This window comes from Oryx dammah, unplaced genomic scaffold (genome assembly GCF_014754425.2).
Source record: "Oryx dammah isolate SB20612 unplaced genomic scaffold, SCBI_Odam_1.1 HiC_scaffold_20, whole genome shotgun sequence".
Classification (NCBI taxonomy): domain Eukaryota; kingdom Metazoa; phylum Chordata; class Mammalia; order Artiodactyla; family Bovidae; genus Oryx; species Oryx dammah.
The window spans coordinates 62,449,482-62,593,660 of NW_024070204.1; the positions used below are offsets into that span (position 1 = coordinate 62,449,482).

Here is a 144,179-nt window from a genome sequence, read left to right on the forward strand (position 1 = left end):
AAAAAATAAAGTCTGACACTGTGAGTGATGGGACCAGATGCCATGATCTTAGTTTTCTGAATGTTGAGCTTTAAGCCAACTTTTTTACTCTCCTCTTTCATTTTCATCAAGAGGCTTTTTAGTTCCTCTTCACTTTCTGCCATAAGGGTGGTGTCATCTGCATATCTGAAGTTATTGATATTTCTCCCAGCAATCTTGATTCCAGCTTGTGCTTCTTCCAGCCCAGCGTTTCTCATGATGTACTCTGCGTAGAAGTTAAATAAGCAGGGTGACAATATATGAGATGGCTGGATGGCATCACCAACCCGATGGACATGAGTCTGAGTGAACTCCAGGAGTTGGTGATGGACAGAGAGGCCTGGTGTGCTGTGATTCATTGGGTCACAAAGAGTCAGACAGGACTGAGCGACTGAACTGGACTGAACTGAACGGCTGCTCTAACGGTTGCGGTCTCCACTAAAGATCTCACACTAAGAGCTGTACCCCCGTTCCACCCCATTACAGCTTCAGAATAATCAGTCTTTTCCTCCATTTGTAACAGACTTTTTTTTTTCCTCAAGTTCAAAAATAAGATAAAGTAGAGCTATTGGAAGCTGCCCCAAGTGGTAAAATTGCCCACTCTGAAGTGGGCAGGTGCCACTTTTTGAAGAAGACAGGTGCCAGTCCTTGAGTTAGATGACAGTCTTTGGTACAAGTGAGATTTCTGTGTGTACAGCTGAACTTTATATGGTTGAGCCAGCAGATGAAGGGAAAAAAAGGATTCTTCTGGAAGAAGGGTTGCAGCTGAAATTAGTACACATTTAATTTCAAATTTTCATTCCCTATTACCATTAACATTTATTGTACACAATATTCCTTTTTAGTAAACTTATGTGTAAAAAAATCTATGTAGATTTGTTGAGAGAGTATTCCACCTTTACATTCCTTGTTTTTTCTTCTTTATTTCGTCATACAGCAAGGTTCTGTGCAAAGAATTTCATAACTCACCTTTTTTCATATTCAGTATTGTAAACCACTTCTAGTTTTCACTTATGATACCCTCTTCATTTCCAAGGCAACTGGTTATAATGTTATTTGTAGCCACAGAGTTAGAACTTTATCATGGAATTAAACATTACAGAAAGTAAATCTAAATCTATATTTGGAAAAGAAGAGGAAGTAAAGATAGTATCAGTACGATTCATTGCTTGATTTCTAGATTCAGACAAACCTGAGTTTAAGTCCTGGCTCTTCCATTTATGAATTGTGTGACCTGGGGCAAGTTACTCAACTTCTTCAAGCTTTGCGGTTCTCATTTGTGACATGATAATACCAAATAAAATCCACTTTATGGTTATTGAGAGGATTAAAAACAATAAATTATGTAGAGTGGTTAGCATAGCTCCTGGCCTGTGGTAGGTTTCTAATAAATGGGATGTATTATTTTTGTAATTAATAGGAAAAATATGAAGCAATGTTAAAATACATAATTTTTCTTCTTTTCTTTCTCTTGTTTCTTCTTTTGCTTCTGTGTTAATAAAATTAAATATTTTGAAACTCTTTTACTAACATTTGCAACACAAAACCATGCTTAGATCTTCACAGCCCTTTAAGGCCAGAAATGTGTTGTTACTACATCAATATATTTATGGTTTAAAAAAAAAAAAGCTTTATTTGAGTGAGGTAACAGGGGTGGGAATATGAAGTCAAAGAAATGTATGAGTTCATTAAACGTGGCTAAAGTATCCAGGGGAGATGGCAATTTACACCCCTAGGGAATCTTACTCTCACCACATTCAGGTGAATCTAGAGACATGATAGATGCAGCCACGGGCAGCTACAGCAGAAAATAATAGTGTCCAGCTGGGGTAGAACCTCCTGAAATTTATGAATGGCTCAAAGAAATAGAGACACAGGGAAGGCTTGCCAAAAGGACAAGTATTTGTCCTTTTGCAAGATGTGACAAGTATTTGTCACATCAATTTGTGAAATTGATGTCCTGTACCAAGAAAAGTCCTGAACACCTCTGGTTGAATAATTATCTATTGAATGAATGTACTACATTTAACCATTCCCCTGGGTGAACATGTTTTCTTCCATTTTTTTTACATTATAACTGATAATGCTGCAAGGATCATTGTATACAAAACTTCTTTTCTTTCATGATGTAGTGATTATGAGTCCAGTCCCAGGAGCTTCAAATATCAGTGATCTTAAGCAATTTACTTAATCTTGATGTCCCTCAGTTTCCTCATCTGTAAAATGGCGATAATAAAAGTACCTACTTCATATGGCTGCAACGAAAATTAAATATGTCAAGCACTTAGAAAAGTGCCTGGCATGGAGTAAGCATTCTAGATGGCAATCACTATTAAAGGTGAAATTTTGCCTTAGGCTGAATCTTCAGTTGTAAAAGAGTGTTTATATTTTTATGCTCTCAGTGTTTAATGCTAAGAATCTTTTTAAGAATTAAATTGAGAGTTTAAGATTTAAGAATTAATTTATAGCAACAAGGACAATGTCTGGTTGCTTATTTTTCCATAGCCTCTTTTAAAGTTTTATGATTTTTCTTATGCATACTTTTAAATTCATTAACTGTGAGATATTAGCTTATTGTTGTTTTAATGCAAATTTATTTAATTGCTAGTGAAAGTATTTTTAAAAGTTCCCTCTTATTCGAATGCTGTTAGTATCCTTTTGTTCTTTAGGGATTTGGTGTTAGGCTTTAGCTTCCACTGAAAACTGATGTATTTAACATTCCATTAGCTCACATATATTTAGTACAAGTAATTCCCTAAGTCTGTTTTCTTTTTTAGCTTACTTCATTAATTTTCATTTTATAGATATTTAAAATGTTTATATAGTAATATATATCCATCTTTTTTCATTTCTCTTTTGATGCTCTTATTTTCCTTCTTATTTTCTTACACTTTGATTTATTAATACTTAACTTCAAGAAGTGTTCTCCTAAAGAACGGAGACTCTTAGCCATCATCAGATCTATATCTCCAGCCCAGAACGTAGGAGGCAACGAATAAATATTTATGGAATGGACGAATAAGTAAAGGAACAACTGAATTGGCCTCAGTAGTCCGCAGACCACACAAAACATAATAAGATCATGTTTTCTTTAATAGCCAAATTAAGAAAACTATGAAGCTGCATTCCATAACCTGTAAGAAACCCATTCTTTCTTGGAATTTCCCTCCCACAGACCTATTACACATCCCCCTATTACACATCAGCTCTCCTGATCAGGTAGCATCACTGTTGGAGTCTAGCAAGTCACTCATACTGTCTATAACCAGTTTCTCCAGAACACCGCTCTGTCCAACCAGTTTCTCTCCTAGCATGGACATAGATATCTTCCTTAATTCTCCAAGGCACTAAGAAAATAATTTTAAAATTAACTAAATACACTGAAGATTCAAGAATGGAACAATAATAACATAGAGTACTACTGCTAGAAGGAGTTACTATTAGAACACTCAATACAGCAATGGCCAACTCATTCCCACTAAGAGAAAATCTCAGGCATCTCCACACTCTGGAACAGTGGCCCTATGAACCCCTGTGGTGGAAGTATGAATGAGATTGTGAATATATATGTGCTTGTATATGTACTTACTTGTATATGTACTTACACGATGTACTTACACATCGTGTGTGTGTGTATACACATATAGAAGAAACAGAGATGGAGACTTTCCTCTTCAAATCCATGTCCTGTCTCATATGGCTGTTATGAAGATTGAGTTAAAACACTGACAGTAGGAACACCCACCCAGAGAGTATAATTTGGCTCCATGGCTCAAACAAGGCTATGATAAAGGTCAACAGTGCTTTACTCAGGTCTGAGTTATTTTGTCTTAAATAACACTATGTGAAAGGCAGTAAAAAATGGTCCAATCCTAATATCAGTGTGCCAAGCCCAGTTCTACTGATTTTCCCTTCACACTTTGAATCTCCAGCATAAAGAGATGAGGTCTACACAATCCTCTTGGCACACTTCAGTGACATTGCGTACGTGTGTGCTGTTGCTTCAGTCGTGTCTGACTCTGCGACTGTAGCCTGCCAGGCTCCTCTGTCCATGGAATTCTCCAGGCAAGAATACTGGAGCGGGTTGCCATCTCCTTCTGCAGGGGCTCTTCCCTACTCAGGGATCAAACCCATGTCTCCTGAGTCTCCTTCATTGGCAGGCAGATTCTTTGCCGCTGAACCACCTGGGAAGTCCTACTTTGCAAGGACAGTTCAGCCTAAATCCAGATTCCAGGGTGCTATAGTTTGAATATTTGAATCCCCCCATAATTTGTGTGTGGAAATCCTAATACCCAATGATATGAGGAGGTAGGGGGCTTAGAAAAGTGCTTAAATTATGAATAAGGAGCCCTCATAAATGGAATCAGTACCTTATAGAAGTTCTAGCAATAGCCTCAGCCCTATCTACCATATGAAGAGACAGTGAAATGTCTGCCACACAGAGGAAGGCCCTCCTCAGATCATGTTGGCCCACAGTCTCAGACTTCCAGCCTCTAGAACTGTGAGAAATAAGTTTCTATTGTTTACAAGCTACTCAGTCTGGCATTCTGCAACAGCAGCCCAAACAGATGAAGACACAGATATATTTTTCCCCTCTGATTCTGAAAGGACATATGCCCACCAATAAACCTATGGGAGACTTCCATTTCCTCCAAAAGTAACAAGTGAATACTTGTTCTACATTTGTGTAATTAAAAAGAGCCATTCTAGTGATTCCCAAATCAAAGGAAGTCTTTTTCAAAGATGAATTGATGACTCCACCCTATAAGAAGCAAACAGCTGGAAACTTTTAAGTGATTTAATGCCAGCTTTCAAAAACAGTAAAGTCATAACAGGCAGCTTTTTTTGCAGAAGGGATAGAAATGTGGTGCGAGGTGAAGGTCCAAGTTGACTTCTCTTCATATTAATTTGTAGTTTTCTTGAAGGTGAAAGTGTTAGCTGCTCAGTCGCATCCAACTCTTTGCAACCCCATGGACTGTAGCCTGCCAGGCTCCTCTGTCCATGGAATTCTCCAGACAAGAATACTGGAGTGGGTAATAGTTTTCTTACTAGTTCTTAAATCATGACTCCTCTCTCCATCACTTGGGTAGACTGAGTTCATATATTAAAATTACATTATATGCAAACGAGGGCTCCTATTCCTTTCCATTACCCTTTCCTCCATTTTTGAAGTAATGCCATGTCATTTCTATTCATTTCCTTAAAAATTCTAGTACCTAGCAAAGATAGTTCCTCTTCATTGTTCTTTTTCCCTCCACAGTGTAATATTTGCTAATTCTGCTGACTTGTTTTTCCAAAACAGTTTTGGAATCACTTTATTGAGTTCTATAAATTACGCTTTGCTTCTCTGGTGGCTCAGTGATAAACAATTTGCCTGCCAAGAAGGAGACATGAGTCCTATCCTTGGGTCAGGAAGATCCCCTGGAGAAGGAAATGGCAACCCAATGTAGTATTCTTGCCTGGGAAATCCCATGGGGTTTTTAGTCCATGTCTACAGTCCACGGGGCCTCGAAAGACTCAGGTAAGACTTAGTAACTGGACAACAGCAGAAAGTACCCTTTGGTTTTTAATGGCATGTGTTAAATCGGTACATTTATTCAGGAAATATCATTTCTGCTATCCACAGTCATGCTGTGTGTCTGCCTTCATTTGTTTCTCTGAATTGTTTCATTAAGGTTTTTTATAGCTTATTTTATGTTCCTTTAACAGTCCACATGAACTTCCACATATTTTATAATTCACTGACATTGTGAATAAGATCTCTTTTTAGTTACCTTTCCTCGTTGTTTTTAATAATATTTAGGAAAGATATACATATTTACACATTTATCTTGTGTTTTCTCATTTCACTGAATGCTTTTAAGGTCTTAAATAGTTTTGTGGAGGGTGGGAATGGCTTAATTAGGGTCTTCTATTTCTTGAAATAGCGTTTTTGTTTCCTCCCCTCCCCAATAGTTAGTTTTCATTCCTTCTGGAGATGCTACTGTGATAAAAACTATTTCTAGCATTATATCAGAAAATAATAGTGAAAAAAGCACCTTTGTTTTCTTCATTTTCTTTTTTTTAAGGAAAATGTTCCTATATTTATTCCACCATTTACAAAATCAACTTTTAATTTTAAGTTCTTAATTTTCCCTTTTTTTATATCAAGAAAGAGCAACTTCGATCTCACTTTTAAGACTGGATGTTGAAAACAGATGGCCAACAAATATGAGTAAAGATGCTCAACATTGCTCATTATTAGAGAAATACACATCAAAATTACGATGAGGTATCATTTCACACCAGTGAGAATGACCATCATCAACAAGTCTACAAACAATAAATGCTGGAGAGGTGGAGAGGGTGTGGAGGAAAAGGAACCCTCTTGCACTGTTGGTAGGAATGTAAGTTGATACAATCATTAAGGAGAACAATATGGAGATGCCTTAAAAAACTAGGAAAAACTTAAACTACCATATGACCCAGCAGTCCCACTGCGGGGCATATTCCCTGAGAAAATCATAATTGAAAAAGACACATGTACCCCAATGTTCATTGCAGCATTGTTTACAATAGCTAGGGCATGGAAACAAACTAGATGTCCATCAACAAATGAATAGAGAAAGCAGTTGTGGCACACATGTACAATATTACTCAGCCATAAAAAAGAAAGCATTTGAGTCAGTTTTAGTAAGGTCGATGAAACTACAGCCTTTTATACAGAGTGAAATAAGTCAGAGAAAAATATCATATATTAATGCATTTATATGGACTCTAGAAAGACGATACTGATGAACCCATTTGCAGGGCAGTAATAGAGGCTCTTCCAGATGTTCAAGCTGGATTTAGAAAAAGCAGAGAAATCAGAGATCAAATTGCCAATGTCTGTTGGATCATGGAAAAAGCAAGAGAGCTCCAGAATGTATCTACTTCTGCTTTATTGACTACATCAAAGCCTTTGACTGTGTGGGTCACAACAAACTGTGGAAAATTCTTAAAGAGATGAGAATACCAGACCACTTGACCTGCCTCCTGAGAAATCTGCATTCAGGTCAAGAAGTTAGAACTGGACATGGAACTACAGACTGGTTCCAAATCAGGAAAGGAGTATGTCAAGGCTGTATATTGTCACTCTGCTTATTTAACTCATATGCAAAGTACATCACGAGAAATGCTGGACTGGAAGAAACACAAGCTGGAATCAAGATTGCCGGGAGAAATATCAATAACCTCAGATATGCAGATAACACCACCCTTATGGCAGAAAGTGAAGAGGAACTAAAAAACCTCTTGATGAAAGTGAAAGAGGAGAGTGAAAAAGTTGGCTTAAAACTCAACATTCACAAAACTAAGATCATAATATCTGGTCCCATCACTTCCTGGCAAATAGGTGGGAAACAATGGAAACAGTGAGAGACTTTATTTTCTTGGGCCTTAAAATCACTGCAGATGGTGACTGCAGCCACGCAATTAAAAGATGCTTGCTCCTTGGAAGAAAAGTTATGACCAACCTAGACAGCATATTAAAAAGTAGAGACATTACTTTGCCAAGAAAGGTCCACCTAGTCAAAGCTATGGTATTTCCAGTGGTCGTGTATGGATGTGAGTGTTGGACTATAAAGAAAGCTGAGCACCAAAGAATTGATGCTTTCAAACTGTGGTTTGGAAAAGACTCTTGAGAGTCCCTTGAACTGCAAGGAGATCCAACCAGTCTATCCTAAAGGAAATCAGTTCTGAATATTCATTGGAAGGACTGATGCTGAAGCTGAAACTTCAGTACTTGGCCACCTGATTTGAAGAACAGATTCATTTGAAAAGACCCTGATGCTGGGAAAGATTAAAGGCAGGAGGAGACGGGGACAACAGAGGATGAGATGGTTGGATGGCATCACCGACTCAGTGGACATGAGTTTGGGTAAACTCCGTGAGTTGGTGATGGACAGGGAAGCCTGACGTGCTGCAGTCCATGGCATCGCAAAGAGTTGGACACGACTGAGCGACTGAACTGAATAGAGACTCAGGCATAGAGAACGGACTTGTAGACACAGTGAGGGAAGGAGAGTGTGGGACAAACTGAGAGGGTAGCATTGAAACACATGCATTACCATATGTAAAACAGCTAATGGGAAATTGTATAATACAAGTTCTGTGACAGCATACAGGGGTAGGATGCAGGAGCGGGTGGGAGGGAGGTGCCAGAACGGGGGGACATATGTATGCTTATGGCTGATTCATGTTGTTCTATGGCAGAAACCAACACAACATTGTAAAGCGATTATCCTCCAATTAAAAATAAATTAAAAAAAAACACTGGATATTGAATTTTATCAAATATCACTTGGAGCTCTTATTGATACGACTATGGTTTTATTTTGTTATTAAAGTTATTGATATATGTTTTTAGTTGATAATTTTCCTTTCATTGAATCACTCATTAATTCAGAATTTCCCTGATTCCCTAATCTTCAGTAGTCTCCCATCACTCTTGATCACATCCCCTATTTTATTCTCTTCATGACAGTTATGCTTATCAGGAATTCTCTTGCTTATTTGTTTACATGTTTACACCTGTCCTTATGCATGGGACCCTTACTAGTATTTCTGCTTTGAAATCCTTACTGATCAGATCATCATTGCCATATTAAATTGTGTTATACCCTGATCTAGCATTACAGAACTAACTTAGAGCTGATGGACTCCAAATCTGCTCCCTAAATCCTGGTTTTCCCTGCGGATCTATTTGCAAATCACCTTGGGGTAGAAGTTGTCTTTAGTTCAGGAGAAAGCACTGTGTGAAACTGATGTTTCTCAATTTCCAAGCTAAAGTTCTGAACTACTGTTAAGTCTTGCTGCCGCAGAACACAGTGAGACCAGGGACTTATATATACTTTTATTCAGAGATTTTTCAAATAAGAACCCATCATCTTTAAAATTTTTTAGCAAAATACAAGCTATTTCTAAGCTGCTGCTGCTGCTACTGCTGCTAAGTCGCTTCAGTCGTGTCCAACTCTGTGCAACCCCATAGACGGCAGCCCACCAGGCTCCCCCATCCCAGGGATTCTCCAGGCAAGAACACTGGAGTGGGTTGCCATTTCCTTCTCCAATGCATGAAAGTGAAAAGTGAAAGTGAAGTCACTCAGTCGTGTCTGACTCTTCGAGACCCCAGGGACTACAGCCTGCCACACTCCTCCATCCATGGGATTTTCCAGGCAAGAGTACTGGAGTGGGTTTATTTCTAAGCAAATAAGATCAATATATCAGCATTAGGTAAGAAGTAACACTTGGATTTCAGCCTAGATGTTTTTACTTATTTACCATGTGACTTTGGTCAAGTAATTAATTTTTTTATATTCCTCTTTATAAAATGAGAGGACTGCATTAGATTTATCAATGCCTTTCAGCTGCAATTCCAAGTGAAAAATTTACTAGAGAAAATTATAAAATAAATATGAATTAACTATTCTTTTTATATCTAAGTAGTTAAAATAAACCTTGGTAAACCTTTAAGTACTGCTATTTTACCAGAATATGTTGGTAACTTGGTGGGATTTTTGTTCCCAAGCATCAGATCATCTCTTCCAGCTAAATCTCATGAATCAAATGATTTGGAGATGTACTTTTCCAGTGGAGAACTCAGAAACAGTTTCCTTAGCCCATCTGCTTATCCTAGAAACTGCACTTCCTTCTCTCTTTTCTCCTCCTACTGTTAGGCAGCCAGTGCAGGGACACCATATTGCAAAATGACCCCGCATTCTAGCCACAGTTAATCATTCGTGGTCCAAGTTGGGCTCCTCACTCAGTCAAGCCCAATAAGTCTCATCCCCAGGAATTTAGGTTTTAAACAGAAAAAAAAAAATATGTAGAGTTGGTCCCAAACACTTGAAACGATAAAATGTAAACCTTGGTTATATCAGGCAGTCATGTTCCTCACAAAAGAGATGTCCATAAAACAAGAGGCAAGCAGAGTGTCTGACATTTCTGTTCCATAGACAAGCTGTATTCCAATCACTAGAATGGGTAGTTTAGTTTTTTGGGGTTTTATTTTTTTTTTGAGAACTATTCCAGTACACTTTCAGTAAGTTCTTTTTGCCAAGCCAATCAAAATCTAGTTTGCTTGCCTTCCTCCCTAACCCCCAGATCAAAAGTGGCACAACTTCTCTACAAATAAATTGAACTCTCTCATCTTCAGCTAATCTCCCTGCCAGGGATGATCACTTCTTTCATAGCCCTGTCCATCTCCATGACTTCTATAATACTGCCTTGAGTCTTCTACTCACAATCCTCCTTTCTTTTAAATTGAAAGATTTCCATTAGCTCAACTACTAAAAGAAGTACATTCTCCAGCTAAAATTGACCTGTATGACTTAGAGATATTTTCACTTTATTTCTTTAGTTATAGAGCCTTCCTCCTTCAGATTCTGTTACACAGAGTATTACAGTTTCCTGTAAAAGAAAATTCTATAGGCACAATTCAATGATATATATGTATATAACAATAGTAATATATATATTACAGTATATAATATATACTGTTGTACTTGTATATAGGTACTTCCATCTACTCAGATCTTGAGGAGAGTAGATCGGGGCAAAAAAATGTGTGATACTTTATAAGAAATAATCCTTTGAACCTAACAAGATACTAGAATCATGGTAAATTATCAAAATAGCAATGTGATGACATCCTCTTTTCTCAGCAACCCACATTCCATTTGTAAAAATGTAAATATGCCCTTCACATAGTATTGGAAAATCCTTCTGAGGAAGGAACACAAATTAGTTGAGCAAAAATATAGCTAACTGGGGTCTTCCCAGGTGATACTAGAAGAACCTGCCTGTCAATGGAGGAAAAGTGAGAGATATGGATTTGATTCCTGGGTCGGGAAGATCTCCTAGAGGAGGGCATGGAAACCCACTCCAGTATTCTTGCCTGGAGAATCTCATGGAGAGAGGAGCCTGGCAGGCTACAGCCATGGGGTCACAAAGAGTCAGACACGACTGAAGCGACTTAACACTCACGAACACACATTGCTAACTGGCATAGGAAAAAAAGCATTAATGAGAAAATGGGAAAGGTGGTAAGGGACACAAATTAATAGCATATCCACAGCTATTATTGAAATATCCCTTGTTTTGATTTTCTAGATGTCTTATCAGTTTATATGTACTTCATGATAAAATTCCCTAACGGTTTTTCTTTCTGATTTATGTGAATACATATCCTCACAGAAAAATCCAGTTCCAAGATTAGAAAGCTTTTCTTCTGTTCAGTCCTTAGGGAGCATGAGATATGTTTACTCCCATAGGCAATACAAGTCTTGTGAAATGCAGGCAGAGCTTTCATGCCTTACAATTCATTTCTCTGACTGTACAATCATTACCAGCATAAGCAAAGCAAATCCAAATTACCACTTCTACTTCAAGCCAGCTAGAGAAGAGACAGCCCTCATTTTTAGAATTCTTTAAATCTGCCCCAACAGAAGTGCTAGGAAAAGCATAACACACGGAATCACACATTGGTCTTTTGACAAACTGCCAATCTACTGACTCTTAAAAGAAGAACAACAGTGAACACTAAGGAAAGGACAAAAAAGTAATAGCTGAGAGATGAAGTTGAAAACTGAACTAAAAATGCAGAAGGTGGGGGAAAGGAGCCAGTCCAGCATACATGTAATTTCAGAGCTCCAAGAGAAAACTGCATAAGGATACATTTTATTGCTTTAAAATTTATGAATAACTTTGTAGCAGAAAGTCCCCATGGTTTGGTGGAATTCTTTGGATGCTGGGATATTATGACCCCAAAATTTCTGGTGCACAAATTAAAAGTTAGAAAAAGACTTTCCCGTTTTCTGTCTCAAGGGATGATTCATTTTCAAAGATATGCATATATATTTAATCTATAAATTTTGCTATACCAATCTGTGTTAAAGAATATAAATCTTTCTGAACAGAATGTCTGTGTTCTTTGAAAGCTGCTGATCCATTTGTAAATTAATCTTATGAAGAATTTTCATGACATACAAAACTTGGAAAATTATATGGCAGTTTATTGGCATCAATCTCATGTACTATCCCATGGTCTATAGCAAAATCATAACACTGACTCCTAAAATGTCACTGGAATTAAACCTGCATTTAATTTTTAAAATATTTAATTCCCAACTGCTAACCTACTGACTCAAAATTACGTACATTAAAATAGTCTCTCTCTTACTCAAAATTAAAAATGAAACTATGCCCAGTGTAACATCTAATAGTTACTTTTTAAAAGTAGAATAAAAAATTCTAGTTTAACTTTTAGACATATTTTTCTCTTTTCTGAAAGCTCCTGAAAACGGCAGCAAAGGAAAATTTTTCAAAGATCTAATTCGCAAGCACAAGGACAGCTAGAAAGATGCTACGACAGACAAGAAATGTTAAACTTTGTTAACAAATTTGTGGAGACAGAAAACAGATGAAGAAGTGGAAACTGGCTTAAAAGAGAAGAGAAATGTGAAATCAAAATGCCTGACACCAAACTGAAACAAGCTGAGTCTCTCCACGGAGCTCAGGAAGGGCTGAGGAACTGAAGGCATTGAAAGAGGCAGAGATGTACTGACAACAAGAGAACTGGCCAAAAAAATCCCTGGAACCCTATCCTACCCCATGAAGCAACATGACAACTCATCCTGGTCTCACGTTAAGCAAATGGCAGGTTTATTCTCTACGGCAATTGAACCAGACAGGCCCCAGGCGAGAGGAATCCAGGCACAGTAGAGGACAAGGATGAGGCACCAAAATGAAAATAAAGGACTAACCAGATTTAGGTGCAATACACAATGAGACCTCCTACTTCCACCCCGATAGCCTGTTCCAGGTCCTAGAACACCGGGAGCCATGCTTATCTCTCCCAATCAAGGCACCAGAGAAGTTGTGGTCACAAAAGTTGTCTCCATGCCTCATCACTGAGGAGAGGTCCATGCTTAGTCACTCAGTTGTGTCCGACTGTTTGTGACTCCACAGACCGTAGCCCGTCAGGCTCCTCTGTCCTAGTCTTCCTCTAGGCAAGAATACTGGAGTGGGTTGCCATTTCCTTCTCCAGGGCATCTTCCTGACCCAGGGATCAGACTCGTGTCTCCAGTGTCTCCTGCATTGCAGGCAGATCCTCTACCCTCTGAGCCATCCGGGAAGGCCCCTTGCCCACAAATTCCTCCATCACAACAGCGCTTACAATCTGCTTTTCAGTGCCTTATTCTTATTAATGAAAATGTCTGAGTGAAGAGCCGGTCTCACCAGACCCTTAAGGAAAGCTCCCAAATAAAAGGCAAAGACAAAAATGAACAGAAGAAAAAGAACCTGCTGTGGGGCGGGGGGTGGGATGCAGGCAGTAGAAGAAAACTTTGTTTTGTTTTTTTTTTTTAACTCTGATTAATATCCTCCAAGAGGTGAGAGGAGTAACCTGTCTTTCCTATCCATGCCTTCCATAAAAGAGCTGGCTATAAGATCACTTTGGGTAGCATTCTAGTTAAGTTTTGCCACTATTTGCCATTATTTCTGCCTTGTTGGGATTAGACAATCTGCCCAACTCCTCCACAAAAGAGCTGGATATGAGATCCCTTTAGGTAGCATTTTAGTTAAGTTTTGCCACTATTTGCCATTTGCCTTGTTGGGGTTAGACAGTCTGCCCAACTCCTTTTTAGTAGAGTATAACACAAACACTCCAAACATTTATCAAAAAATAAACATTTTTAAAGAAAAAAGTTTACATTCCTCTATTATACTGTTAATAATGTTAGTATGTGTGTGTTAGTATGTGTCGTGTACAACTCTTTGCAACCCCATGGACTGTGGCCCACCAGGCTCCTCTATCCATGGGATTCTCCAGGCAAGAATGCTAGAGTGGGATGCCATGCCTTTCTCCAGGGGATCTTCCTGATCCAGGGACTGGACCCAGGGATTGAATCCAGATCTCCCCACATTGCAGGCAGATTCTTTACGGTTTGAGCTACTTGGGAGGCTCGATGCTAGTATAATTAGAAGTATTTTCAACTCCCCTGAAAAAATTATTACTCATTCCAAATAGTGGGCATTTACTGAGTGCTTACTTTGTAAGTGCAGCTTGGTGCTGACAAAATCTTTACAAGGTTAATCCTCTCAACAACCCTAGTTGGATGGGCACAACTAATATTTTCATCACACAGATAAGGAAACCAAGGATCCCAAAGGTCAACTGACATCTCCAAGAAGACAAAGCCATCTGAATCTAGATATGCCTGGAACTAAAGCTTCACCTTTAACCTCTGTGATCACTATTCCTCAAAAAAATTTTAAAAGTACATCAAAGTTGTAATGTGAGCGTACAGGAGAGGAAGTAAATGGTAAATTGGTAATATGTGTCTCTTGACAGATGGTTCCTCAAAAGTTTTATAAGTCGATAAAAAAAATAAACCTAGAAATATTACAAAGGGAGCAGAGCTGTTCCTTAACAGGTCCTCACATAGCACCCTTAAGTAGATAGGGCTTTGATAGGGTTACCATGGTTCCTTCTGGAGAAGGAAATGGCAGCCCACTCCAATATTCTTGCCTGGAAAATCCCATGGACCACGGAGCCTGGTAGGTTACCGTCCATGGGGTCGCAAAGAGTCGGACACGACTGAGTGACTTCACTTTCACTTCACTTTCACCATGGCTCCAGGGTGGGGTCCTTAGTGCTATTCCAACAGAAGTGCAAAACAAGATAAAGGGTCACCTGTAAAGACTCTAAACACAACTGTTCATCTCCCTTTTAGGAGCAAACTCTCATTAACAAAATGTGGGGAGAAACGCACATTAGAACCAGAATATCAGCCAATGTCCAAATATGATCAGAACATTGTTTCTCCAATAATCAAATTTTTCTGGGAAGTTAAGTTATAATCAGAAGGTTGCTCAGTGGGCATGGAAACAAAGCCAAGGAGTTGGCTTAATGTTTCACCAAGTTAGTCATCCATTCATCCATTTATTTACCTACTCTCTACTTATTGAGTACCTACTTTATATTTGGCATTCTTCTTTACACTGAGAATATGATTGCTGTAAGAAAGACAAAGTTCCCACTCTAATGGAGTCCACGTTTTAGTGAAAGAGATCCTCAAATGAACAGAGAATATGATTTTAGATACTGATACATGCAATGAATAAAATTAAGCATGGTAAGAAGATAGAAGTTTAATAAGGTGGTCAAGGAGTAGTATCTAGCAGCATCTTTGAGACCTGAAGAAGTAAGAGGGATCATCGTGGTGTGTCTGAGGGGAACAGCAATCCAGCAGAGGAAATAGCAAGCGTAGGGATTCTAAGGTGGAGATGAGCTCACTGTGGTTGAGGAACAGTATAGCTGGAACCCAGTCAACAGGTAGAAAGTGTTAGTCGCTCAGTCTATCTGACTTTTTGCAACCCTGTGGACTGTAAAGCCGTCAGGCTCCTCTGTCCATGGAATTCTCCAGGCAAGAATACTGGAATGGATTGCCATTCCCTTCTCCAGGGCATCTTCCTAATTCAGGGATCAAGCCTGGGTCTCCTGCATGGCAGGCAAATTCTTTACCGTCTGAGCCTTCAGGGAAACCTAAAGAAGAGGAGGTCAGAAAGAGGAGGTCAGCAAGGGCCAGATCATGTAGGGCTTTACAGCTATGATAAGGATTTAATTCTAGGAGTTATTGGAAGCCATTGTGGAGGTTTTGAGAATGATAGAACCCAACTTCTGGGAGTCGGGCTTTGGACTGGAGTAAGAGGAAAACTTAGACTTTTCTCTAAGCTAGGTATGTGTCATATAACAAGAGACAAAGTTCTAGCTAATGACAAATAAAAGTGGTGTGTGAAACTTTTTGAAAGGGAGGTTCTTACATCTCTCCTTTTTTTCTCTCTCTCTTTCCCAATGACTGGATTGTGGTTGTAAATGGCTAAGCTGAAATCTGGTATTCCATACTAGACCATGAGAAAGGGGCTTCCTATAAAGGATGGAAAAGTAGCAAGATGGAGAAGCCTACATCTGATAATTACGAATCTTCCAGACAAGCTGTGAACTGCCTTTGTTGACATGAAAGATAAATTACTATCTTGTTAGAAGTTTTCTGTCACTTGTGGCTGAGTAATCCTAATATATTTCATTCTTAGCTTGTTTGAGATTGCATAATGACTAGAAATTTCAAGCCAGGACACTGACTCGAGTTGTCTCAGAAACCTGATGGAACATACTGGTCCCTATTTATAGTTTATAATAGGTTCTTCATAACTTGGCAGAACGATTGCTCACTGGGCATCCAAACTCCACTTAATAAGCAGCTCTAGTCTATTCACTGAAGTCTGCAACTTTTATCCTGGTTGATAACTTGATTGGATGGTGTGTTTCTTTGGCCCTTAAGATATACAGATGAATTCTCCCTTCAGCCACAAAAAGACTTTCAAACTTGATGGAATCTTGAATTCTTCCTTTACTTAGAATCCCACAACTTTTATAAACATTAAAGTCATATCCAGTTAAATTTTGGAAAGGTTTTTGATCCAATGGAGAGGCAGAGGTTGAAGATACAGGTTAGAGAAGGCAAGAGGAAAAGCAAACAGAGAGAAGGAACTTTGCTAGGAGAAACCATGGATTGGATTTTTTCCACTTTTCATTCTCTGGAGATTCATCTAAGTTGCTGTGTATATCAATAATCTCTTTCTCTTTATTGCTGAGTAGTATTCCACATATTGAGTAGTAGTATGAATATACCACAGTTTCATTAACCATTCATTCATTGAACATCTGAGGTATTTCAAGTTTGGGGCTATTACAAATAAAGCTGCTATAAATGTACATGGACAGGTTTTGTGTGAAAGTAAGTTTTTATTTCTCTGGGATAAATGTTCAAGAGTGCTCATATAGACAAATGCTCATACAGTAGTCGCATGTTTCGTTTTTTAAGAAAGTGCAACTGTTTTCCACAGGGACCATATCATTTTATGTTCCCGAAAGCAATGTATGAGTGATTCAGCTTCTCTGAATTCTCATCAGATTTTGGTATTGTCATATTTTTTTCAGTTTCAGCCATTTAGATGAGCATGTAGGGATATCTTATCACCTGTGGTTTAATTTGCATGTCTGTGATAACTAATGTTGATTGGTTTCTGAAAACTGATTTAGCCTTGATCCCGGAATACCCATTTGGTCATGGTACATAATTATTTTTATATTATATTATAATTATTTTTATATTTGTAGAATTTCATTTCTACTATTTTGTTAAGAATATTTGAGTCTATATTGAGTCTATGTTTGAGTCTATGAGAGATACTGGTTTGTAGTTTTCTTTTTTATACTATTTTTGTCTGGTTTTGGTATCAGGGTACCTATACAACATGAGTTGAGAAGTGTTTTCACCTCTTTTTCTAGGACAGACTGTGTATTCAGTTCAGCTCAGTCACTCAGTCGTGTCCGACTCTTTGCAACCCCATGAATTGCAGCATGCCAGGCCTCCCTGTCCATCACCAACTCCTGGAGTTCACTCAGACTCATGTCCATCGAGTCAGTGATGCCATCCAGCCATCTCATCCTCTGTCGTCCCCTTCTCCTCCTGCCCCCAGTTCCTTCCAGCATCAGAGTCTTTTCCAATGAGTCAACTCTTTGCATGACTGTGTATAGTTGGTATTAATTCTTTAAATGCTTGGTAGAACTCTCCAGCGAAACCATCGGGGCCTGGAGACTTCTTTTGGAGGAGTTTTAAAATTATGAATTCAATTTCCTTAATAGTTACAAGGTTATTTCAAATAATCTGTTTTATGTTGGTGAGTTATGGTAACTAGAATGTTTCAAGGGATTGGTATATTTAATCTACATTCTCAAATGTATGTGTGCAAAGTTGTTCATAATATTCCTTTATCATCCTTTTGATTTCTGCAGTGTCTGTAGTGATATCCCCTGTTTCGTTCCTGAGTTTTCAGTAATTTGTGTCTTCTTTCTTTTTCAGTCTTACTAGAGGTTTGTCAATTGTATTGATTTTTTCCCCCAAGATGCATTTTATTTCATTGATTTTCCTTATTGCTTTTCTATGTTCAGTTTCAGTGATTTCTGCTCTTTATTACTTCTTTTTATTTTAAACCTGCTTATATCATATTTGAAGTGAGTTTCTTGTAAACATACTTGGGTCATTATTTTAATCCACTCCTGCCAATCAAAATACATTTATGTTTAATGTAATTGATATATTAGGGCTGTCATTTTACTTCTTGTTTCTGTCTGTTCTTTTTTATTATTACTATTATTTACTTTTCCTGCTTTCCTGTGGGTTACTCACACATTTTTTGAATTCCATATAGATTTGCCTGTAATGTTTCTTCGTGTATCTCTTTATACAGCTTATTTACTGGTTGCTTTAGGTATTACATTATATATACATATATTTATTTAAATTACATACATATATGAAAGAAAGTGTATCAGCCACTCAATTCTGTCTGACTCTTTGCAACCCCAGGGACTGCAGCCCACTAGGCTCCTCTGTCCATTGGATTTCCCAGGCAAGAATACTGAAGTGAGTTGCCATTGCCTTCTCCAGGGGATCTTCCCTATACAGGAATCAAATACAGGTCTTCTGCACCACAGGCAGATTCTTTACCATCTGAGCAATCAGGGAAGCCCCATATATGCACATATATATGAGTATAATTAGAAATGTATATATATATAATATATATATATGTTTCTATATATAAGGTTTCTACACTTCACTTGAACGGTAAAATGACAGCACCAGTATACTCAGAAACATATGAAGTATAGAAACTGTATTTCCCTTTATGTTTCTTTACTTTTCCATTAGTGATACAATTGTCTTAAATATTTCCTCAAACTACATTCAGAATGACATCAGACAATGTTATAATAGTTGCTTCAGCCACCAAACAAAATTTAGAAAACTCAAGAAGAAAGGAAATCTATTACATTTACCTATATTTTTGTTTAACCTGTTCTTCTTTCTTACCAATGATCCTATATTCCTACTTCTATACTTTCCACCCTGTTTAGAGTCTTCCCTTAACCATTCTTTTATAAAAAGTCTATTAGTGACAAGATCTCTTAATTTCCCTTCATCTGATAATATTGTGATTTTTCCTTCATTCTTTAAAGAGGTATTGTTGCTGAATATAGGATTCTGGGTTGATAGTTCTTTCAACACTTGGAAAACAGTATTATTTCCTTTCAGCCTCTATAGTTTGTGGTGTAAAATTCACTGTCATTCATATTATCTTTTAGGTAAGATGTCATTTCTTGTTCCCTAAGCTTTCAGTTTTTTCCTTTACATTTTTAGAAGTTGAACTATGTGTCCTGACATGGATTTTCTTTTTGCTTGATTAATTCTATTTGGATTTCATTTTTATTTTTATAAATAACAGACTTACTGAGACATAATTTATATATTATGAAATTTCCCCTCTTAAAGTTTACCATAAAGTGTTATATAGTATATTCATGAGGTTGTGTAACCTCTACTATCTAATTTTAGACTGCTTTCATCCTCTCTAAAGAAACCTGATACCTATCAGTAGTCACTCTTGATTTCCCCTCCAGTTTTTGGAAACTCCTAATCTACTCAGTCTCTCTAAATTTGCCTATACTAGATATTTCATATAAATCTGATTGTACAATACACAGTCCCCAGTACTGCTTTCTTTCATTTAGCAAAATGTTTTCAAGGTTCACTCAAATTGTAGCATGTATTAATACTTTATTCATTTTAAAATACCAATTAATATTCCATTGTATGGATATACTAATTTTGTTTATTCATCAATCGAGGGACATTTGAATACAAATAATGCCGCTATGAATATTTGTGCCCACGTTTTGTGGAGACATATTTTCATTTCCATTAGGAATGGAATTTCTGGAAGATATGGTAACTCTGTTTGAAAAAATGCCAAACTGTTTCCTAAAGCAGTATTAGCATTTTACATCCCCCCCCCCACTTCCCCACATCCTTGCCAGTACTTATTATTATCTATGCTTCTTACTATGGCTATCTTCGTACATGTGGAGTGGTATCTCGTTTTGATTTGCATTTCCCTAATAGCTAAGACTAGAGATCTCTTCAAGAAAATTGGAAATATCAAGGGAACATTGCACCCAAAGATGGGCACAATAAAGGACAGAAATGGCAGAGACCTAGTAGACGCACAAGAAATCAAGAAGAGATGGAAAGAATACACAGAAGAACTGTACAAAAAAGGTCTTCATGAACTGGATAACTATGACGGTATGGTCAGTTACCCAGAACCAGACATTCTGGAGTGTGAAGTCAAGTGGACCCTAGGAAGCACTGCTGTCAATAAAGCTAGTGGATATGATGGAATTCCAATAGAGCTAGTCAAAACCCTAAAGGATGATGCTGTCAAAGTGTTGCACTCAATATGTCAACAAATCTGGAAGACCCAGCAGTGGCCACAGGACTGGAAAAGGTCAATCCTCATCCCAATTCCCAAGAAGTTTGGTACTAAAGAATGTTCTAACCATTGGACAATTACACACATCTCCATGCTAGTAAGGTCATGCTTAAAATCTTGCATGCTAGGCTTCAGTATTATGCAAACCAAGAACTTCCAGATGTCCAAACCGGTTTTAGAAAAGGCAGAGGAACCAGAGATCAAATTGCCATCATTTGCTGGATCATAGAGAAAGCAAGGGAATCCCAGAAAAATATCCACCTGTTTCATTGACTATGCTAAAGCCTTTGACTGTGTGGATCATAACAAACTGTGGAAAATTCTTAAAGAGAAAGGAATACCAGACCATCTTACCTGTCTCCTGAGAAACCTGCATGTGGGTCAAGAAGCAACAGTTAGAACTCTGTATGGAACAACTGACTGATTCAGGACTGAGAAAGGATTATGACAAGGCTGTCTGCTGTCACTCTGTTTATTTAACCTATACACTGAGCACATCATGAGAAATGCCAGGTGGATGAATTACAAGGTGGAAATAAGATAGGCGGGAGAAACATCAACAACTTCAGATATGCAGATCAGTTCAGTTCAGTTCAGTCACTCAGTCGCGTCCAACTCTTTGTGACCCCATGAACCGCAGCAAGCCAGGCCTCCCTGTCCATCACCAACTCCCAGAGTTCACCCAAACTCATGTCCATTGAGTCGGTGATGCCATCCAGCCATCTCATCCTCTGTCGTCCCCTTCTCCTCCTGTGCTCAATCTTTCCCAGCATCAGAGTCTTTTCCAGTGAGTCAGTTCTTCACATCAGGTGGCCAAAATATGAGTTTCAGCTTCAACATTAGTCCTTCCAATGAACACCCAGGACTGATCTCCTTTAGGATGGACTGGTTGGATCTCCTTGCAGTCCCAGGGACTCTCAAGAGTCTTCTCCAACACCACAGTTCAAAAGCATCAATTCTTCGGTGCTCAGCTTTTTTTATAGTCCAACTCTCACATCCATACATGACCATTGAAAAAACCATAGCCTTGACTAGATGGACCTTTGTTGGCAAAGTAATGTCTCTGCTTTTGAATATGCTATCTAGGTTGGTCATAACTTTCCTTCCAAGGAGTAAGCGTCTTTTAATTTCATGGCTGCAATCACCATCTGCAGTGATTTTGGCACCCCCAAAAATAAAGTCAGCCACTGTTTCCCCATCTATTTGCCATGAAGTGATGGGACCGGATGCCATGATCTTAGTTTTCTGAGTGTTGAGCTTTAAGCCAACTTTTTCACTCTCCTCTTTGACTTTCATCAAGAGGCTCTTTAGTTCTTCACTTTCTGCCATAAGGGATATGCAGATGATACCACTCTAATGGCAGAAAGTGAAAAGGAACTAAAGAGCCTCTTGATGAGGGTGAAGGAGGAGCCAGCTTAAAATTAAATATTAAAAAAAAACTAAGATCATGGCATCTGGCCCCATTACTCATGACAACTAGAAGGGGAAAAGGTGGAAGTAGTGTCAGATTTCCTCTTCTTGAGCTCTAAAATCACTGAGGATGGTGACTGTGGCCATGAAATCAGAAAACGATTGCTTCTTGGCAGGAAAGAGATGACAAACCTAGACAGTGCGTTGAAAAGCAGAGACATTACTCTGCCGACAAACGTCCATATAGTGAAGGCTATGGTCTCCCCAGTGGTCACATCTGGTTGTGAAAGCTGGACTGTAAAGAAGGCAGAGCACCAAAGAATTGATGCCTTCAAACTGTGGTGCTGGAGGACTCCTTAAGCAGCAAGGAGATCAAACCAGTCAATCTTAAGGGAAATCAACCCTGAATACTCATTGGAAGGACTGATGCTGATGCTGAAGCTCCAGTATTTCAGTCATTGGATGCAAACAGACGACTCATTGGAAAGTCCCGAAGCAGGGAAAAATTGAAGGCAGAAGAGGGCGTCAGAGGCCTCTGTTGCCCTCTTCTTCTGTCTTGAATCTTTCCCAGCATCAGGGTCTTTTCCAATGAGTTGGCTGTCAGAAGATGAGATTGCTGGATGGTATCACCAAAGCAATGGACAGGAACGTGGGCAAACTTTGGGAGACGGTGAGGGACAGGGAGGTCTGGCATGCTATAGTCCATGGGGTCGCAAAGAGTTTAGCTTGCCCAGTTGCCCACAACTGCGCAACTGAACAATGAGATTGAGTATCTTTTCAAATGCTTATTGGCAATCTATGTGTCTTATTTGAAGAGATGCCTATACAGATCTTTTGCCTATTTTAAACTAGATTATTTGTCTTTATTGAAATATGAGTTCTTTATTCTAGAAAAGGTCTATCAGATATGTGAGTTGCAAATATCTTTTTCCCATTCTATGGGTAGCCTTTTCACTTTCTTTATGGTATCCTTTGAAGCACAAACCTTTTAAATTTTATTGAAGTCCAATTTATCTAGTATTTTCTTTTGCTGCTTGTGCTTTTGGTGTCATATCTAAGAAGTCTTTTTCCTAATACAAGGTACAAATATCTACTTCCATGTTTTCTTCCAAGAATTTTATAGTTTTAGCTCTTAAATTTAGTTCTATGATCCATTCTGAGTTAAATTTTGTAAATGGTACAAGGTAGGGGTCCAATTTTACCCTTTTGCATATGGATACTCAGTTGTCCCAGCACTATTTGTTGAAAACACTCTCCCTCATTTAGCTGTCTGGGGACCTTCATTGAAAATACACTGTAGATGTATGTCTTTTGCCAAACTTCAGAAGTTTTCAGCCATTATTTCTTTGAGTATTTTTAGGCCCACCTTTCTTTTCTCTTTCCAGGACTCTGATGACATGAATGTTAGATCTTTAGTCAGTCACTTAACTCCATGAAACTCTGCTCATTTTTTAAAAAATCTATTTTCTTTCTACTGCTAGACTGGATAATTTCTATTTATCCATCTACAGGTTCACTGATTCTTTCCTTGTACTCCTCCATTGTGTTGTTAAACCTATCCACTTAGTTTTCTGTTGATGTTATTCAGTCACCAAGTCACATCTGACTCTTTGTGACCCCACAGACTGCAGTATGCCAGGCCTCCCTGTTCCTCACCACCTCCCAGAGTTTCCCCAAGTTCATGTCCATTAAATTGGTGATGCCATCCAAACATCTCATTCTCTGATACCCTCTTCTCCTTCTGCCTTCATTCAATCTTTCCCAGTATTGGAGTCTTTTCCGATGAGTCAGCTGTTCACATCAGGTGGCCAAAGTGTTGGAGCTTCAGCTTCAGCATCAGTCCTTCCAATGAGTATTCAGGGTTGATTTCCTTTAGCATTGACTGGTTTGATCTCCTTGAAGTCCAAGGGACTCTCAACACCACAGTTTAAAGCATTAATTCTTCAGCACTCTGCCTTCTTTATGGTCCAACTCTCACATCCATACATGACTACTGGAAAGACCATAGCCTTGACTATCAGACCTTTGTTGGCAAAGTGATGTCTTTGCTCTTTAATACACTGTCTAGATTTGTCATAGCTTTCCAAGAAGCAATCATCTTCTAATTTTATGACTGCAGTCACCATACACAGTGATTTTAGAGCACAAGAAGAAATCTGTCGGTTTCCACCCTTTCCCCTTCTATTTGCCATGAAATGATGGGACCAGGTGTCATGATCTCAGTTAATTATTAAATTTTTAGTTCTAAAGTGTTCATTGGTTCTTTTTAATATATCTTATTAAGTTGCTAAAGATTTTCTTTTTCTGTCTCAAGTGTTTTTGTAGCTGTTCAGAGAAGCATTTCTCAGATCTGTCTGTCTGCTTTAAAATCTTTGTCAGATAATCTAACAACCCTCTCATCTTGGTTTTATCATTTATTGTCTTTTTTATATACAGTTTGAAATCCTCCTAGTTTGTTAAATGATCATTGATTTTCAGGTGAAATCTAGATATTGAGAGTATTGTACTATGAGATTTTAGATCTTATTTAAATCTTTTATTTTAGCTGGCTTTTTCTGACACAGCATTCCAAGTGGAAGTGGGGGTGGAGAGCAGGCACCACCTCATTACTGCCAGGTTGGGGAAGAAGTCCAAGTTCCCTATTTGGCCTCCATTGACACCCAAGATAGGAGGCTTCCCATTACTGGTTAGTGGGATCAATGTCCTAACTCCCTACTTAACTTTCTCTGATACCAAAAGAGGCAAGGGGAAGTTGAGGTGAAAGTCTAGGCTCTCCACCAGACTTTTGCTAGCATGAATTAGGGGACAGGAGTCATTTTTTTTTCATAGTTTTTGTCTGGAGTAGAACATTTATTGTCTAAATGTTTTCTGTCTGCTATCCTGCCCCTTTACTGGTCCTTCAGCTACAGAGAGGAACATTTTCTTGGGTCTTTCTTGGTCTGCACCATAGACGCTTCCAAGTAGCCAGCTTCTTCAGTCTCAAGTCTGGGATCTATGAGGCAAAAAGAAAACTCAGGTAACTAATTTTTATATTCCTTGGGTTTCCAGGACATTAGCTAGTCTGTTTTCGCTCTTTCATGGATGTTTTATGTGTAACATATGTGTAATGTTTTATGTGTAAAATGTATGCTTGTTTTGTGTATAATGTTCAAGGATTTCAGCTGTACTTTGTGAGAAGAGCAAAAAGTAGGTCTGCTCCATCTTCTCAGAAGCAGAAGTCTAAGTAGACATTTTTATAAATAGAATCATATTTTAATCACTAGGAGATATTAATAGTTAAAGGAACTTTGAAGTTAATCTTTTCCCAGTTAATAATAATTCCCTTGTATATCTCTTCTGTACAAACTATAAATTGGGTTTGCTTTAAGTGAGAAGTGCTTATAGATTATTTACAAATATCTGAATATTGAACACAACTGTGCTTTTCCAACATTTGAATTAAATTCCTCTATATAATTACTTTTTAAATGTTTTTACCTTATTGCCAATCTGAACATATTGCAATGGAAGGCAATTCCTTAAACTGCCTAGTGTTAAAGGATCTAGTGAGAATCCACAACTTTCCAGAAGTATAAAACGGAAGCATTTCTCGGAAGTTTTCTATTTTAGAAGCTTCCCTGTATCTAATAAATAGTTTCAGTTATCTTACTGAGTTTCTATATACTCACTAATAATTGACTATTAAAAATATTTAATACTTTCTGGATTTCCAGACCTATTATCTTTTCAATAACCATTCCACCTTCTCAAACATCTGTTCTTTTATATATGTGTTAATACCTAATAATACTATCTTTTATTGCCCTCCAACTATCTGTCAGGCACTCTGCTAATAAGCTCCTAATATACTTTATCTTATTTAATCCTGTTTAAGACAAAGTGACGCTCAGAAGGACCACACTGAAAGTGTCTGTAAGTGTATACAGAGCCCCTGTTTCTGAGGTTCATGCTTGTTTCGACAGTGCTACAACCTACAGAGTAAGTGTCTTTTCTTTCCAAGGTGAAAGCTTATAGGTATGTTTTCTCCCTTAATACTATTTTGTAACTTCTATCATGCCTTGATTTTATCTTGGTCATGTTTTTACCTAAGAAATATATTTTAATACAGAAATTTAAAATATGATATATGTAATGATTCTGAAGTTAAACTCAAAGTTTATTTACTATTTTTTAATTTCAAATATGTCATTAAAAATACCAACAATTCTTAAAAGTTTATCACATGAGCACTGTTGTACTGTATTTGGGTGTGAAGAGAAAACACTCCTGGATTAGATGCTACTTCATTTGGCTAATTGTGCCAAGAGGAAAAACTAACAGGAAATTTAAAATAAAATAAGCTATGTTAATAAATCCTTGTTAATGATAAGATTTACTGTTTAAAACACATATTTTTAATTTAACCTAAAGGACAAATATTAAGAGCCTACATGTCTAAATATCTCTGTATCCAATAGAGAACTATTTTATATTAAAATTTTAATTCATTTTCATTTACATTTTATAAAAGAATGGATATTTAATTTGCCTAGTCTCAATTTCAAAACATTGATAATCAGTATTTTTTCCTTTCAAAATATCTTGGTCAATAAATCTTCTCACATACATTAAAAATACTTTACTTCTTTCCAATTCAACTATTTCCAAACTATTAGTCAGGCAAATTCCTTAGTAATTGCTTAATCAATATATCTTTACACCTGTCATTATTTGCTAATCCTACACATTTTAAAAGTATTCCTGTTATTTTTCTTTAGTAAAGTAGCATACAAGTACCACATACACCCTGATTTGTAGAGAACAAGGCTCCCTATTCCATGACAGGACTTCTCAAAAGCAGAAATATAATGTGTGTTATTTGGATAAATATACATATTTTGGATAAATATCCCTGCAAATATACTGAACTACCAGCTAGGAAGGTTGACATTAAGATTTTTTTTCTTGGTAATCTATTCCTCTTTCAGGGGTCTCTTTTTGCTTCACACTACTGCATGCAACTGCTATTGAATTACCGTTAGAAAATGTTAATCATAATTATAAATATTTTAGTTATTTAAAATATTTTTTCTGCTATGTTCAATTTCCTAATGATAGAAAAGCTCCTTTTATACTCAAAGTCTAAGTTAAATAAACATTTTTTCATAAAATGACTGTTGTTGCAAATGAAAATTAACAAGTTTATTAACAAGATGTCTCAGTATGAAAAACACACTTCTAGTATTGGTACTATAATTTTATCTAGACTATACCTGGAAGGCAACAACCACCACACGTTTTCAAAACATAATGTATATAGCATTTGCAAGCAAGATAGTCAAAACTGCTGGTATTTTTACACACATTGACCACGTGAGGAAGAATATTATCAGCAGCATCCTCACCTTAGGAAATAATATTTTAAATATTCACATATAGTAATTTTATATGTTAAGAATAATGTGGAGAAGGGAACTATTTATCTACTCACTACCATTATTATAAATGAGTATATAAAACGTCTACCTTTATATACTCATTTATATAAAGTATAAATATTTTTCTGTTCAGAAAATAGAACATTTTAATTTCTCATGATGGCCTGTTACGGAGACAACCTGTTATTTCTAACAGCAAGAAACGACACTTTTACATGAATACACGCCTGAAGACGTAAAACCTAATTTTAGAAAGCATTTAATTTCACCTACATAGCAGTCGATGTGTCAGACACAGCATACCTCAAAAGCTATCCTGTAACATTCGCGGACAAGCGTCCACCCTATCTATCCATTGAAGACATTTCTGCTTTTTACCAGCGGCGATGGAACTGTATTATTGTGGAATATGCGGCACATTCGGTATTAAATAGGCTCCCGGGGAAGGGCTGTCACTTTGGAGTTGGTCCCCGGGAAGGGCCGTTGTGTTCTGAGACAGCCACACTTGCAGGGCCATTTTGTCCGAGGCCTCACAGGGCAGAGCAGCGTCAACAGCGGCTCCTCCTTGAGCCACAGGCTCGGGCCCGCGAGCCGGCCGCAGGAGGCGCGAGCTGGAGCCCGGCAGCGGGCCGAGGCCCGAGGCCCGAGGCCCGAGCCTGCAGCGCTGGCTTAGAAACCGCTGCCACCCGCCGCCGGGCTCAGGTCCTTAGGCCCCCGCAGTCCCCCGGCCGCGGTTTTCCCCAGCCCCGGCGCCGTTGCCAAGGCGACCGCCGCCGAACGTTCCCGCGGCGGGCCCCGCCCCCTGTCCAATCGGACCGGCGCTCGCCGGAGCCCAGATTCTCTTTGTTCCGCAGCCATTTCAGGCCCCGGACGGGAGGCAGCGCCGCTTCGGCAGAGGGCCCGAGCGCCGGAGGCCTCTGGGATGGTGTGGGACCGGGTAGGTGGCGTGAGGGTGCGCGGCCCCTGACTGGATGGCGGGAACTGGGGCAAGCTGTTCGCAAGCTGCCTGACGGCCGCGGGGAGAGGCGCCGCCGCCTCATCGGTGCCAGCCTGGCCGTTTGGCGCCCGGCGGCGGCGGCGGCGCGGTTCTAAGCCCAACAGCTGCTGGCCCGGGCGTCCTTGGGGATCCGGACGGGGCGGGCGGCGGCTCTTCAGGTGTCCGAGGTTAGGGCCCGTAGCCCCTGAGGGGTGGCAGGAAGAAGGTCTGCGCCTCAGGGAGCTGACTATTTGAACCGCGGCGTTTGAGGGCCCCGGGACGGCTGCTCCCCGCGGGTTCTGGGCACCGTCGGGCGCTGCCCCGGATGCCCGCTCTTTGTCCCGGGCCCGCACCCACCACCGCCTCCACACTCCGACGGCTGATCGCTGTCTCCAGGCGGCTTTTTTACCCTTGGGGATTCGTGGTTTCACGACATGTTTACATAATTTTAATGTTTGTAACTGTACGGGTTTTGCGTGGGTCTGTGTTTTTTGCACTTCTGCCCTTCTGTACTTCTCCCACGCGAACACGCCCCAGGGAACTGCTGCTGAGAAGCCGACCCACGCCACAAGCAACCTGTTTGGGGAGTGGTTTTCTTCCTATTGAAAGCAATCGCTTGTTAACTTGTTTTCAGATTTTAAGAATCAACTGTATTTTACAAGGATTGCATAGTTTTAAGCACGTTACCTTAACCATCACTAATCAGTTCCGTTCTTCCACAGATAAAAATATAGAAAATTAAGTTGGAGATTGTCCACAAATTGATTTTGAGAGTTGTGTTAAGAAGCTCAGTAGCAATCCTGCCTTGAAGCTTGTAGCTTGAATGAGTGTATAAATGGTGCTTTTTTCTTTTTTTTTTTTTACCTAAAGGAAAGATTTAAAAAAAAAAAATACAAGTTGTATCGTGTAGTAGGTATTTGAAAATGCAAGACTGTAAAATGGCTGTCCTGACATACTCGTTTTTAGGATAACAAAAGTTACATTTGGTTTTAAGTTTCTCTCTTTTGTCAAAGCTTTCCTATTAGAATGGCAAATAAGTTATACTTAATCAGGGGAGGATTCCGTTTTTTGAAATCAATTCTGTTTTCCATTTTTACCCTCTCCTGCACCTGTTCTTTTTAGAGAATGACTCTGCCAAGTTGAAAACTTGCAACTGCAAAAGAGAAATACGAGCTTGAAGGTGCAGATTTCTTTTTTACTCTGCACTGTATGCAATGCATAAATGCGTAACAGTTTGGCAGTTCACCTAATTTAATAGGAGCCTAATGAACTATTAGTGATCCATTTTCTTTTACCTGAAAGAGGCCCCTACCAGATCAGCCTTGATGTTGTTACATTTTCATCCTAGATATTCAGGGAATTACTGAATTCCCCCCACAGAAGTATCTTAAAATATTTTAAAGATGTATAGCTTATTATCATTGTATACTGTGAGCAGGATAAAATTTTGGTAAAAATATATATGATTCTGGTTGTAAATCTTTCCATTATCAAAACTGTTTATATCCATTGTTTTTATGACTAGTTTTTTAATATAATGTTAAAGCCATCTCATGAATTCTGTTTTTCTAAATCCTATAAATGAACTGCATTGAAATATAAATGTATTATGTTTAGAAGAATTGCTTGCAGTTAACCATGTTGGATTACTGCAGACACTGTTTTTAAGAAAAGGAATTTGGTTATACAGGAAGCCAAAGCAAGTGACATATATAATGAAATAAATTTATCAAATATAAACTGCAGAGAAGAACACAGCAATAAGTGGGAGTTGTTTTGCCCAGGATATAAATTATGAATTTTTTCCTAAAATTGATATTTGAATACATATTGGTGCCAAAGAGATGTTGTTCCTAAAAAACAAAAGGGTGAAAAAGCTGAGAAAATCAAAGTGAGACGTTTTTAGAAACAGTGTAGAGTAATTCCACCTTCAGAAAGGTAGGATCAGAGACAGCTAAGAGACAGCTAAATTCCCCAGGTGCTGAAAATCTTTCCTAGTTGGTTCCATTCAGCCAATGCTATGATAGCTCTCTGGTGAGTGCTGGCCGGCAGGAGAGGTCTCCTGGATTGTAGAGGGTGAGGAGTTTACAATGGAAGACAGAGATTTGCAGAAGTGGTAACTGTAGACTTGTAGTTCTATAGATGGATGTTGGGCTTCCTCGGTGGCTCAGTGGTAAAGAATCTGCCTGCAATGCAGGAACCTCAGGAGACTCAGGTTCAGTCCCTGGGTCAGGAAGATCCCCTGGAGGAGGGCATGGCAAGCTATTCCACTATTATTGCCTGGAACATACCATGACAGGCTAAATCCAGAGGGTCCCAAAGAGTCAGGACATGACTGAAGCGACTTAGCACACAGATGGGAGTTAGGGTGAGAAAGAGTTTTCAGAAGCCACGTTTGCTTATTTCAAGACTTCCTTACTAGAATTATTTGAAGTACTATGTAATAATGTTAAGAGTTCCAGAATTGTAATGGTTAAATGAGACACTAGAATAGGAGATTAGGGTGCAGATTTGTCGTAGAATTTTCTGCAGTAGATAGAACCAATACAGGAACGGTGGCTACATCTTATTCCAAAATGGCACTTGATAGCTGAGCAAATAGTGGAATGCAGAATTGAAGGAAAGCTGAAGGAAATCTGATATCTGAAAGACTGTAAGATTTGAATCAACATATGTCTTTTTAATGGTAAAAATTTTAAAACAAAGCAAGTCTTTTCAGTGTAATACAATAAGTTCTTAGAACTGGGCCTGGCATGTAGTAAACACTTCATAAATAATAACTTATTATCATCATCTTTGACATGGTCATTGGTATTTTAGAAAACTATTGAAAGCAACCATAAAATAATAATCACAAATATCAGGACCATGAGGTAATTAAGCCCTTTGATACATTTCCTTCCAATATTTTTTCTCAGTTTTATTTGATTTTTATACAATTGAGACTTTTATATTAATAATTTTGCTTTTTCACCTAGCACCATAAGCATTCTGACATGCTGTGGAATTATTTTGTCAGCATCTTTTTAAATGACCACAAGATGTTTTTATGAATTTCTCATAATTAAACATTTTGCTGTTGGACAGTTAGCAAGTTTCTTTTTTTATTATATTTTTGCAGTTATAATAAACACTACAATGAACATCCTTATACATGAAACAATTTCTGTGTTTTAGATTATTTCCCAAAATGAACATATTGGGTCAGTGTATATGAACATCCAAAAACTCAGTTCATATTGCCAAACTGCTTTTACTTAAGGGAATTTAATAATGGAATTAAATTGAGGAGAACAGCATTTATTGCCCTTTTGCTTGAGTTGAAAGGGAAGAGAGAGTGAATTAACATTTTTTTCTATTGTATGATGATGTAATATGATACTCATCATTTGTAGGCATTTGGCATACATTATTACTTTTACATACATTATGCTCGTTATCCTAGCCCCTTGTTTCTTTACACATGTTAGTTACTTCCATTTTACTTATGGGAGAACTGAAATATCAGTAGGTAAGTAGTTTGCCCAGAGACTCAAGAGTGTTCTTGGCTGAATCTGAATCTAAATCTGCATGATTATGAAACACGTATTCTTTTATTTATAAAATTTTATGTGACACATATTCAGAATCTTATAATGAATATGTGTATACATTGAATGAATGAAGAATCTTAAAATGTGTTTTATAGTTCACTCTAACAGTGAATCTATTAACTATAGATCATAGACCACATTTTTTTTTAATTAGTTAATTTATTTATTTATTTATTTACTTTTGGCTGCTCTCAGTCTTCAGTGCTTCTCGGGCTTTTCTCTAGTTGCGCGGAGTGGAGGCTGCTCTGTACTTGGTGATGTGCGGGCTTCTCATTGCAGTGGCTTCTTTTGTCTCGGAACACAGGCCTAGGGCATGCAGACTTCAGTGGTTGTGGTTCCAGGGCTCTAGAGCACAGACTCAGTAGTTGTGGAGCTCAGGGCTTAGTTACTCTGGCATGTGGGATCTTCCTGCACCAGGGATAGAACCCATGTTTCCTGCGTTGGCAAGCGGATTCTTTACTGCTCAGCCACCACGGAAGCCCCGTAGACCACATTTTGAAGATAGTAAATTGAGCTGGAAGTAATGAATGAATGACTTGCAAAGTTTTAAAACAGAGAAGGTTTAACTATTCTGGTGTATTTTAAAAAGGAAAAAAAAAAAGAACTCCTTACCAGGATGAGGTGTAATTGGTAAGGAGTATATAAAGCTGGTTTCTAAAATGATTGCCCCAAGCATTTGTGGGTGAAATGCTCTTAGTAAAGACCTCTTAGAGGAGGAGAAAACAAATCCATCAAATATGGGGGTTAAGAGAAATGACAAAGGCCCATTAAATAAATTGAAAAACATGTTTAGTGAAATCCCTGGCAAAGTGTCAACTGCAGTCTTAATAGAAAAGAAAAAAATATATGTTGAGGAGAGTAAGAGTATCAACAAGGTGTGTGAGAATAATTTTATACTGAAAACTGAAGCAAAAAAAAATTTTTTTTTAATTGCATTTTGTAGTTGACTTTGAAGCACTCTGAAGCCATTAGTGAAATTATTGGTGAAGTCTCTGAAACCTCAGATACCAAAGTAACCACTACAGTGAAAAGATTGAGCCCAGAAAGGTCAAGATTCCATTGCTTTTGTCTTTACTAGGGAGAAATACTTTACCAGATTGTGAGTGTACAAAAAGGTGCAAATAAATAACTAGGGATAGGTGGTATCCATCAAAATTGTAAGTAAATGAATACAAACATGGATCATTATACTGCCATTAGAAATAATGTTTTTTAAAAATACTTAATGAAGTAAAAATATAGTTTATTTTAGCTGGCACATAGGAAAATGATGGAAAGATGCCAAATTATGGAGAACTTCATGGGCCCTTTATGCATTTAATGAGCATTTTTAGTGCTGAGATTGTCCCTTTTTCGCAAGAGATTTAGATCCTACTGTGGAGAGAGAGCTGTAAATCAAAAAGGTGCAATGAAGTGTAGGTAAAGCTTTTATGATATAAATCTGATGAGATCCTGTAAATAGTTTCTGCTTTGTAGACAAACCAAACTTAGCCACTGTAGTGCAAAAGCAACCATAGACAATATGGAAACCAAGGGGTGTTATTAGATTTGATTGGTAGGCTTTAAGGAGAAGAAGGGGACAACAGAGGATGAAATGGTTGGATGGCATCACCAACTTGATGGACATGAATTTGAGCAAGCTCCAGGAGTTGGTGATGGACAAGGAAGCCTGGCGTGCTACAGTCCATGGGGTTACAAAGAGCCAGACACGACTGAGTGACTGAACTGAAGTAGACTCTCTAGTATACAGTAGAAGGATTTTAGGAGGAGATACCTGCTGAACCTTGTATTGCCCTAGCATGAGCCGTTGAAAGGTTTGAAACAAGAAATTTGTAGTGTTGATTTGTGTGATTCATTAAGAACAGAAAAATAGGTTATTTTTAGGTGCTCTAAACTAATAAGAGGATTCATTTTTTAAATGGGCAAATTCATAGACAAGGAAATACAGCTAGCCAATAATCATGAAATTAATGCTCTACCCCACCAATAGGAGAGAGCAAAGTAAAACAGTGAAAATTTTTTTTACCCATCAGATTGGCAAAAGTAAGAATGTAGAATGTATTTTCCTAGAATGTATTGTTAAGATTGTAGGGAAACTCAAACATTGAATAAATCAGTACAGCCATTTTAAGTTTCAAGTAAAAACTTTTTCGACTTGAGCAGTTTCTAAGAGAAACACTTGGGTATATCAGGAATCATGTATATTCAAGGAAGTCTTTGTCAATAGCCACAGAACCTCCAGACTTTCAGGTCACCTTTTTATCTCCTCTACTCTCAATCATTAAAAGGTCTATATTTGGCTCCTTTTTTTTTTTTTTTAAACCCCCATCCCAGCTCTTCATATTCTTCTCTGTGCATTCATCTGCAAAATCCAAAGCTTGAAAAAGCTACCGTTCTCCCTCCCTTCTGGCTAAAAATCCTTAGTTTTGGATTATGTCCTCGGACTATGTGACTACTTCCCTTTATGATTGCTATCAACTGCTAACATTAAGGTCATTCTCCTCATTTCTCTCTTATTTTTGCTCCAGGCTCTTGCCCCTCTCTTCAATACCACTCAGTCTTTATATTGAAATTAGAATAAGCTTACCTGATTTTTCCTCCAGTGTTCCTTTCTACTCTGTCTTATCTCAGTCACTCATTCCCAAAGTGGTTCCCTCTTGCACTGTCGGTAACTGCAGTCCCTCTGTGGTTGCTATTTCATGTTGTCTACTCTTTGCCCATACTTCCTATCTAGTAGTTCACTCCAGCCCTGACTTTCTTTTTACCCCAGTGGAATCGCCAGTTTGTTGATCCTATTACTGTGTCCCTGCCACTCACCCTCTTGATGTTTCTACTTCCTTTCTTACTCAGTTTAAATTCCATGGTTAATCACTCCTTTGGATGACTCCCTTGCTCTTCGCTTGTTTAGTAGAACCACACACTGATTAAAACCAACTCTCTGCTTTCTTTGCACCTGCCCTAGAGGTATCTTAGTATGGCTAGAAGAAAACACAGCCACACATGACCACATGCCTCGTGGGGATTGTTATGCTGCCTGTTGATTATACTGTATTTTCCTAGTCTGTTCACTTTCCCACTTTTCTCAACTATTTTGTATCTTCTTTTCTTCAAACCTCCAACATGTCTTTTCCCACCCTCATTTTCAGTTCATTACCTTGCTTCCTATTTGTTAAGAAAACTGAAGCAGTCAGCAAACTTCCACACACTTCCACCGCCCCGTGAACTACGATCATCTGTGTCAATACATGCTGTCTTCTTGCTTGTTATCTTAGATGAGCTGTTCTGTGTTCTTGTGTCTGCTTTTGTATTAGATCCTATCCTTTCTCCTCTATCATCTGCTCAAGGAATTCCTTCAGCTTCTGTCCTTCCACATTAATTTTTTCCTTTACTGGATTATTTCAATCAGCAAAGAGACAAGCTATTATTTCTACTATGTAAAAAAAAAAAAATTGATCCACTCTTTACCACCTGTTTCCCCATATTTTTGGTTTCCCTTTGCGGCATTATTCCCTGAAAGAGTTGTCTATATTTGCTGTTGCTGTTTTCTCCTCCCATACTCTGTCAAACCCATTCCAATCAGGCCTTTGCACCATTCTGAGCTGAGACAATTCCTTCATTTCTCCAGTAACTTCCATGTGGCCAGATGCCATATGTTATTGAGTCTCTTCATCTTACTTGACCTGTCAGCAACCTTTGATAGAGCTATTTCTGTTAATCTTGAAACTCTTTCTTTGCTTTGCAGGATAACTCACACCCCTGATTATCTCCTACCTCAGTGCTGGCTCCTTGTAATTCTCCTTTGCCTTTCTTTACACAGACTTAGTGTTGGAGAGCCCCAGAGCTCAGGCCTTGTTTTTTGTGTTTCATGCATACTCACTCCATTGGTAATCTCATTCAGTCTCATGGCTTTAAATACCGTCTAACTGCAGTATATGCTCAGTCACTCAGTCGTGTCTGGCTCTTTTTAACCCCATGGGCTGTAGCCCACCAGGCTCCTCTGTCCTTGGAATTTTCCAGGCAGGAATACTGGAGTGGGTTGCTGTTTGCTTCTCCAGGGGACCTTCTCCACCCAGGGATCAAACCTAGATCTTCTGCATTGCGGGCAGATTCTTTACCAACTGAGCCACCAGGGAAGTTGCCATCTAAATGTGAGCAGTGCCCAAATTTAGATCTTTATCCTCTCTTTCTAATTCCTTACATATTCAACTCCTATTCGACATTTCTACCTAAATGTCTAATAACAGGCCTCAGGCTCAGCTTGTCCATAACTTAGCCCCTAAACTTCCTCCCAGTACTGGCTCTACTCACAGACTTCACCATTTTGGTTTGTCAATGGCAACTCCATCCTCCCAGTACCTCACACTAAAATACTGGAGTTGTTCTTGACTGTGCTGTTTCTTTGACACAACCATTCCATCAAGACAACTTTTTTTTTCCCTATATCATCAAAATATATCCAGAATTTTCCCATGCTTCACCCTCTTCACTGCCCTTATCCTGGTCCAAACCACAACCATCATATCTTTTTGGATCACTTACTAGGGCTCTATCTGGTCTCCCTGTTCCATCCTACCCTCCTGCCAGCTGTCTTCCTTCAGTATAGCAGCCAAAGCAGACCTTTTACGATTAATACAGTCTCTGCCACTTCTCCATTCAAAGCCCTGTAGTTCCCCCTTTGACTCAGAAAAATCTAGTCCTTACGATAACTTACAAGGCTCTACATAATCTGCCCAACCCACTTCCCTTTCTTCTTACCTCCCTGACCTCATTTCCCACTACCACTTTCCCTCCTTACCCACTGGGCTTTGCTCAGCTCTCACATGCTCTAAACACTGTTTAATACTGCATCCTAACCTCTTATCCCTCTTATCCTGGATTCTTTTTTACTTTGTGCATACTACATACCACCTTCTAACACACAATTAGGGGTCAACAGGCTAGATCTCCATCGCCCTGTGGCCTGTTTTTGTACAGTCTATGAGCTAAGAATGGTTTTTTAAAGTTTTTTAAGGATTGTAAAACATAAAGGCTATATAACAGACATATTCTTAGTATTTGGCCTGAACATGGTCTGCAAAGTGCAGAAAATTTACTTTCTAGGCCTTTACAGAAAGGTTAGCACTAAATATTCTGTTTATTGTCTTTCTCTTACATGAATGTAAGCTCCAAGAGGGCAAAGACCTTTGTTTTCTTTATTGCTCTATTTGCAATAAGAACAGTATCTAGAATATAGACAGTCAGTAAATATTTGTTAAAAGAATGAATTGCTTGTAATGGTATAAAATTAAAATGAAATGGCAACCCACTCCAGTATTCTTGCCTGGAAAATTCCCATGGACAGAGGAGCCTGGCAGGTTACAGTCCATGGGGTTGCAAGAGTCAGACATGACTTAGTGATTAAACCACCACCAAACCAGAGCTAAATATAATGAGTAGGAAAGCGAAGGCATATTTTAGATGAGTTTTTATAGAACTGAAGTAAAATTCATTTTATTTTGACATAAAAATATGTATTTAAGTGCCCCCAAAACAGCTCTGTAAGGATACAGCATCAAATGAATATTAGAGTACCTGGAAGAGACCAGGATTAGGAGAGGTACTTGAAGGGAACTTGAATTTCAGCTGTATTTTTTACTTTAATACAGTGAGAAGCAGCAAATACCAATTTTTCATTTAAAGATTGTTCTAATGAGAAAGAGGAAAAAAATAGGTATTGATTAAAGCAGTGAGAAGAAATAGAGAGTAAGCGGGCAGAGAGAGAGGGAAGAAAACATTGCTGGCCAAATATGACATTTTAAAAAGGCAGTCTGAGAAGTGAGCAGTATCAATATTTGAAGAGAGAGCAAGCAAAAGTAAGACTCTTAAGTAGGAAAAAGCATAACGTCAGGGAACTATAAGAAAAGTGGTGGGGAGCATAGTGGGAAAAGGGGACAGAGTCTGCTAGGAGATTAGTTCAGAGAGAGACAGAATCCCACATTAGGAACAATTTTGTAGGCTATGGTAAGAATAAGGTGAAAGTTGCTCAGTCTTGTACAACTCTTTGCGACCTCATGGACTGTACAGTCCATGGTATTCTCCAGGCCAGAATACTGGAGTGGGTAGCCTTTCCCTTCTCCAGGGGATCTTCCTAACCCAGAGGTCAAACCCAGGTCTCCCACATTGCAGGAGAATTCTTTAGCAGCTCAGTCACCAGGGAAGCCCATGCTAAGAATATGAGGCTTTATTTTTAATTGTGAAGAGAAACCACTGGACAGTTTTGATGGAGAGAAGATATAATTGCAACTTTAACTTGATCATTTTTGCTGCTTCATCTCAAAAAATGGGGCTGGAAGTGAACAAGAGGGAAGGCCGGGTACTACGTTTGTAGAAAATGGTATCTGGACTGTGGTAGACAGTATACGAAAAAAGTGGTCAGATTCAGAGAATATTTTAAAGGTATATTTTAAGAGTATACTTCGACAGAACTGACTGATGGTTTAAGTGTAGAATATAAGGGAAATCAAGGATGACACCTTGGTATTTTGGCGTGAACAACTGGATGAGCTCTAGAAGCATTTACTAATAATAGGCAACTGGAGGAGGAGCAAATCTGAGTGAGATGAAGAAGGAAATCAAGTTCTGTTTTAGCCAGCAAAGTTTGAGATATCCATTTAATAAACAGGTAAATATGTCTTACAAGATGTTAGATACCTGAGTCTGCAATTCAAAGGGCTAGTCACTGGCACAAACTGGATAGATTATGTAGATAGGAGAAAGATCCCTGGGATATTTAGGGGTGGGGGGGGTCAGCAAGGTAAAATGAAAACCAAAGGAGATATATTGCCACAGGCTAAGAGGTAAAAGAATTGTTGCCTGTTTTCAGCACTGTGGAGAAATTAAGATGAGGCCAAGAAGAAACCATTTGGTTTGGCAACAAGGAAATCTCAGTCTCATGGAATATAGTTGGGGGGGGCGGTGATGGGGGGAAGCAGGGTGATTGTACCCAACTTTCAAGATGTTTCTGTGAATGGAAGGGGATAATCGAGCATTAATTGGAAAGAGTGGGTAAATGGAGTCAAAGCTTGTTTTTAAAGATATTTTTAGATAATTTTAAACTTAGAGAAAAGTTATGGGAGTAATTGGGAGAACTCTCATATACACTTTACTTCCATCAACCCATTTGTAACATTTTGCCACATTCTTCCAGCCACTGCCACATGAAATTATTTTTTTGAGTAGATTGCATACATCTTGCTCCTCTACCCTTTAATACCTTAATATGTAATTCTTAAGAGCCACAGGATATTCTCTTCTGAAACCACATATAGTCATCAACTTCAGAAAATTTAGTGTTTTACAGTTTGTATTACAACTTTGTCACTTGTTCTGGTAACAACCTTTATAACATTTTTTTCCTGCAGTACAGGATCCAGTCTAGGGTTTTATATTACTGTTTGTTGTCATCTTTTTAGACAATGAGTTTTTTTAATTGAACGTAGCCATTTTTCCTCATAATAGCCCCATGAGGTAGAAGCACTATTAATTATCTCATTTTGTAGATCATAGGTTAATTTCTTTCCATGACTAATAAGTGGTGGAGCAAGAATGCAAAGTCAAGCTAAGGAACAACAGGGTTTGGACTCAAGCTGTATACAATAGTGCCTCCCATGTAGTGCATAGAAAAGTCTGGAATTCCTCATTTGACGTGGGCAAATAAGTCAAATATAGAAATCAGAGACAGAGATTCTTATATCAAAAAAGTGATTTTACATTTCTAGATCTAGGTTATAACTCTTGGCAGTGGTGGATCAGAGTGTAATGTCACCTTGATGAGCATCAGGACAGAAGGAAACAAGGAAAGAAAAGTGAAGATATTTAAACTTTATATGTAAATTTTACCAGCATGGGCATGCGTGCTCTGTCATGTACAACTCTTTGCAGCCCCATGGGCTGTAGCCGCCAGGCTCCTCTATTAATGGGATTTTCCAGGCAAGAATACTGGAGCAGTTTGCCATTTCTTCCTCCAGGGGATCTTCCTGACCCGGGGATCAAACCCACGTCTCCTGCATTGGCAGGCAGATTATTTACCACTGAGTCACCTGGGAAGCCCAAATTTTACCAGACACATTGTTGAGTTACTATTGCTGGTTGTTTAGAAAGGTAAAATAAAGTACTTGAGGTAATTCTTTCGTGGTAAAGTTTTAATTCACAATATATATGGGTATGAACTGGAGAGCCCTGACATAAGTTTTGGCTCATAAAATACTGCTTATCAAACCTTTTTTAGAAAATATTAGGAGAATTAATTTAGGAAAAGAGCTTTAAACTGTGAATCATTAAAACCACAGGTGATCCAATGAGCAGGAATTAGAACACTACATTGGATTTTTAGCTCAATAATGTTTTATACATTTTTTGTTACACAGTTTTGAGGATATAATAGGCAAAGACTTCCATTGGGTAGAAATCCAAGTTATGATGAAAATTTTTGTACATAATGTTTTCAACTAAAGAATGAATTCAATAAGAACTGACCTAAGCCTGGTGCAGTCAGTTCACAGGAGCCCAGGTATTTGCTGAAAGAGTCACATGGCATGAAATTCTTACTCAAGTAATTTAGCAGTCCCAGAACTACAACTGAGTTGAATACAAACTTCTGTGAAGACTTGGAGGATTTCAGTAGCAAGTATAAAGTAAGGCTGGCTTTGGTATGTAGAATATGACCAGATTCATTATTTACTAAATGTTTTAACTTCTAGAAGCTGAAAAGGAGCATGGTCTTTAATTGCTTTGTAAGTAAGGAAGTGAACCAAACAAGTGTAAATGACCTGTACAGGATTGCCCTGCCAGTTCTTTGTGCAGAGAAGAACTGAGACACGCCTTTTTCACTGATGTTATTTTGGCTTGTCATGGCACAGAGGACTTGAAGACCCAAGCAGGTGAAGACCCAAGCAGGTTGTCTTAATGCCTGGTGAAATTACACTGAGCTGAAGTGTCCATTTTGCTTCCCCAAATTTCATCCTTCCCTTAGTCTGACACCACCCCCACCATACATCAAGGATGAAACAGTGGAGAAACTGTAAAGGAAGGAGGCTTTTCTGGAGTCTTGTTTTAGCATAGATAGTAAGCTCAGAAACAAGAGAGTGATACAGTAGTTTCAGATTTAATGTAGGAATTTGTTGGGGAAGCTTAAGAGCCAGTAAAAAAAATTAAAAATTGAGTCATTAAAAAGGAAAAATCTCTAATAAAAAGCCTAGCTTTATTTTACCCTTACATTCCAGTGGGCTAGAGGCTTTTGTGTTGGTGTTGTTACTTGCTGATCAGGTACACAGCAGGCATTTTTATTTGTTAAACAGAATCTACACCTTCACACTCCAGTGAGATTCTAGTAGAATTTAAATTGCTCAGCAACTCAGACAAAACTGTAATTTCAGATCAAATTATTATTTGGGAATTATTATTTATTTGAGAAATAAAAACTCCTGTCCATCTCAAATGCTATGGGATCAAGTTCATCAACTGTGTAGCCACATATTGAGTTGTTGAATTGAGTAACAAAGAAATCTGAAGAATTTCCTAGTTCATCTCTCTTTCTAGGCTTTTACTGTATTTGTAGTTTCCAGATAAAAAATCCAGCATACGTAAGTGCTGAATACATGTTTGCTTATTGATTTGATTTCTGGAGTTTCTTCTTTCTAGAACATGCGTGTTACTCCTGTAAGAATGTATAATGAATAATTGAATGAAGACTATGTATTTCATTAACTGTAAATAATATGGATTAGTGACTTATGACAATTTTTTCTTAAAATTGAAATATTATATGACTTAAAGATTTTGCTTTCTGTGTCTCCAGTCCTACTCCAGGGAAATGATTCAGGAAAAATTTGTTTTATAATAAATGAATTTCTTTTTCTAAGGATCAGTTTAGTGTAATAGAAATAGTGTGTACTCTTAAGGCAATTCATTAGATTCCTATGTCTATCAATTTTAAGTGTCTGATCATAGATGTTATCTACCTCATAGACTAGACACAGAACTATACCATTAGTGTCAAGTTATAATTTGTAAGCATTTTTTCCACCCCCATCTTACTACATTAGCTTCCTTAAGGAGAAAAATATATTAAGAATCTGTTGATGAGTATTACATCTTTTTTATCTTAAATGAACAATTTTCATTTACTGTTTTTCAAAAGGTCTTAATTTTATTTAAAATATTTAAAATTTTTTCTGTTCTTTTAAATTGGAGTATAGTTGATTTACAATGTTGCCTTAGTAATACTTAGAATACTCCAGTATTTCATGCCTGGAAAATTCCATGGACATAGAAGCCTGGCAGACTCAGTCAGTGGGGTCGCACAAAGTCGAGCACGACTGAGTACACATATACTTCCTGTTTGTATTTCTGAGAAATCCGATTGACTTGCTTTATCTTTTTGTGCTGGGATTCATCATATTGACAGTTGAGTGCCCAATCCTGGTTTAATCAGTTGCATTTAGGAAATGCAATCACAAAGTGTCAGCCTTGCCATTAGAACTATTGGTTAGACATGGGCTGTAGGCTTCTCTATTTCTTTAGGAAAGACCTTTGAGTTTACTATAATTATCAGAAAATCAGTGCACTGTGCAAAACCAGAGAGAGAAAAGAGCCTCATAATATAGAACCAGATGTTGTTACTATGTTTTTTTTTTAATTTTTTAACTGAAGGATAATTGCTTCACAGAATTTTGTGGTTTTCTGTCACACATCAACAAGAATCAGCCACAGGTATACCCATGTCCCCTCCCTGTCATCCCCCTCCCCGTCCCACACTTCAGCCCATCACAGAGCCCCTGCTTGCCTTCCCTGAGTCACACAGCGAATGCCCACTGGCCGTCTATTTTGTATGTGGTGTGAATTCCATGTTACTCTCCATGCATCTCACCTCCCTGCCTCCCCTCCTCCCATGTCCGTGGTCTGTTTGTGTCTGTTTCTCCGTTTCTTCCCTGAACGTTACTGTTTTAAAAAATAGAAATCAAATTATGTTCCTTAAGTAATTTGTAATGTTGATTTCTGGGTCTTGATTTCTCCATTAAAAAAAAAAGTTAGATACTGTTTAGTGCTGTTTTCATTTTGATGATAAGATGTTGGAAGATCTATTTTCTAATGACAGTTAAAGTTTAAAGTGATAAATTTCCATTTCATGAGATAAGGGGTTGAATGGTGACATATTTATTTGGCTGATGTTTATAAGACACCAATAAGCTTTTTAACCCAGGGTTCGGTTTTAAGGGTATATTCTTAAAACTAAACACTTTCTTAGTATGTATAAGAGATGAACGTTATCTTTTATATGTCTAATATAATCTCAGATTTCCTTGCCATCACACATTTTATTCTAGGTTTTGTACTCATTAATTTTTTAATGTCTCAATCTTGATTGAGGCTTGTTGTTTCTTTCTCAGGGTAATAAAACAGACAAACACAGAGTATGTGCTGTTGTTTGTCATACTAAACAATTACTTGTACATACCATGGATTATACAGCATTATTGCCTGGATTATACAGCATTTTTCCATTGTGGATTATCTGTAGAATTTACTTTGTGATACTCTTTTCCTATCTCCTTACATACCACAAAGACTACCTGTGATCACCTACTTAGTTTTCACTCTTGTGAAATTTTTACAAACTGATTATAATACATTTATATCTGATTTAATACTCACCACTTGATTTCTGTTTCTTTTCTTTGTTCCTGTATTCCTCCAATATTTTTCTTTTGATTTTTCTATTTCTTTAGAATAGCACCTCATTTAAATGATGAGTCAAACAGCCCATTTTCTTATATATTCTCTGCTCATACAAATATAGTTTAAGTAATTGTCATCTTAATTCTACCTGATGATATAAACTATCCTCATTAAATCTGTTTTTTAAATGATAATTTTAATGGGGAATTAAGTGTGACGGGAATGAACATTAAGTGCCTACTATTGCATCATTTTACATTCTCAGTTAATCTTCTCTTCAACCCCATTTCACAGATGACTAAACTGTGACTCAAAGTTAAGCTACTTTCCTAAAAAAGACAGTTGGTAGAACTAAGATTGTATGTATGATTCTGGATCCCATGCTTTGCCTCTATCCTCTTGCTTAGCAACAAAAATAGTGTAGAACAATATTCAGCTCAGGCACTAAAATTATAAAAATTGACTTCCTTTCATAAGTTTTTTCTGCTGTGTCTTCCCACAGCTGAAATCTGAATAACATATGTCCCTATTATGAGTGAGATGATAATGAACCTACAGGCTACTTAACATTTGTTACCTTTCTGTTGTACTGTCTAAACTGCTCTGACCCTTTCACCAGTTCAGCCTTGGCCAGGGAACACTGTGCTATGTTCCTTTTTCTGTTTATTATGTGAAATACTGAATCAACCCATTACATTTAACAATCAAAGATAGTTTGGGGCATGAATGAGAAACTCACCGGGCCCTCTCACTTGAGAACTTTAGGAAGAATCTTAACTGTAACAAAACAATATACCTGTAATCACTGAAATGATCTGTAGTGGATGTCCCGTGTGCTGTCTTGTTTTTCAGAGAACTATCAGCTTAGCTCCCAATCAACTATATAGATGTGTCTCCCTTTATAAACTAGATTCTGAAATATTGAATCATATATATTTTTTTACTTTATAATTTCAGATGTGTTATGTAGGAAAATATGTGCAAAAGCTTATTTGCATCATACCCTTTTTTACCATGTTTTTAAATACAGTAAGTATAGCTGTAATCAATAGCTTGCCTGGTGCTGATATATTTTAATCATTCAATGCCAGAATTTTACCAAGAGCTACCATAGTCTTGCTACGGCACATACAGATTTATCTCCATCTTGCATATATGTCCACACATAAACCATCAAGCAAATAATCTAGCAGTGTAGAGTAATGTTACTTTAATCCACTTTGAGTTTATTTTTGTGATCCAGTTTTGTTCTTTCACGTGTGAATATCCAGTTCTCTCCCTAGGTCTTCCCTGGCGGCTTATATGGCAAAGAATCTGCCTGCAGTGCAGGAGACCCATGTTCGAACTCTGGGTTGGGAAGATCCTCTGGAGAAGGGAATGGCTACGTGCTCCAGTATTCTTGCCTGGAGAACTCCGTGGATAGAGGAGCCTGGTGGGCTGCAGTTCATGGGGTCACAAAGAGTTGGACACAACTGAGAGACTAACATCTAGTTTTCCCAGCACCATTTATTGAAGAGACTATCTTTTCCCCACTGAGTAGTCTTGGCTCCTTTGTCAAGTATTATTCACTGTATATGCGTGGGTTTATTTCAGGGCTCTCAATTCTGTTCCATTGGTCTGTATGTCTGTTTTTATGCCAGTACTGTTTTGATGTCTTTTGCTCTGTAGTACAGTTTGAAACCAAGAAGTGTGATGCCTCTAGCTTCATTATTTTTTTGCAGGATTGCCTTGGCTAATTAGGGTCTTCTGTGGTTCCATATGAATTTTAGGGTTTTTTTTTTCTATTTCTGTAAAGAAAAAAGACATTAGAATCTTGAAAGAAATTGCATTGGGTATTATGGACACTTTAATAATAGTCTTCCAGTCCATGAACATGGTATATCTTTCTGTTTGTTTCTTCTTCAGTTTCTTTCCTCAGTATGTTATAGTTTTCAGTGTACAGACTTTGGTCTCCTTCATTAAATTTATTCCTAAGTATTTTATTATTCTCTTTGATGGTATTGTAAATGGAACTGGATTTTTTTTTTCAGACACTTTGTTGTTAGTGTATAGAAGTGCATTGGTTTTGCATGTTGAATTTTTTATACTGTAACTTTAAGAATTCATTTATTAGTTTTTTGATAGAATCTTTATAATTTTCTATGTGTAATATCATGTCATCAGCAAACAGACAAATATACTTCTTCTCTTCTAATTTGGATACCTTTTACTACTTTTTTTCTTGCATGATTCCTCTAGTATTCCGTTGAATTGGAGTTTTGAGAATGGGCATTCTTATCTTATTCCTGATCTTACAGAAAAAGTTTTCAGTCTTTCATTATTGAGTATAATGCTACCTGTGAGTTTGTTATATATGGCCTTTTTTTATGTTGAGATATGTTTCTTCTATATGAAGTTTGTTGAAAGTTTTTATCATTAATAGATACTGGATACTGAATTCTGTATGTTTTTTCTGCCTCCGTTGACATCATTATTCATATCTTTCATTTTGTTAATGTGATATATCAAATCAATTGATTTGTTAGTGTTGAATCATCCTTTCATCCCAGGGATTAATCTCACTTAATTATGACATATGATCCTTTGAAAGTGCTGTTGAATTTGGTTTGCTAGTAATTTGTTGAAATTTTTTTTCCTGTATCCATCAGAGATGTTGGCTTGTAATTTTCTTCTAGTGTTCTTATCTGGTTTTCCTATCAAGGAAATGCTGACCTCATAAATTGTATTTGGAAGTGTTCTTTCCTCTTCATTTTTGGTAAGAGAGAATTAATATTAATTCTTCTTTTAGTGTTTGGTAGAATTCCCCAGTGAAACCATCTGATCTTGATCTGGTTTTTGTTAGGATTCTGTCTGATTCAGTCAGCTTACTCATTATTGGTCTGTTCAGATTTTCTATTTCTTCATGATTCAGTTTGGTACATCATATATGTTTTTGATAATTTATGTATTTTTTCTAGTTTGTCCAATTTATTTTGTATAATGGTAGTCTCTGGTCATTGCAAGCACCCTCTTCCAACAACACAAGAGAAGACTCTACACATGGACATCACCAGATGGTCAGTACTGAAGTCAGGTTGATTATATTCTTTGCAAACAAAGATGGAGAAGCTCTATACAGGCACCAAAACAAAACTGGGAGCTGACTGTGGCTCAGATCGTGAACTCCTTATTGCCAAATTCAGACTTAAATTGAAGTAAGTAGGCAAACCACTAGCCATTCAGGTATGACCTAAATCAAATCCCTTACGATTATACGTGGAAGTGACAAATAAACTCAAGGGATTAGATCTGATAGAGTGCCTGAAGAACTATGGATGGAGGTTCGTAACATTGTACAGGAGGTGGTGATCAAAACCATCTTCAAGAAAAATAAATGCAAGAAGGCAAAGTAGTTGTGTGAGGAGGCCTTACAAATGCATAGCTGAGAAAGGAAGAGAAGTGAAAGGCAAAGAAGAAAAGGAAAGATAAACCTATCTGAATGCAGAGTTCCAGAAAATAGCAGAGAGAGATAAGAAGGCCTTCCTAAGTGAGTAATGCAAAGAAAGAGAGGAAAACAATAGAATGGGAAAGACTAGAGATCTCTTCAAGAAAATTAGAGATACCAAGGGAACATTTCATGCAAAGATGGACTCGATACAGGACAGAAACATGAACCTAACAGAAGCAGAAGATATTAAGAAGAGGTGACAAGATTACACAGAAGAACTGTACAAAAAAGATCTTCATGACCCAGATAACCGCAACGGTGTGATCACTCACCTAGAGCCAGACGTCCTGGAGTGCAAAGTCAAGTGAGCCTTAGGAAGCATCACTGCGAACAAAGCTAGTGGAAGTGATGGAATTCCAGTTGAGCTATTTCAAATCCTGAAAGAAGATGCTGTGAAAATGCTGTACTCAATATGCCAGCAAATTTGGAGAACTCAGCAGTGGCCACAGGACAGGAAAAAGTCAGTTTTCATTCTAATCCCAAAGAAAGGCAATGCCAAAAATGTTCAAACTACTGCACAATTGCACTCAAACTACTGCACAATTGCACTCATCTCACACGCTAGTAAAGTAATGCTCAAAATTCTCCAAGTCAGGCTTCAACATTATGTGAACTGAGAACTTCCAGATGTTCAAGTTGGAGTTAGAAAAGGCAGGGGAACCAGAGACTGCCTCATACCCCTTTTACCATCTTTTTAAATACAAGAAACAGAATGCCAACATCCGTTGGATCATAGAAAAATCAAGAGAATTCCAGAAAAACATCTATTTCTGCTTCATTGACTATGCTAAAGTCTTTGACTATGTGCATCGCAACAAACTGGAAAATTCTTAAAGAGATTGGTATACCAGACCACCTTATCTGCCTCCTGTGAAACTTGTATGCAGGTCAAGAAGCAACAGTCAGAAACAGTCATGGAACAACAGACTGGTTCCAAACTGGGAAAGGAGTATGTCAAGGCTGTCTATTGTCAGCTTATATTGCCTGCTTATGTAACTTATATGCAGAGTATATTGTGTGAAATGCTGGGCTGGATGAAGCGCAAGCTGGAATCAAGATTGCCAGGAGAAATAGCAATAACCTCAGATATGCAGATGACACCACCCTTATGGCAGAAAGCAAAGATGAACTAAAGAAACTCTTGATGAAGGTGAAAGAGAAGAGTAAAAAAGCTAGCTTAAAATTCAACATGCGAAAAGTGAAGATCATGGCATCCGGTCCCATCCCTTCATGGCAAATAGATGGGGAAATAATGAAAACAGCGAGAGACTTTATTGTCTTGGGCTCCAAAATCACTGCAGTTGGTGACTGCAGCCTTGAAATTAAGACACTTGTCCCTTGGAAGAAAAGCTATGACAAACCTCTGCTTATTAAAAAACAGAGACATTACTTTGCCAACATAGCTCTGTCTTGTCAAAGCTATGTTTTTTCGAGTGGTCATGTATGGATGTGAGAGCTGGACAGTAAAGAAGGCTGAGAGAGCTGAAGAATTGATGCTTTTGAACTCTAGTGTCAGAGAAGACTCTTGAGAATCCCTCGGACTGCAAGGAGATCCAACCAGTCCATCCTAAAGAAATCAGTTCTGAATATTCATTGGAAGGACTGGTGCTGAAGCTGCAATAATTTGGGTATCAGATGGGAAAAAGTGATTCATTAAAAACGACCCTTATGTTGGGAAAGATTGAAGGCAGGAGGAGAAGGGGACGATAGAGGGCAAGATGGTTGGGTGGTGTCACCGACTCAATGGACCTGAGTTTGAGCAAGCTCTGGGAAATGGTGAAGGACAGGGAGGCCTGGCATGCTGCAGTCCATGGGGTTGCAAAGAGTCCGACACAACTAAGCAACTCAGCAACAGAGGATAGTCTCTTGGGACCCTTGTATTTCTGCGGTATCAGTTATAATGTCTCCTTTTTCATTTATAATTTTAAGTTCTCCTTTGTTTAGGCTAAAGTTTTTTGTCAATTTTGTTTATCTTTTCAAAGAGCCAACTCTTGATTTTGGTAAATTTTTTATTATTTTGTTTTTCACTGCTTCCTTTATTTGTGCTTTAATTTTTTAAATTCCCTTCTGCTAAACTGGGAGTTAGTTTGTTCTTTTTCTAGTATCTAGAGGTATAGGGTAAGGTTTTTTATTTGATATCTTCATTTTTTTCTTGATGTATGTGGCTTTGGCTGTAAACTTACCTCTTAGAGCTGCTTTTGCTGCATCTCATAAGATCTGGTGTGTTGTGTTTTTACTTCATTTTGTCTGAAGATATATTTTTATTCATTTTTAAATTTCTTTTTTGATCCATTAGTTGCTCAGGAATGTGTTCATTTCTATGTATTTATGAATTTCCCAGCTTTCTCCCTATTGTTGATTTGTAGTTTCATACCATTGTTACCAGAAAAGATGCTCGATATAACTTCTGTCTTGAGTTTATTGTGACTGGCTTAGTTGCCTGCAGGTGATCTAACCTGGGGAGTGTTTCGTGTGCACTTGAGAAGAATGTGTGTTCCATTCCATTTTGGGTGGAATGTTCTGTATGTGTTTATTATGGCCATTTGGGCCTCTGGTGGCTCAGCTGGTAAAGAATCTGCCTACAGTGCTGGAGACCTGGGTTTGATCCCTGGTTTGGGAAGATCTCCTGGAGGAGGGCTTGGCAACCCACTCCAGTATTCCTGCCTGGAGAAGCCCCGTGGACAAAGGATCCTGGTGAGCTATAGTCCATGAGGTCTCAAAGAGCCGGACATAACTGAGTGACTAAGCACATGGCCATTTACTCTACAGTGTTTTTCAGCTCCACTGTCTCCTGATTTATCTGTGTGGATGATCTAGCCTTTGTTAAGAGTGGAGGATTAAGGTCTCCAACTATTACTGTATTGCTGTTTATTTCTTCTTTTAGTTCTGTGATTATATGCTGTATATGTTTAGGTGCCCTGATGCTGGGTACTATATATTTACAGTTGTTATATCTTTTTGATGGATTGATTCCTTTATGATAATATGATGAACTTTTTTTTGTCTCTTTAGACCATTTTTAATTTCAGGTCTTATTTGTCTACTATAAGTATAGCTACTTCTACTTTCTTTTGGTTACCATTTGCTTGAGGGATCTTTTTCCATCCTCATTCTCAATCTACTTGTGTCCTTAAAGATAAACTAAGTCTCTTTTAGACAGCATATTGTCGATCTTGTGCATTTAAAATTTTTTTTAGAAATTTTTCTCCACCATTCTGACTTTTGATTGGATAATTAACCTATTTATGTTTAAGGTAATTATTGATATGTAAGGACTTACTGTTGCCATTTTGAGAATTGTTTTCTAGCTGTTTTGTAAATTGTTCCTTTCTTGCTGTCTTTGTGGTTTGATGACTTTTTGTAGTGTTATACTTTGAATCCTTTATCATAATCTTTTGTGTATTTACTATAGATTTTTTCCTTTGTGGTAACCACAAAGCTTACATAAATATAACATCCTATTTTAAACTGATAACTTCAGAAGCATACAGAAACTTTACACTTCCACATATCTCCCTATCACATTTTACATTACTGATGTTACAGTTTCCATATTTTTATGTTCAATTCAGTCCCTTAGTCGTGTCAGATTCTTTGCAACCCCATGAATTGCAGCACGCCAGGCCTCCCTATCCCATCACCAACTCCTGGAGTTTACTCAGACTCATGTCCATCAAGTTGGTGATACCATCCAGCCATCTCATCCTCTGTTGTCCCCTTTTCCTCCTGCCCTCAGTCCCTCCCAGCATCAGGGTCTTTTCCAATGAGTCAGTTCTTTGCATGAGGTGGCCAAAGTACTGGAGTTTCAGCTTTAGCATCATTCCTTCCAGTGAACAGCCAGGACTGATCTCCTTTAGGATGGACTGGTTGGATCTCCTTGCAGTCCAAGGGACTCACAAGAGTCTTCTCCAGCACCACAGTTCAAAAGCAATTCTTCGGCGCTCAGCTTTCTTGACATCCAACTCTCACATCCATACGTGACCACTGGAAAAAGCATAGCCTTGACTAGACGGACCTTTGTTGGCAAAGTAATGTCTCTGCTTTTTAATATGCTATCTAGGTTGGTCATAACTTTCCTTCCAAAGAGTAAGCTTCTTTTAATTTCATGGATGCAATATCAAACTATTGTAGCTATGATTATTTTTAATACTTTGAAAAACACATTTAAACTAGAGTTGTAAATAAATATCACCATTAAAATGTCAGTGAATCTGTGTTTCATAATATATTATGAAGCTAGTGGAGGTGATGGAATTCCAGTAGAGCTATTTCAAATCCTGAAAGATGATGCTGTGAAAGTGCTGCACTCAGTATGCCAGCAAATTTGGAAAACTCAGCAGTGGCCACAGGACTGGAAAAGGTCAGTTTTCATTCCAATCCCAAAGAAAGGCAATACCAAAGAATGCTCAAACTACCACACAGTTGCACTCATCTCACAATGCTAGTAAAGTAATGCTCAAAATTCTCCAAGCCAGGCTTCAGCAACACGTGAACCGTGAACTTCCAGATGTTCAAGCTGGTTTTAGAAAAGGCAGAGGAACCAGAGATCAAATTGCCAACATCCGCTGGATCATGGAAAAAGCAAGAGAGTTCCAGAAAAACATCTATTTCTGCTTTATTGACTATGCCAAAGCCTTTGACTGTGTGAATCACAATAAACTGTGGAAAATTTTGAAAGAGATGAGAATAGCAGACCACCTGACCTGCCTCTTGAGAAACCTATATGCAGGTGAGGAAGCAACAGTTAGAACTGGACGTGGACCAACAGACTAGTTCCAAATAGGAAAAGGAGTACATCAAGGCTGTATATTGTTACCCTGCTTATTTAACTTCTATGCAGAGTACATCATGAGAAACGCTGGGCTGGAAGAAGCACAAGCTGGAATCAAGATTGCCAGGAGAAATATCAATAACCTCAGATAGGCAAATGACACCACCCTTATGGCAGAAAATGAAGAGGAACTAAAAAGCCTCTTGATGAAAGTGAAAGAGGAGAGTGAAAAAGTTGGCTTAAAGCTCAACATTCAGAAAACAAAGATCATGGCATCTGGTCCCATCACCTCATGGCAAATAGATGGGGAAACAGTGGAAACGTGTCAGACTTTATGTTTTTGGGCTCCAAAATCAGATGGTGATTGCAGCCATGAAATTAAAAGACACTTACTCCTTGGAAGGAAAGTTATGACCAACTTAGATAGCATATTCAAAAGCAGAAACATTACTTTGCCAACAAAGGTCCATCTAGTCAAGGCTATGGTTTTTCCAGTAGTCATGTATGGATGTGAGAGTTGGACTGTGAAGAAAGCTGAGTGCTGAAGAATTGATGCTTTTGAACTGTGGCGTTGGAGACGACTCTTGAGAGTCCCATGGACTGCAAGGAGATCAGTCCTGGGTGTTCATTGGAAGGAATGATGCTAAAGCTGAAACTCCAGTACTTTGGCCACCTCATGCGAAGAGTTGACTCATTGGAAAAGACTCTGATGCTGGGAGGGACTGGAGGCAGGAGGAGAAGGGGACAACAGAGGATGAGATGGCTGGATGGCATCACCGACTCAATGGACATGAGTTTGAGTGAACTCCGGGAGTTGGTGATGGACAGGGAGGTCTGGCGTGCTGTGATTCATGGGGTCTCAAAGAGTTGGACACAACTGAGCGACTGAAGTGAACTGAACTGAATGGGTTTTATACATTTATGTTTTTAGGATATTAATTAATATACTTTTCTTTAATAAGCATTCTTTACAACTTGAAGAATGTTGTTTTATCGTTTCTTGTTCTGGTGGCAATAAAATCCCTCAGCTTTTTTGTTTGCGTATGTCTTTATCGTTTGTTTCTGAAGGAGAGCTTTCTGGGTATAATGTTTTGGTTGACAAGTGTTTTTCTCCCTCAATATTGTGAATATGTCATTCCACTCTTTCTGAGCCTGCAAAGTTTCCATTGAGAAATCTGTTTTCTGTCTTGTGGGGGCTCCCTTGTATGTTAAGAGTTGCTTTTCTCTTGCTGTTTTCAAAATTCTCTCTTTCTTTTTGACTTCTGACAGTTTAATTATAAATTCTTGATGTAGTCCTTTTTGCATTTAACCTATATGAGATTTGAATGTTCATTTCTCTCCCCAAACTTGGGAAGTTTTCAGCCATCTAACCCAAGTCTTAGCCTTTACTAACCAGCTGACTTGTGGCAAGTTGCTTAACATAACTGAAACTTTCCTCAACTCACTAAACCCAGTTTAGTTTTGAAAAACAGAGATAAAACATGACAGTACTTTGAAAATTATTAAGCAGTCTGTTTACCTGAAACCAGTTGGCAATGATCAGTCAGCATTCTGAAGTAGAATTTACAATTATGTTGTTAAAAGAATGTTTTTCTTAAATCGATGTCATGGAAATAAAAACCATGCTGCTGCTGCTGCTAAGTCACTTCGGTCGTGTCTGACTCTGTGCGACCCCATAAACAGCAGCCCACCAGGCTCCCCCGTCCCTGGGATTCTCCAGGCAAGAGCACTGAAGTGGGTTGCCATTTCCCTCTCCAATGCGTGAAAGTGAAAAGTGAAGGTGAAGTCGTTCAGTTGCGTCCGACTCGTAGCGACCCCATGGACTGCAGCCCACCAGGCTCCTCCATCCATGGGATTTTCCATGCAAGAGTGCTGGAGTGGGTTCCCATTGCCTTCTCCAAAAAAACATGCTAGAGTACAGTTAACATGTTCATTGAGCATAGTCAGTTGAATGTAGCAATGGGAATATCCCTAGTAAAGCTCATTAATGAATATACAATGCGAAAAGAATCAAGGACCTAATTTACTTATTTTGTATATTTGTATTTTCATGTGTGGGCTTATTATTTAGAAAGATTTTCTTTCACTTTTATAAATGTCTTAATATTGCCATCTGAAGAATGATGTGATTATTATTTGCCAGATAAGTTGATTTGATATATGATATATGAATTTAAATCATATTTGGCCAGTCAAGAACCATAATTGTCTAGTATGTTTTACTTAATAGTTTACTTAATGTATTTAATTTATATAATGACACCTTATTTGTCCCCCTGTATCTTGACTGAAAAGTTTCTGTTTCTAAAAACGTAAATGCAACTCCTTACTAAACTCCTTGAATAAATTATAAAGTAAATGACCATTGTACTTCATAGCTTCCAACACATACAGTCCTTACTAAGTATTGGAAACTGTCATGTGACTTTAAACAGTATATTCTTGTTTTGGTTTTCACCAAAGACATTTTTCTAGTGGTTGGAATATTTTCATATTAATCAGTACAGTCTGCAGGCTTCCTCTTTCTTCTGTTTCCTGTCATTTATGGTACAGCTAGGACACTGCCGCTCGTTAGGATAAGAAATTCATAAAAATTGCCAAGAGCAGATTTATTAAGTTAATATAATGATTCTCAACTGGCTGTATATTGGAACCACCTGGGAGTTATTTAAACATACCCATGCCTGGGTCTTAGGTCCCACTCCCGTGTAGAATCATAGGGAACAGGCATCATATTTTATTAAGCTCCCAATAAGTATAATGTGCACTTAGGACTGAGAACCACTGGTTTAAATAACTTAACATACATGGAGAGAGAGACCAATTGTGATATAGTTAAATCTTGTTTTAAAAATCAACAGAGAATTGGTGTTTTAATGATGAAAATTATGTAACTGAAAGTTAAATATATGGGAAGTATTACTCCTATCAGCCTTTTATCTTGTTGTATAATAAAAAGTTTGTATTGAAAAGCAAGGTGTAGTTATCATACCTGAACTTAAAGAAAGGAGACCCTTAAGTAACAGAGTTTTTGAATTCTTGAGAATTCATGAAATAGAAAGAAGATAAGCCTACCTATGAACTCTAGACCTGAGAGTTCTGTTAAGGGTTAGTCACATGTTCCTGAGGTGGTAGAATTAGAATAATATGGCAGCACGGTTCAGTGTACAGGCTCTGGAGTTCAGTGGATCTGAGCTTGAGTCTTGCCTTTGTTCTTTGCTATCTTTATGACCTTGGACATATAACTCAACTTGTCTGAAGTCTGTCACTCTTCTACAAAGTGGGGGTAAAATAGTAATCCCTACTCATGGAATTAAATGAGATCATGCATATATATCATTTAGTATATTTAGTGGCACATAGAAGTGCCATAAATGATGGCATGAAGTTCCATAAAAGATAACAGGGTTGCTTATTACTAGACACAGTCCACACTTTGGTTTGTCACATACTGGCTGGGCAAGCTACTTAACCTCTTTGTACCTCAGTTAACATAAAGTGGAGTTGATGTCTACCTCATAGTGCTGCTGTGAATATTAAGTAAACTGAACTGTATATAAGAAGTAACTGATTGTAGATTAGAGTGAGTTTTGAGATCAAATTTTCCTTCTTGTCATCTGCTCATTTTGATACTAGTCTTTTTTTAAAAATGTTTGTTTGTAAACTTTAGCCCTTGAGTTCATGTCTAGTCATCTTCAGAGGTCTTCCTGAAAGGGCACTCTAAGAATACATTTATTTAAATCTTCCATAATACTTATTTTCCATTTCCTTTTTCTTTTCTGTTAATCTTTCAGCTCTTAGATGACAATAAATTGTGAAGTCAGAGGATTGTAATTTTAACCTCTTAGCATAATTCTTTCAAGTGGTGAACAAGATCCTAGTCAATAAGTCAAGAACTGTTTAAACCTACTATGTATCTAGCACCATGTAACATCAGAGGGTCCATATGCTGTGATCCCTGCCCTTTAATCTAGTTGAGCTCATTTCCTCAAGTAACTTGGCCTCAGTGGTTGCTTTTACTTTTTCCTCTCTTCTTTTTTGATCCTTAATCTCTGATTACTTTATAGAATCTCTTAAAGAACCTTCTAGTTCTACTGATATCTTTTATTTGCCAAGCCTGTGGATATTTCATTCTCTGACATTTAAAAAAAAACTCATTTTTAAAAAGTTTTAATAATCGGCTATCTTTAGACTTTTCCTTTGTCCCCTTCATACCTGAAATTTGGTTCAATTTCTTCTAAAAGTTTTATTAAATAACTTCTTAAAAAATAACATGATCTTTATAGCTCTGTAGGCATCTCTGATTTTTTTTCTTCCTTGTTCATCATAGTATTTTTTTTGTAAAGAACCAGTATGAGAGACATTTTATTTTGAAAGATCTGATTCACATTCAGCAAATGATTCAGCAAATTACTTAAGCTGTATTTTGATTTATCTGCTTGTCAAATGAAGATAATACTTGCCACCTACTTACAAGAAAGGGATGTTGTGAAGATTAGACTTAGAATGTTCTGAACTCATTTACTCAAGTGCTATTAAAATATCTCATTTTTATTTTCACACTACATACATACTGCTTTTTTAGATCTATTTTTATAATAGTGAAATATGATTTTTACTTTTCTCTTTCACCTCATTACTAAGATATCAAATGGTTCTTTAGTCTCCATGGATTGTAGCCTGCCAGGCTCCTCTGTCCATGGGATTCTCCAAGCCAGAATACTGGAGTGGGTAGCTGTTCCTTCTCCAGGAGATCTTCACAACTCAGGGACTGAACCCAAGTCTCCTACATTGCAGGCGAATTCTTAACCCACTGAGCCACCAGGGAAGCCCAAAGATATCAAATGGTTCTTTAGTACACAAATGGTTTTCTTTATTATTAGCTTCCAGGTTACAGAAATTGATGTTTCTGTTTAAAAGGCAGTCTTATCAGGTGCCTAGAGACTGAACTCTGGAACCAGGTTTAGTTGGGCTTGTCATTTGCTGAGTAACCTTGAGCAAGTTACTTCTCTGTGCCTCAGTTTACTGATCTATAAAATATAGTTAATATCTTACAGACTTCTGAGGAATAACTAAGTTACACAGTTCTTAGGGCATTGCCTGGCAGTCAAAGAAAATAGTAGACAAAATAATAAGATATGATTAATTTTGGCTCCTTCTGAAACATGACAGCCCTTCTTCTAGCAAACAACTCCACTTTAAATGCAAATTGGACAGTTAGGTATTCCTGTGACTCCTCCTGCCCCTCAAGTGATTTTCCTACACTGCAGCCTGATGGGTTTTTTAAAAACTAATTTTTATTATAAAAATATTATGCTTATTGTAGAAATTAGCATAATACTGCATAGCAGAAGACCCTGTCCTTCCCCATTTCTACTTCCTAGGAGGAGTAGTCCTTTTCCATATTTTTATTTGATCATATCTTTTATAACTAGTGGTTATGAGTTTATAACCATCTTCACAAGTCTTCTATTAGCCTTAGGATAAAGTCCAAACTTGCTTACATAGTAGTCTGTGAAGCCTTCCTAGCCCTGCCTTCATCTTGCTTTCTCACAGTCTTTTGTTAATTCCTATTGCTGCTGCTGCTAAGTCGCTTCAGTCGTGTCCGACTCTGTGCGACCCCATAGATGGCAGCCCACCAGGCTCCCCCGTCCCTGGGATTCTCCAGGCAAGAACACTGGAGTAGGTTGCCGTTTCCTTCTCCAATGCATGAAACTGAAAAGTGAAAGTGAAGTCGTTCAGTCGTGTCTGACTCCTCCTGACCCCATGGACTGAAGGCTACCAGGCTCCTCTGCCCATGGGATTTTCCAGGCAAGAGTACTAGAATGGGTAGCCATTGCCCTAGATCTCAGGTAAAAAGTCACTTCCTCAAGGAATTCCTTTCCTGACCTCTAACTGACCTCTTGGCATAATGTCCCCACAGCTCTTTGTACTATCCCTTACTGTGTTCATTCTCCACTGAGGCAGTAGTGCTCTCTGGGGGAACCGGCTAGTAACTAAGGGGCTCCATCACTTAGCAGGTGGAGCTGAGGAGTGCTTATGTTCATCTTTAAGAATTCTCTAGAGCCTTGAATGACTTCTGAATGTTCCATTAGGGAATCACAGAGGTGAAAAAAATCTGTTATAGCTGTCAGAGCCTAAAACCTAACTTAGTTTCACATTTGCATATGGAATTTTTTTGCAGGATTTTAATTAAATGTTGAGTTTTCCAGGAATAAAACTAGTATTATTTGAAGGAAGATTACACCAAGAATTGAAACTCTACCAAAGAATTGGTCACCATTTTGGGAAATCATGTCACTGATGGCAACATTTATCACATTCATAGTGATTCTCCATATTAGGTAGAAACATCTGACTGCTCAGTAAATATTTGTTTGAATTTAATTGAAATTAGGAGAGAAAAATACGGGAGAAAAGTACTTATTTCTTCCTAGCAAAATGTATTTTCTTTCCTCTCTTTTCCTGTTGTTCATAATTCATATACTTCATTCATAAACAGTACACCTGACTCTGCCACTGAATGAGAACTTAGGGCAAGGTCAGTATTTTACTTACTTTGAGTCTCTAGTGCTCGCCGAGTACATGGTCGTTGCTCAGATTAATTGAGTTAATGGACACGAGTCCTATTTTAGTAATTAACAGCAAGAGTATTTATTCAGCAAATACTTAATAAATTACTATAGTGATTCAAAAAGGGCAAAAAGATAGTCACTGCTGTCAAGGAACACATGATGTGTTGCTAAGACAGACCTGGAAATAATTATAATATGGCTGTTGGTGAAATGGAAATAGCCATAAACTATAGATCTGTGATGAAAAAAAAAATCAGTACTTAAGTCTTGTGGAGAGGTCCTACAATAATGTTACAGAAAAGAAATAGTATCCAGTATCAATCATAGTGCCAAGGAAGACGCTCAGTAAATACTTGGAAACTAAGTAAATGAGCATATCTCTGATGAGTGAGATGGAGTTTGCCAAATGGTCAGATGTAAAGCGGGCATTCCAGGGCTTCCCTGGTAGCTCAGTGGAAAAAACAAAAATCTGCTGGCCAATGCAGGAAACACAGGATTGATCCCGGGTCCAGGAAGATCTCACATGCTGTGGAGCAACAAAGCCCGTGCACCATGACTCAAGCCTGCGCTCTAGAGCCCAGAAACCGCAGCTGCTGAGCCCATGCACTCCCCCACAGCGAGAGAAGCCACCACAATGAGAAGCCCACGGGCTGCGACCAGAGAGTAGCCCCTGCTCCCCACAGCTAGAGAAAAGCCCATGGAGCCACGAAGACCCAGCATGGCCAAAAGTAAATAAATAAAATTGTTATAAATAAATAGGGCGTTCCAGAGAGGTAGTCCCTGTGCAGAGACTTAGAGGTATCAGAGGTGCAGTTGGTATTCCTGAGCATAAAAAAAAGTTGGACACTGAATTGTAAGAAATAAAGCTGTCCTTGGAGGTGATGGGCCAGATCATGAAGGGCCTCGTCCATGAAAAAGAAGTTAGATTTTATGTTGCAGGCAGCAGAAAATCTTTAATGTAACAAACAAAACTACTAAATTTCAAACCATACTGTATGCCAGGCAAGTACCTATAATCCTATTACAGAGTCAGTATATGCTCATTTTATAGTTGGGACACTGAGGCTCAGAGAGGTTAATTTATCTTGCGCAGGTTTTCACAGCTACTAAGTTAAAGAACTAGGGCTTAAATTTAGGTTGGTTGAGTCCAGACCTCCTGTCTGCTTTTTAAACTATATTTTATAACCCCTGTAGCAGGGGGGAAAAATACCTATATTTTTACTTTTAAACTAGTGTGACTTCTTTACCTCCCATCAACTCTAGTAAATTCAAGTTTTTAATGTAAATTCAAGTTATTAACAGTTTAGGACTCAAATAAGTTTTAGTTTTCTGAAGACTACAGTTATTTTACAGTTACTTACCTCTTGCAAACTTTTTATTCTGGTGCCATCTTCCATATAAATAATTCAAATAACTGTCTTGGTTTTTATTGAAATGCCATTTGTGGGGGAGGGGGCACTCACCATTGAATGTCATGGACCAGTCAGCATGATGGCATCTGGTCCCATCATTTCATGGGGAATAGATGGGGAAACAGTGGAAACGGTGTCAGACTTTATTTTGGGGGCCTCCAAAATCACTGCAGATGGTGATTGCAGCCATGAAATTAAAAGACACTCACTCCTTGGAAGGAAAGTTATGACCAACCTAGATAGCATATTCAAAAGCAGAGACATTACTTTGCCAACAAAGGTCCATCTAGTCAAGGCTATAGTTTTTCCAGTGGTCATGTATGGATGTGAGAGTTGGACAGTGAAGAAAGCTGAGCGCTGAAGAATTGATGCTTTTGAACTGTGGTGCTGGAGAAGACTCTTGTGAGTCCCTTGGCCTGCAAGGAGATCCAACCAATCCATTCTAAAGGAGATCAGTCCTGGGTGTTCATTGGAAGGACTGATGCTGAAGATGAAACTCCAATACTTTGGCCACCTCATGTGAAGAGTTGGCTCATTGGAAAAGACCCTGATGCTGGGAGGGATTGGGGGCAGGAGGAGAAGGGGACAGCGGAGGGTGAGAGAGCTGGATAGCATTACGGACTCAATGGACATGAGTTTGAGTGAACTCTGGGAGTTGGTGATGGACAGGGAGGCCTGGTGTGCTGTGATTCATGGGGTCGCAAAGAGTCGGACACGACTGAACTGAAAAGAGAAAAATTTGAAGTACTAATTCCATTTCGGAAATATTTCTGAATAGGCAATATGTACAAAGAATAGTAATTATTTTAAGAAAATTTAATATTAGTCTTGATATTCTATTTAATTTATATAGATGTAGTTCACTGCTTAAGTAAATGATTTCTACCTCATAATCCTGGTGTACACATTTAGCTTGAAATACTTCAGATGTTATCCAAATAACCCTGAGATATCTCTGGCTACCTTAAGGTATTATTCTCCTAATTTTAATGACTGTTACTGTAGTAAGTCCTGGAGATAGAGATGGCAGTGGTTGCACAACAGTGAAAATGTACACAATGCCACTAAACTGTACACTATAAATGGTTAAAATGCTAAATTTTGTATTATGTATATTTTGTTATTGTTGCTGTTGTGTCACTCAGTCATGTCTGACTCTTTGCCACCCAATGGACTGCAACATGCCAAGATTCCCTCTCCTTCACTGTCTCCCAGGGTTTGCTCAAACTCATGTCCATTGAATTGATGATGCCATCCAACCAACTTATTCTGTCACCCTCTTCTCCTCCTGCCTTCAGTCTTTCCCAGCATCAGGGTCTTCTCCAGTGAGTTGGCTCTTAGCATCAGGTAGCCAAAATATTCAGTCCTTCCACTGAATATTCAGGGTTGATCTCCATTAGGATTGACTGGTTTGATCTCCTTGTAGTCCAAGGGACTCTCAGGAATCTTCTCCAGTACCACAATTCAAAAGCATCAATTCTTCAGTGCTCAGCCTTCTTTATGGTTCACCTCTCACATCTGTATATGACTACTGGGAAGAGTCATGTCTGACTCTTTGCAACCTTGTGGACCGTCGCCAGCCAGGCTCCTCTGTCCTTGGGATTTGCCAGACAGAAATACTGAAGTGGGTTGCTATTTCCTTCTACAGGGGATCTTCCCGACCCAGGGATCAAACCCACGTCTCTTAATGTCTCCTGCATTGACAAGTGGATTCTTTACCACTAGTACCACATAGGAAGATAGCTTTCACTCTATGGACCTTTGTCAGCAGAGTGATGTCTCTACTTTTTAATATGCTGTCTAGGTTGGTCATAGCTTTTCCTCCAAAGAGCAAGAGTCTTAATTTCATGGCTGCAGTCACCATCTGCAGTGATTTTGGAGCCCCCCAAAATAAAGTCTGTCACTGCTTCCATTTTTTCCCCCATCTGTTTGCCATGAGTGATGGGACAGGATGCCATGATCTTTGTTTTTTGAATGTTGAGTTTTAAGCCAGATTTTTCACTCTCCTCTTTCACCTTTTTTCTCTTTAGTTTCTCTTCACTTCCTGCCATAATGGTGATGTTGCCTACATATCTGAGGTTATTGATATTTTTCCTGGCAATCTTGATTCCAGCTTGTGCTTCATCCAGCCTGGCATTTCTCATGATGTACTCTGCGTAGAAGTTAAATAAGCAGAGTGACAGCATATAGCCTTGATGTACTCCTTTCCCAATTTTGAGTCAGGCCATTGTTCCATGTCCAGTTCTAATTATTGCTTCTTGACTTGCATACAGATTTCACAGGAGGCAGGTAAGGTGGGCTGGTATTCCTGTCTCTTTAAGAATTTCCCACAGTTTGTTGTGATCCATACAGTCAAAGGCTTTAGTTAATGAAGAAGTCAGTGTTTTTCTGAAATTCCTTTGCTTTTTCCATGATCCAACAGACGTTGGCAATTTGATCTCTGGTTCCTCTGTCTTTTCTAAATCCAGGTTGTACATCTGGAAGTTTTCAGTTCACATAATGTTGAAACCTAGCTTGAATGATTTTAAACTTTACCTTGTTAGCATCTGACTTGAACGCAATTGTGCAGGAGTTTGGACATTCTTAGGAGAAGGCAATGGCACCCACTCCAGTACTCTTGCCTGGAAAATCCCATGGATGGAGGAGCTTGGTAGGCTGCAGTCCATGGGGTCGCTCAGAGTCAGGCATGACTGAGCGACTTCACTTTCCCTTTTCACTTTCATGCATTGGAGAAGGAAATGGCAACCCACTCCAGTGTTCTTGCCTGGAGAATCCCAGGGACGGGGGAGCCTGGTGGGCTGCCGTCTATGGGGTCACACAGAGTCGGACACGACTGAAGTGACTTAGCAGTAGCAGCAGTTGGACATTCTTTGGCATGGCCCTTCTTTGAAAACTGACCTTTTCCAGTCCTGTGGCCACTACTGAGTTTTCAAATTTGCTGACACATTGAGTGCAGCACTTTAACAGCATCATATTTTAGGATTTGAAATAGCCCAGTAGACATTCTACTACCTCCATTAGCTTTGTTCTTAGTAATGCTTTCTAAGGCACACTTGACTTCAACACTCCAGGATGTCTGGCTCTTGGTGAGTGACCATACCACATGGTTATCGATATAACCATGGATATAGTTCTTTTGTGTATTTTTATATAGTTCTTTTGTGTATTCTTACCCACCTTTTCTTAATCTCTTTTGCTTCTGTTAGGCTCTTCTGTTTCTGTCCTTTATTGTGTCCATCTTTGCATGAAATATTCCCTTGGTATCTCCCAAGTTTCTTGAAAAGATCTCTGTCTTCCCCATTCTGTTGTTTTCCTCTATTTCTCTGCATTGTTTACTTAAGAAGCCTTTCTTAACTCTCCTTGCCATTCTCTGGAACTCTACATTCAGTTGGGTGTACCTTTCCCTTTCTCCTTTGCTTTTCTCTTGTCTTCTTTTTTCAACTAGTTGTAAGGCTTCCTCAGACAACCACTTCGCTCTTGCATTTCTCTTTCTTTGGGATGGTTTTGACCACCACCTCCTGCACAGTGTTAGGAACCTGCATCCACAGTTCTTCAGACACTCTGTCTACCAGATCTCATCCCTTGAATCTATTCATCACCTCCGTTGTATTCTCATAAGGGATATGTTTAGGTCATACCTGAATGGCCTCATGGTTTCCCTACTTTATTCAGTTTAAGCCTGAATTTTGCAATAAGGCGCTCATAATCCAAGCCACAGTCAGCTCCTAGTCTTGTCTTTGCTGACTGTGTGGAGTTTCTCCATCTTCAGCTGCAAAGAATATAATCATCTGATTTCAGTACTGACCATCTGGTGACGTCCATGTGTAGTGTTGTCTCATGTTGTTGGAAGAGGGTGTTTACAATGACCAAGTGTGTCCTCTTGGTAAAACTCTGTTAGCCTTTGCCTTGCTTCATATTGTACTCCAAGGCCAAACTTGCCTGTTTCTTCAGGTATCTCTTGACTTCCTACTTTTGCACTCCAATCCCCTATAATGAAAAGGACCTCTTTGTTTGGTGTTAGTTCTAGAAGGTCTTGTAGGTCTTCACAGAACCATTCAACTTCATCTTCTTCAGCATTAGTGGTTGGGGCATGGACTTGGATTTCTGTGATATTGAATGGTTTGCCTTGGAAACAAACAGAGATTATTCTGTCGCTTTTGAGATTGCACCCAAGTACTGCATTTCAGACTCCTTTGTTGACTGTGAGGGCTATACCATTTCTTCTAAGGGATTCTTGCCCACAGTATTAGATATAATGGTCATCTGAACTAAATTCACCCATTCTGGTCCATTTTAGTTCACTGATTTGTAAAATATTGATGTTCATTCTTGCCATCTCCTGCTTGACCACATCCAGTTTACCTTGATTCATGGACCCAACATTCTAGATTCCTACGCAATATTATTCTTTACAGCATCAGACTTTAATTTCACCACCAGACACACCTACAACTGAGCATCATTTCCACTTTGGCCCAGCCTCTTCATTCTTTCTGAAGCTATTTCTTCACTCTTCCCCAGTAGCATATTGGACCACCTACTGGCCTGGGGGACTTATCTGGTGTCATATCTTTTTTGCCTTTTCATACTGTTCATGGAGTTCTTAAGGCAAGAATACTGGAGTGGTTTGCCAGTCCCTTCTCCAGTGGACCATGTTTTGTCAGAACTCTCCCCCAGTGTGTATCTATTAAAAAATGAAAAGTTAAATCTATATGTAGTGGCCTGGAATGATGGCCATTCAATGTTGTGTGTTTAAAAGTTGTAGAGTTATTTAATAATGGAGTATAGTATGTGGCATGATCCTAAAATACAAACCAGAACTATATAGATGTTTGAGAATAGAGAAAGGTGTAGATGGATTCGTATCAGACCAGTAAAACTGATTCTGTTAGGGCTATAAGTTTAGTGATGGACTTAAATTAACTTTTTGTACAACCATGTTGTTTGATATGTTGTAATATTGTTTTTGAAATTTCTGAAGTAAAAAGGCCGGGAGAGAAGGGGGAGTTGTTTTTAACGATTGAAATTATAATAGGGATCACAGTATGAGTTGCTGACCAAAAATGGTACAAGAGAAACCTTGGTACTAGTAGTGATCTTTATCTTGATGCAGATGTTGGTTACACCAGGTGTATTCACTTTATAAATATCCATCTAGTTTGTATGCTTATGATTTGTACAGGTTATTGTACATATCAATTAAACGTTTCTTAAAATTATGGCACAGAAATACAATGGAATACTGTTTTTAAAAATACTTTAAATATTTAATGATATATGGAATTGGCCCAGAAACAACAGTCTTATCATTATAAAATATATAAACACACAGAATGAAGACTCCAATAAAAACATGACAATATTATTAATAGATATTATGTCCAGATACTAATTTTCTGTTTGGGGTTAGGGGTTTGGGTCATTGAGGAAGTTGGTAAAATTTGGTAAAGAAAACCATATTACAGGATATTAAGCAGAAAATAAAAGTGAAGGAGAGAGGGAACGGTTTTTTTACGAATATAAGAAAGAAAAACAATACTAACTATTGTTAGTATTTTTTTTCAAACTAACTGTAAGGTCAGGTAACTTTTTTTTAACCCCAGCTAGGAAGAGACTCCTACTAGGAAGGGACTAATTTCAGATTCCAAACTATCAAGTATAATAGTAGATCGTTATGAAAAGCCTCTCCTTCAGCAAATTCATACTGAATTACAAATAATTCATGCTGGATACTTAAGTTTTGTTTCTGTTTAAGCATTTAAAGAAACTGTCATTGATAGGCTAGTTTCCATTGATTATAGTAGATGCAGCTCATAGTACTCCTCCCAGTTTTAACTAACTATTGTAATTTCCTGTGATCTTTTTGCTCTACAGTTACCACTCAGGGGGCAAATAATATCCCCTCCAGCCAGAGAGATAATAAAATAAGAAAATGTATGTGAAAACACATTAATAGAATTAAACATTATCCAGTTGTAAAGTTACATTCTTTTTCTTTTTTCTTCAGCCCAAAGTCATTAGTTGTGAATGTGGTTATTTCAGGTGGAGTTTAACTTAAGTTCAAAAGTTGAAGTTTATGAAAGAATGCATTTTTTTCAGTCGTTTTGCAAATGTAAATGCAACATGTAGTGTTTATTCAAGTGTGAGTTGTGATGCAATCCATTTTTAATATTTTAGACTAAATATTAGTATTTAGTACTTTATATATGATATTTAACTATAAACATTTGTTTTTTCTTCTCAGTATTGTTGAGCCGTCAGGGGAATTAGCAGGCTTTTTTCCCTATTAACAGTCATTCTTAATTATTAACCATGTTAATTTAAAATGATTAAAATCCCAAATCAGATCTCCAGGTGTCTCGCAGGGGGGTTGCTTTTTTTAGATTAGCCCTTAAATCAGTAATAATCTGGGTGGAACTAGAGTTGGGTTCGGTTGGAGAAAACTGCGTGGCACTAGGACCCAGGGGGCTCCCGTGAGCGGATCTAGGGGCCAGATTGCAAATTCGCGGTGACTCAGTCTGGTCGGCTCCTTGCGCTCAGCGGCCGCGGCGGCAGCAGCAGACGTTGGCGGCCGAGCTGCTAGGATCAGTTCCCCCGGGTTTCACCGTCCGAGACTTCTTTCGGGGCGCCCCAGGCAGGTCCGAGGCGTCTGGGGAGCGCAAGGGTCGTTGTGGCGGGGAGGAACGGGGGGTGCTCGGCGCGGGAAGCCCTCGGGCCTGTGCACGGGGAGTAACATTTGCTCCGTCTCTTCCTGTGTCTGGCTTTATTTGCAGCAAACCAAGATGGAGTATGAGTGGAAACCTGACGAGCAAGGGCTTCAGCAAATCCTGCAGCTGCTGAAGGAGTCCCAGTCCCCCGACACCACCATCCAGAGAACCGTGCAACAAGTATCCTTTGCGAGGCCTCGCCGCCGCCCGCGCCGCTCTGCCGCGCCGGGCCCGCTCTAGGCGGCCGGGAGGCTCCCGCCGCCCCTCCCCCTCCCCGCTCCCGGATCCCTCCGCCCTCCGCGCGCCCGCCCGCGAGCAAGGCCCGCCCGCCCGCCGCCGCCCCTGCCCGGCGCCTCGCGCACGCGGCCCTCGTGCCCCGAGTCCAGGCCGCCGCCTTGCCCGGCGGCTTCCGGCCACGAGAGGCCGGGGGCGTCCGGCCGCCGCCCGCGATCGCGACATGTGCGCCGGCCGGGCGCCACGTCCTCGCTCTCGGCGGGCCGCTCGAGAAGGCGGAGCGGCTGGGTGCCGGCGCGGACCCCCGGCGAGCCGGCCCACACAATGCGCCGGGCGCGGACGGGGCGGCGGGCGAAGCGAGGGGCCGGGCGGGCGCGCTGCGTGCGCGGCGGCGCTCGCCGGCCTGAGTGGGGTGGAGCCGGCGCGGGGTTTGAACTCCCTGGGTGTGGGGCCCGGGGTTTCTTCCAGGCCTTGGTCCTGAAGAGCCGGAGACCTAGGAATGAGAGCTCCCAGGACTCACCTCGGGGCTGTTCAGGCTAACACCTGTTGCGAGCTCCCTGCCTCCCAAGTGAGAAATCTTTGGCTCGAGACGGTCTGCTCAGTTACACAAGTCTTGACCGAGTTTGCTGGTGTAGCGGTCCTGTTGCTAAGGCTTTACTGGCAGAAAGGCTTAACAGAAGAACCAGAACCTCTGCTGTGTGTGCTCTCTGCAGTGCCCTAAACTGCGGTCAAATGGAGAGCTCATCCTGCATCTAATAAAGGAAACAAATTCACCCGATCATAAAATAACTTTTATTTTAAGATGAAGTTAATTCTTTAAAAACTAAAGCAGGTGTGCAAAAAATGTCTCTTAATTTTTATTGTTAATAAAGAGGGAAAATGGATTAGCATGGAATTTGGTAAGCTCTTTTGGTGTAGTTTGGTCTTAAATTTAAAATATATAAACTTGGGGTTAAATCGAATTACTTAAGAAGCTCTGGTAAATAAAGTTTCTCAAAGTACTGCATTGCTGTAACTTAAAACCGCGAATAGGCGAGTAAGTATCTAGCCTTTCGGTTAATTAATACTGCTTATTTTAAAATGGAGGTGTTAATGTTTAGGTCTGCTTGGTTTGGTTTTTTTTTTTTTCTTAAGCCATTTTGCTAAATACTGCTGGTACTGAGGGAATAGTAGTTGGTTTCGGGTGTATTGGATCTTGTATTTGAAACATTGCTTTTGCTCAGTCTTAATTTGTATTATCATAGCTTTAGAAATGCTAGAAGTTGATTTTTGTTGAATTATAGGTGTTAGTATGACAGTTAAGTTAGCCAAGTCCCAAACCGCATTGTAATTTATTTTGTAGCATTGTATATCATAATTTCTTGTTTTAGTGCGTTATTAAATACTCTGTATGGTCAGTACTGTGCATGGGCTAAGAATCAAATTTACAGTTCATTCTGTATGCCTGGAGCATAGTATACTGTCTGCATAAGGAACAATTTAAATTTCAGTAGATAAAGGTTAATAGTATTTTAAAAATACACACTGCTCTATATTTTCAAAGTGCGTAATGATGACCTTGTTCTTTGTTTCCTTAGGAAAGAATGTAATTACTGTTTTTGTATAGACTTGAGCACTTTTACAAAGACCGTTATAATAATATGGATAGATAGCTTAAGTTCTAAGGAAGTAAACCTTATTAGGAAGCATTTATGAAAAATTATTAATATATCAGCATACTGTTAATCTTGGCTGTTCACTAAAGAAATCACTAGGGTTTTTTGGTGAAAGAAAGTACACCTTCTAGAGAAATGTATGTTGATAGTTAATTCATGTCTGGCCACTGAACCCTAGAGTATTCTAGTGTATGATAAATAACTGATAGGTGTGCCTGGAGTTTGTATAGTGGATTTAATTTAAAGATTTAGATCTACTGAGAAAATCGTAATAAAACCCAGTTAGAGGTGTTATTAAAAAGCATATTAGGGTTTAGAAGGGCATGAAGAAAGACATAGTAGAGCATTATGTCATTGTTGGGTGGAAACCTGCACATGTGTGTCACTGGTGAGGGCAGATCTTGGCTGGGGGGAGTAGGGGAGAGGGGATGATTGTAGAACTATGGCAGTAATTTCATAATAGTGACTTTATATAATAAGATTTGATATGTAGACTTGTACATAAATAGCATTTTATCTAAATTTCTTGAATTCTGAAGAAAAGATTAATGGAAGTGTCTAAGTTAAAAGGCAGTTTTTATAAGGTCAGTTTCTGTAAGTGATCTCTGAAAGACTTGTTTTTGTTCATTTGGAATGCTTTTCATTTTTGTCATTATTTTATACTTTAATACCTTTCTGATTAAGGTTTGTTTTTTTTTTTTAAGTTCAAATAAGTCAAAGAAATTGTTCTGAAATTTTTTTTCATACAGTGTGCACATGTACTGAAGGTGGAAAGTTGACTTATTTGTATTGAAAATAATTGATGTAAAATAGTTTACTATTTTAGGCATAAAGCTCATAAGAGGTTTAACACAGCCATTGCTGTGTTCTTGGAATAGTGTATTGATGGTTTTAATAAGATAACTATATTCTTACTGAAAAAAAAAAATGCAGGCCTAAAAATCACAAAAGAGATTCTTGATTTTAGATTAAAACTCCTGAATTCCTTCCTTAGAAGTTTCCTTAACTACTGTTTGTTCTAGAAACTGGAACAACTCAATCAATATCCAGACTTTAACAACTACCTGATTTTTGTTCTTACAAAATTAAAATCTGAAGGTAAGTAGGGTTTGTGTTGAAAGCTTTTTACATTTTTTTTAAATAAGTTTTTGAGATGTACTAAAATATATGAAGAGTTATTCATTTTAAACAATTTCATTTTGTAGGAGTCACTTGCTTTAAAGATGTGGAATGAAAGTGTTACTAAAGCATTTGGATGCTTTGATGAGCAGTCAGTTGTTAGTTGGGTGTTTTTGTAATAAATTCACTCATTCTTTGCAAACGAAAAAGCATTTTGCTACAGTCCTTGTACATGAATGTCAGAAAGAGATTGATTTCGTTTATACACAAATTGAATGTAGGATTTACTAAAAACTTAACTATATGTGTTATCATATTTGTATGTTTGAAAGTTGATTCAACCAAAATGAAGTCATGTATAATCCCATCACCAGATCATTGTTAATCCCTTAATTCTGTACTTCGGTTATATGGCCATGTACTATTTTAATTGTTAACAAAAAGTAGAATCATTCTATTCATAGACTCTTGTAACTTTTTTAAACCTTCTAACAGTATACATGAAACCTTTTCATTAACTATTCTGCAACCATTTTAAATTACTTCTATAACAAAGCTTGAAAACTAATTTGATTTTTAAATGACATGGTCATTTGATTGTTTCCTATACATGTAATATGTCTCTCTCGACTTTATTTATTACACGAGTATTTATGGAGCACCACTCGTTGCCAGGGAGTTTGCTGGCTCAAGAGCAATAAAAGTGAACAAAATAATAAGAATCTCTGTCCTCATGGAGCTTACATTGTAGTGAGAGGTGTTCTCAGAGTTGAGTATTCCCTTCCTGGGATGTTGTCAGACACTCAGAATGCACTCGGGTAATTTCTGAGCGACTGTTGGCCTCTAAATGAAAGCACTATACTTAGCCTTTCAGAAGTCATGGTGCTTCATTAGTGCTTCTGTAGTTAGTAAAAACACTACACTTGGAGTTGGGAAATAAGTCTTAAACTCTGATACTCATTTCGTCTCTTTTTTCATCTCCAGAATGCCTGTGTTAGACTACCAGACCATATGTAAGGTTTCAACTCTTAAGCACTAGTGAGCGGGTTAAAATCTCACTAATCTTGTATTTATTCAGATTTTAATATTTCATGCCAGTGTATAGTGACTTATTTTAAATTATTTTAAAATTTTCTAGTAATTTTAGGAATTTTAATTTGTGATTGAAGCATGTAAGAGAAACTTCAGAAATTTCAAAATTTAAATTGCAAAAAACTAAAAAGTCCTTTGGCATATCTTTAAATTCAGCAGTTAATATTCCTAGTTTGATAAATACATATTAATGTGATGTGTTATTTCTTAATACGGAAGTTTTATTTTTCCCACATAGAAGTTGTAACCAGATTATGCTCTAAGAACTTTACATTTAGTAAAAGAATTTTTCTAAACATACTGTCTTACTTGAAAATTTTATTTTCACCAAGCCATCTATTCTCTGTCCTGTCCTCTTAAATTCCGAATGTTAAGATTTTTATAATGTTATACTCGTTCTTAAAACTTTCTTGGGATATGAGGATACATCAGAAGTATTTTTAAAAGCAGACAAATGACAAACTTACAATTCAGATAGCAGCAAGAGAGGTTGATGTGTAACTGTCTCCCAGAAGACCTATGAATTATAAAACCATGAAATGTTGGAAAAGGTTTTACGTAACATTTGCTATTTCTTCCTGTGTTTATTCATTTATTTGGGATACAAGATTGCTATATCTAGTTTTCTGTTTTAAAAAATTAGCATTGTGACCATCCATATTAGAGAAGGAGAATAAGTAAAGTCTTTAAATCAGTATGCTTATTTATTTAGGAACCTTTTTGCCTTTCCCGCAGTAAAATTGTAGATATGGAAAGACCTCAGAGGTCAGCTCATCTACTTCCCTCACTCTGCAGATGAGAACTGAGACCTAGTAAAGGGGTCTTTAAGAAAGAGGACATAGTTAATTTTAACTCCTTTCACCTTGTGATTTTTTTAAAACTCTCCATCTTGTAATCATAGTTGTAAAAATGGTTTAGTGTGTTCGTTGTAAGTAAATACACATGCCATTTAAAATAAAATTACAAAACTGATTATTGATGGCTAACAAGAAAAAAACATGAATTGCTTGAGGAAGTTAAATATCTGGCTATTCTTTTATTTTATGGAAGTTTTAAGCTTTGAAGAGAATTTAGAATTGCTTTTGTTTCTAAGTTACTGATTGAACGGTAGTAATTGAAACCAGGAAAAAATTTTTAGAGGGTGACATAAAAGGCTCATAGGCTACGTTGTGGTGGTGGCTCTAATAGTTTATTTGCAAAGAAACGCAGTCTTTTTGTCCCCCCATGCTGTACCCTTGAAGAGTTCAATACCAGTCAGACTTTGGGAGCATACTGAACTAACTAGAACAAGTTGGGTTATTTTATTTTTTAATAAAGTACGTAAAACAATAGTGCTGAAATAGCATACTATGTTCAGTATACCAGCTCTACAGGTCTTCCAGCCCTTTAAGAAGGGTGATACTATACCATCATCGAGTAGAGGCTCTGGAGACGAACTCCTCAGGTTGATACTTAGGCTTCCGCAACTCATAGTCTGTTCTGTGTGAGTTAGGTAAAGGCCTCAGTTTCCTTGTTTGTGCAGTGGAGTTAAATTAATCCTTGTCTCATGAGGTTGTGAGGATTAAATGCAAACTACTTGGAAAGCACTTAGCAGTGTTTGGTATGTAATGAGCATTGAGAAAATGTTGACTATTGCTAATATTGTTGGGTATAATACAGAGTCTTAAAGCATCAGTTATATTCTACTAATATTAAATTGGTTCTTCAGAATTTGTTAATATCATCTACGGATTAAACTTCTTTTACGTAGATTCTTTTTTATTTAACCTGGAAATTTAAAAATTGTTTTACCCTCTCCCCCCTTTCTTTTTAGCTCAGAGGCAAGTGAAAAACATGATATAAATGAACGGCAGTTATTTGTATGTGAAGGTGATCCCATATGTTCTTTGTCCACTTAATTTTTAATAGGATATCTTTGGTGACTAATACTTTCATATCTGTAATTTGATGTTTGTATCAGGTTCCAATAAAGCTTGAGTACATTGGCCATATATAAACTTAAATTAAATCAGTGGTTCTCAACCAGGTGCAGCTTTATTGTGTCCCTCCCACCCATCCCCTTCTCACTGCCCACGGAGACATTTGACATTATCTGGAAACATTTTTGGTTGTCACAATTTGGAGAGGTAATACTGGCACCTGTGGTCAGTGATACAGTGCACAGGATGGCACTCCTAAAGAAAGAATTACCTAGCCCAGAATGTCGATAATGCCAAGGTTGAGAAACCCTGACCTGTAAATCATGGAGCTAATCCTTTGTAATCATTTACAGTATTTTCTCCCCTGGTTATAGCAGATTAATGAAATATTACAATCAATTTTTTAATATATTTTAAAAGTTACATTCTTGATATATTTTGAAATGAAAACTACTTTAAAACTCAGTAGTAGTGTTATTTTATTACAGATGAACCCACAAGATCATTGAGTGGTCTCATTTTGAAGAATAATGTGAAAGCGCACTTTCAGAACTTCCCAAATGGTGTAACAGACTTTATTAAGAGTGAATGTTTAAACAATATTGGTGACTCCTCTCCTCTGATTAGAGCTACTGTAGGTAAGTAATCTGTTACAATTTTGCTTATCTTGTTTGTGACTGGGTTGGTTTCTGACATGACTGATCATTTCCATAGGAATTTTTGCCACCCAGTTCATGTTGAATTGTGATGGGGAAAATTTCTCATTGCTTCTTTTGATATAATGTTAATGATTACAGTAAAAGTCCTCTTAATCCTACGAGACCAGGTTCACTAGTAGTTGGCTTTATCAAAGTTGGTCAAAATGGGATGTTAAAAAGTGATACTAGTGTAGGACTACTGTTTTTTCTTTGAGTTAACTGTCTTTCTTGTGTCATACATGGGGTATAATTTCCAGTTTCACTTGCTTTTACATATAAAGAGAAACTTCTTTGTAAGACAATTTATGTGTAGGACTTTAGGTTTTTACTATATCCCCCCCTTTTTTTTTTAATATTTGCCTTGTATACACCTAATTAACATCAATTTTTGAGTCTTTTTAGAGTATTTCAACTTGTTTTTAGTGGAAGAACAAATTTCTATCATTTTATGAAATACTATATTAAAATGCTTAATTACAGAAACTGAAATAAGTAGTTTTGGGAACCAACACAACTGCCTGTTGGTAAGCACACACATCCTCTGGTAGAAGCAGAAACAGGCATGTACTATGAATAGCCCACCAGTGGCTAGATTTCATATGCCATAGGGTTTCCGCAGCCATATTTCATAGGGACTTGGAAAGCTGCTGTTAATCAGGTTGGTTAAATGGGATTCAGTTAAGAACTTCCATAATGAATCAATCACTTTCATTAAAAGTTCTCTGTTTTTGTATATTTTGTCTCCTGGTGGGTTTGAAAACCCACTCCAGTACTCTTGCCTGGAAAATCCCATGGACAGAGGAGCCTGGTGGGCTGCAGTCCATGGGGTCACGACTGAGCAACTTCACTTTCATGCATTGGAGAAGGAAATGGCAACCCACTCCAGTGTTCTTGCCTGGAGCATTCCAGGGACGGGGGAGCCTGATGGGCTGCTGTCTGTGGGGTCACACAGAGTCGGACACAACTGAAGTGACTTGGCGGCAGCAGCAGGGTTTGAAAAGTACCTGATTTATCTCTTACTTACAAAACAGAAGCTCTTTGTAACTTCCCTCCAAATATTAAACATTGCCATTATTAACACTCATTTTAAATAGGATATGTAGAGGGCATTTATAATTTGAGAATTGAGAAAAGGATCTCCCTCCCTAGGTTATTCTTATGGACCCTCATGTATACCTGATTTTCTACCAGACTCTTGACACTGGTTAAAAAAAAAAAGATGGTGAATGTGTAACAGTCTTAAATTTTTTTTTAATCTTAACTGTGTTTTGGAACTCTTGCCAAGGAAGTGTATTTGGAAGGACCACATTTCAGTGACTATATGGTAATCCATTAGATAGACGTAGAATTGTTTCTGTTGTTAAAGAATGTATGGTTGGTTTGTAATGGGTATTGCTGAGTACTCAGTTTTCACACCCATCTTTGGTAAAACCACTGAGAATTACAGTTTTTCACTTTTTGTAACTATGGAGGCATTAGAATTTTTTTTGTGAGTGGATGCAATTATATGAGGCCAGATTAATTTGAATTTGTCAGTCTGCAAATATTCTTTAATACTGTCTTAGCAGTCATACTATACCAAATTTTATCTTGTGTTTAATTTTTATTATTGCTTGTTTTAAAACATGGCTTGGTTTCCTTTAGGCAGATCCAGAACTTTCTCGTTCCCCCAATTCTTTATATTTTGACTTTGGGAAAGAATACATGGCAAGAAAGAACAGATTTACTATTAGTCTTGCTACTTTTTGATCTTACCAGAATGTAACTTGATCTTTAAAATACTATCAATACAATGATCTTCACCGTACAGTTTAATTTTTTCAGTGGGGAGTAAATCCTGGCCAACAACTTTACTCTTAACATTTTTTAGTTCTTTACCATTGGGAGCAACTTTCTCAAAACTAACAATGGAAGACTCAAAGAGAATTTATGCACACAAACAGTAAATTTGTTGTTCAGTTATAATTATTATTATATGCTCTGCGTTTTGTGTACATATCACTGAATTCTCAAAATAACTATGAAGAGAGAACTTTTTCTTTTCTAAAAATTTTCTTTTACAGGTTAATAATTTGAAGTACATACAATTTGCCTACTGTCAGTTTATACTCTTTAATTATAGTGCTGAAAGATCTGTAATCACTAAGCATATTACATTATGTTAACTAATATTAAATTTTCTAAGGCAGAGAAAAACACACAAAACTTTTTTGTTACATATTTCTGTATTTGCATAATCCTTAACAGAGCTAAGTTACACAACACAGTTGAAATAATCCAGTCAGTCAGAGTGACATGATCACTAAGCCTATGTCACTCAAGCCTCCACAATCCACCATCACCTTGCCAGTGATTCATCCTTGATCCCCATAAGTGGGAACTGTTGTAGGGGTGTATGGCCTGTCTCCAGGAGAGGGATTCTTGCCAAAAGAATGGGCGTGTAGAAATGTTCTTGACTGATGGCTCTTCTACTTTCTCTACCATGGGTCATGGCTTTGATACTAGGTTAAGTCAGAGAACTGTTCTTAGTTCTTTGATGTGTTTTTATTTGAATCTAATAGTCATATTCATCACCCAGTACTAAGTGTTGCTAATAACGTTTTGGTGTATTTTCTTTCTGCGCTTTTCTATGTATTTTTTATAAAATAGGAGTAATTTTAATTAGTAGAAGTATTCTTGGCATTGGAGAAGAGCAAGTTGTCTTTTGTACAGATACTTGTTAAAAAGAGGGTGAAGTGTTGCCAAGATTAGAAACGGCTCTGATTTCTGCTGGGATTTTTCCACAGATATACTGTGGTGATACAGGGATCCTTGATAAATATTACTATTGACATGATTTGCAAGTCTTACCATGATTTGGAACATTTAAATGCGTGTGTGTGCATGTGAACCCACTTGTAAGCACATGATGGAAGCGCTTGGCATTGGCTTGTGGTTGCCCACGAGGCTATAGATAACATAATGCAGTCACATTGCCTAAACAGACATGTTTTCTTTCAAGGTATTTTGATCACAACTATAGCCTCCAAGGGAGAATTGCAGAATTGGCCTGACCTCTTACCAAAACTCTGCAGCCTGTTGGATTCTGAAGATTACAACACTTGTGAAGTAAGGATTTTTGCTTCATATATAGTTTTTCTTGTCATGTTGTGTATTAGTAATCTTGAGAAAAAAGAATTCCTCTGAAACAAAAAACATCAAAACTTAGAGACCTAAAGTTACCTTTTTGTTTTAAGTGAGTGATCATTTACCTTACTGTTTTCCATAAAGACCATTAAGTTATGAAACCTCTTTAGTATACTTCCTACAGAGAAAAATCTTCTGTTTTTGTATTTTAGAGCTATTCTTGGGTGTGTATATGTATCATCAGCAAAGCTGTTGTCAAGCTTAATCAGTTGTGGTATTTTTCGAAGATGGACTTAATTAAATTTACTGAATTCCCAGACCATGGGTACATTTTCAGTGTCTCTAAGTTTTTTGGTGCCTCTTGTATGATACATCTGAGGTACATCTAGTATTGTTTTAATTATAAATTATAGTGTCTTATTGTTTCTCACTGATCAGGTCAGTAGCAACCTTTCCATTTGGGGAGATAAGAGGGAGTCTGTATGGATTTGTTTTCCTGTAATTTCTCACCTAATGAGGATCTTAACCATCTCTTTCATTAGCAGGTGAAAATGATGTCTTAAATGGAAATCATTTTAGATTTTTGCCTCTTAAGGCAGTGACTCAATCTCCTCAAAAAAGAGCAAGGCTTGGAGGCAGGGCAGGTATAAAAATAACCTAATGTAAAGGAACCAAGTGGTCTTTTTGACTTACCATTTATTGCCAGGTTGACTTGGGGAAGAGAGGACCAGGGAGAGGAGAAGCTAGCAAAAAGGAGTCTTTAAAAGTCACTCTGCTCCCTTCTTAAAAAAAAAGGAAAAAAGCTTGCATTCTCATATATATGTTTTCTAGTAATGCCTTGGAAAAACACTAAGATTATAGGAAAATAAAAATAATACTTAGCTGTAGGGTAACAGTTGATGAAAATTTAAATAGCACTTTGGTATAAAGACCGCAACATAAAAGACCAAAATCTTAAGCAAGCACTTTGCAAGAATAAAAAGTTTAAACTGATAATCGTGAAATCGTGGAGCCACTGTCATACAGTATTGAGTTAACTGTACTGTAGCAAATAAGCACCAACGTACTGCTGATATAATTATAAAAAGAGTAAATGAGGTGGTTGAGGTAACTAACAGGCTAAATGTTGTATACAGGAGTTCTCCAGATAAGCCGCTTGGTTGTAAAATGGTTGTAGGGAAATTGCCAGTTGAATACAATTTCTATCAGTGAATGATTTATATGTAAATAATTATGATAATTAAGATTTCTTTTGGTATTTCAGAAAGAAGTGATACAGTGGTTAAATAGACTTATACATAAATGTAGAGTTTTACATTGTTTTAACAAACCAATATTTAATAAGAGAAAAATTAGTGTTGATTTAAAATTGACAAGAATACTTCAAAAGTTGTTTTTTAATTAGATAACATTACTTACAATCCCTGCCAACCAGAATTCTAATTCTGAGTCATTTAATGCTAAAATTAAAATGTGCCATTATGTTTAAATTACGGTTTTAAATCAGTGGTATACTTTTTCTTAAAATTGATGATTAAGTATATGGATTTCATGATGCAGATTTTATGTGGGCTGAGAACATTAATCCATACAAATTAGTTAATATTCCTCAATTTGCTTTTAAAATAGCTTCATTTTTAATTCTAATAATTGAAATGTCTTTTACAGGGAGCATTTGGCGCCCTTCAGAAAATTTGTGAAGATTCTGCTGAGATTTTAGATAGTGATGTTTTAGATCGTCCGCTCAATATCATGATTCCCAAATTTTTACAGTTCTTCAAGCACAGTAGTCCAAAAATAAGGTAACTATATAGCCAGTATTAAATTCATTTATAAACTCTGGTACAAACCTAACCACTCCCTTATTTTGCATTACCTCGTACTTTTGTGATTGCCTGTGTGCTCCGTTGCTAAGTCGTGTCCCACTCTTTGCGACCCCAAGGACTGTAGCCCACCAGGCTCCTCTGTCCATGGGATTCTCCAGGCAAGAATACTGGAGTGGGTTGCCATGCCCTCCTCCAGGGGATCTTCCCAACTCAGGGATTGAACCTGTGTCTCCTGCGTTGCAGGTGGATTCTTTACCAGTGAGCCACCTAGGAAGCGCTTTTGAAAGGAATGCATACCCATTGGTTTTAAATCTAAAATAATTCTCATTACACTCCCACCCAACCCCCCACTCTTGAGGGTGAACATGTCCTTTCAGATACTTTTACACTTTTCTTACCAGTTATTATTCCACAACCTGCATTTTTCACTTGACACAGAAAGAATGTGAAGAATATGTTAATACATAGAGAATTTTGACTCTGTCTTCTTAATGATGTGTGTGTGCATATGGCTGTATGTACACCATAATATTTTTATGGAGGAACACTTAAATTCTTGCCAGTCCTCTGTAAATGGAAAATAGCTTCAATGAACATACTTTAAATTCTGTGTCTAGGTCTCATGCTGTTGCCTGTGTCAATCAGTTTATCATCAGCAGAACTCAGGCTCTGATGTTGCACATTGACTCCTTTATTGAGGTAAGAGTTCCCCCCCCACCCCCACCTTACTTTTGAGAAGGTTGGAAAGTGTTAACTGCATATGGTTTTATTTTATAAATGTAATAAGTTGTAATTATGAACTGGCAATATTTAAATTGCTTGTGATAGTATTAAAATTGGATACAGTTAAACTTTATAATTCTCATTAACTGGGAAAAAAAACTACTTTTCTCTCATACTGAGTTTTTTACTTGTATAAACATTGTGATATATGTTTGATACCTTGATGATAAAAATTTCTGCTTCAGTGTACTGTTCGAATTGCATATGGAAATTAAGCCTCCAAGCTCATTTGTGATAGGAACATGAAGAGGTTGAATAAACTTACTTTGATAAAGAATCTAAAGGTTTAGACTGGAAGGATAGTACTTCTATTTTTTTCCATTGGTTTTCAGTGTAAAATGAGAGGTTTGGGAGAAAAATTGATGCATCTTAGTGAGTATTTCTGAAGTTACTTTTTAATAAAAGCAGAAAGTCGACAGATGTAGTTTTTTGGCCATTCGGCTCTGAGCAGTGGAGTTTCTTTTCAGAACTTCTGCTCGGTAACAGCGATTTTGAAAGGGTTATTAAAGTTCCTTAAGTATTTCACTTTTATTTTCATCATATGAAACTTAATTAAATAGTCTATTCCTTTTCAGCTGTTCTTTTAAAAAAAAAAAAGATCCTCCAGAGACCATACTGCTGGTATTCCTGTTGGGAAATTACCAGAAAGAGCTGAGGAGAAATTGTCATTTTTCCTTATCACTTAAATTGACAAACTTCTTTCTTAAACGACTGAGCGACTGAACTGAACTGAACCAATGAACTACACGTAGTAGCCATTAGAGTCCTCGAGCCATTTGAAAACAAACAAAATTATGGGTCTTCAGTGCATTTTGCTGAGTACCTACTGTGCTTAGTACTGACAGAACATAAAGAAATTTTATGCTTCAAGGTGTTTCAGTCCAGTACAGGATCGAGGGTAGTGGACTACTTCTAATGCAGGTAATAGTAGAAGTCTGGAGAGTCAGACTGCCTGTGTTCAGATCCCAGCTCCACAGCTTGGGCACCTCATTTAACTGGTATTTTCAGTTTTTAATAAACCTAATAATAGACCTACTTTGTTGGATTGTTATAAAGGTATTTGCTAAAAATGGAACAATGTCTGATGGAAAGTAAGCACTCCACATGCTAGCTACTTGCTATCATTTTTAGAAGCAATAGTAGTTTTTGTTGTAATTACAATAGTATTTCCACTCAGTAGTGTTCTTTCATAGCTCTTTAAAGAGACCAGTGATGGATACACCAGCATCTTACACAGAGATGTAATATAGAATAAAATTTTTGAAAATAAAAACTCCACAGTACCATACTTAGCAAGTGGAACAAAAACATTTCCTGACATTTAAACTTATTTTCCGTTAGTGTTAAATACCATTATTAACACTTCTTTGCTGCTTGATAATGCAGTGAAGCTCACCCGGTTCCTCATCCTTTTCTTCAGTTGCCAGTGGTTTTGTCAGGGGCTGAAGTCATGCCTCTGAGTCTGGTGGCACTGATGAAGAGCGGTGTTCAGCCGCCAAACTGTGTCCAGCTCTGTGACTCCATGGACGGTAGCACACCAGGGTTTCCTGTCCTTCACTGTCTCCTGGAGTTTGCTCAAACTCAGGTTCATTGAGTCAGTGATGCCATCCAACCGTCTCAATTCTCTGTCACCTCTGCTTCTCATGCCCTCAGTCTTTCCTAGCATTAGGGTTTTTCCAGTGAGTTTTTTCACATCAGGTAGCCAGAGTATTGGAGCTTCAGCATTAGTCCTTCCAATGAATACTCAGGGTTGATTGATGAAAAGTGTATTGGTCACTAATAATGGCTATAACATACCTTGATAAAGCTGGGTATTCATGGGTAAGACAGCATCAAATTTAATGAAAGATTGTATATAAGCAGCACCTGCTGGAAAAACAGTACTATTTCTGACTATGTAAAATTAAAAGTGCAACTGCAGAGTTTTAAAAGCCTCAGAAATAGAGGCAGGATTTGGAGAAATTAAAGTTCTCAAAATACAACATACTGTCACATTTGATATTTAAATTATTCTATTGTCTTACCCTTTCTTTGTAATAAGATTTCAGATTCATCTGTTTAGAGACGTTCCTGTGGTCCTGGGAAGAGATAGTGGGGCACACTGGATTTTACTTAATTATTTCAGCTCTTTTTTTGCTGCTTTTAATTTGTGTTTGTGTGTAACGTAAAACCTCAGGAGTGAGATAGGGAAGGCTTACTGTTTTTTCTTCTCGAATCTCCACTTGAACCTTTTCAAGAGACAACTAGTGAAGGATTGTTGGTATAGTGAACTGAGTGTGGACTTACCCATAATTTTCCAAATTCAGGTCCCCCACTTGTATGCAAGTTACATGATGTCTAACCTGCATTTCTCTCTCAGTCTATAAAATTGAGTAACAACATCTTGGAGTTCAGAACCATTCAGATTTTTTTTCACTTTTAGAGAAACTTGTTGAGAACAGCATCAGATTGATTGCTACCTTTATTATTTTTTAATAGTTTGACTTAGTGAACAACAGTTGAGGGTTAGGTTGTTAGAAACTCTCAGTATATATGTGCCAGTTGTTGATTCTTTTATAGAACATGTGCCTGTTAAGAATCAGTGTTGGTAGGAATACTCTATTGACAGTAATTTTGAAGGGTAAATCAGATTGTATTTTAATAATTATCTTTACTTCTGGGTGAACTGGATGAATGCTCCTCTGTCCTAATGACATGGTTTTATTCTCGCAAACTAAAAATTACTTCAGAACACAGCCACTCATACTCTTGTTTAAAAGAATGGCTATAGATCATTTACTGAAATCATAATTTTGGGCAGTTAGCTTCCTGTGTTTGTCTTTGTAATCTGATATTGTGGGCCAATTAATTCATAAGCCTCTATTTGTGCTATATCTTCTTAGTTTCTTTAAATATTACCACCTGGAAGATAATATGTATAAACCTTTCTAGTATATTGGAATATTTAACTAGAAGAAACTTTTTCTTGTGCAATAGAATCTGTTCGCCTTGGCCGGTGATGAAGAACCAGAGGTACGGAAAAATGTGTGCCGGGCGCTTGTGATGCTACTTGAAGTTCGGATGGATCGCCTGCTCCCTCACATGCATAATATAGTTGAGGTAATACAAGCAACTTAAAACTCTCTCCTCCTCGTCCCCTCAAGGAAATTCTTGGGCACAAAACATATAGTGTGAAATCACTGTTTTTGTATTTGTCACATTTGGCCGGGGGCAGGGGAGGGAGGACGGCTATAAAAATTAATTATGATTGCCTTAAAATTATAAATTACCATTATGGTGATTTTTCTTTCATGAGATTTAAGATGTTATAGAGAGGAAAGTAATTTACAGGAGTAGATAGCTTTTAACTGTAATGTAACTAGGAAATATTTAGATTATTTGTATTTACTAGATACAACTTAGGCCAATAAAATTGTAGTAGATAAAAATTTGTTTTCTACACGTTACTGGTAAATTGATCTGATCAACTTTTGATTTATGATAACAGTGAGATTTCTAAGTCGAAAATTTATGACCTTTATAGTGAGTTCTAGTAGACCATTTAGATTTTAAAAGGTTCTCTTCCCTTTTTTATGTGATTAAAATAATTTTATGTAAGTACATTGATCACTGATCAGCCATAATTAAAGTAAGGAATACATAATAACAACTTATTATTAGGACAGTGTAATTTATTGGGTAGTAGTCATTATTGCTAGAAGAGTCATGCCTAATTTTCATATTACTGGACATAGTTGTACTTGAAGGATGGCATTTCTAAGACCTGTTAGAGAAAGGATAGCATTCATGATGTTAAGCAATTCCTTTTCTAAAACATTAGGAAAAATAGATGTAGTGATAAGGATATGTAGCAGCAAAATGGGAATAAATGACATTTTTGCTGATAAATCTGTTCTCTCTGAAGTGTTTGGAAGAATCAGGTGGCATTGGTTGAAAATTTCGTTAGAGTTTGGAGTTAACCAGAAAATAAAGAAAAATGTTTTATCATTTGTCATGTCACACGTGGGGAACCTAATTTGTGAGGCTGCAATTCTTTCTTCAGCAATGTTCAGCATTATAGTAGGGAGGGGGTGACCTATCACAGCGGTTGTGCTGCTGTATTTTGTAATATGAAATGTTTCATTCAGGAATTCATCACTTGACCCCAGTTTCAGCCCCAGGTACACTGGGAATTCGTGCCTTTGATTCTTTTGTTTTTGAGTATAAGGTTTTTATGAAGGGGTGGGGTTTGCCAAGCTGCACGGCTTGCAGGATCTTAGTTCAAACCCAGGGCCCCAGCAGAGAGAGCACTGCATCATAGCCTCTGGGTCTCCAGGGGATTTCCTGGTTTGGGATGTTTTTTTAAAGGAGGGTAGGTTTGGATAGATTTGGAGATCAGATAGATGTCCTTCCAACTAAGTGAATTTGGCTTGGTATGTTCAAAGGACATGATAAACCTATTTTGTTGGCAACTGAAAATAGCAGTGGACAAATGTCTCTACTTTCTTTAAAAAAAATCTTGTATAATATGTTTATATCTTCTTAAATATTGGAAGTATTAAGATATATATATAGGTGACCCTTGAACAACACAGGTTACAACTGCATGGGTCCACTCATAGACAGATTTTTTTTTATATACTAAATGTGTACTACAGTGCTACATAACCCAAGATTGGCTGAAATGCAGATGAGGAGCTGTATATATGGAAGATCGGCTATACATGTGGATTATTTGACTGCTTGAAGGGTTGGCACCCCTACCCTTGGTTGGTTCAAGGGATAGTTGTAATTATAAGAGACAGCTAGGGTAGTTATAAAAAGATTGTCCATTTTATGAAAGGTTTAGTGGAGTTTATTTTGAGAAGCAGACAGACATGAATTGGATACTTTATATTAGGCAACATTCTGAAACAGTAGCTCTTAAGTTTGGCTGCTTTTTAGAATTGATTAGGAGGCTTTAAAAAAAAAATCCAAACCCTAAATTGAGAACTGCTGTAAAGGGTAAGGCCTAGCAAAGGACTCTTAACTTGCTGAAATTGGATTAGGTTTAATTGTATGCTTTAAACTGATTAATACTAAGGATCTTTTATTTATAGTACATGCTACAGAGGACCCAAGATCAAGATGAAAATGTGGCTTTAGAAGCCTGCGAATTTTGGCTCACTTTGGCTGAGCAGCCAATATGCAAAGATGTCCTCATACGGCATCTTCCCAAGTAAGTATTTCTTCTTAGCGGTGCTGTCTTGTTAACAGTGACTCCTTACTTTCATGTTTTTAGGTTGCATACTTATGCCATCGGGTACTGAAGTCCTGAAGAAGTTGAACTTAATTTTACTGATGGTATAAGTAAAGACATTTATTTAAGAAGCAATTCCTTTTGTTTCCTAAACTACATGAGGGTGGTTTATGCTGTGAATTATAACTTACTTTGGATAATCCATGGCAGTTTTTTATAATCTTGTAATTTTGACTATGGACTCTTTTCCCCCCTCCAAAGATCTTCTTACTAGTTGTGGTAAGAGTTTTTGGTTAACATATTGTTAAGTCTATTTTTAACCCAGTGAACGCTGTTAAGTCAGTTTTTTTAATACATTTTTCCAGTATTGAGATAATTGATGTAAAACTATTATTTTTAGGTATATAGCAGTGATTTATGAAATATATATGAAATCAATTAAAGTCAGTTACTTTTAAAAGTAGTGCTCACATTCTTTTGAAATTAAAATACAGACTCATAAACTTAATTTTCTACATGAAAACTTAAACTCCATTGGATTCCTACCCCCTTAAGTAATCAGTTGTTATTTTTGGTGTGCTGTCTTTTAATGTGTTTTTTCCTGTGTTAATACTGTGTGCATGTTCAGTTGACTCAATGGACTGTAGCCCACCAGTCTCCCCTGTCCTTGGGATTTCCCAGGCAAGAATTCTGGAGTGGGTTGCCATTTCCTCCTCCAGGGGATCTTCCCAACCCAGGGATTGAATCCACATCTCCTGCACTGGCAGGCGGATCCTTTATCCCTGAGCACCTGGGATGCCCAGTACTGTATACCAGATGTCATATATCAGTGTTTCAGAAAGAAATGAGTTTGATAGTATGAATAAGGCATCTATCTATAGTTAGTGTTAAAGTTATGATTTACTGGTTTGTGGTTGGCCCCTGTCAGTTACTGTAAGTTGTGCCCTTTCCTCCATGTCATTAGTCTAAACTTTGAAGTGCAGTTCCATCATGGTGTTCTCTAGTGGAGTTATACCGGTTGATAATGCACCAGCAGTGTCTCATCTTGTCACAACTTTTGCCGTCCATTAGTTACAGGTTTTCTAATCTTAGCCATCTAACACGCACAAAAAATAACCATTTGCTTTAATATGTTGTATTAGTGGAGTCGCACTTTTTTCAGAAGTTAGTATACTTGGCTGTTCTCCTTTTGATGTAGTCAGTTCTTATCAAGAAAACAGTTCCACCTATATTTTATTCTAGTCAATCTAGAATTTATTGGGGAGTGAAGTGTAAGGTGTGCTAAATGGATTGCCTCCACTCACCTCCCACCCCACCGGGAAATTTATGCTTCTCTCTAATTTGTGATGCCACTTTTATGATATGCTTGTTTCTTACTATTGGATCATATAATTCTAAGTCTTATAAAAAACAGACATTAATTCTTATAAAGCTGAAGAGATTTTATTAATGCAAATGTAAGCTCCAACATTGGGAGATGATAAGAGCAGTTATAGATTGGTGGTCTCTTTCATTACCCTAATAAAATCCAAAATTTTTTAAGCAACCAGTAATGTGGTAGCAGGCTAAAAGATCAGCAATTTTAGCTGATATTTTGATGAGATGAGATCAAAATGAGATCTCTTATTTCACATAGAAAGCATTAATGTAACAAAGAGTAGAATTAAATTCTTTTTTCACTTTCTGGGCTGTGTTGTGTGGTTTTTGTTGTTGTTTTTAGCCAGTAGTATGTTCTTTGGTTATTGAGCATTTGTCATCTGGTAGAACAGGTCTTTTTTCATCAGAATTATTTTGTGTTTTTTTCCCACCTTTATTCTTACACATAATACATTAATATCTCCTGGGGCTTATTAACGAATTGATCCATAGAAAACAACCCAATGCCTGGTATATACTTGGTGAAGTGAGGTCGCTCAGTCGTGTCCAGCTCTGCGACCCCATGGACTGTAGCCCACCAGGCTCCTCCATCCATGATATTCTCCAGGCAAGAGTATGAACAGTGAGAAAACAAAGTGTAAGAAACCTGTCAAGGATGAAAACCATCATAGCTGCAAGCAGAACTAAAGTTAGTATTCTGACCTTTACCTAACATGTTTTGATACATATTTTTTTTAGCTAGTCATAAATATTTCAGTATACCTGAAATTCCATGTTTACAGACATCATAGTTCTCTTAAGAAATTAAAAATAAAATTTCTAAACTTTTATCAGACTATGATAACCTTGTCCATAGAACTCTTTCTTCCTTCTTGCCTTATTTCTTTTGAATAAAATCCTTCAAATTTTCTGTTTTTATATTTTAAACACTATCATCTCTTTTATTAAAAGGAATAGAATACTGAATGTAGGCTCACTGTAGAAATATCAGCCATTTAGAAATAAAGTAGAAGATGGATATTGTCCCTTTTTAGCCTGCTCACTCAGCCTCTGAAAATACCAGTTTATTGTGTAGCTTTCCTAGTTAGTCTGTGTATATAAGTAATTATATAGGTAATCTTGTTTTTTAAATAATTTTTTATTAGAGGTTGGTTGACAGTGTTCTGTTAGCTTCAGATGTGCAGCAAAGTGAATCAGTTACACATGTACATATATCCACTCATTTTTAGGTTCTTTTCCCACACAGGCCATTACAGAATTTTAACTAGAGTTCCCTGTGCTCTGCTTAGTCACCTGTTTTATATATTGTCGTCATACTCAGTCACATCCAATTCTTCTGTGACCCCATGGACTGTAGCCCACCAGGCTCCTCTGTCCATAGGATTTCCCAGGCAAGAATACTAGAGTAGGTTGCCATTTCCTTCTCCAGGGGATCTTTCTGACCTAGCGATCAAACCTACATCTCGTGTATCTCCTGAATTAGCAGGTGGATTCTTTACCACTGTGCCACATAGGAAACCCACTTTATATAAACTGTATTTATTTAATCAATCTCAATCTCCCAATTTATCCTGCCCAACACCCCCCGCCGCCCCCTGTCCTTGACCATAAGTTTGTTTTCTGCATCTGTGACTTTATTTCTGTTTTGTAAGTTCATTTGTACCTTTTTTTTTCTTTCCACATACAAGCGATATATTTGTCTTTCTCTCTCTCTGACTTAACTTCACTCAGTATGACAATCTCTAGGACTGTCCATGTTGCTGCAAATGGCATTATTTTTGTTGTTTTTTATCGTGAGCTGCTTTTCATTTGCTCCTTTTTGCCACGTGTGTATCTTTGGAGAAATGTCTATTTAGATCTTCCGCTTTTTGATTGGGTTGTTTTTGTCTTTTTTTTTTTTGAGCTGCATGAGCTATTTGTGTGTTTTAGAGATTAAGTCCTTGTTGTGTGCTTTGTTTGCAAATATTTTCTCCCGTTCTGAGGGTTGTCTTTTCATTTTATTTATGGTTTCCTTTGCTGTACAGAAGCATTTTAAAGTTTAATTAGGTCCCATTTGTTTGTTTTTGTTCTTTTCATTATTCTAGGAGGTGGATCAGAAAAGATCATGCTGCAGTTTATGTCAGAGTGTTCTACCTATGCTTTCCTCTATGAGTTTTATAGTGTCTGGTCTTAAATTTAGGTCTTTAATCCATTTTAAGTTTATTTTTCTGTATGGTGTTAGGGAGTGTTTAATTTCATTCTTTTACATGTACAGCTGTCCACTTTTCCTGGCACCACTTACTGAAGACACTTTGCTGCATTGTATATTCTTGTCTTCTTTGTCATGGATTAGGTGACCATAGATACATGGGTTTATCTCTGGACTTACTATCCTGTCTGACTGAAATATATTTCTGTTTATGTGACAGTACCATACTATTTTGATTACTGTAGTATTGTAGTATAGTCTGAAGTCAGGGAACCTGATTCCTCCAACTTTGTTTTCTTTCTCAAGATTGCTCTGGCTATTCAGGGTCTTTTGCATTTTCATACAAATTATGAGATTATTTGTTCTAGTTCTGTGGAAAATATTATTGGTAATTTGATAGGGATTGCAATGAATCTGTAGATAGCTTTAGGTGGTATAGTCATTTTGACAGTAGTGATTCTTCTAATCAAAGAACATGGGATAACTCTCCATCTGTGTCATTTTTTTATTAATTTCATCAGTATCTTATAGTTTTCTGAATACTGGTCTTTTGCATCCTTGAGTAGGTTTATTCTTAGGTATTATTCTTTTTGATGTAATGGTAAATGGGATTATTTCCTTAATTTCTCTTTCTGATCTTTTGTTGTTAGTACATAGGAATGCATCCTTTTTTACCTGATTGTTGTGGCTAGGAATCTCATTGTTTTTAATACAAATGGATATAAGCTTTTTATGTATTCTGCACCAGTGGTTTTTTTGTTTTTCCAATTTCACTGTCATGTGTTTATGACTGTATGCATCCAAAAATAAATCCTTACAGGATCTTAGTTCCCCAACCAGGAATTAAAACCCGGCCTCTACAGTGAAAGTACAGAGTTCTAACCACTAGACTGCTGGGAAATTCCCAGTTGTAACTTATTTTTAACCAGGCCCTTAGATTGTTTCCATTGTTCTTGGTCTTACATCACAGAACATCAGTCTTTAAGAATTGGGAATGTTTGTTCATGTATTTGGGATAAATTCTTAAGGGAGAAATTGCAAAAAAAAAAAAGAGAGAGAGAGAAATTGTTTTTATTTTTAAGCACTCTTGACAAGCTATCTTGTCCACTCTAAAATTCCATCCAGTAGATTCTATGCATGAGTATGTAAAAGGCCTAAGGTGCATATTGGGAGTACTCATCATTGGAAAAGGGCAGACATAGAATATTCTATAAGGCAGTATTAACAGTAGTGGTGGTATTATTAGTATTCATGAGGTTGTTGAGACCTTGAGATCGTTAGATCTTTGTTTCATGAATTTCTGTCTTTATAGGTTGATCCCTGTGTTAGTGAATGGCATGAAGTATTCAGATATAGACATTATCCTACTTAAGGTAAGGAAACTATTCCCTGATGAATAAGGATGTTTATTTTCACTGACTTACACATCTTTGAATTTGACTAATAGGACATTTATTTAGAGTAGGCTCTATTTAAATAGGCTTTCTGTTATGTAATATGCTATGGAATTCAAAGATAGAAGCAAACATAATGAATTTGACTGGTAGTAGATTCTAGCTTAATTGAAACTAACTAGATGGTGACAGTAGTAGAGTTAGTGTGAATTTCCTTGTTAATTCTGACTGGGGTTCATTTTAAAATAATCTTAAATATGTTTTGAATTTGATTCAGATACTCTAGATTATACCAGATGTTGGGAAACCATCTTATGTGGTTCAGAATCCCTGAGAATCTATCATGGGTTATGTGATAGCCTATTCTTCCTCTTCACAAAGAGCTATTTTCTACTCAGGGGCAAGCAGAAGATGTATACAGCTGACCCTTGAACAATGGGATATTAGGGGCACTGACCTCCAGTGCAATCAAAAATCCCTGTATAACTTCACAGTTGGCCCTTCCCGTCCATGGTTCCATATCTGCAAATTCAACCACAGATTATGTAGTCATCTACATTTACTGGAGAGAAATCTGCATCCTGTTTGAATTGGACATGCAGTTCACGCCCATACTGTTCAAACATCAACTGTATTTCAGAATCATATGTCATGCTATCTGAATATTTCTCATTCTTTTACCCATATACATATTAGTAGCTTATATGAATGTAACCAGAATTTTCCTTTTAAAAAATACACAGGGTGATGTTGAAGAAGATGAAACAATTCCTGATAGTGAGCAAGATATAAGGCCACGGTTTCATCGATCCAGGACAGTGGCTCAGCAGCATGATGAAGATGGAATTGAAGAGGAGGAGGACGACGACGATGAAATTGACGATGACGACACGATTTCTGACTGGAATCTAAGTAAGTCAGAGAGCGAGAAGCCCAGTCGCCTGCTGGGCTAACAGTTTAATTGAGAAATAACTCACATCCTACAGTGCCCTCATACACAGTTCACTTAACCATACAAAAGAATACAATTTAGTGGTTTTCCGTGTATTCACAGAGTTGTGCAACCATCATCTCAGTAAATTTTGAAACATTTTTGTCACCCTAAGAGAAACTACATACTTAGTAGTCACTCCCATATTCTGAGCTCCTCCGACGTTTTCTGTAAGTGGAATCGTACAAAGGTGGTCTTTGTGACTGATCGATCTGTTCATTAGCAGATGGACGTTTTGTTTCCCCTCTCTGGCTGCTGTCAGTAGCCGTGCTGTGGACAGCTACCCTAAGGTGTATGTGGCCCTCAGTTTCCAGTTCTCTTGGGTATATACCCAGGAAAAGGACTGCTGGATCACGTGGAGACTTTTATGTTCAGTATTTTGAGGTTCTGCCAGACTGCTTTTCACACGTACTTTGCCGTTTGCTTTCCCCCAGCAGTGTCTTAAGGACTACAGGTTCTCCACATGTTTGCCAATAATTTTTGAGTGGCATCTTCTGGGTGTGAAGTAATGATCTTACTGTGGCTTTGTTTTGTTTCTTCCTGATGGGTCTGGTCTTCATTTGCTTGTCATCATATTCCTTCTCAAAGTGTTTTGTTGGATACAAAATGTATGTTTGATGCAAAATACATACAAAATAGGAACATTGGCTGTGGCTTTTCCTGTTTCCATAACTTATTTTTTTGTATGTCATAATTTGCATGAGGATTGGTTGATTATCATGCATATTTCTAAGATAATGTAAATCCCTTTCTCATCCAGACTTCCAAATATGCTTTTTAAAATTTCTGTTTTCAATATTAGCTACAAATCCATATCATCTGTTCAGCCTGTGTTGTGGGCCACACACTAATTAGATAACTCTGTGGAGAACCGCGACACCTGTGTTTCGGTTTTGCTTGGTTGCTGGTTTTTAAATCTTTACTTCTGTAGTTCACAGCACATTGGATGTTTTGGGCCACTAATTCTTTGTTGTGGGCTTGTCCTGCCCATTACAGGATTTTGAGCAGCAGCCCTGGTCTCTCTCCAGTAGATGGCAGTAGCGCAGGAGATTAGAGGGAGAATACACATACGATTGCGACAAGCAGCAGTGTCTTGAGATACAGCCAGATGGTCCCTGGGACACAAAGTCACCACCAGTTAAGAACCACTCTGTGATTCAGAAGACTGAGATTTCTAATAACTGATGGCGTGGTTAAGGACGTAAATGATCGACATGAACTGTGTCATTCATTTGGAATAATGCTGGTTACTCCCATTTAGTTCCCTGTAACTAACAGTTCCTTAGAGTGACCAATGTGCCCAGCCCTAGGCCAAGGGCTTTGTATGCATATCACGTTTAATCTTTTCAACAGCCTTAGGCAGGCAAAGATACTGCAAAAAGAGAAACTTGCCCAAGGTTAGCATAGCTAGTTCTGGTGGCACAAGTAGTTCTGGAACCCCTATGTTACAGAACAAGAAAACCCAAGGTCTTCATTACTATCACAAATTACTTCCCGTTGTATACCAACTGTAAGGTTAGGGGGAGGATGAATTAAGATTTAATGTAGATAACTGCAAAAGTAATAATGTATGTTGCATTGGGGAAGGAGGGGGGACACTTCTTTTCACTCATCTGTATGTTTTTCCATAAACACCTACAGGCTTACCTTAGTCTGTCACACTTTGCTTTCTTACTCTTCATCAGTTCAGTCACTCAGTCGTGTCCGACTCTTTGAGACCCCATGGACTGCAGCACGCCAGGCCTCCCTGTCCATCCCCAACTCCCAGAGTTTACTCAAACTCATGTCCATCGAGTTGGTGATGCCATCCAACTATCTCATCCCCTGTTGTCCCCTTCTCCCACCTTCAATCTTTCCCAGCATCAGGGTCTTTTCAAATGAGTCAGTTCTTGGCATCAGGTGGCCAAAGGATTAGAGTGTCAGCTTCAGCGTCAGTCCTTCCAATGAATATTCAGGACTGATCTCCTTTAGGATGGACTGGTTGGATCTTCTTGCAGTCCAAGGCACTCTCAAGAGTCTTCTCCAACACCACAGTTCAAAAGCATCAATTCTTCAGCACTCAGCCTTCTTTATAGTCCAACTCTCACATCCATACATGACCACTGGAAAAACCATAGCTTTGACTAGATTGGACTTCATTGGCAAAGTAATGTCTCTACTTTTTAATATGCTATCTTGATTGGTCATAACTTTTCTTCCTAGGAGCAAGCGTCTTTGAATTTCATGGCTGCAGTCACCATCTGCAATGATTTTGGAGCCCCCAAAAATAAAGTGTGTCACTGTTTCCACTGTTTCCCCATCTATTTGCCATGAATTGATGGGACCAGATGCCATGATCTTTGTTTTCTGATTGTTGAGTTTTAAGCCAACTTCTTCAATCTCCTCTTTCACTTTCTTCAGGAGGCTCTTTAGTTCTTTGCTTTCTGCCATTAAGGTGGTGTAGTCTGCACATCTGAGATTATTGATATTTTGAACCCAGCAATCTTGATTCCAGCTTGTGCTTTGTTCAGTCCAGCATTTTGCATGATGTGCTCTGCATATAAGTTAAATGAGCAGGGTGACAATATACAGCCTTAACGTTCTCCTTTCCCGATTTGGAACCAGTCTGCTACAGTTTTTTCTTACATTTCATAGATAATGCATTTTTTTTAATAAAGTGAAGTTTGTAGCAGCCCTGCATTAATCAAGTCTGTTGGTGTCATTTTTCCAATAGCATTTACTCGCCTTTGTATCTCTGTCACATTTTGGTAATTCTTGGAATAAGAATTCAAACTGTTTTGTTATTATATTTGTTATGACAGTGTGTCATCTGTGATCTTTGATGTTAACTGTTATAATTGTTGTGGGACTCCGTGAACTGTGCTCATAAGACAGAGGACTGTATGTATGTTTTATGTGTTCTGACTGCTCTGTCCACAGGCGATTCCCCATCTCTCCCCCTCTACTTGGGCCTCCCTGTTCTCTGAGCCACAACACTGTTGAAATTAGACCAGTTAATAACCTTTCAGTGTCCTCTTGAATGTTCAAGTGAAGGGAAGAGTTGCATATCTCTTACTTTAAGTAAAAAGTTAGGAATGATTACGCTTAGCAAGGAAGCAATGTTAAAACTGCAGATAATGGTTAGCATTTTTTTAAGTATAAAGTGTGTATTGGTGAAGGTGTATACCTGGTATTTTTAGACATAAGACTATTGCACACTTAATATAAATAACACTATAACTTGAGCATAACTTTTATATGTACTTGGAAATGAAAAGTTTGATTTGATTCACTTCATTGCAGTGGTCTAGAATTGAACCTGCAGTATTTGAGGTATGCCTGCATCTTCTTTTCTGGAGGAAAAGCTGATTTTCCAGAAGTGAAATCAGATTGTGTATACTTTGCTAATTCTTTTCTGCACATCATACAACTCATTCTGTATTAGTACTTAAAGATTTCATTTTGTTTCATGGCAGTGTAATATTTATATGAGTGAAACTACCATACAGTTTAACTAAGATCCTTATTGATGAGTAAAGTGTTATTTCTGCCCAGTGTAACAGCTTTATTTAAAAAAAAAAAAAATGGTAGTCATATACAAAATATTTTCATGATTAGTGTACTGATTCTTGGTCATAAAGTGTTTTGGTCAATAGAATTTTTTTTTTCTTGTGATTACCTCCTATTTAATTGAATTCTTTAAAACTTTGTAGAGGTAAAAATGTACAAATTTTATCTACATATAGATAGATTTATAGTTACATAACTGAATGATAGTAGAAGTTAATATAACGTTTTTGAATTAAATATTTCCTTAGGAAAATGTTCTGCAGCCGCCCTAGATGTTCTTGCAAATGTATATCGTGATGAACTTTTGCCACATATTTTGCCCCTTTTGAAAGAATTACTTTTTCATCATGAATGGGTTGTTAAAGAATCAGGCATCTTGGTTTTAGGAGCAATTGCTGAAGGTAAGTCTGAGTCAGACTTAAACTGTCAAGTTCTCAGTAGGTGCTAATGTGACACGGCTACTTTAATTAAGCAGAAACGATTCACATAACTTCGTTTACTGATTTGTGTTCCTAGTAAGATAAGACTGTTGAGGGAGATAAGACTATGATCCATATTAACCTTAAAAAGGGTATTTGAGGTCTAAAAGCCATCTTAGAATGAGTTTGTACTTTTGAGCTAGTTAATTGTTATTAAACAACCATAGAGTGACTTACAACCCCAGCCAGATATTTTGCAAATGCTTTTGTTGTCATGAAGAGAACAGAATGAGAGGGTCCTGATCTCGGAAACATCCCTGTTGCTAGAAAAATAACTTCCATATGTAGGTGTAAGGAATGTAAGTCAAGTGTCACTGACCCTAGAAAGAATTATTATTCTTTCCTAGCTGTAAATATCTATCTATAATAAATTGAATCATTTTGCATAATTTCTGTAGCAGAAGTAAAATGAGCTTTCCTATCCCTCCTAGAAGATAGGGAAGCCTGGTGTGCTGCAGTCCATGGGATCACAGAGTCAGATACGAGGGAGTGACTGAACAACGAACCCTACTAGAAGATACTTAAGAGCAGTTAGCTCTCATTTCAGTTATTTAAAAGTTTTGAAACAGATTATTAAATATACTTATTAGAATAGAAATGATGAAGTATTTTTCATTGCTGCATCTATCAGTTTAATATTTAACTTAAATAATTTTAACCAAGTTTGAGCACTTCCTGAAGTATTTGGGGTTTTTTTCCTAGGTTGCATGCAAGGCATGATTCCATACCTACCTGAGCTCATTCCTCACCTTATTCAGTGCCTCTCCGATAAAAAGGCTCTTGTGCGTTCCATAACGTGCTGGACTCTTAGCCGCTATGCACACTGGGTAGTCAGCCAGCCCCCAGACACGTACCTGAAGCCATTAATGACAGAACTGCTGAAACGTATCCTGGATAGCAACAAGAGAGTACAAGAAGCTGCCTGCAGGTAGGACAAATTCATAACAAACTGTTCATGGTGGGAAAAGGGAGTGTGTGGATTTCAGGGAGAAACTAATTTTCAAGCCTGTGATGAAATGTTGATATTAAACTATTAATGGGATTTTTTTGTTATCCATATCTTCCAGCTGATGGTTTTGCAAATCCAAGTGAGACTCTTAACTAGAGATTTGTATTTGCTATTTTCTTCAATTTTTTTTTTTTTCCTCACTGCCTATAACATTAGCATTATCTTTCACCCTCATTCCCACAGATATTTGGAGTGGTTGTGGCAAGAGTGCTATTCTTGGAGAAATAGAAAAGTTTGAGCAGGATTGACTTTTTTAGTCTACAGTCAGCTCCATAACTCCTCAGGAAGTCCCGCGGTGACCACCCATCTGCCACAGGGGTTCAACTCCAGTAACCACTTTTGTCAGTTGAATTTTGGGTTGTCTGTTCATCAGATAAGCGGTTTCATTACTGTGAATATTTCAGTTTTCTGGAAGAAATCTTCATGTTCTAAAAATGCTTGCCATTTATGTTTATAGTTCTTAATTTTTCAAGTAGAATTGCTCCTACTGTTCACTTTGTTAATAAGGAAGAAATAGCTGCTGAAAGAGAGTAAAGTAAGTTTAAGTGTAGTTAGACTCCACCAGATTTGAAAGAGTTCAAATTCATAATGATATGAAAGAAAGTTAAACAAGGGAGCTTTGGTAATTAATAGCACCAATTTTTTTTTCAAGGGAAGGGAGGGTACACATTAATTATATTTGGTTTCTGGTAGATGTTTCATTCAGCAAGGTTTTTTACTAATTGTTAGACATATATAAAATACTGTGTGCACAGTCTCTGCCATCTTAAAATTTATAGGCTAGTAAGTATATAATTGTGGAAAATGCCATGAAAGAAATATAGTTCAATGTTAATGAACAAGACTTTAATTAACAAATGGCTTAAGCCTATCATTTTAGGAAATTCCTGTCTGGCTAGGAGAGAATACTATAACCTTAATTTCACAAATGAAGGGCCAGATACACCTTAAAGTCACAAAAAATTTAGGTATAAGTTGAAGTAATTGCCCTGAGACCCTAGAGTTTGTTCCTTTCTTGTTTATTTATCCTAACAAATAAGCTACAAGTAAACAAATTTCTAATAACAAATGCTTTGTGCATTCTCATGTATAGTGTAGGGCTTAGAGAAAAAATTTTAAACTTTACTGAGGAAAAATTGACAAACATAATTGCAGTACTTAAAGTATACAACATATTGATGATACACATAAATATGGTAGAACACTCACCACGATTAACATAGGTAACTCAGCAGCTTCTGAGTACTCAGTGCTGTATTAACTGTCATCACCATGCCATGTATTAGATACTTTGGAATTTATTCTTGCAGTTGAAAATTTGTGGCTGCCAGCACCTCATTCCTTCTCCCACTAAGAGAAGTATTTGAGAGACCATGATACTGCTATGTTCTCAGACATCTCAAACACGCTTTTAAAGCTGCTGCTATCTTTTTGTGGCGCTTGGTATGCAAATGAAGGTTGAAGAGTTTTTTTGTGTTGTTGTTTTTTTTAAATTGAAGGATAATTGCTTTACAAAATTTTGTTGTTTTCTGTCAAACCTCAACGTGAATCAGCCATAGGTATATACATCCCCTCCCTTTTGAACCTCCCTCCCATCTCCTGCCCCATCCCATCTGTCTAGGTTGATGCAGAGCCCCTATTTGAGTTTCCTGAAACATACAGCAAATTCCTGTTCGCTATCTATGTTACATATGGTAATGTAAGTTTTAATAGTTTTAATTCTGGTGTCATTAGTCTGGAACATCAGTAAAATGTAAACTCCTTGAGAAAGGGGACATTGTTTTGTTCATTGCTATGTCCCCAGCCCTCAGTCACTAAATAAGTAGTAAACACCAAATAAATTGTTGATTGAACCAGCAGTTTTCAACTTTACCATTGTAGTTAAGCAGACACCCATAAGTGTCAATCTCTTTGAAATAAGTGGTAAGGAATGGGAAGGAAATGATAAAAATAAGTATCTGGTGTGGTGAGGTAGGGAGATGTGTGTTTAAATAAGTATTCTTTAAACTCTATACTTAATTTCTTGTCTCTGTTGTGAACTGTTTCTTTTCTACAAGAGTAATCTCTCTCCCTTTTTAAATTATAGTGCCTTTGCTACCCTTGAAGAGGAGGCTTGTACAGAACTTGTTCCTTACCTTGCTTATATACTTGATACCTTGGTCTTCGCATTTAGTAAATACCAGCATAAGAACTTGCTCATTCTTTATGATGCCATAGGAACTTTAGCAGACTCAGTAGGACATCACTTAAACAAACCTGTAAGTATCTATGATGAACCATTATGAGAAAAATCAAATATAAAGCATAGTTATACTCAATATATATTCAAAAAATGTTTAGGGAGGTGTGAACGCTTAGTGTTTGCTGCTTTAAGAATATAGGGCTGAAAAAGATAGCAAGTGTACTTACTTTTAAATAATATTTAAAAAAAGAAATACGTGCAGGTTGTGAAAATTAGAGCAGCTTATCACATGAATATACCAACACATTTTAGAGTGACAAAAGGAAAGGGGATAAACGTTTTATACTCTGGATTTCAGAGTTAAGAGTAGAAGAGATGGGTGAATCTGATTTGTTTAAATGGGATTTAATATTTGAATTTTAATATAGCTTGAAATCCCCTGCTGAAGAATAGACTTCCTGTTTATGATTACACTATAAAACATCTTAAGAAATAGTCTGTGTTTATAGGTTATGCTTAACACTTGGTGCAGGACGCTTGTTTGTGGGTTTGCTTTGATGGTTGTTTTGGTTTTGTTTGGTAGGGGGTTTCCTAATGTCTTAGATTAGACTACTTGGAATCTATACTCCAGTTCACATGATGACTGTTCATTGATTTGATTGCAGGGATTCTTCTTTCTTAGTAAGAACATTTAAATGATTATGAATCTTTTTCTACAATGTCTTTAATAAATTTATCTGTCATTTATAACCTACTGAACAGCACATCATATTACATATCACAGGTCATGGGACTAGAATAAGTCTTAAAATTCTTTCTGTAAAAATTTTATACAATTATTCTAAATGGATTTTAGTTTTCATAGACTCGGTATGGACTTGTTTACATATGATAGTGGAGCTTTCTGTGTTTTTCATCATTGTAATTTAGGAATATATCCAGATGCTAATGCCTCCACTGATCCAGAAATGGAACATGTTAAAGGATGAAGATAAAGATCTCTTCCCTTTGCTTGAGGTATGCTGCTGACCATGTGTATGTGTGTTAGTCACTCAGCTGCACCAGACTCTGCAGCCCCATGGACTGCAGCCTTCCAGGCTCCTCTGTCCATGAAATTCCCCAGGCAAGGATACTGGAGTGGGTATCCATTCCCTTCTCCAGAGGTATGCTAAGCTGGCAACATTTAGATAACCTGTTTTTCATCCAAAAAACACATATTCAGACCTATAATGACTATATGTAATAAGTGTTCATTGACATTCCGAACCATTTCTGTTAAAATGCTAAATAAACGTGCAGCTCCATATAACTTGACCTGTGTGCTCCATCTCTTCCATCGTGTCCAACTCTGCAGCCACATGTAGGGTAGCCCACCAGGTACCTCTTACCTCTGCGTGGGATTTTCCTGGCAAGAATGCTGGAGTCGGTGGCCATGTCCTCCTCCCGGGGATCTTCCCGATCCAGGCATTTAACCTTGTCTCTGCGTTGCAGGTGGATTCTTTACCACTGAGCCACCAGGGACAAACTACTGAATTTATGTTTTCTAACCTGTTGTACTTGATAGTAAATTGTCCTTGGAGATCTTTCCATATGAGTGTGTGTGTATATATATATGTATATATATAATTAAGTAGAAATTAATATATTAAGTATATTAATATATTAAGTGTATAATTAATATGTATATATTAATATATAATATATATATTATTAAGTAGAAATATATATTTCTACTTAACTGTATTTCTTTATGTAGATATACAGCCATGTCATAATTGATATAGCTTAGATTCTTTTATCGTTTATGCATATATATACTCATATACATGTGAAGTAGCATTGACACCTTTTTTATATAGTTTGAAGTTTTTTCATGTATTTAAATACTTTTTTTTAAACACCTCCCCCTGCCAAGTTTATATGCTATTCAAATAACTGAACACACACTCAAATGTGGCAACTTAAATCTGGATGAATTGATTTTGATAGAGCCATATCAGTCATTCTAGTCTCCCCTTTTATTTCAGGGGTCACCACTTCTGCCTTGAATGGTCCCTACCCAACAAAGTAAAAACTTCTATGACAAAGAACAATGGCTAATTCTGGGCCCAACAGAATAAAAAGAATAATTATAGCTAAATATATTTATTTCCAGGCAAGGCTCAGAATGTGCCCACATTCTGAGATCTACCCACATTATTGACCAAGATGGGAAGATAAATAAATCTCTCATATTTGAGGAAAAAAACTAGGAATATTTAATACTGAAATTTGTTCCTGAAAGATAATGTTCATTATAGAAACCTTAACTTTTTTTCTGAGGAAACCTCCCTTGACCAGCTAGTAAACTTAGCAACAACAACCGCATCCAAAAGAGAGGTTTGAAAAGATAAAATTGCTATACTACAGAAGAGTAGAAATGACCAGGATTTTATTGAGTATGCTTTCAAGCATTTATCGTAATCTTAATTACACCTGGAAATGTTACATGCATCTACTTTATCCTTTCCAGTGCCTGTCTTCAGTTGCCACAGCTCTGCAGTCTGGCTTCCTTCCGTACTGTGAACCTGTGTATCAGCGTTGCGTAAACCTAGTACAGAAGACTCTTGCACAAGCCATGGTATTTAAAAAAGTTTTCTATATCTCTCCCTTCTTGGCATCAGAAACATTTTTCTAAGGATAAGCATAATGCCTAAAAACTTTTTCAGTAATTGCTTTAAAGTAAGTTTTCAAAAAATTGTGTGTAATTTCAGCTGAACAATGCTCAACCGGATCAATATGAGGCGCCAGATAAAGATTTTATGATAGTGGCCCTTGATTTACTCAGTGGCCTGGCTGAAGGACTTGGAGGCAACATTGAACAGCTGGTAGCACGAAGTAACATTCTAACACTAATGTATCAGTGCATGCAGGTGAGATTTACTGAATTAAAACGAAGAGAAACTTTTGGTTCTCTGTGTCACATTGGGATTAATTTCTGCCTCTTTCTTGCAGGATAAAATGCCAGAGGTTCGACAGAGTTCCTTCGCCCTACTAGGTGACCTGACAAAAGCTTGCTTTCAGCATGTTAAACCTTGTATAGGTATGAATATTTTCTATTGCTGTGATGTGGTTTTTAACATTATTTTTCATCAGCTGTGATTTTTATTATTAAACTGAAGTCTAATGAAATCCTGACATGTATTAATGTACATTTTACTGGTTAAATCTACTCTGATTGAAGCAGGTGGTTTGGAAACCCCTATTCTCTTATTTCCTTTAATTCCACCATCATTTCAGTGGCTCATCAGGTGTTCATGTTGCTGAAGAAAACTTGGAAAAGTACTGCTTTAGAGATAGTTCATAGATGCTTCTTAAATGGCCTCTTTCTTTTTGGTAGAGGTACCCAGAAATAATAATATAATCAGGTTTTCTCATGATAAATCAGCATAAACTACAGGAAATTTCAGTTTTCTTAAAAGTAAATGAATTTTTTTTTTCCTGTTTTAGTGGCGTGGTGTTTGTCTTAGCCTTTTGTGAAGATAATAAGCAATTGCTTGAATAATGTAACCTGAATTACTGTCAGACCCATAGATTAAGTCAAATTTTGGTTAATTTTCTTCATTTCCATACCCCATCATTTAATCTTGGTTTAAAATATTCATTAAAAAAATTTTTTTTTCATTTGATACAGTGTGCTTTGGGAGGCCCCCCTCCAGTTTGGGTGTTTTTTTTTTTTTTTTTTTTTTTTTTTGGATGTAATTGACATATATCAAGACTTGTGTATGGATTGAGAACTTTTAAGATCTACTATCTTAGCAACTTTCAAATAAACAGTACAGTATTGTTAACTGTGAACTTCCCAGGTAGCTCAGTGGTAAAGAATTTACTTGCCAGTGCAGAGGATGTAGGTAGGAAACACAGGTTCTATCCCTGGGTTGGGAAGATTCCCTGGAGAAGGAAATAGCAACCCACTCCAGTATTCTTTCCAGGGAAATCTCATAGTCAGAGAAGCCTGGTGGCCATACAGTCCATGGGGTTGTGAAGAGCTGAACATGACTGAGTGACTGCATACACACACACACGCTATGAACTGTAGTCTTGCTGTGGTAGACTACATCCCCCAGAACCGAACTTACTGTAGAACCAAAAGGTTGTATCTTTTGACCTTCACTCAATTGCCAGTTGTATTTTTCAGTAATGTGTTTCTGAACTTGAATAATAACATTAATTATGTATTAAAGTAAGGCATCAAGTTTAAGCCTACCTACTCTAAATGAAATTGTGGTGAACTATTGCTTTAGGGAAAACCTTGTTCTGCAGATACTTTCCCCCTGATGGAAGTTTTTGAGTTTAAATTTGTACAAAAAGATTTCTTTTTTTTTTTTTTTTTTTTTTTTTTTTTTTAGACTTTATAGGTCAAGTACCTTCTTCAAGAGATACACAATGTCTGATTGTTTTGTTTTTAATGTTACAAACCGTGGATTATTTTCTAGGTTAGTTTTCTCAAGAGTAATTTGGCAATATCTGGAGACACTGTTACACGGGGGAGGTGTTACTGGTGTCTGGTAGGTAGGGGCGAAGGATGTTTCTAAATACCCTGTAATACATGAGACAGCCCACTACAACAGAATAATCTGACCCAAATTATCAGTATTGCCGAGAGTGAGAAATTGTGAAATCAACTGGTTTATTAGGGATTAAAAAATGATATGCTAATTCTTCATTCAGTAGAGAGAATACATATGTAGAGATATTCCCATATCAATAAATTACTGCCCATAGGTGGCTCAAATGGTAAAGAATCTACCAGTAATGCAGGAGACCCAGGTTCAGTCCTTGTGTGGGGAAGATCCTCTGGAGAAGGGAATGGCAACCTACTCCAGCATTCTTGCCTAAAAAATCCTGTGGACAGAGGAGTCTGGCAGGCTATAGTCCATAGGCTCGCAAAGATTTAAACGTGACTGAGTGACTGACTTTGACAAACCATATAGAAGAGGCAGGATTATTGCTTGTTTCTTTATCTTTATTTACCAGTTTTGAAAGGAACGAATTGATTTCCAGCATCTTGCACAAGTCCTGTATTATATTTCAAGAGTTTAGTTTTTGTTTGTGTTAGTTATTTGAGTGTCAGTATGAACTCCTAACATTCCATTTTTCCTTTTAAACGGAAGATGATATTCAGAGACCACAATCTGACATTAGAGTAAACGTTACAATAAAAACCAAAATCATCGATCTAAAAAATTCTTTGTGTGTGAAAAACCAGCTTTGAAGAAGGTTTTGTATCATATTTTCACTTTTAAAGTGAAATATTTAAAGTAAAATTTTCTGTCTGATGCCAAGAGAAATTACTCTGACCAACTCTTTTTTTTTTTTTTTTTTTTTTTTTTGACCAACTCTTTTTAATGATACTTAAAATGAAACCAAACTGGGGCTACTTCACATGAAAGTTCAGTGGCCAGATATTTCCTCCTTCGTTTTCTTAAGATAATTATTGCCAACACTTCATTTTTTTAAAGGTTATATTTTGCCTAGGTTTCAGTTTCCATCTGGTGGATTTCCTTTAAAGCACAAAACTAAAGCTTTTTTTTTTTTCCTAGCTGATTTCATGCCAATATTGGGAACCAACCTTAATCCAGAATTCATTTCAGTCTGCAATAATGCCACATGGGCAATTGGAGAGATCTCCATTCAAATGGGTAAGATTTCCGCCCCCCCCCCCCCCACCATAACAGTTTTTAGATAACTTAATATTTTTGTAGTTGCCTTTTTCTAATGAGCTTTACCTATGTAAATATATAACATATCACAGTAAAGGGGGCAGCATATTTTCCATTGATATTTTAACAATGAAATGTTTCTTTTTTTGTTTTCTCTCTCGGGGATGATCTAGGTATAGAGATGCAGCCTTACATTCCTATGGTGTTGCACCAGCTTGTAGAAATCATTAACAGACCCAACACACCAAAGACGTTGTTAGAGAATACAGGTACCATACGACTGAACTGTTAACGGTGAAGAGAAAACGATCTGCCTTGTCATTTTAAGTTAAGATGCGTAGAGAAACCAAAGCAAAGCTAGCTTTAGAAACCCAGTTTATTAATTAATGGGTGTTTGGGATTCTCAGTCATGAAATGAACCGTTTGAGCTTCATTCCATAGCCAGTTTTCAGAAACTTTCCAAAAAACACTTTTTCCTCTGTTACAGTGTTTTAATACTCCCTAAAATGGACCCCAGCTCAGATAACTATATGAATTTTTCATTAATTCAGAGTAACTGCTAGCTGGGGAGAATTTTTTAATATGTAAAAATGTAACCCCAAATAGATTGTATTGTGGTAGTTAGTCTGTTAATAATGGCATACGTATTTTGTATTTTGTTGTATACTTTTCTTCAAATTGGGAACTTGAGCAGTATCTTGTGGGATTTTTATTCAGAAGGCTTGTTTCTCTTTTGCATTTATAGAGAGCATGTTTATATTAAAGAGTACCTTCCATACTATAGAACACATTGCAGGGTGATTTTTTCTTGCTCTGCCTTTTTGCTAATAATTTTTTAAAGTATGAATTTTGCTTTCAATCAGGCATGTCTTTTTCTTCATATACTAAGTTGCAGCAGTATAGTCATAGTCAATGAATGCCTTACCAAAATACTGGACAAAGATTTAAATAAGTTTTTCTAAATAAATTTATCTTCAAAGGTATTTTAATTTTATGTTTTTTAATTGTAGAAAGTTTATTATATCCTAATGTGATTATTGGTATGGAAGGAAGTCTTTTAATTATAAAACAGTTATATGGCTGTTTGGCTGTATGGGTACTGTTTGTATCTTAAAGTGAATTAGATTTTCCTGCTAAAAAGCTCAAAAACCTATGTGTAGGATGGTTATGAAATCTTGTCAGGTGTTTATCTCTTTAGAATGCAGTACCTATACATGACATTCAGATTTGAAACACTTGCCATTATAAAATTACTGTTGAACATTAAAAAACTTCTCATTTATTTTTAAATGTGAATGCATAACTGCAAATAAATGTTGAGTGTAATGTATATTAAAGTTTCTTGTGGGATATCAGCTGGTGAATTTGCTATATAGTTCCTTGAACAAATTGGCTTTATTTATAAGATTATATTCTAAGTTTGAATCTACCCTAAGTAAATCAAGAGGTAGTTGATAATGCCTTTCAAGTTGATGGATTGAATTTGTGCCCTTAAATACATTTGGGATTCACTGGATTATTCATATCACAAGTGACTGCAGAAAATGTTTCTCTTATTCCTTACCCAAAGGAGGAGAGATTAATTATTAAAATTGTCTGTGGGTAATATCTGTAGATTTTAGCAACTTAATTATTAATACCATTGTCTTAATATTTCATAAAGTCAATTCCTTATTGTTTGCAGTCACTTGTTTTTTTCTAATTAGTATATCCTACACTGAACTTTTTCAATGGACCATCATCTGCTTTATCGCATGTTTCATTGGATTGTTCATACTTGCCTGTTTAATGAGAATGTTGCATAGTTTGTGTCTTTTGAACATAGGTTTTCTTTCTCTTGCTTCATATGAATCTGCTGGATTTTAGTATTATCTGTGTAGTTTGCTTCAAGTAATCCTTAAACATTTTTCTTTACCCCCTCCCCCACCCTTTTTTTATGAAAGGTTAACCTGTAAATTTTTGAGAGAACACCATTAAAGCACCTCATGGTTTGTTTTCTGTTTGTATTTTTTTTCCCATTGTGTATAAATGTATTTATATGTATGTACCTATGAACTGCAGAATGCAGTTCTGAGTTGGACTTGTTTTAGCTCTTTGTAAGTTCAAGAACTTAACTGAATTTTGATGGTAAATTTATATTTGATTGATTCCCACTTCAGATTTTTAAAAATAAAATATTAGCATGTAATCATGTGTTTTATTATCTATCATTTTGTGCTGTGCATTTCATAGCAAGGACAAAATATTTGTTCCTTTGGTCCACGTATCACATGCCATTACAGTGGACTTAATTTTCTTTTTATCAAATAGGACTTGAAATTAGAATTGTTACCATCAGAGAAAGGGTTTTTTGGAATGGGATTTTGACATAGCACAGCAATTTTCCAATCCATTTATTCAGTATGTACCGTAACACCTAAAATTTGATAGTTGATTTTGATGTCAGGCAAGAAATGGTCCACTGGCTTATTTTGGAAATGTTGGTAAACAAACCAAAAATATACCAAAATTTTGATTAAATTCCTAGATAATTGGAAAGAATAAAAATCACTTTTAAAAAGCAGTATGAAGACGTGAGAAAGATTTTAACTTCTGAGAAGTATGTTTGAATAGACAATTCAGAAATGTAATCATTTACAGTTACTATTATTTCTTGGAGGGGGGACTAGATTTCATTATTAAACTCTGGAATTTTAACTGACTGTGAAGGAAGAATCTATATCTATTTAATCCGCTCATTGCTTTGATTAACAGAATATCTTTTAACACTTGATTGAGCGAGAAAAGCAGTTCATCATGGTTTTTGGTGTTCTCTCAATCTTTAAAGTTTTTTTAATTCCTTTTGTTTTTCTTTTTCCAAGAGTATGCCATATATGTTGCTGCCCCTTATTATAGGGGGTGGTAATAAACAGCACTGGTGAAATCTTATGTTTATTATCATACACAAATTCTGTTGGTTTCTGTTTCTGAGTTATTTGTTGTTTTTTCTTTATTTTTTCTCCTTCCCCCTCATTTGCTCATGTCTTGGTTGGCGTTTGGTGGTGTATAACCGTGATTGCGTTACCTTAGCAATAACAATTGGTCGTCTTGGTTACGTTTGTCCTCAAGAGGTGGCCCCCATGCTACAGCAGTTTATAAGACCCTGGTGTGTATTATTCAATCTTTTTTTTTTAATTCATTTTTCTTCACTCTTTCTTTCTCTTTCTATCTCACTTTTAGATATATTTTCAGTTGGTTACAAAAATCACAATCCTTAATCATTGCCAACCATGTGACTAATCTTGTCCTATCGGGTTTGTGAGGTTTTCAGTAGCATCGTCATGTATATTTATTTTATGTTGTGGCTAACGACTAATTGATGCATGGGATAAGATTGTCACATGCTTGCTGTGTTAAAAAGCTTGATTATACATAAAAAGCATTTAAATATCCACCAGTAAAATAAAGATGCATGCAAATTCTATAAATTTTAGGTTTCTGCATTATGTTTCCTTTTTAAAATTAATTTGAAAATTTGGATTGCATTAAGAAATACATGTTTAAATTTGTTATGTATAAAAATCTTATTTGCTTGTTAATGTAAAAATTAAACATCTACACCATAAGTTGTATAGTAATAGTTTCTATTGTGGCAGTATATCCTATGTTCTGCTTCTTTCAATTGACAGTCTTTCAATTCAAGTCATTTTTAGTAGTGTTTAATGGAATACAAGTCATAATACAGTTTTAAAAATTGATAATTTACCTTAGCTCAAGCTAATTAATAGTGTAAATGGGAGATTAAAATCAGTCGTTACTACTTAGATGCAATCTATTGGTAAGAATTGTGAATTTCAAGGTTTTCACTGTATTGAGACTAGATGGGCCTAACATAATATAGTATGAGAAGCTTAAGCTTTATGAAAATTCTTTGAATATAAACATTATCTCTACTCTGGTGCTTATTCCATTAAATACTGTCCATTAGAATTGTAGTTGAACCTACTTTTTACTTAAATGCTAAACTCAATTCTATAATTTAATAGGTGCACCTCTCTGAGAAACATAAGGGACAATGAGGAAAAGGATTCAGCATTTCGTGGGATTTGTACCATGATCAGTGTGAATCCCAGTGGAGTAATCCAAGTAAGATGTTCATAAGGTTTTAATTTTTAACGTTCTGAATTATTAAACTTTAAAGGAGGGGAGGTATTTTTAAAACTATAATTATGAAAATATTACCTATTTTCACTGAAGATACTGAAACGTGTTTTCAATGTATATTTCCTAATACCTTGAATTGATAATATCTATTTTTATTTTTTAAATCTTTTTTTCTGTTGTGGCTTATAATAATAACAGATTGAAAGAATAAAAGTTATATTCTTGAATTAAGCCAAAGTTTCTTTCATCCTTTTAGATCTCATTTATTTACTTTGTAAATGCTTCCTAAAGCATTTACAGGATTTGTAAATTTCCTGAGTTTGAGGCTCTCTATACTTAAGAGAATGATTAAATAGGAGGATACTCTTTCTCTTCAGTTCAGTTTAGTCACTCGTGTCTGACTCTTTGCGACCCCATGAATTGCAGCACGCCAGGCCTCCCTGTCCATCACCAACTCCCGAGTTCACTCAGACTCACGTCCATCGAGTCCCTGATGCCATCCAGACATCTCATCCTCTGTCGTCCCTTCTCCTCCTGCCCCCAATCCCTCCCAGCATCAGAGTCTTTTCCAATGAGTCAACTCTTCACATGAGGTGGCCAAAGTACTGGAGTTTCAGCTTTAGCATCATTCCTTCCAAAGAAATCCCAGGGCTGATCTCCTTCAAAATGGACTGGTTGGATCTCCTTGGGGTCCAAGGGACTCTCAAGAGTCTTCTCCAACACCCCAGTTCAAAAGCATCAGTTCTTCGGTGCTCAGCCTTCTTCACAGTCCAACTCTCACATCCATACAGTAAATAAAATAGAGTACTGAGTCAACCATTATAACTGCTTTAACTTTGATTCATTATCCTTATTTTGTTTCCTATACTAGTTTAGATTATATTTAGACATCTTTAGCATGTAAAGAATTATATGGCAACAATACCAACCATGAATCTGATCAAACCTCTGGATCCAACTTACATGTAAAATGTAAAGGAACATGTTGATTGACACCATATGGATGAAATCAACAAAATACAGGCTGTGGGCTTTAGGTTAAATGCCCCACATTCCTCAGCAGATACAAATTGTAAGGAAAAGAAAGTGTAAGAAGGATTTTCAAGAAAACCTTTCACTTTTAAGAGATGGGTGCTTTGACCATTTTTTAATTGATGTGTAGAAAATAGGCACTGAACCACATACACAATAGATTTTAGGCGCATGCGTTTTATTTGCATAAATACGTGTTTTATGTACATATTGGTATTAGTGAATTTTGGAGTTAATGAGGTTCTCTGAATTTAATAGTAAAATTTAAAATAGTTGACATCTCACACCATCAGCAATATTTTGTATGTTGAACTGTTTCAGTAAGATAGTTGAGACTGAAAAATACTTAAGTGAAGTATTTCAAGTGTATACCTATTATCTTGTTCTTTTAGTCAGAATAACCTGATTGTCTTAAATAACAGTCTGAGAATTGGGAGTTTTTTTGTTTGTCTTGAGTTGAGTTGGATTAGGTGCTGTTGGTAACTGCATAATTTTTGTTCTAACTTAATGGTCATTTCATTTACATTTCTACCTGAAGATGGATCTTGAAACTTAGGACTATAAATTTTCATATACTTTAAATAAAATTGATTTTAGCTTAAAATTATTTCTCAGCCGATCAAAACTGTAAAATTACTGAATTTATAGAATTCTTTAATTCTATAAATGAAGGTTTTTTTGAACTGGTGCTTATTTGATGCCTTCATTCTGCTGATGTATACATTAGACTGGGGTTTTGTTCTCTAATGTAAAATGAAATACAAGAAGGCACTAAATTCTAATATAAACTGTATGAGTTAGAGATTCCTTGATAAGGTGGAGTCTTAAGGAAAACCATTAAGAAATCACTTAAAATTCCTTATCATAGCTGTTAATTTTTTTTTTTTAACCTAGGATTCTCTTGGTATATATTCTGAGGTTTACATATGTCTTTTGTTGTGTTTGACAAGTATAATATCAATATAAGGTGTATTTTTTGCTCGTTACAGGATTTTATATTTTTTTGTGATGCTGTCGCATCATGGATTAATCCAAAAGATGATCTGAGAGACATGTTCTGTAAGGTAACTAAAAAGTCTTTATGATGCATATCTTGTAACTGTTGCAGTCCTAGTTGGGAAATAAATTATGTTTTTATTTCATATGAGACTTAGACTCTTTGAGTCAGTGTTGGTAGACTATGTAACCTTTGTTTTGGTAAAGAAGTTGACTTTCTTTTCTTGATATACAGTCGTGACCTTGTATCAATAGAGCACATACTTTTAAAATGTTTTCTCAAGCAGTACCACTGATTCATGTAGGCCCATTATCCCAGCTATACTAAATAAGTAGTTTGTTAGTTGCCCAATTGTGTCCGACCCTTTGCAACCTGTCCCCTTGCCAGGCTCCTCTGTCCATGAAATTCTTCAGGAATACTGGAGTGGGTTGCCATTCTCTTCTCCAGGGGATCTTCCCTACCCAGGGATCAAACCTTGGTCTCTTGCATTGCAGGCAGATTCTTTAGCATCCTAGCCACCAGGGAGGCCCATGCAAAGTAGGATATATTTTCAAAAATGACTGACTAAGATTGGAGTATAATATGATCTGTTGAACAAAGTCAGTCTTAGTAGTCACAACAGGGATTAAACCTGTCTGTTTCAGTAATGCCCCCTTGGATTAATTCTAGTCACCCCTCAATAGTGAACTATATAGTTGCAACAATGAACCCAAAGCTTTGTATATTTTCCATTTGAAAAGATGGCATAAAAATTTTAATCCCTTGGGTGGATTCTGTACCTTTATGCTTGCTTCTCATTACTATTTTGGCAGAGTTGCTTAGAGTACTTCTTTTACTAGGACACTTAACTGAATTCTAACCTTCTCAAAGCAAAGTGTGCAGCATATCTATCCTATGAGGTGCTTTTGGGCAAGACATGGAATGATACAGATTTCAACAAAAGTTTGAGAATACTTTAAAATGGGTAAAATTTTAGAATAATCAATAGTGTTTGATTTCAGAAACTACGCAGATACGAGTTCCTCTTTTGTTACTGATTATTTAATGATTTTACTTTTTGCAGATCCTTCATGGATTTAAAAATCAAGTTGGAGATGAAAATTGGAGGCGTTTCTCTGACCAGTTTCCGCTTCCCTTAAAAGAGCGTCTTGCAGCTTTTTATGGTGTTTAATCTCATATACTTAAGCTGCAGTCCCAAAATTAGGGGTAAGTTGTAAGAAATTTGGAATTTTTCAGGATGGAAAAACTTACGTTAGGACTTCAATCTGGAACTACTGTGAATAGAATAAAAGCTGTTTGTTTTCCACAGAGGTTGAGTAGGAGAGTCTTATATTACATTTGACTTAAAATTGACTTATATGAAGTCTACAGATTGATTTATTTATTTATGAACCAGCAAAGCAAGATAAAATGCATGGTTCCACTTTGAATCCTCTTAGAAGGAAATCCAAGTTGATACGCTAGTTAAATTTCAGTCTGTCCTTTTCTTAATTTTTTAAGTATAGCCTTTTATATATCAAGAGCTTTCTGTGTTGTGAGCTTTAGGGAAAACCCAAGTAGAACTGGAGCTCAATTTGGTCTCAGTAAAAATAATTATTCAATATTTATTCTTTATATTTTATTGAGTCCCTACCTTGTGCCCAGCACTGTTTTTTTTGTTTGTTTGTTTTTTGAAAGGTTCATTTTTGATTTGGGATGGTAAAGAGGTAAGTCCACCTGGACTCTTGTTCTTTGAGTTTTTCTGACCTAAGTCAAACTAACAATTCTCGTATTTTAGCCTTAGTTCCCTCATTAGGTTATTTTAAGGATTAAATACTGTGCCAGGACTAGGTATATTGCCTGACACACTTAAGTTGGCTCTTTTATAAATATTAGAAATATGGGTGATAATGTTTTAATTCAAGAAATAACAGCTGCCATTGAGATCCATTGTACAAATAGGGATAAAGAATTAGACTCATATCATCCTACAAGCCATATTTCGTCTGTTTGCAGTGCTGCACACCTCTCTCTGCCTGACATCACTTTCTGTGTCTGATGCAAGAGGCAGCTGAGAGCCATAGGAGAAAGAAGCAACATGGCTTCACTGACTAGCGTGATCCTGGGCAGTTGGTCCAGTTTTTTATGTTCTTTAGAGATTGTATTGTTACTTGATTAATTTTATGTTCCACTGGTCTTAAAAAAGAAACAATTTTGTTTAAGTATAAAATTGTTTTGTTTTCTTACAGGTCCTTCAGTCTTGGAGACTATGAGGGAGCCTCTGCACCCAGGGAAAATGTTACCCTTTACAGGGGGGAAGGGTAAACCAGTAGGGAATACAGTACAATCCCAACCCTACTGGGAGGGGCGGGAGGGAGGTGTTGCCGTCACTGTATTAAGTCGATGTTGGGAAACGTTTTAACATCTGGAGCCTTTGTGGGTGGAAATCTGTCTCCAATTACAACTCTGCACTGGATGTGAAGAAGCAAAAAAAAAACCTATCTACTCACAAAACAGTACATTCTGGAATATTATGGGGAATTGTACCAAAACAAGAACCATATAAACGCGTAGGGATAAGAAAGAAGAGAAATTCTATAGCGCACAATAAAGGAAACCTAAGAGTGGGGATTAGAGACAGACAGTAAAGGGTTTTTTTTGTTGTTTTTTTTTTCGTTTTTTTTTTTTTTTTTTAATTTAAAAGGTTTTATAAAATTTCCCACATTATGGGGCCTTGTTTTTTGCATGCTGATGAAGAACTACACAAATGAAAGCTAATAGAGTTAAAATCAGCTTGCCTACCCATAGTAGAAGCAGGTTCTTGGAAGTTACAATTTAAGGTACCCCAAAAAGTTGGAAATAAAACAAAACAAATTTAAACAATGAAGCACCCTGTGAAATGCCAAATGAGTCACTCCTTTTACCTTTGTGGGGTGGGCAGGGAGGGAGGAATAAATGGGGCTGGACATATCGAACTAAAGATTGACATCTTGATTTTTCATTAAGACATTAACGTAGTGGATATAATTTGATGGTTGTACATCATTAGATTTAATTTCTAGGCCAAGATATTGTTCTTTTTAAAGTGCAGTTTAAGGTTCAGGCATGCGTTCTGGCTCATAGTGATTGAAAGTACTTTACATTAGTGGGAAAGTAGCATGCTTGCATCACATAGAGTGAGATTGGTATTCAGTTACCTCTGTGGCGCCAGTTTGTGTTGCAGTTTACCGATTCAATATAGCCCTGCATTTAAAATTCCTTTTTAAGATTTGTGGATTTTATTTTTATTAAGAATATAGATATAAAGTACTGTAGTTTACAGCTAGGCCTTGAAATAATCTTTTTAGGATCTGTTAGGAGTAAGATTGGTATTGTACCGTGTGTAACCTGCACAATGTGGAAAGCTGATATACCTGTGCAGAATCTTTGCCTCTGTGCTGTCAGTGTGATGTGCTTTCTGCATGGTTATATGCTACTAGTGATTTTATCAAAACTTCTCTAAAACTTAAATTACATGGTAAAAGATCTGTAAGAGGCTGCATAAATGTTAGTTGGCACATAAAGACAATTGTAGAAGTTGAAGACATGATTGCTATATTTCAATGTTTATTCCCACTCAACATATTGCCTTCTAAGCTTTCTTTTTTTGTTCAAAGCATGATCTTAAAGATATGTTTAAGTTAATGGATGTAATGCAGGGTTCCTACACTGTATTGGCGCATGTTGGTGGCCCTCTGTGCCCTAGATACATGCACACGGGGTGCAAGTAAAAAGCTACAGAGTGAAAGTTGGTTTGGATCCTCTTCATTTCATTTGTTTAGCTTTTCTGTTATTTTTCTCTACTTACATGTATTCCTGTGAATAAATCCTTGTTAAGTTAACCCTTTACTTTTCCTTCCATGTGTATTTTCTTATATACTGTGAATGTGAAAACCTAACTGGTACACTTGATCTTGTGTCCATATGGAAGTGCAAGTCTTTATTAATTTGGATTGCCTGAACAGTGTATCCCATGATGATGAAGGAAAATGGAGAGATTTTTCTTTTTAACTCTGCTGGTCAGAGATGAAGCCACACCTTTCCATTTTTCAATGCTGCATATTTAATCTGCAACAGAAATGTTAAGCCATAACAACCTTTTTATATTTTAGTTTGTCACCTTTGCATTGCAGAATAAATACTGAATAACCATTTTTGTAAGCAGTTGCTCCTCTTTGCATGGTTCTATTCCTCTAAAGGTGTTGAATGATACAGCCATTGCACTGAAGTTTGAGCTGTATGCGTGTGAATTTATAAATACCGTTTCAAAAAAATTCAAATGCATGGTAGCATGCAGAAAGGTTTTTGTTGTGTGTGTGTGTATGTATTTTTTTTAACATGTTCTTTCACCTTCTTTTCTCTACTTTGGCTTTGCAAATTTCAGTCTGTAGAGCCTGAAATTAAATCATATTTTTAGTGTCCACTTGTTTTTAATCGTAAGTTGGATCCAAAGGGTATGTAGCATTTTGCTTTCTAGTACCATTGCCTCATTGGGAGCTCAAAATGTGCTTCCTGGTTAGTGTTTAAAACCTGATTAGGGTAGCTGTTTTATTCTCAACTTCTAGTGATCTGTAGTTCTCCAAAACTTTTTAATATGGGAGATATTTTAATATTCTGGAATAAGTAGTAAAGATTTTAAATTGAGAGAAAAGACAAAATTCTCAAGAACTCTTTTAAAACATACAGAAACGGTCTTCAATAAACCTGTGATTGACAATTCTGTATTGACTGAAAAGCATTATTGTTACCTATTGAGTGGAAAAATTAATTTCTAATTAGATATGTAACCAGTCGTGCCCCTTTTTGTAGTCAGTGTGTTTTTAAATTAAAAGGAAATTTAATTTAAAAATACAACATATAAACAAATAGACTGCAACCTGAGATGAGGTTGGGTTTTGGGGTTCCCCCCACCTTGAGGTTATAGTTTCTTCCTAATTGTATTTCAGATGCATAGTATAACATAGGAATTTGCAGAAGCCATTTAAGTTTAAGTTATCTTTTGAGGTAAGCTCTGATTTAGCATTTATTCTGATAAAAATACATCATGGGATATATATATATATATATAAAGCAACTTAATTCTTGTGGTGTAGTCTTAATAGTTTTGAATGTTGACTGAATGTCTATGAAATTGTGAGTTTGTCTTTGTTACATTCCAGTGTTTCTGCCTCTTGGCATGCTTAAAGCACGGCTTACTTCATCTGCTCCTTACACACTAAAGTGCTGTTAGTGTGCTCAACTACAGAAATAGCCGCTGCTAAGTGATGTAGATTTTCTACTTGAATATTTTTATGTTGTAGGAACCTCAGGAGGTCAGTGTTTACTGTTTTATATATGCCTTCTTTTTCCTGTTTGAGCTTCTCTCTTTGAAGGATTCTAACAGAACAAAAGCTGCTGATCAACCTAAGTTGGAAACAGAAAGTGTATTTAATATAGTTTAAATGCATGTTGGGCAGTTCCATGTTACAGTCCATTAGTAAGTGAACTTAGTGCCACAGATATTCATTTATTCAGGAAAGAATTTTGCTTTTTGTATTGTCTAATCTCTTTAATAACTTCATACTGTGTAAAAAAAAAAAATCACACTTTTTTATATTTTTTGGTTGGTTATTTTCCAAATAATCAACATGTAAATAATCTTTAAGAGCCAGTTCTGATGCTTTACATTATTGCTACTTGATTTTGTGACGCAAGTTAGATTTCAGAAGAATAGATTTTAAAACACTTAACCAAGCCATTACATCTTAAAAACAAAATAAGTAGCATACATTTTGTAATTAACATATTGATAAACACTGTGATTTTTTTTGTTAAGACTTTTTCATTGATCTGAATTGCTTAAATTGCATATATTGTAAAATAGGATCAGATGTATATTTTAAAATAATCTCAACTGACTTTCCTCTATTGAAATGCTTTGTCTACTCAGTTATAAAATATTCAGATACAAGTTTTATCTCAGGTGAATACTCTTGTATCCTTCTTTGTTTGGTGACATATGCTTATAAAGGGTCGTCATACTTACATTCTTTGGTTTTGTTTTTTTAGTGTATTTCATGAAGAATCTTTCCATTTAGTCTGATCTTGTAATTCTTAGTCTGGCAGACCATGGTGGTATAAGTCCTTCCTGGCGAGCCCTTTGGCATGCAGGTCTACCTTGAAAGTGAATTCAGTTTGGTTCTCCTTTTCTCCAAACTTTTTAAGATAGTAGAGTGGAACATTTTCTGTCGTGTATTAAATTACCCTGCATATAGCTGAAATGCCAGAACTAAACTAATTATGTCTTAAATCTTTTAGTCTAAATTTAACTTAAATCCTTTGCCATAAAGAAAAAAGTAGGTTTTTTTGCTCCATATAGTTTATCTATATTATTCATATTGAATGTATTAACAGATAACGGTGCAAAAACATTCTTCCCAAGAGAAGAGTGTATCATGCATAACTGCAATTTAAATCCTTTCTTTAGTAGCCCTTTAAACTACACACAGCTTCGCTTATTGAATTATTTTTTCAAATAATACAAGGGGGAAAACACTTAACTGTCACTACTAGTACTGTTACTGCAATGTAGGCATTGAAATCTTGACTCAAACTATGGTCTTCAGGTTAAGGGCCTAAAATAATCTAGAATAAAAGTCAGATCAATAAAGAGCTGTTTAACAATATTATCTAGTAATACCATGCAAATGCATTATATTAGTACTTAGTCATACTGTATTAAATATAGAGATGTTTCTAATGTCTCTTAAAAATTCAGTTTTATTTAAAATTTTCTTTCACTTGTACACTTTGCAGGTGACTTGTGACTAATCTTTTCTGTCTTACATAGATCTTCCCCCATTGGTATTATATGTGAGGGATTCTTTATGCCTAATTATTATGCTTATTAATTTTAAGATACACATGTTTATTGTGATTTGTATCCCAGAATGTATTGTGTTTTTTTTAATATGTGCATGATTTTGAGGGAAGTTAAAGTGGTGATTGTTTTTTTCACCTCTTGTACATTTTAAAATCAAACCAAATCTATTTGCCAAGCATTATATCACTAACTAGGAAAATAGGATTTTTCCCTTTTATTACTATTTTTGTTCATCTACCATAGAATCCCCTTGAAGATGGCTTGGTATTTTTCACAATTAGCTATTTTGCAAGTCCAATTATCTTCCTAAAAGCTTATACTATAATATGGTTAGCCTATAAGGCAGTGTTGATTTCCTTCCCAATACCAGCCTCATAAAGGGGTTCTGCTGTACTTTCCCCATATTGCCTCATTGTTCCTCTGTGGATATATAACCAAATTAAGATGGGATGAGTTTTATGGAGATAATAATAAGACAATACTGTATAAGTAATTTTACTTAATAGATTATCATCTGTGAGAAGATGTTTAAACGTGGTTAATGACTTCATATTATAAAACAGTTTTACACTTAATATTCATGTTAATATTGGGTGCAATAATTTAGTAGTTATAGCTTTAGTTATAAATAACTGGATCTTTCTGCTAACAACTTAGGTTGTATGAGTTATGCTTAAAAGCTTTAAATCTGATGTTTCTTGTACCTGCCACACTATGTTAGAATGTGTCCTTCAAACATATCCTCCTGCAACTTCTCAAACTGTACTAAATTGATATTTCTTGAAGTCAAACTCTGTGCTAACAGATCTTCATTTTAAATAGAATACGGTTTTAATTTTTGATAAGCTGCTGAATTTTAAAGAGAGTTTTTTGGGGCCACCAAATATTTTGGATCATGCAGAGAATATATATTGTACTGTAGTAATTTTGTATTTACATTTGTATGATGTGACATAATAGATGTGAATGTTAATCACTGCTTGACTATGTTAATAAAGTTGTTTAACTATAGATGTTTCACTCTGATTTTTAATGACAGGAAACGAGCTTTCTTCCCCCACTCCTCCCCCCATTTTGAGTCCAGATAGGTCTTCTGTTCCTTGTTTTTTTTTTTGAGGGTCCTTTTTTTTAGCTTACACTTTAGTACACTCTTGTTTGACACCATCTATTTATAGTGTAGTAAAAAACCTATATTCCCCACATTTAACTTCTATTATTGATGTATTTCTACCGAGTTGATTCTAGGTTCAGCTTCCAGTGGGGGAAGAAGAAAAGATGATACTCTGCAAAAAAAAAAAAAAAAAAAACCTAAGTGAAGTCATGAATAAAACATTGAAAAGGATAGATTGCATGAATGTGTATGAATGTGTGGCCTATTTAGGCTTTCTGGTCATCCTCCAGAAAAAATAAAAGACATAATTTTGGAAATTAATATTTAGAAAAGCAGTAGTTTCCTCTTAAGGTTGTGACTCTTTATTATAGTTGCATGTTATTAATTAATATATTTCAGAGGAAATGTGTACATAACTGTCAAGTGCTTTTTTTTTTAATTTAGAGCAGGCAAAGTGCCTGAGGTTAGATTAGTGCAACCCAGAAATTTTAAGAGAAATGGGACTTGGGATTTTATTTTTTCCTTTTGTTACCTGTGCATGGAAACATTGAGATACCTTACTTGAGTTGGAGAAGAGGGGGAGGGAATGACATCCGGCTATCATGCTGTTCTAAAACATCAAGAAAGATTCCAGGATTTAGGTTGGGGAAGAAGATAAAACCAGCCTTATCCTTAAGTTTTTCATCATTCTGATTTGCTGCTACGGTCTTAAAATGTGCCTGAATCTAAAAATCTTTTGTTAAATCTTTAACATTGTAATGAAACTAAAGTACAACTTTTAAGATGTTTTCACCTTATACTTACTGTTGCAGATGGGTGTTTGTTATCTTTCAATGAGTTCGTCATCACCCTGACTGCGGTCATTTGCGTAACGTGGTTCTTTAGGAATGATTGGAAAAGTAGCAGGTGGCCCTCACAGCTCTGAGGTTGGACTCCCTTACTGCTCTGGTGAACGCGGAAGCTGCCGTCTCGTCCTTAACCTCAGAGTCTTGGGCTGACCTGATGTAAAAGAACCTGCTGAATCATCCTCATAGATCTCCAGGGTTGAACACAGTTTACAAATTACAGTTTAGAAATTCAACCCAATTTCTAAATCATTGGGAAAAGTAATACCAGGAAATTCTTAACACTAAGAACCTTTAAGATTTTGTGTCAGTTATTAGTGTAATTCATTTCTATGCATATTACAGCCATTTTGTTCTGACAATTGAAATTTTATACTAAGTATTCCTTTTCAAGTTTATGTGACCTTTTGAGGAACTTCATTAAACAGTTTTAAGAAAACAACTGAACAGTTTTAAATGAATTTCATACAACTACCCAATGATAAAATGACGATCTTTCTGTGCACATATGAATAATAAAACTTGCCTGTTAATATGAATGATAGCTATGCCATCTTCTATAAATAATTTATACAACCTTCTTATTGTTGGACATTTCAGAAGTTATTTCTCATTTTTCACTCCTAGAGATGAATGCCTCTATACTTCATGCCTACATCTGCAGCAATTTTTCTGGAATTACCATGTTACAGGAAGTCTCTTTCATAGAAACTTATGCTGGTTTTCACACTCAGCAACTTCAGTGAGTGTTACCATCTGTGCTGTAAATTCTGATTTAAATAGCATGATTTTATAATTTTGTTTTTAGGAAATCTTAAATAGATCATTTTCACATTACATACGTAAATATCTGAGCCTTATGTCACAGGCAGTCTTACAGATCTTACATTCTATTACAGCAAAGTGGATAAGGAACTGTTCAGTCACTTAGTCGTGTCCGACTGCGACCTGCAGCACGCCAGGCTTCCCTGCCCATCGCCAACTCCCAGAGCTTACTCAAACTCCTGTCCATTGAGTCGGTGATGCCGTTCAACCATCTCATCAGTCGTCCCCTTCTCCCGCCTTCAATCTTTCCCAGCATCAGGGTCTTTTCAAATGAGCCAGTGTTACCTGGTGGCAGGTGCCAATGAAATGGAAAGTGATGGTGGAGGAGACATTTTCAGTGGGGTGAGTGGACAAAGGAAGATCTGAAGGGGGTGTCGTTTGAGCAAAGACTTGGAGTAAAGGTATGGATGTCTGGGGGCAACTCTCAGGTTTAGTTTGAAGGACATGGGACCCCTTCCAGGGCCCAAAAGGGGGCTTTTAGACGTCCAACAGAAATGAATGGTCCTTGGAGACACATGATGACAAAGAGACTATTGGGAAGGGATACTTGGGCAGAGAGCAGAAGGGTAAGGGAACCCAGAAGGACTGCTCTGCCATGTGGCTCAGTCTCGAGTTTTATGGTGGTGAGATTAGTTTCCAGATTTGCCTGGCCAATCACTGACCCAGGGTCCTAACTAGTGACATGTGCATTGGCCAGCCAAGAAGGGTTCTGGGATGTTGGTAAGAACGTGGCATCTCCTTTTGACCTTTCCTGAATTCTTCCAGTTCAGTTCAGTCGCTCAGTCCTGTCCAACTCTGCGACCCCATGAATTGCAGCACGCCAGGCCTCCCTGTCCATCACCAACTCCCGGAGTTCACTCAGACACGTCCATCGAGTCAGTGATGCCATCCAGCCATCTCATCCTCTGTCGTCCCCTTCTCCTGCTCCCAATCCCTCCCAGCATCAAAGTCTTTTCCAATAAGTCAGCTCTGCGTGAGGTGGCCAAAGTACTGGAGTTTCAGCTTTAGCATCATTCCTTCCAAAGAAATCCCAGGGCTGATCAGAACGGACTGGTTGGATCTCCTTGCAGTTCAAGGGACTCTCAAGAGTCTTCTCCAACACCACGGTTCAAAAGCATCAATTCTTCGGCGCTCAGCCTTCTTCACAGTCCAACTCACATCCATACATGACCACAGGAAAAACCGTAGCCTTGACTAGACGGACCTTAGTCGGCAAAGTGTTCCTTACCAGGACGTCCTGTTGTAAAATAACTCACGCAAATGGTTACTATGGTGCCTGGTCAGGGTGGGCGGTTTCAGTCAAGTGTTTCCCCTAACAAAAGTAACAATAAGGACAAATGTCATGAGACAGTAAAATGTTTGGTGTGTTGGTTTGGCCTTTGAGTAAAATTAAAGGAGCACTGCAGGGTAAGGATGAGCTTTGCTGGTGGCTCAGATGGCAGAGAATCTGCCTGCAATGCAGGGACCCAGGTTTGATGCCTGGGTGGGGAAGATCCCCTGGAGAAGGAAATGGCAACCCACACTAGTATTCTTGCTGTGAGAATTCCATGGACAGAGGAGCCTAGGTCACAAAGAGTCAAACATGGCTGAGTGACTTAACATTTCAGGCTAAGGATTCATGATTTGCAAACATCCTAGAAATGGGTTTGAGGAAAGAAACCAAGGATGGCTTTTACGGTTTGGGGTTTGACCTGAGCAGCTAGAGGGATGAAATGTTAACTGAAATATGGAATATCTTAACATTTGGTTTGAGCCATCTATAAAGAGAAGTGGAGTAGGTAGTTGGAGTTCAGGGGAGATAACGTGGTATAGACAGAAAATTCAAAGTGTGTAAATGTGCTTTAAACCATGAGGTTGAATTAACATCATCTGAGAACAGGAAAAAAGAAAGATGCAAGGACTAAACATGAAACTCCCAACAATGAAGTCTAGAGGCTTCAGTAAAGAAAACAATGGAAGCCTGATGTTCTGGTGTATAGAACGAGACAGAATTTACACTTAGCAACATGGAGGTCATTTGTTTTGGCAGATTTTTTTTTTATGGCTGTAGAAGAGTCAGAATGAGGGCTATCTTCCCTTCTTCCAAAAGGCTGGAGAGACCATAGGCTTCCTTTTTCCTGAAGGCCATGTGAAGTAGTTTTGTTATTTTCTAAAAACTGGATCGTTTAAGAAACGTGGAAGCTTTTGAAACGTGAACAGGCAAGAGTTGAGAGATAACTCCCCTAAATGATTACCAGCATGTAGTGTTTAAATTTGAACATCCCAAAGACTAACAACAGTTTTTGTTACTAGACAAGGTTATTTTAGAATGTATATGAAAGAATCAGAGAAGCCAGAAAAATTGTGAAAAACAGGTAATGAGGGTGGGACAGTCTCAAACAGGTGTGTGTTCGTTTTAATTATGGCTACAGGAATTAAAACAAACTGATTCATGTACTCTGGTAAGTCACTTCAGTCGTGTCCGACTCTGTGCAACCCCGTAGACGGCAGCCCACCAGGCTCCCCCGTCCCTGGGATTCTCCAGGCAAGAACACTGGAGTGGGTTGCCATTTCCTTCTCCAATGCGTGAAAGTGAAGTTGCTCAGTCGTGCCTGACTCTTAGCGACCGCATGGACTGTAGCCTACCAAGCTCCTCCGTCCATGGGATTTTCTAGGCAAGAGTACTAGAGGGGTTGACATTGTCTTCTCCAATTCATGTATAGGCAGCTTAAAAGAACTAAGACCAGAAATACCTAAATGCTTCACGTGAAATTAGGATATGGCATGTAAGTAGGGGAAAAAAAATGGGTTATTTGACAAGTGCTGGAAAACCAGGTTGGCATTCGTTAAAAAAAAAAAAAAAAGATTCCTACTTCAACCTCATACTAAAAATTCTTGTTCTTTAGTCACTAAGTTGTGTCTGACTCTTTGCGACCCCATGGACTGTAGCCCTCCAGCCTCTCTGTCCATGGGATTTCCCAGGCAAGGATACTGGAGTGGCTTGCCATTTCCTTCTCCAGGGGATCTTCCCGACCCGGGGATCAAACCCATGTCTCCTGCACTGGCATATGGATTCTTTTCCTCTGAGCCATCCCAGGGAAGCCACCAAATGCAGCTCCTTTTACAGAAAATGATTAATCTCCTTAAATTATAAAGAGTTCCTATAAGTCAGTCAGAAAACATAATAGAAAATATGCAAAGAATATTGAGTTCACAGAAAATTTAACCTTAGATTGCTTTCACATTGACTAGAGTCAGAAAGGCTTCACAACACACCTATGGAGCATGGTAACAGGAACATTGCTCAGTTCAGTTCAGTCACTCAGTCGTGTCCAACTCTTTGCGACCCCATGGACTGCAGCACACCAGGCCTCCCTGTCCATCACCAACTCCCAGAGCTTGCTCAAACTCATGTCCATTGAGTCGATGATGCCATCCAACCATCTCATCCTCTGTCGACCTCTTCAATCTTTCCCAGCATCAGAGTCTTTCCTAATGAGTCAGCTCTTTGCATCAGGTGGCCAAATTATTGGAGCTTCAGCTTCAGCATCAGTCCTTCCCAATGAATATTCAGGACTGATTTCCTTTAGAATGGACTGGTTGGATCTCCTTGCAGTCCAAGGGACTCTCAAGAGTCTTTTCCAACACCACAGTTCAAAAGCATCAATTCTTCAGCGCTCAGCTTTCTTTAGAGTCCAACTTTCACATCCATACATGACTACTGGAAAAACCATAGCCTTAACTAGATGGACCTTTGTTGGCAAAGTCTCTGCCTTTCAATATGCTGTCGAGGTTGGTCATAGCTTTTCTCCCAAGGAGCAAGTGTCTTTTAATTTCATGGCTGCAGTCACCATCTGCAGTGATTTTGGAGCCCAAAAAAGTAAAGTCTGTCACTGTTTCCATTCTTTCCCCATCTATTTGCTGTGAAGTGATGGGACCGGATGCCACGATCTTAGTTTTCTGAATGTTGAGTTTTAAGCCGACTTTTTCACTCTCCTCTTTCACTTTCATCAAGAGGCTCTTTAGTTCTTCTTCACTTTCTGCCATGAGGCTGCTGTTATCTGCATATCTGAGGTTACTGATATTTCTCCCGGCAATCTTGATTCCAGCTTGTGCTCCCTCCAGCCCAGCGTTTCTCAGGATGGACTCTGCTAGCATGAATGTAAATCAGTATAATATGAAGGACAATTTAAAAACATCAAAATTACAAATATATACATTCTTTGACCTACAAATGATCCCCTAAATACTTAACTGATATGATAGCTCATAAACTAATGAAGATACTACATATCCTTTAATAGCCACTAAATTCACAAAAATTGAAAATACAAATTGTTAATAAAGATGCATGATAGAGGAACAGGAACTTTTACAATACTGGTTTAGTATAACTACTTTGGAAACTAGTTGACCATTAACTCAGTAAAGTTGAGCACTTGTATATTTTGACTAAGCAATTATACTACCAGCTATATACCTTGAAACAACTTCATATGTGTGCCAGAAAACACACAAGACTCTTTGTACTGGCATTGTAATAACAGAATAAACAGGAACAATCCAAATGTCCCACAGGATGGATGAATTCTTAAAAGAATTCTGAGCAAAAAAAGCCAGTGTCAGTAAAATACCTATAGAAAACCATTTATATTAATATAAAATTCAGAAACAGGCAAATCTAAAACCTGCATAGAGATGCAATTAAGTGTGTAAATAAAGATGACTACATCTTTAAAAAAGAGCTGAGGGTGCAATCATGAGGAGTTTGGGCGGTGGGTACATTTTATCCTTTAAATGGTACATGAATGTATACTCATGTATATTTAATACATAACTTTATATAGTACCAGAGAAGACTTACCTAGTACCAACTTACTCCTGCAAATTCATATTTTATAATAAAACCAGACAAGTTTGTGGTAAGGGTATAGATGTGTTAGCTCAAGTTCATTTCAGTCCAACATACCTGGGGACTAAATCTCCCTGAGAGCTTTTGTTGTTAAACGTCTAAGATACCCAATGCTTCCTACAAGGCCAAGTCTATACATATCTAGATTTACCTTCTGGAATCTTTATTGATAAGCTTCTCTACATACTTTGTTTTTATATTTTCACTTTGACATTACATTTTCTCAAACAGAAAAGTTTATATAAGATGTCTGATTAACACATATTTCCTTATCACAACTTAGACTTTGAAATATTTAACTTGTTTTCAAAGACGCACTCTTTTTTCCCTTGGCCATGCTGTGTGGCTTGCAGAATATTAGTTCCCTGATCAAGGACTGAAACTGGGCCCTTAGCAGTGAAAGTGCAGAGTCCTAACCCCTTGGACAGCCAGGGAATTCCCCAAAGGTCCTCTCTTTATAGGCAGAGAGGAAGGAATTGATACTTAGGTTGAGCTAGTGGTAAAGAACCCGCCTGCCAGTGCAGGAGAATAAGAGACTCAAGTTTGATCTCTTCGTGGGAAGATCCCCTGGAGGAGGGCATGGCTACCCCTCCAGTATTCTTGCCTGGAGAATCCCATGGACAGAGTGGACAGAGGAGCCTGGCAGGTTACAGTCCGGGGGGCTGCAAAGAGTTGAACACAACTGAAGCGACTTAGCACACACACAGGTTTTTCTTCCATGTCTGCTAGGATTTTACAATCATTGCTGTTGTGTTAAGCCTCATCCTTTTTTTCAGCTGTAGGCATGCACATTTTCTTTAAGCTTCTTAATTTTATTCCCTGAAATCCTTTTGCTGCTAAGTCGCTTCAGTTGTGTCCGACTCTCTGCGACCCTAGAGACAGCAGCCCACCAGGCTCCCCCGTCCCTTGGATTCTCCAGGCAAGAACAATGGAGTGGGTTGCCATTTCCTTCTCCAATGCATGAAAGTGAAAAGTGAACGTGAAGACACTCAGTCATATCCGACTCTTAGTGACCCCATGGACTGCAGCCCACCAGGCTCCTCTGTCCATGGGACTTGTACTGGAGTACAAGGGGGTTGCCTTTGCCCTTAAATAATACCCAACAATGTATAAATTCAAACAACCACCACTAGGTGGAGCCCTTGACCTATATTAACTTGGCTTCCCAGGTATGGTGATTTAGTTGTTCAGTCCTGTCTGACTCTGCAACCCCATGGACTGTAGACCACCAGGCTTCTCTGTCCCTGGAATTTCCCGGGCAAGAATACTGGAGTGGATTGCCATCTCCTTCTCCAGGTTTGGTCCCAACTCAGGCATCGAACCTGGGTTTCCTGTGCTGCAGGAAGTCTCCTGCATTGCAGGCGGATTCTTTACCGACTGAGCCTGCCTGCCAGTGCAGCAGACGAAAGAGACACAGATTCGATCCCTGGGTGGGGAAGATCCACTGGAGTAGGAAATAACAATCCACTCTAGTATTCTTGCCTGGAAAATTCCAGGGACACGACTGAGCACTCACACACTCACCCATTAGTACAATATTTTCCAAGAACAGAAAACATGTATGTATAAATAAGATTTCCAGCCCTTAAGCTCACCTCCATTAACTTGACATTTTTACGTGAAAATAATCTTGAAAACGGTTAATGCCACTCTTCCTTTTGTATATATATAAAAAAATCTTTAAAAACTGTTTTCCTAAGTCCAAGTACAGAGATTGCAATCTATGAAAGGCATCTTGAACTTGAAAGGGCATACATACCACCTGACAGTCCTTTGAAATGAAGACCCTGATTCAGTAAGTTTAGATGAAGCCTAAGTTTGTGCATTTTTCACAGATTTCCTAGTGATGACTTGCAGCTTGTTTAGGGACCTTTGAGTTAGAAAGGACCTAGAGAATTCTTTGGAACCTGAAGTTCCCTTATGACATCAAGAACTAAATAGTTACTTTGGCCACCTCATGCGAAGAGTTGACTCATTGGAAAAGACCCTGATGCTGGGAGGGATTGGGGGCAGGAGGAGAAGGGGACAACCGAGGATGAGATGGCTGGATGGCATCACCGACTCGATGGACGTGAGTTTGAGCGAACTCCAGGAGATGGTGACGGACAGGGAGGCCTGGTGTGCTGCGATTCACGGAGTCGCAAAGAGTCGGACACGACTGAGCAACTGAACTGAACTGCCTGAAGCTTCATAGACAGCAGGGGCTTCTGTGTGCATATTTTGTTTGCTCAAATGACTTCAATGCCCTGAGCAATTCTGAAACAAAAGTTAGGTGCTCAATAATATTTGAGTGAATGAAGACAATGTTTAAGTGCTTTACGTATATTAACTTATTTCATTTTTTTGACAGTCCATAAAGTCAGCTGATTTGCTATTCCTGTTCACAGAGAAGAATACTGACATTATACATAGTGGAACCAGGATTTAAACTCAGACACTTGAACTTGTCCCTCTGACTCCAGAGCCCACGCTTTTAACAAAAATACTATACTGCCATTCATTTTTAGAGACCCTGTCACTAACAAAGAGAGAGTCCCAAGACTGATTCAGAAACTTATTGTCCCAAGGTCTGTTGTCCTTTATCTTTTTGTGGTCACTTGTTCCTAACACACTGTAGGGTTTGCTGTGCCACAACAGAGAGTCCCAGGGACAGGAGTCACGGGTACACACTTTCACACTGTCAGTGGGCAGAGCATCTCCTCTCTCCTAACCTGGCCTATAGAGCGGAGGTGGGGAACAAAAGAGGGACAGCCAGCCCATCACTCAGGGCCCACGAGGGAGCCAGACGCCGCCAGTCCTTACCCAATCGTCTAATTGGGTTAAGTCTTATAGTTTCCTCAATCAAAAGAGTGATTCTCATGATCCCAGATTGCAGAAGATCAATAAAGACAGGAGCGCCTAAAGTGCCCCTGCGCACCCAACAAAAAAATTAACATCTACCTCGCAGGCCTTTTGCTGCGCCAGGCTTTTGCGCTGGGTCAGCACTGGCTTCTCCATGCGAATGGCTGTTCCAGTTAGATCATCATATTGTGAGAAGAAAATGTGACTTTATGCTGTTTATTTTTCCTAATCTTCCACAGCAACCATTTGATCTCATTTGTGAATCTAGTGAAAAGGAAGTTGATGCTTCTCAATTTTGAATTGTCCAATGTTTCCTCATTACTGGACTGGAGTTGTGCATGTTTTTTTTTAAGACTTCTACAAAAACAAAGCATCCTTCCCACTGCATTATATCAGCAGGTACTTGATATCAATATGACTTATCACTAATGACGTTAACTTTGATCACTCTGGTAAAGTGATATCAGCCAGTTTCTCTGTAGTCAAATTACTAATTTCCTCTTTCCAGACTCCATTCTTTGGAAGTGAGTCATTGAGTCTAGCCCACACTAAAGAGGAAAGGAATTAAACCTCACCTCCAGAAGGGTACGTACCTACATGTGTTATTTGGAATTCCTCTCTAAAGACGATGTGGCCCTTCTCCTTAAGGTATGTATGTATATATCTAATTATTTATATCAGTACAAACTCATGGATGTTTTTTATTCTTTGGATAATAGTCTAATACTGTTACTACTTTGTTGCTCAAATTCTTTCTGCTTTAAACATTGGGAACACTTGTAAGTTGGTTTCTGAGTACTTTTTAAAAAAAATTTTATTGGAGTAAAAAAACATTTTTTTAAATTTTTATTGGAGTATAGTTGCTGTACAACATTGTGTTGGCTTCTGCTATACAACAAAGTGAATATATATAAATATGGATGGAGGAGCCTGGTGGGCTGCCGTCCATGGGGTCACTGAGTCGGACACGACTGAAGCGACTCAGCAGCAGCAGCAGCAGCAGCAGCATGCGTATACACATCCCCTCTTTTTTGGGGTTTCCTTCCTTTTTAGGTTCTGTGTAATTTTAACATGTCCCGATTATTTTTTATTCTAATTTTTAGCTTTTACTTTCTGGTTATAAGTGATGCTCCAAACTCATCCTCTGTATTTCCTGCCCCAGCCCTAAAATCAGCTATTTTTCTAAGGAGTCTTGGTTCCTTTTTCTAGAAAATGGCATTTAAAAACTAACATCTGAGTGCTGGTTATGCTAACTGCTACTGGTGCATCACTGTTCCTGCATCTTCTCAGTGGACAGAGCAAGGAAATGTACGTATACTAACCCATCTATCACCACATATCTGCATTTATTACTATGCTGTTGTTTAGTCGCTAAGTCATGTCCAACTCTTTTGCGACCCCATGGACTGTAGCCTGCCAGGCTCGTCTGGCCATGGGATTCTCTAGGCAAGAATACTAGAGTGGTTGCCATTTCCTTCTCCAGGGGATATTCCCAACACAGGGATAAAACCCACATCTCCTGTCTGGCAAGTGGATTCTTTACCACTGAGCCACCTGGGAAGCCCCGTTTACTTCTACATCAGTATATAAAGATCATGGAACTGGAGATATCATCATGATAATTTGACATCAAAGTAATGTCAGGATATCCTGATAGTGTCTCCAATGCGAATCCAGTCTAGTCCTGCCTCCTACTCTTGCTTTGCTTTATTATAAGTTCTTTCTCTGAAAGTAATACGCCTGCCTCCAGTTATCTTCAACATCTTTACTTCTTTGGTCAACCCTAGTAAACATGTACAGTAGTTTTGGAACCACTGAGAGAAACAGCTTACTAGAGTCCAGTGTTGACATATAGTATTCAGTCATAAAATCATTTTCCAAAGTTACTTAGGTCAGCTCCTTTTTCTGCAATTCCTTCAGTGAGGTTGTGGCATCCTCTCATGATACAATTAGAGTCACTTGTCTCAACCTACATTTCAGACTTTGATTCTCATCTGCCCCAGCATCCTGGTTTGTTTTTTAAATCTGCGTACTGTGAAAGCTCTATGGATTCTGACAAATGTAACAAATCATTTCTCCACTGTCCTGAAACCACACCGAACGGTTCCATCACCCTAACAAGTTTCCCCATGCGGCTGCGTTGCAGTCAACCACTTTCCCTTCCTCCAGGCTCTGGCAGCCACTCATCTGTTTTCCATCCCAACAGCTTTGCCTTTTCAATAGTATCATAGGAATTGAATCATATAGCAGATAACCTTTCGCGTCTGACCTCTTTCACTTAGCAAAATGCTTTTAAGATTCATTCGTATTGCACAGATCAATGGCTTGTTCATTTTCACTGAGTAGTATTCCACTGTATGGGGACACTGCAGTATATTTATTCCTTCATTTGCTGAAGAACATCTTGGTTGTCTCCAGTTTCTGGAAATTATGACTAAAGCTACTGTACATCTTCACATACAGATTTTTGCGTGAACATAGTGTATTCACTTGGATAAGCATTCATGGGTAAATATTATTGTTTTTTCAAGTCTCTAAGTTTCAGGGTAATTCGTTCAAAGAAATAGATAACCAATGGTCTTTTTTCCCCCCTACACTATTTGAGTATTAGCTGAAGATGCCTCTTTAGTGGGTTGTCCTAAAATATTCTCTTATATGACCGCAGAAAAATGATCAAAATTTGGATCTAATTTGCATTATTCAAATTTGACTAGTTTATCCTGATAACATCACTAACAACAAAATAACATTCCCTTATTATTCATCATATTCAGGTGGCCTTGCTTTAGCTTTTTTAACCTGGTAAGATTCCCCCCAGCCACTGTCTTTCATAACATTGACATTTTTGAAGATGATAAACCAAATTTTCCATGTCATGTCCCTCCATTTAGGTTCATATTATTTTCTTTCTGTTAGATTCAGAAATATGGATTTTGGGCAAAAGCACTATAATGTTAAGAGACATATTATGCCAATCTGTACTGTTATGAGAGACGTCAACCTTGATCTCTTACGGTCCTGTCTACCACATTTCTCAAATCTAAAGTTACTATTTTCCCCTTGGTAATTAAAAGTATATTGTGGGCTTATACTTTGAGATTATGCAAATCCTGTTTCTCATTAAACTTTCACCCACTAGTTTTAGCATTTATTGATTATTCTTGCCTGAATCAATTATTATTATATTGATTTTTCATTCTTATTATGCTATTATTCTATTTGCTATATTTCTATTATGCTATTTTAGTTGACATTCTAAGGAAGAGGTTTTTCTTTCCCATTGTTTATTTATTCTTTTATAGCAATATGAATCAATGCATTTTAATAAATTTTGACTTTATGTGTCAGATGGAAATTTGATAATATTAATCATTTTGGTTTAGCTGCTCAATGGTGTCTGACTCTTTGCCACCCTGTAAGACTATAGCCTGCCAGTCTGGGATTTCCCAGGCAAGAATACTGGAGTGGCTTGCCATTTCTTTTCTTCTCTCTTCCTCACCTCCTAACCTTCCCCAACCACAGGCTTTAGAACCTCAGAAAGCATTTACTTGCTTCAGAGATGAGCTCAAAGAATTAGAGCAGACAAAACACCTAGTTGAATTTCCAAACGAATTTTTTTAAACTTTCTGCTATCACCTGAACTTTTGATAGCTTATATTGGCTTGGCCAATAAGATTGTATAGAAAACCCAAACAAACTTTTTGGTCAACCCACTATCTTAGGAACTAAAATTTTAAATTATCTACAACTGATTTGTATTGATTAGCAGCAGAAAGGGAATGGAGGGAAGGAAAATTTGTAACTATGCACAATATGATAATAAGAGGTCAAGCAAGAGACCGGAGCTGGGGGCTATCGTCCTTTTTTCTTCTTCTTCAACTAGTTAGAGCACTAGTTGATGTGTATAACATCCTTCCTCCACTGTTCATTCCATGTTCTCTTACTCTTAGCCAGCCAGCACCTCAGCATGTTGGAGTACTTAAGTGGGTGAAGTGAATTAAACCTTCTTTCCTAAAGCTCTCCTGAGCAGGAGGTGAATATAGCAGACTCTGTTGGTGCCCACCAAGATGCTCTTTGCAAAGCCAGTTAGCGAAGCCCCAACTGATGAAAGTAACCCACAGGTGCCTTCTTCTCCTGACCATTGCCCTTGGCTGATGGGCAATGCCCCATTCAGCATTTGCTAAAATGGGTGCCACAACATAACCCAGGGAGGCAGCCCCACACACTGTCATGCCCAGTGACACACTTGGGAATTGTGCTTCCTGCTCCCACAGTCTTAGGCTCTTGACTACGATCGAGAGACCTTGTTTCCCAGAGGGAGATGCTTCTATAGGTTCCACGGAAGGAATCTCACTAAACTTAAAAGCTGCTATTGCTACCGAGTCATGTTAGGCTTTTTATGCCAGTAAGCCCGCAGGTTAAAAAAAAGACTTATTTTACTGGTAGGGGTGATTGGCCCTGGTAATCATCAGGGGGTAGAACTGTTGCAAAGTAGAGCAGGAAGCAATAATCTTGGCACTCAGACGAGCGGCTGGATCCTCTTTGCGTTGTTCTGCTGTATGTGTATGCTCAGTGATGGCCAGCTCTTTGTGACCCTGTGGACTGTAGCCCGCCAGGTTCCTCTGTACATGGAATTTCCCATGCAAGAATACTGGAATGGGTTGCCATTTCCTTCTCCAGGGGATCTTCCCAATCCAGGGACGGAACCAGAGACTCTTGTGTCTCCCGCATTGCAGGTGGATTCTATACCACTGTGCCACCTGGGAAGCCAACTGGATCTTCTTTAACTCCTCTCAAGTATGTTTAATCCAATGCAGAGGGTTGGAAAGTAACTCCAGGTGAGTTCATGGATCCACGGAGCCTACTACTTGACCTACAAATTTCTCAGAGAAGTATATTAAAACCTCTTATTATGGATTGTGAATTTTCCTATTTCCCTTTGTGGCTCTGTCAAAATTTGATTTATATACTTCGAAGATAAGTTGTTAGATATATAAAGTATGAGTGGTGATTGCATCTCAGGGGAATTGAATTTTTATCATTGCAATAAATTATTAAGTAATTTGAAATAAATATATTACTTACAATAACTTTCTTTTGGTTTATATTGCCTGATGTGTATTTTCCATCATTTTTTTCTGGCTTTCCTTATTTTTATGTGTGTCATGTAAAAATTACAATTGGAAAGTATAATTGGATTTCCTGTTGTTTTTTTAACTTTTTAAATTTTTTACTGGGCTGGGTCTTAGTTCTGGCACTCGGGTTCTTCATTGCCGTGTGTGGGCTTAGTTGCCCCCAAAGCGTGCAGGATCTTAGTTCCCAGGACAGGGACTGATCTTGTGTCCCCTGCACTGGAAGGCAGATTCTAAACCACTGGACCACCCAGGAAGTCCCCCTAGTGGAATCTGTCTTTAAAATTCAGTCTGACTCAAAAGAGTTATATATGGGTTCATCTCTACTTTCTATCTGTCCCTCTTTCTTTTCTTTTTCCTTGACCTCTTTTTTAAAAATCTTTTTCCTCTTTCTTTAATCCATTTTTCTCTGTTATCTGAAAGTTATATCCTTCAATTTTGGCTTTCCAGGTGGCTCAGTGGTAAAGAATCTGCCTGCCAATAAAGGAGATGTGGGTTCAATGCCTGGGTCAGAAAGATCCCCTGGAGAAGGAAATGGCAACCCACTCTAGTATTCTTGCCTGGGAAATCCCATGGATGGAGGAACCTAGAGGGCTACAGTCCATGGGATCAGAAAGGGTCGGACAGAACTTAGCAACTAAACAATAACAACAATCCTTTAATTTTAATATTTTATGGTAACTTCACCTATTTTACCCACATACCTAACATATCATTCAATGATATTTAAGTTAATCAGTATCTTTTCCCTCCATTTGGAACATTCCCTAGACCCTAGAATACTTTAACTCTGATTACTACCCTCTCCCACTTATGTGCCATTATTGAATAGTATTTTAGTTCTCTTCTTTTTTCTCCATAAAGTATACATTATATTTATTTTATATATTTGACTTTTTTTAGATTTGTCCATATATTATATCCTTTTGTAATCTTCTTTTATCATTTCAATTTGTATGTCACATTTTTGTCTAAAGTTATTATATGAGTATGAGTTCAGTTCAGTCACTCAGTTGTGTCCGACTCTTTGCAGCCCCATGAACCACAGCATGCCAGGCCTCCCTGTCCATCACCAACTCCCGGAGCCCATCCAAACCAATATCCATTGTGCTGGTGATGCCATCCAACCATCTCATCCTCCATCGTCCCCTTCTCCTCCTGCCTTCAATCTTTCCGAGCATAAGGGTCTTTTCAAATGAGTCAGCTGTCTGCATCAGGTGGCCAAAGTATGGAAGTTTCAGCTTCAACATCAGTCCTTCCAATGAACACCCAGGACTGATCTCCTTTAGGATGGACTGGTTGGATCTCCTTGCAGTCCAAGGGACTCTCAAGAGTCTTCTCCAACACCACAGTTCAAAAGCATCAATTCTTCGGGGCTCAGCTTTCTTTACTGTCCAACTCTCACATCCATACATGACAACTGGAAAAACCATAGCCTTGACTAGACTGACCTTTGTTGGCAAAGTAATATCTCTGCTTTTTAATATGCTGTCTCGTGAAGTCATGAAATCGCTCAGTCATGTCCAACTCTTTGTGACCCCATGGACTGTAGCCCACCAGGCTCCTCCAAACATGGATTTTCTAGGCAAGAGTACTGGAGTGGGGTGCCATTTCCTAGGTTGGTCATAACTTCCCTTCCAAGGAACAAGCGTCTTTTAATTTCATGGCTGCAATCACCATCTGCAGTGATTTTGGAGCCCAGAAAAATAAAGTCAGCCACTGTTTCCACTGTTTCCCCATCTATTTGCCGTGAAGTGATGGGACCAGATGCCATGATCTTAGTTTTCTGAATGTTGAGATTTAAACCAACTTTTTCACTCTCCTCTTTCACTTTCATCAAGAAGCTCTTTACTTCTTCTTCACTTTCTGCCATGAGGGTGGTGTCATCTGCATATCTGAGGTTATTGATATTTCTCCCAGCAATCTTGATTCCAGTTTGTGCTTCATCCAGCCCAGTGTTTCTCATGATGTACTCTGCATATAAGTTAAATATACCCTTGATGTACTCCTTTTCCTATTTGGAACCAGTCTGTTGTTCCATGTCCAGTTCTAAATGTTGCTTCCTGACCTGTATATCCTTTGCAGCCAAAGATGGAGAAGCTCTATACAGTCAGCAAAAACAACACCAGGAGTGGACTGTGGCTTCGATCATGAACTCCTTATTGCCAAATTCAGACTTAAATTGAAGAAAGTGGGGAAAACCACTAGACCACTTAGTTCAGTTCAGTTCAGTCGCTCAGTCATGTCCGACTCTTTGCGACCCCATGAATCGCAGCATACCAGACCTCCTTGTCCATCACCAACTCCCGGAGTTCACTCAGACTTACATCCATCGAGTTAGTGATGCCATCCAGCCATCTCATCCTCGGTCGTCCCCTTCTCCTCCTGCCCCCAATCCCTCCCAGCAACAGAGTCTTTTCCAATGAGTCAACTCTTCGCATGAGGTGGCCAAAGTACTGGAGTTTCAGCTTTCGCATCAGTCCTTCCAATGAACACCCAGGACTGATCTCCTTTAGGATGGCCTGGTTGGATCTCCTTGCAGTCCAAGGGACTCTCAAGAGTCTTCTCCAACACCACAGTTCAAAAGCATCAATTCTTTGGTGCTCAACCTTCTTCACAGTCCAACTCTCATATCCATACATGACCACTGGAAAAACCATAGCCTTGACTAGACGGACCTTAGTCGGCAAAGTAATGTCTCTGCTTTTGAATATACTATCTAGGTTGGTCATAACTTTCCCTCCAAGGAGTAAGTGTCTTTTAATTTCATGGCTGCACTCACCATCTGCAGTGATTTTGGAGCCAAAAAAAAATAAAGTCTGACACTGTTTCCACTGTTTTCCCATCTATTTCCCATGAAGTGATGGGACCGGATGCCATGATCTTCGTTTTCTGAATGTTGAGCTTTAGGCCAACTTTTTCACTCTCCTCTTTCACTTTCATCAAGAGGCTTTTTAGTTCCTCTTCCCTTTCTGCCATAAGGGTGGTGTCATCTGCATATCTGAGGTTACTGATATTTCTCCCGGCAATCTTGATTGCAGCTTGTGTTTCTTCCAGTCCAGCGTTTCTCATGATGAACTCTGCATATAAGTTAAATAAGCAGGGTGACAATATCCAGCCTTGATATACTCCTTTTCCTATTTGGAACCAGTCTGTTGTCCCATGTCTGGTTCTAACTGCTGCTTCCTGACCTGCATACAGATTTCTCAAGAGGCAGGTCAGGTGGTCTGGTATTCCCATCTCTTTCAGAATTTTCCACAGTTTCTTGTGATCCACACAGTCAAAGGCTTTGCATAGTCAATAAAGCAGAAATAGATGTTTCTCTGGAACTCTCTTACTTTTTCCATGATCCAGCGGATGTTGGCAATTTGATCTCTGGTTCCTCTGCCTTTTCTAAAACCAGCTTGAACATCAGGGAGTTCACGGTTCATGTACTGTTGAAGCCTGGCTTGGAGAATTTTGAGCATTATTTTACTAGCGTGTGAAATGAGTGCAATTATGTGGTAGTTTGAGCATTCTTTGGCATTGCCTTTCTTTGGGATTGGAATGAAAACTGACCTTTTCCAGTCCTGTGGCCACTGCTGAGTTCTCCAAATTTGCTGGCATGTTGAGTGCAGCACTTTCACAGCATCATCTTTCAGAATTTGAAATAGCTCAACTGAGATTCCATCACCTCCACTAGCTTTGTTCGTAGCAATGCTTTCCAAGGCCCACTTGACTTCACATTCCAGGATGTCTGGCTCTAGATTAGTGATCACACCATCGTGATTATCTGGGTCGTGAAGATCTTTTTTGTACAGTTCTTCTGTGTATTCTTGCCACCTCTTCTTAATATCTTCTGTTTCTGTTTGCAGATATGACCTAAATCAAATCCCTTATGACTATACAGTGGAAGTGAGAAATAGATTTAAGGGACTAGATCTGATAGACAGAGTGCCTGAAGAACTGTGGACAGAGGTTCATGACATTGTACAGGAGACAGGGAGTAAGACCATCTCCAAGAAAAAGAAATGCAAAAAAGCAAAATGGCTGTCTGAGGAGGGCTTACAAATAGCTGTGAAAAGAAGAGAAGTGAAAAGCAAAGGAGAATAGGAAAGATATACCCATTTGAATGCAGAGTTCCAAAAAATAACAATGAGAGATAAGAAAGCCTTCCTCAGTGATAAATGCAAAGAAATAGAGGAAAACAATATAATGGAAAAGACTAGAGAGCTCTTCAAGAAAATTAGAGATAGCAAGGGAACATTCCATGCAAAGATGGGCTCAATAAAGGACAGAAATGGTATGGACCTAACAGAAGCAGAAGATATTAAGAAGAGGTGGCAAGAATACACGGAAGAACTGTACAAAAGAGATCTTCATGACCCAGATAATCATGATGATGTGATCACTAATCTAGAGCCAGACATCTTAGAATGTGAAGTCAAGTGGGCCTTAGAAAGCATCACTACGAACAAAGCTAGTGGAGGTGATGGCATTCCAATTTGAGCTATTTCAAATCCTGAAAGATGATGCTGTCAAAGTGCTGCACTCAATATGCCAGCAAGTTTGGAGAACTCAGCAGTGGCCACAGCACTGGAAAAGGTCAGTTTTCATTCCAATCCCAAAGAAAGGCAATGCCAAAGAATGCTCCAACTACCACACAATTGCACTCATCTCACACACTAGTAAAGTAATGCTCAAAATTCTCCAAGCCAGGCTTTAGCAATATGTGAACTGTGAACTCCCAGGTGTTCAAGCTGGTTTTAAAAAAGGCAGAGGAACGAAAGACCAAATTGCCAACATCCGCTGGATCATCGAAAAAGCAAGAGAGTTCCAGAAAAACATCTATTTCTGCTTTATATGAGTATGCTAAGTCACTTCAGTCGTGTCAGACTCTGAGACCCCATAGATGGCAGCCCACCAGGCTCCCCTGTTCCTGGGATTCTCCAGGCAAGAACACTGGAGTGGATTGCCATTTCTTTCTCCATTATATGAGTATAGACTTTAGAATTTCCTTTGGAAAGGGTCTATTGAAGTAAAATATATTTTTACTTGTCTGAAAAAAATTTTCCTAATTTTGCTTCCTTTCTTGAGAGCATTTTGGCTGGGTAGATAATTCTAGGTTGACATTTATTTTCACTCAGCACATGGACAATATTATATCCCTCTCTTGAGCCTTATACTGTTGCTATTGGGAACTCATTGTACATCTTAGCTGCTTTTTTTTGTTTGTATGTTTGTTTAAAAAAATTTTTTTTAAGTCTTTGGTATGTGTTTCACCATGATGCATCTGAATGTGGAAATATTTTTATCTTACTTGAGATACCAGGGACTTGCTAAGTTTGAAGATTTATGTCTATTAATACTTTTTAGAGGGTTCTCTGGTGGCTCAGTGGTAAAAAAAAATCTTCTTGACAATGCAGGAAACATGGCTTTGATCCTCAGTCCATGAAGATCCCACATGCCATGGAGCAACAAAGCCCACGTGCCACAACTGTGAAGCCTGTGCTCTAGAACCTGGGTATGTGTGTTAAGTCACTTCAGTCGTGTCTGACTCTTTGCAGCCCCATGGACTATAGCCCACCAGGCTCCTCTGTCCATGGAATTCTCCAGGCAAGAATACTGGAGTGGGTTGCCATTACCTCCTCCAGGGGATCTTCCCGATCCAGGGAGCAAACCCATGTCTCCTATGTCTCCCGCATTGACAGGCAGGTTCTTTACTACTAGCGCCACCTGGCAAGCCCCTAGGACCCAGGAGTCACAACTACTGAGCCCGTGTGCCCATGAAATTACTTTACTGAAGCCCATGTGCCCGAGGGCCCCTGCTCCACAGCAAGAGAAGCCACCACCAGGAGAAGTACATTCGTTACAGTGAAGAGTAGCCCCCGCTCTCCACAACTAGAGGAAAGCCAACACAGCACCCCAAAAATAATAAATAAATAAAAGTATTTTTTAAAATAGTAATTTTTATGATTCTCTTTTCAAACAATCTTTTTGTAAATCTTCTTTTCTTATTTACTAATCTAATCTCTTATCTTAAATGTTTGTTAGAATTCACTTTTATCTTTTGTCCTTTAGCTTTTTTTTTTTTTCTTCCTAACTGTCCTCAGAGACTCTTTTCTTTCTCACTACCTTCCAAGTCACTAATTCTTCTTTAGTTCTGACTGATCTGCCATTAATTTCTCCACTGTTTTAAGTTTTAAGTATTTTACTAAAATAAACTAGATGCTGTAGGTGATTCTTTTTCAGATATGCTCATTTTATATAGTCTCTAATTCCTTGCTCATTATTTTCCATCTCTCTTTTTATTCTTTATTTATTTAAAGAGATTTATTCAATCTCTCTAGTTATTCATACTCTCTGTCTGGTGACTTCATTATTGAATTTGTTGTGTGTCTGATTGTGATACCTCTGGTATCTCTTTCACTTGTGGTACCTGGTTCCCTTGTATTTTGTGATTTTTAAATTAGCTTTCAGATTCCTTGGAATTTCATTTGTAGAAATTCTTGAGGCATGGGTTGACATAGACTGAAATTATCGTCCTCCAGAGAGGATTTTAGTTTGCCTGAGCTACTTATTTGACATATAAATAACCCAGGGACACTGAAGTAAGTTCTCTGCTTCAGTTTTTTTTTTTTTTTTTTTAAGGTAGTGTGAATTCAGGCTATGAAGTCATGTAAGTGCTAGCTTGTGGTTATGAATTTTTAGCAGACATTTGGCTTCTGCATTGAGTGTATAGGTCAAAATCCACAAGGTTCCTTGCTATCCCCTTCTTTCCAGCAGGTTTATTTCTTCCCCACCTTTGCCTTGATAATACTGACTTTAGGGTCCCAAATCATAATTAAAAGTGCTGTTTTAAATCAATAATGAAATGATGGAAAATATAATAAACAGTTGTGTTATAACTTAAAAATATTGGTAGATCCCTGTATCATGCCTTAAACTAAAATATATTCTAAAGAGATTAAAAATGTTAAAGAAAAAAATGAAATCGGGGGAAGGTTATAAACATACTCTATGTATTCTCCCTCCCCTGAAACAACTCAACAGTGTGGCAGAAGTTGTGGGGGAAATGTGATCACCACCAGAGCCTTCAGGGTAAGTTCCATCTATGAGACTGAAGCTTTGGATTTTATGGAGACAAGCAAGTACTATTCAGACATGTAGTAATATCTATTACTGCATAACAAACCAACCTCTTCAACACTCATTGGCTTAAAACAATAACAATGCTTTGCACGTGACTCTGCAATTAGGTCAGGGCTTAGAAGGGAACTGCCATCTCTCCTCTGCATTTCATTGGCTGGGGTGGTTTCCTGGAAATGGGAGGACCCACCTCCAAGATGTGTCCTCCAAGATGGTTGGGGAGTTGGTTCTAGGTGGTGGCTGGAAGCCAGATGGGAATGTATTCTTTGGGCCTCATCCCTGGCTATCTGGATCTCTCACGTGGCCCACAGGCTTCTTCACAGCATGGTGCTTGGGGGTCAAGATCTAGTGTCCCAAGAGAACCAGCTAGATGTGGCACAGCTTTTTATGACCTCGCCTCAAAAGTCATATATTATTCTCATTGTAGTCACAATCTTGCATAGATTCAAGTGGAGGAAACAGACACCACATCTCAGAGAACGGTGTCAGAGTCACATTATTAGAAGAACATGTGGGGTGAAAAATATTATTTTGCCCATTTTTGAGAAATGCATTCAATCACAAGGACATAAGTTTGCTGTAAACTTGACTGTTTGATGTGACTTGTGACATAGTTTATTGAACCCACAGATGACCCTGCCCACCTGGGAAGGGCCTGATTGTTTCACAAAGCTTTGGGAATCTTCCATTAGCGAGGAAGCCACTGCATACCTATCTGCACACCTACCTGGCAGCCACCGCCTCTGCTGACTCATGACGACTGTCATAAGACTTCTTGGATTTAAATCTTTCCTCCACCACTTACTGACCATGTGACCTCTCTGTGTCTTGGTTTCTTCATCTGTAAACTGAGGATAATAATAATACATATTTTAGAAGACTGTCATTAAGGTTAAAGGAATTAACTCGTGTAGAGGCCTCATATAGTACTTGACACATAGCTAGCCTACAGAGGATTCCACCCCAGGGACTCAGCTCTGTGCCCACCTTCCCATATTTCCAAGGTGAGGTAAAAGTTGCTTCTGGCCAGAGAAGGCTTTCCAAGTGTTGGGGTCCAAGTGCCCATCTCCTAAGGAGTCACATGAAAGAGATCTAGGGCTGGAGTTTCCCTGGTAGTCCAGTGGTTAAGAATTTACCTTCCAATGCAGGGGATGTGGCTTTGATCACTGCTCAGGGAACTAAGATCCCATATGCCACAGGGCAACTAAGTCTTCACGCTTTAACTACTGAGCCCGCCCATCACAACAAACACTCAGCACAGCCAATGAATAAATAAAAAGAGGGATCTAGAGCTGAGCACCTCTGAACAAATCTGGGCAGCCTGGTCATTTGACCTGCATCCTTCTGCTTCTGGCTACCTGAGGGTGGAAGACACCTTTGACCCCAGGCCACTAGCTATTCTCCACCTCAGAGACAGAGCACCCCCTGGGTCACTCCTCTCTGGCCATTATGGGTGGTCTCCATGAACAGAGCAGAGTTTTCCCCAGTTGGAGCCCTGTGGAAAGGCAGACAGCTTCAATCAGTAAGCCAAATTGCCCCAGAAACTTCTGTTTAGTTTAGATGGCCTGGTTAGTCAGCCATCTTTCGGGACAGTGAGCTTGCAGGAGAACCACTGGTCATAGCATCAGCCTCTGAGATATAAATGGAAGTGACTTCTAACGAAAAGTTAAGGCATCAAATAGAAGGACTTCTGCTTTGCCTCTCCTTTGTTCTCATTCATATGGCCAAGAAATAGAAAAATAAATTCACAGCAGTACAGGAAAACCAGAAAGGGTGCTTCCAGCAGACCAATACAGTAAGAGACTTTCAAAAAGAAATGAGACTGATTGACAGAAAAATCTGGCAAAGCAGAAGAAACTAAAGCCCGTACATGGACCAGGGCACTCGAGCAGTTAACAAAAGTGAAAAACAACTGAGCCATACCCTGGCTCTGCTTCTGCTTCTGCTCAGTTGCTCGGTCACGTCCAATTCTCTGTGGTCCAGTGGCCTGTAGCCCTTAATGCCCCTCTGTCCATGGAATTTTCCAGGCAAGACAACTGGAGTGGGTTGCCTCTCCTACCCCAGGGAATCTTCCCAACCCGAGGATTAAACCCGTGTCTCTTGTGTCTCATGCCCTGGCTGATGGATTCTTTACCAATGTACTGCCTGGAAAGCCCACTCATCAACTCCTGGAGTTGCTCCCACAGCAGCTGGCTCTAATTGTACGGGCTCAGATGAGAGTCACTGGTACAGTTTTCTGAAGTAGTTATTTATCACAGCAGAGTAGTGGTGTTCTGAAGACGGCTCTTGGGAGTCTGTGCTCATCTCTTCCCAATTCCCATTCAGTACTGTAATGTTGCCAGCTTGAAACTGGCCAGAGTAGGAGAATTTATACCATGAAAATCAGCAAATGCTGCGAATCAAGGCTTCCTTCCCTCCACCCTAGAGCTAGTTGTTAAATATTTACTGGCAAACCACTGCTCCAGAGTAAGCTAAGATTGGAGGAAAAGGACATTGCCCAGAGGGTCAGGGAACCAAAACTAAAAAGAGAAGTTTACCTTCATAGTCACCCTGTCCTTCCACAACGCCATGAGGCAGATTTCTCTAATGAAAACTTGCATTCACTGCCAGGTAAACAGGAGTTTTCATTTGAAGTGAGGAAATGCATTCCAACTATGGATAAAATTTAGTCTAGACTTGCACCTACAAATAGGAACAAGCAACTAAGACCAATAAACATTTGAGAGGAATCAACAACATGAAAGAGAGCACCAAATTCAACGTACAGAACTAGCTCATGCTAAAAAACACAGAGTTAACGGAAATAAATTAGAAATAGTTAATATCTTCAGAGTTACTTGAAAGTATATTACATTAAAAAAAGAGATACTTCCCGGGAAACACAATCAGAATTTATGGAAATTTTAAAATATAATTGTTAGACCTAAAAGTTGGTTTGAGTATGCAATTAAAGAGTTAGAAAATTGAGTTGAAAGATTCTTTGAATATGATATGCCCCAAAAGACAGAAAGAGATGAAGAAATAGGGAGGAAAAAAGAAAGGAAGGAGAAAGAAAGAAAAGTAACATTAACAGACATGGAGGGTAGATATAACTAAAATTGTAGGTATAGAACTGTGAGGATAAACGAGAGGAAAGTATGAAACGAGTAAGAAAAGAACATATCCCAGAACTCAAGAGGGACTTGCACTGACGGGCTTATTAAGTACCAAGCAGAATTAATGCAAAATTATTTTCTAAAGGTGTCTGAGTATTAATATGAAAAAAGTTGGGTTTTTCCTGCCTCTTCTTTTAGAAAACACCTATAAATAACAGGAAAATTATAACAGGAAAGTGAGAAACAGTAATGCCCACCCCATATCTAATGAAATGAGATGATGTCTGAAACTAAAATAGGAAGAAGGATTGCCAAAAGTGGCAAGGGTCAAACAGAGATACAGAGAAGCATGGAACCCAGAGCTGAAGATGTGAAAAAAAGGCAGCAGAATCCATCACTCTAATGTGCATAGCTTAAGCTGAAAATCAATAGGCACTCATTTGCAAGAATGAAATGAGATTCTGGTGGGGAGAACCTCTTCAGACTCAGTTTGGTAACAAGAAAAAGCTGAGGAAGTAGATTTGAGCTAGAAATAGCTGATTTCTTGCTAATCATATTTTTCAGGACTAATCATATTTTTCAGGAAGCAGTCTGTTGCTGAGGGAGGAGAGTAAAGGAGAAAGATGTATTGTGACATCCCTTTGTTACTGACCTCAAGTAGGCTGTGGAGAAGCAAAACCTAAAGGAACTGGCTCACACGCATACCCTGTATTATGAGGACAGTTTCTACTGATCTTGAATAAGTCTGGCCTCTTTCACACAAAACTCCAGTAAATAGATAGACTGGGGAAAACTTCTCTTATTTAAAATTTAATAAATGAATTTTTTTAAAAAAAAGCTACTCCAGGAACTATGAAAAGATATGAGAAAGAATGAGGTGGAAAAAAACAGGCAAAACAAATGGCAGATGAAGAATTTTTACCACGGAGCAGGAAAAATTTGAGACCAAGCAAACTGCCATGAAATAAGTTTTAAAATGTTATCTCAATAAAATTCATCGGGATAAAATAAGAGCACAAAGCAGAAATATGAGCATTCAGGGAAGATAAGATAAAAACATGAAGATATATTTTTCTCCACATTGATGAAACGTGAGACGGTAGGGCCCTCGGAGAAATGAAAGGAAAACAAAAATTTCAGTTGTCACTACAAGGATATATTGTACAATACGGAGTATATAAGCAATATTTTATTTATTTTTTATTTTTTTATTTTTTATTTTTATTTTTATTTTTGGGGGGGTATAAGCAATATTTTAAAATAACTGCTTCAAAATTTCGGGTGTAAGCATGACACAGAAAGCAGCACAAGGGAAAATAAGCATTTCTGGAAAAACAGTGAGGTAGGTCCACAGAGGACAGGATTGAAAAAAAACAGAACAAAATGAAAAAAATATGTTTTAACAGGATCAGACAAAGAAAAGAAAGAAAACTATATTTATGCATGACTAGTGTCTTTCAGTCTAAACACTAAATAAGATGTTTAGATATCATTCAAGTAAACATTAAGAAATATTTAAGATATAATTCTAAAGAATATTCCAGTAATAAAAGACATGTACCAACTGATTGAAGAAATACATCGTATCATTGGCAAAATCGGTTCTCCTACTTTTCTAAAGAGCTGGGCATATGGCTCAAGTCTCTGAATCACTGTGTGAACAAGTTCAGTTCAGTTGCTTAGTCGTGTCCAACTCTTTGCGACTCCGTGAACCACAGCATGCCAGGCTTCCCTGTCCATCACCAACTCCCAGAGCTTACTCAAACTCACATCCATCGAGGCGGTGATGCCATCCAACCATCTCATCCTCTATTGTCCCCTTCTCCTCCTGCCCTTAACCTTTCCCAGCATCAGGGTCTTTTTAAATGAGTCAGCTCTTTGCATCAGGTGGCCAAAGTATGGAAGTTTCAGCTTCAACATCAGTCCTTCCAATGAACACTCAGGACTGATTTCCTTTAGGATGGACTGGTTGGATCTCCTTGCAGGCCAAGGGACTCTCAAGAGTCTTCTCCAACACCACAGTTCAAAAGCATCAGTTCTTCGGTGCTCAGCTTTCTTTATAGTCCAACTCTCACATCCATACATGACTGCTGGAAGAAAATTGTCCAGAAACCTGGAATACTTGTTGTATTCTGTTACCTTAGGAAGAAATGAACTTCTATTTTGTTAGGACCATTTCATTAGTGATCTATCATAATAGTTTAGCGTATCCTAACAGGGTC

The 144,179-nt window shown here is 37.8% G+C and overlaps 1 protein-coding gene and 1 long non-coding RNA gene across 4 annotated transcripts; one reads left to right on the forward strand and one right to left on the reverse strand.

Annotated features, from left to right (window-relative positions):
• Window positions 1–24,658: 24,658 nt before the first annotated feature.
• LOC120879634 lies at window positions 24,659–27,968 on the reverse strand. The gene is made up of 2 exons (XR_005724840.1): window positions 27,564–27,968; window positions 24,659–24,835 (listed from the first exon to the last, which is right to left on the reverse strand). It is a non-coding gene; the product is annotated as an uncharacterized LOC120879634 (long non-coding RNA).
• Window positions 27,969–28,054: 86 nt separating this feature from the next.
• On the forward strand, window positions 28,055–117,100 carry TNPO1 (transportin 1). Of its 3 annotated transcripts, none has more exons than XM_040262697.1 (25): window positions 28,055–28,197; window positions 66,563–66,676; window positions 69,408–69,483; window positions 73,004–73,153; window positions 76,215–76,321; window positions 78,008–78,141; window positions 78,783–78,864; window positions 81,925–82,047; window positions 84,027–84,145; window positions 89,044–89,104; window positions 89,869–90,037; window positions 93,914–94,066; window positions 94,847–95,072; window positions 97,240–97,411; window positions 98,266–98,352; window positions 99,848–99,955; window positions 100,089–100,247; window positions 100,330–100,417; window positions 102,918–103,016; window positions 103,211–103,306; window positions 106,107–106,182; window positions 107,063–107,162; window positions 109,202–109,276; window positions 110,273–110,415; window positions 111,438–117,100. In XM_040262697.1, the coding sequence occupies exons 1-24, from the start codon at window positions 28,183–28,185 to the stop codon at window positions 110,378–110,380; spliced, it is 2,697 nt and encodes an 898-aa protein (XP_040118631.1). In that variant the 5' UTR covers window positions 28,055–28,182; the 3' UTR covers window positions 110,381–110,415; window positions 111,438–117,100. The 3 variants fall into 3 exon arrangements, with proteins under 3 accessions (XP_040118631.1, XP_040118634.1, XP_040118632.1); XM_040262698.1 differs by lacking the exon at window positions 28,055–28,197 and adding an exon at window positions 66,301–66,427 and having other exon boundaries at window positions 111,438–112,075; XM_040262700.1 differs by lacking the exons at window positions 106,107–106,182; window positions 109,202–109,276; window positions 110,273–110,415; window positions 111,438–117,100 and having other exon boundaries at window positions 107,063–107,157.
• Window positions 117,101–144,179: the final 27,079 nt, after the last annotated feature.

Coding starts and splice junctions, on each gene's coding strand:
- TNPO1 (XM_040262697.1), top strand. Junction 89,105..89,868: donor TAGACATTATCCTACTTAAG/GTAAGGAAACTA, acceptor AAAAATACACAG/GGTGATGTTGAAGAAGATGA. Junction 98,353..99,847: donor ATCTCTTCCCTTTGCTTGAG/GTATGCTGCTGA, acceptor TATCCTTTCCAG/TGCCTGTCTTCAGTTGCCAC.